Genomic DNA, 144179 nt, shown 5'->3' on the forward strand with positions numbered 1-144179 from the left:
AATAATATCGTCAATTTTTATGCGATATTCGTGGCAAGTACAAAGTAACATTCATAGTACATAAGTGACAATTATGTATTCAAGAGCTGTCAAAGTGTACACGAGAACAATGGCCTACAGTGCTTTCATATGCCGCGGTGGTGCGCCTTTACGAGTTTGTTACATGTTACATCGATGAGCGGTCAGCGCTGCTTTTGTACAGCAGACCTACCTACGACTTATAGGGAAGGGACTTACTATAAGTATCTAAATTGGTTATCGAAAAATCATAGCAAAGGGAAAATTAACAATAGGAATAAACAATAAAGCAGGAGCCCCTTAAATGTTTTAACGGTTTAAAAAAGAAAAACGCCAGTTGTTTGAATTCGCAAACGACTACATATCTCTCACTTTGTGGGTTGTGTGAATCGATGATGCAGTGTATGACGGTATAAGATAGGCGATTGGTTGGTACCTCAAAATGGTTAGCGCTCGCTGAGATTTTTGTTTCTATAATTTGTAAAGGATTACGTCACAGAAAGAGCGCTATATTTACTAACTTCTTTCCGTGGATAGGGTATAATAATTACGTAAGTACCTAGTTACCTAGATTGTTAAAAATAATAAAATAATGATGATACCTATCAGATAGGATTTTATGCGCTTTAATGTGCAGACTGAAAAAAATGCAATGCAAACCACAATCGGGGAATTTTGAAAACTTTTTAAATTAGGCAGGTAGGTATGTACCTACTTGTTTTATAAGTAGGTAAACCAAATAAAATACGAAATATTATTATTTCAACCCTAACTTATGGCAGCTTACGGTGAGGATTGAGTTCCAGACCGCGGCGTGAGTTGGCCTTTACGTTGGTGTGAGTGAATGCTGCGCGCGCAGGTGTGTATGAGACTGGCCGGCGCCGGCGCACATTCCTTCGATGGTCACGCCGCGGCGCCGAGACCGAGAGCGTACTTGACGATAGCGGACATGATTGCAAAGCCACGATGAAAGCCCTTACAAAATAAGATAACTCACTATACCTACATAGTAGTGAGTAGTGACGTACTGTTAGTAATTCAAAATTCAAATAAGTAAGTAGATTAATAAATGCTTTACAAAAAATTCGCATCAAGAAGCTCTTTTCAAGTGTTAATGGGGCCGATTCTCTTGTACACAATCTCTAAACTAAACTAAATTAACAAGTCTATATGGCTAATTCCGTTGTACACAATCTCTAAACTAAACTAAAATGGCACGTCTAAATCTATTGCTATCCCGTTCATAATGTTGCTTGCGGAAAAGGATAGCACTTGATTTAGACCTGTTAATTTAGTTTAGTTTAGAGATTGTGTACAAGAGAATCGGCCCCAATATCAAGTGCTATCCGTTTCCGCAAGCAACATTATGAAAGGGATAGCAATAGATTTAGACGTGCCATTCTAGTTTAGTTAATGAAATGAAATTATTTTATTTGCTAAATATAGGTAGTTTACAAAGGTCTTAATATATTAAGAGATTGTGTACAACTGAATTAGCCACATTATTAAATTTAGCAAAATAATAAACCTAAAGACTCTTGCCGAGCATAAGATTAAGTACCTAGGTACTTACCATACATTTGTTATCTACTAGTTACTAGGTACCTACTTACATTTACCTAAGTACCTAGGTACTAAAAGTTATTATTTGTAAAGTATTAAATTATTTTTGAAATATAAAAAGCGTGTTATTAATAAAATAGTGTTATAACAATATTATGTGGGGCTTCTAGTGGAAATCCCTATTATTTTAATAACAATAATTTCAACTTTGCAAACATTCAATATCTGAATCCGAAATTGACCAGTAGTGCCATCTATTGTCAAACCGAAACTTATTTTATTGAACAGCGCCATCTCCTAGCAATTGTAATAATATTTTCTTTTGTATTTAACTTTGCTACTCGACACTAGATGTCACAATTAAAGAATAGGTAATATTTTTAAATTTGATTTTATGACACATTTGAAATATCGAAGATTTTTATTATTTTACAACTTAGCTATGTAAAATAGACATTTTTTTAATGGAACATTTAATAAAAATAAAATCAAAATAATAGGGAGTTCATGGAATTTAAATGTAATAATTATTAGTTATTGAAGTGGCAACACCACAGACACATGGAAATTGGAATTTATTTTCGCCGGCACGAATATTCTAGATTTCAATTTTGAAGATTAGAAAAGTCAAGTCACAAAATAAAATCTCCGTTCATTTGTCTTGATCTGATAAAAGTTAATACTGCAAGAAAATGTCCAATATCGTGAAACAATTAATTCCCTTGCTGGACAGAGTTCTTATCAAAAGAGCCGAAGCAGTCACAAAGACTGCGGGAGGCATCGTGATACCAGAAAAAGCTCAATCCAAGGTTCTTCATGGAGAAGTCGTGGCTGTGGGCCCTGGAACAAGGAAAGAAAATGGAGACTTCATCCCCATTTTGGTGAAAGTGGGAGATAGAGTGCTGCTCCCCGAATACGGCGGTACCAAAGTTAGCTTAGAAAATGATGAAAAGGAATACCACCTCTTCCGAGAATCTGACATATTAGCGAAGATCGGAAATTAATTTTAGTGCTAGTTATAATTTGCTGCGGTTCGGTTAATTAGTGTAGTGTATGGATGATGATGTGATTGTGTAATATGTTCAATGCTGTGGAACATAATGTTGTATTTGCATTTATTATAACAATGTTATAAAACTGGTTGTATTCATTGTAACCTCCTGTATTCCTCAAGCAGTAAGAAATTATCATAGGGTTTCATAATCAATGTTAGAGGTTATGTCAACATAGCATTGAATGTCGATTCTGAATAAAATTATACTGAGAACATTGACAAATGATAATTTCAAAAATTAGGTAGGTAATTAAATAAAAAACATTCAATTACGAGTATTTTAATATTAAATTAATTTATTTCTAGAATAATACTAATGAATTAGAATTAACCTGGATACATTCTAAAATAATTAGGCAGCGTTTCAGCTGGCTACACAGCAAGTAACATTTCTAGTCTCACAGAATGAATAAAATACCTAAAACAAGTTGCCTGTTTGTTGTCTAGAGTCTGATATTATGTTCTAATCAAAATGTAGAAGATCTGGAATTCCAATTTATATACTTTTAATCTTCAGTTTTGCAATGTAACCAGTAAACAGACATACAATCACAGTTGACAATATTAAAAATCACATTTAAAAACTTAGTGGCAAGTGCATATTATTTTTATTTAGAATGATAGTAAAGCAGCATATTAGGTTAGGCAGTGTCTTTTTGCCTATATGAAGTGCATACCACTGAATACTGATAGAAGAACAAAACAATGTGTATTAATTCATTTTTATGGCAATTTCCTATAACAGCTGTTCATTAATCCTGATAAAACTATTTTTACACTAATTAAGTACATACTCTCAAGTTCAAACATGCACAAGCTACATGTACAAATAAATCAGGCAGTAGAATATTTACAAGCATTAGATAACAACTAGCCTAAATTACAACTACATTCCTGACTTCCATACCAAGTAAAATAACACTGATCAAGTTTAAAGGAATGCAATAAATTATAATAATTAGCAATTACTAAAACTTTTTATGCATAAAAAGTAACAGATAACCCAAATACAAAATGATAAGTATATATATATATATATATATGCCTAGCCTTTTCCCATGTTAGTTGGGGTCGGCTCTCCTAACCATATTTTTACAACGCTTTGTTTGACAACACTACAAAGCGGAGATGTCATTCTACATGACATCCTGATGTACATTACTTTATGCAGCGTACTGTACCTACGCTTACCTACTCAACACAGAAACAGTAATATATTTTTTAACTTAGTTACAAAAATAATAAATTTTTAGCAATATGTGCTGAACATAAATAATACTTTATATAAATAAGCTAAAATATAAAGGTACATGATGATGGCATATCAATACATTTATTCTAATTTTGCATTACCAGGGTGAGTTGCTCACAACAAATAATACCTAGATCTATACAGAACACTGCTCAGACTTAAGACACATTAAACAAGATAAAATATCTCACAAAATATTTGCCTCATTTTAACTTTATATGATCAATAGTTAAAGTTAAATTATGGTTAATGTTAAGATAAATTTTGGTCCAGAGTTTAAAAGCCTAACTTGTGAAAACTATTTTGCTTTTATATATGGTCAAAGTTTAATGGAAACTGTAATGTAAGGCTGTTAAGACAGCCTGTTATGCAACTGGACACAAGTAAAGTTTGAACAAACTCATAATATGCTCTATAGATTTTGTCTTGAGATCTTGCCTTTCCTCAGAGTTTAAAATGAGCCATGTTCAGCCTATGAATTACATATCCTGCAGGCTTTTCTAGTACTGAAAAATGGTATTTGTGGATCTTGATGTATTGTAAAATCAGCATATTACAAAGTTACTGCAGGGATATGGCTGTACGTCTCACTGCAGCAGACAAAGCTGGGTTTGGGTCAGGCGGTTCTGTTAGAAGCTGGACTGTCTTCCAACAGCCATCTTCATTGGACTGTCGGAGTGCTTCCATTGTTGCCTGGACTCGTTGTCCGTCTTCAAACGTTGCTGCAGCTTTTACTGGCTCTTTAATCCAATCCATTTGTTCCTTAACAGGTAAAAAGGCTTCCTTTAATGCACTTATCATCTTGCAAAGTCCTTTAATATATGGCTTGGGGATTACACTTGATGCACAGCTCAAGTCCTCAATATCTACATAGATTACTTCTTCTTTATCATGAGGCCTTTTACCCTCTTCTTCTATAATACTTTTAGGGTTTGTCTTGTGTAATCTGCCATGCAAGTCTCCCCCTCTAACAACTAGATAGCCGTTTTTACTACATACATAAATTTCTTGATTGAAACAGGGCCCCGGTAGATGGTTATTCAAAGTAGCTGTCACTAGCAAACCTTTGTCCATTTGTAATTGGAATGTACAGAAGTCCGGAGCTGTAATTTTCCTGATGCCATTAACTTTAGCAGTTTCCTCCACAAATGTTCGCAAGACACCATGTACCTTCATAACTTTCTGGCCGCTAAGATACGAAACCAAGTCTATGACATGACTGCCGACTAACGTGAGTGTGCCACCACCCATAGTGTCATCACAGAGCCAATTAAATGTTTCGCCTAGTAAAGATCCCATTTGCACTCGCACGTCAATCAACGTCAACTCGCTCGGATTACCCAGGTAACCATCGAGAATACATTTTCGCATATGGCTAAATGCAGGCAGAAACCTGAGAGAATGATTTATTATTGATATAAGGGTTGGATAGTACTGAGCGGCTCGCACCATTTTCAAAGCCTCCGCTTGGCACAGCCCCGCAGGCTTGTCGCTCACGACATGTTTGCCGATACCGAGAGCTTTTACGGATATTTGGGCGTGTAAATTAGGCGCACACACAATGAAAACGAGGTTCACATTTTTCTTCAACAAAACATCGTCTATTTTGTTAGTGAAGAACGGTATTTTCAGCTCCTTTGCAGTGTTTTCGGCTTCTTGTAAAGTCACGCCCCATATTGCCTCCACTGGGAACCCTTTTTCCCTCAAGAACGGCACTAAAACTTTAGCTACAGACCCAGTCCCGAAAACACCAATACCGGGCAGCATTTTGATGAAATAACTCTTGATTATAATTAGCACATACTAAGATAGTAGCTCATATTGTAATTCAGTCTTTGTTAATTACTTCTTTATTAATTATTAAGAGAGGAAATGGCATAGTTAAAGAAATATTCTAAGAAAACTCGTTTCGTTCAATTTGTTATGAATATATATTATGTCAAATGTCAAAACAAGAAACGTCAATTTGACACTGACAAGAACTTGATGGTTTCAGTTTCGTTCAACAATAAATAAAGTTAAAGTATAATAACCATCTACAAGTTTCGTCAACAAGTTTCCGCAAAAAGTTTCTGCAACGAGTTTCGTGTGCAGGACCACCAGAGTGATGCATGGCTACGGCATGTACATTGTACAAGTGTTCCTACTGCAGATTTCAGACGCATGCAGCATGTCGATAAGGGTAGGCAGAAAATACATATTACCATTTATTATAATTATACTAGCTTATGCTCGCGACTTGGCACGTATATTCCGTGACAGGATGAGATGGTAATCGGGGTATGAGACGGGGGACACTCCGCACACCCCCGCACGTCACCCGCGCTAGCCCGCACCGGGTTAGCGCGGGGGTGCGGTGCGGGTGTGCAGGTCGTTCCCACCCCGATTGCTATTTTCACCTGTATTATTCTGTGACTCTACCTTCTATTGAATTTAACGAATTTGTGTCTACTCGTGCTGTACCTACTCTCTACTAATAAATAATTACTTACCTACTTAATTGACCTCTACATACCTAACTACCTAAGTTAGGTACTTGTGATTGCATCAACGATCTTTAAATAGATTGGATTATAATTGGATAGAAAATATAGAATATCCGCGTTTCAATTTCTACTTAGTTCACAATCTAAGTTTTTTAAGTGGGTTTAACCTACCTATATTGATTGCCTGAAGGTATTTATTATTATTTAATTTGTAGTGTAGGTATTAGTAATAGAACGTGTAATAATGGAATAAAGAATAATATTTGTAGAAACAACATCAGGCCTCGTAAGTCTCCGCGGCGTTAGCTCTTAAAACGAATCACCTCGTAGCTTCAGCTCGCGCCTTGATGTTCCCCACCTGGATGAGTAGGGTTGGCACACTAACAAAACCACTCCTTAGGGTTCCATACCTAAAAAGAAAAAAAGGAACCCTTATAAAATCACTCAGTTGTCTGTCTGTTTGTCAAGAAACCTATAGGGTACTTCCCGTTGACTTAGAATCATGAAATTTGGTAAGTAGGTAGGTAGGTCTAATAGCACACATAAGGGAGAAAATCACCAAAGACACCATAAATTTGTGGTTAAATCATTTAAAAAAAGTGCGAGTCAGGCTCGCGCACCGAGGGTTCCGTAGTACAGTCGTATTTTTTCAACATTTTACACGTTAAATAAAAAACTATGATTCATAAAAATAAATAAAAATCTGTTTTAGAATCCACAGATGAAGCCCTTTCATAATATGATACCCCACTTGATATAGTTATCTTACTTAGAAAATTAAAAATACTAATTTTTAGTTCATGACCACAATTTAATTTTTTTTGTGTGATGTATTCACAAATTCACGGTTTTCAGATTTTTCCCCTAATATCAGCTATAAGACCTACCTACCTGCCAAATTTCATGATTCTTAGGTCAACAGGAAGTACTCTGTAGGTTTCTTGACAGGCCGACATACAGACAGACAGGCAACAAAGTAAGTCTTATAAGGGTTCCGTTTTTCCTTTTGAGGTACGGAACCCTAAAAATGCACCATCTCGCACCAATTAAATATACCTACCTACTTATCTACCTATTGTACTTAGGTATACCTACCTAACCTTTCATATTCCACGCTTGAAGGCATATTTTGCAGTTTGCACGCATTTTTCATATTGAAACTTAGAAACGCTAAATGTGCCAACCCTAAATGAATCCTATTTGAAGCGATCCGTCTTAAACATCTCAGTTGAGAGCCGGTACTTGATCACTTCCACAATTAGGAACAACTCAAACAAAAGATCAACAAATCGAAAAAAAAAACTTCGCTTTATACCTAAGTACGTACCTATAGATAAGGCAGAACTTATAAAATTGTGCAATTAATTAGCCTTCTTACAGTTATATTAATTTTCTTCATTATTTAGATTATAGTAAGTAGTAGATATATGGATAATTTCTCATAGTGAGATAAAATTAAGTAATATTATTTGCCGGCAATGGGTTGATGGTCATGATGATCCACCTTTGTTATACACTAGATGATGCCCGCAACTCCGTCCGCTTGAATTTAGGTTTTTTAAAATCCCGTGGGAACTCTTTGATTTTCCGGGATCAAAAGTCCCTATGTCCTTCCTTTGGATGCAAGCTGTGTCTGTACCAAATTTCACACACTTTTCGCATTTATAATATAAGTATGGATAAGTAAAATAAGTAAATAAGTAATAAGTATATTAGTTATAACTTATAGATTCATGCAAGGCACCTACATGAAGTTGGACACTCCGGCAAGTGGTCAGCATGAAGCATCCTTAAGGTTCTTAGGGTTCTCTCCTCCCTAAGAAAAATATATCTATCTATAGTCTATACCTACTTAGTAGTCCAGTCAATTAACTTAGGCAAAGACCCATGTAGTTAGGTATGTAAATCCTGGGTAAATCTGATATGGAAATGGCTCTTCATTTTTTACAGAAGTGTGGAACGTAAGGGATGCTCAGCACGTGTTACCTATGTTCACAAAGGATTGGGTGTCAGAAATCAGAATAGGAAGCGAGACCACGACCTCGCTGTCAATCATAGCTCTGCGTCCTCGTATCGCAGAGGTATAGTTTTGCAACGAGTGGCTCATACTTGTGTTTAAGTATCGGTATTCGGTATAAGTAAGGTACACTAATAATGTGTGCGTTTGCGAGCGCTTGCTCACGACTGATTGGTCCGACATGCACGCACACTTATCTACGCGATGCCCATGTAAACGACGTAACCACAAGTAAAGTTCACTAATTGTCTTCGTGAATTGCAACTGTATTCTTTACGAAATGTTACCAATTTTAGCTAGGTAGTTAATGATACTTTTATATACTTTTAATACTTTATTTATTTATTGCACAAAACACAAAGTAAACATAAAATGATAATATGTACCTACCTACTTATAGCTGTGATAGCCTAGTGGTTATAAGACGTCCACTCTTTATTCGGGAGTCGGGGTTCGAATACTGTAATAAGTCGCACGAATAAGTCGAACTGTATCTATCATCTTGTACAGAATTAATTCAAAAGCACATAATACTGATTAAGAATCTGGCGACGGAGTACCTACGTCTCTCTTACTTCTATAGGTAGGAACTACCCGTCTCCCTTACTTCTATAGGTAGGAACTACCTGTTCTGCATTCCGTGATCAAAATAATTATAGTCTTTAGTCTAAATATATAAAAGGAAAAGGTAACTGACTGACTGACTGATCTATCAACGCAGAATTCAAACTACTGGACGAATCGGGCTGAAATTTGGCATGCAGATAAAGCTATTATGACGTAGGCATCAGCTAAGAAAGATTTTGTAAAATTCAACCCCTAAGGGGGTGAAATAGGGGTTTGAAATTTGTGTAGTACACGCGGACGAAGTCGCGAACATAAGCTAGTTTCTAATAAAAACAATTGCCATATTTAAACCAATATTATCTTAAAAGTTAATTGTACCCGTTTATTAATGCATTATTGATGTATAGCACAGTATTTCTCATTAGTCCGCAGATAATCCTGAAACAACCGGGAGGGGCGTGCGGTGCGTAGGCGCCGCCCAAACGCGCCCGCCTTACGATCTCACAGCACATATTCAAAAGACACCCGTCCCTAGACTCGACAAGACAAGGGTCTTTACCCCTACTAATCCGATCCTAACTTTTTGTAAAATCAGTTTTTATTTTCCTGAAATCTTAAATTACCTAATTAATATGTTACAAGGTTGAAAATTAATTAGTGTTTATGTGATTTGTGCAATAAAAATGCCAAGGAAACGTAGATCTCCGCCCGTTGAAAAGAGAGATGACGTGGATGACGACGATTTTCTGTTCGACGACTCTCAGTCCAGTTCTGGTAAGTGGAAAAATTGCCTACCAGCTGTTCCAATGCATACCTATGGTTCCGACTTCCGTATCTATCTGAAAAGGAAAAAAGGAATCATCGTAGGGTCACTTCATTGTCGGTTCTGACTCACTGACTGCTTGTTTGTCTGTCAGCCCTTTTCTCAGGAATGTTATCAAGTTGAAATTAAACTTAATATCAAATTGGAGCTTTAAAAAATCAAGCTTCTTAGTTACCGCAAAAAAAGAAATTGGTCTTTTATGCCGCATAGACACAAATCAAAACCTATAAAATAGGTACCTATACCTACTTCCCATAATTGACCTTAAATCATGAAAAAAGCTAGGTCTCACAGCACAAGTAAAGGAAAAGTCCGAAAATCACTATAATTTTTTTGTTATTACAAACTAATATTTTTAGCTTTGATTTTCGGGCATATACCTAAACTAAAGTAGCCCATATCTATGGAATAATGATGATGCAAACTACCTGTACCAAATTGACTGTGCCCATTACTTCGTCCACGTGGAACTAGTTTTGGACAAAAAGTAGCCTATCTCCGTCGCCGGCATGCAACTTTTTACGATTAGGTATGACATTTTGTCATAATCGTAAAAAGTTTCAAGCAAACAGACTTTCTCATTTTTAGGGTTCCGTACCTCAAAAGGAAAACAAGAACTCTTATAGGATCACTCTGTTGTCTGTCTGTCGTGTCTGTGAAGAAAACCTATAGGGTACCTACTTCCCGACTCCCGTTGACCTAAGTAGAGGCTAGAATCATGAAATTTGGCAGATAGAATAGATCTTATAGCACAAGTAAAGGAAAAAATCCGAAAACCGTGAATTTGTGGTTACATCACAAAAAAAGTTAAAATGTGTTCTGGAAAAAAATATTTACTAAATCCCTTTTGGTTCAACTCAATAAGTCAAGATCTCAGCCTGCGTGCCACGTAAAGAATTAAAGATTAGGGACTCGAGTAGTGATTGTAATTTGTCTGACTGATTTTAAAGCATAATATTTTCAGTCGGGCGGCACAAGCCCGTGGCGTGTTGAAGTCCGTACAAGAGACCTGTGTCCAGCTGTGGACGTCTATCTGTTGATGACGACGACGATGATGATGATGATTTCCTAATTAGACGTGATTTCAACAGGTAGGAGCGGGCACGAGCCACAACACAGAAACGCCGCCAACGCTCGCGAACGGGCTCGTATGAGGGTACTTTCGAAGGCTTTTTGTAGGTAAGTAAGTAGACAATAAACATAGGTACCCAGGGCAAAGCTGTGATAGCCTAGTGGTTAGGACGTCCACCTTCTAATCGGAGGTCGGGGATTCGATCCCGGGCACGCACCTCTAACTTTTAGGAGTTATGTGCGTTTTAAGTAATTAAATATCACTTGCTTTAATGGTGAAGGAAAACATCGTGAGGAAACCTGCATGCCTGAGAGTTCTCCATAATGTTCTCAAAGGTGTGTGAAGTCTACCAATCCGCACATAGCCAGCGTGGTAGACTATGGCCAAACCCCTTCTCACTCTGAGAGGATACCCGTGCTCTGTAGTGAGCCGGCGATGGGTTGATCATGATGATGACCCAAGGCACAGAGTAAGGGCGTTTGTGCACCGAATACGGATGGTATTAGGTTTGTTTACGTGATTCTTCGAAGTGGCCGTCATACAAATACGTACTCATTCAATTCGTATTTTTGCGGAATCCGTGATTTCACGGATGAGTGCACAAACGCCCTAAGGATATGATAATATTACATACAGAGGTTCAACGAAGCCGTCTAGACAGAGCAAGTAAGTCCGTAACGAAGGAGCGAGGATCGTCGTGGTCGTCATTTACCTTGCAATCATAGTCGGACTATACTGTCTCTCTTGATACTGTGCCTAGGCTGAGTTAGCGCTCTATATTATGGAGAGTCTGTGTAAAGTCAAAGTACCTACCTAAGAGTTTCTACACTCTTTAGATCTCAGCCTTCATCCTGATTCTTGAGTTTCTGAAGCACACAACGTATGAACTTTGCGATACTATGCCAGCGCGGGTGCGTCGATATTTTTAAGCTGTACCTACTAGTGCAATGTGAAGTGAACAGTTTCTTTTGTGTTAGGTACAAGTTACAACAGGTTACCTATAGGATTTGCGTAGTTATGAATAGGAGATGCCGTCACGTCCGTCGCGTTGTTGTGACTATCATTATTTTAGAAGGTTTTCAAACAGTGTGTTTATATTTTAAATCCGATATCTTGCATAGAGATCAACTCGCCTATATTTTACTCGAAGTTTATTCGACTAAAATAATATGTTAAAAGCTCTTGGCAAAAGACAAATAAAAGTTAGTTTAAACTATGTAATTTTATTTTGAAACACAATAAAATAATACGAAACGATCTTTAGGTTAAAAACCACTTTGCCATGGGTGCCGGCGGATACGAAACTGTCAAAACTCGACACGCTGCGACTGGCGGCTTCTTACATCGCGCATCTGAGAGCGTTACTCCATGAACCACGATCCGCACATACTCCTCCACATCCATTAAATCTGGTAAGAAGACTTCAGTAGTATTTCCCTTACTAGTAGAGAGAAAGCAGCCTGAAGTTGAATTTTTTTATGCTAGGGTGCAAAAAAGGCATACCAACGACATTGTGAATACTGGATACGCTACGTCTGGGAACGCTCCTCCATGAACCTCAGTCCACAGTCCACACTCAACGCATAGGTACCCTTCCGCGCCCATTAGATAATAGTTAATATTTACTGACTTTTGTAATTTCTTTTTATTTACAAACATATTTAAAATATTTACAGTTTATATCTATGTGACTTATCTAATTACTATATAAATCATGACATATTAGATATATATTACATCATACATTACATCATATTTACTTAGTAAGTGGAGTGCCTCTTATTAGGATAAGTATAATAAAGCAGCTTTAGCTGCTTAGGGTTGAAAACCACTTTGCCATGACTGCCAGCGGATATGAAACTGTCAAAACTCGACACGCTGCGGATGGCGGTTTGCTAAATGCACATACATCCATTACGCTACACTTGGTAAGTATTCTTACTATTTCTTTTATTAGCAGACAAGAAAGCAGCCTCAAGTTGGAAGTCTCTATGCTAAAGGCATACGAGTTACGACATTGTAATTACTAGACAAGCTGCAGCTAGTTGCCTAGCAGCTTCATACATCGAGGACCGCAGAAAGTTCCTCCACGAACTTCGGAGCTCGCATGCCTACTCTTCCTCACCGATTAATTATATTAGGAAACGAGAAAGCGGCTTAGGGTTGAAACACACTTTTTCATGGTAGCCGGCGGATACGAATACGAAACTGTCAAAACACGATACGCTGCAGCTGACGGCTTCCTAATTTGCACATTTCAGAGCGTACTCCACGAACCATGGTCGCAAAGTCTACCGACGTCTTCCTACCTACGCATGGAAAACCTTTATCACACATTCAGAATCTCAAGTTTCTAAACCCAGCAATTTGAGCTGTATTTTGATAATAGGTATAATGTCAATCAGCTTTTCCTTTAACGATTTATTACTATTACTAACGACCCGCCCCGGCTTCGCACGGGTAGGTTATTACAATTAGAGCGTAGAATTTGACTCTTGTCAAAACCACTAATTGTTCACAATTTATTCCCTGTCTCACTTGTCATCGCGTTAATTCATTCGTGACATGAGCGGTTTAGGAAACAAAGCCATGTGTGTGATGTGCCTATTTAAGCCTGAAACACACAACGCGCCACGAATCAGCAACCCGGCTTTAAGAAGTTGTAATCAAAGACATTTGATATTATATACGGCTGTAATACATGAATGTACAGTATGCGGCAGAAAATAATATACATCGACCTTTAGAAAGACTGTTTTGTAGAGCATTGTCTTTGTCGTTGAGACCGACAAAACGTCACATAGGTATGAGTGACAGGGACAACGTTCTACAAAGCCGAAATGTCATTCTAAAGGCCGATATACATTATTTTCTGCCGCGTGCCGCGATCATTGTACCTAGTCCTACATCATACCTAGGTACAGTTCTTGCAATTCACGAAGGCGAGTGAACTCTACTTGTGGTTACGTCGTATACTTACATGGAAATTACGTAAGTGTGGGTCCATGTCGGACCAATCAGTCGGGAGCACGTGCTTACAAACGCACACATTTAATATACCTTTCGTATACCGATGAGCCACTCGTCCTCGTGAAATGCAAGAACTATAACCACACGAGTAGATATTATATCTACTCGTGTGACCAGTGGCTTGCAGCTCATAGAAGCATAAACGCACTGCTTACCCTCATTGTAAGAAATCAATGCTTACTTTTTTATAACCTAATAACCTGCCGTAAAACAAGTTCATACCTAAATGCATACCCTGGCTTTAACTCCTGTGCACGCCACTGCGTGTGACTATACTACGTGAAGCGCAATATCCTGCAGTCGCCCGTCACCGTCGACGTTTGGAGTTCGATGTTCAATAAAATCATTCACTGCACAGGTTCAACGGGAAAATTTACTTCACTTCATGGGATGCAATTTTAATAATATAGAAAAACTTACAAAGCGGAAGAGAATAAAACCTAAAGCTAGCCTTATCTAATTACTGGAAGTACAAGTTATGCCCGCGTGGAATGGTGCCAAGAATACTGGCTGCATTTCCGCGCTGGACTAAAGGTTCGTACGCACCTGAGCGGCGCGGCGCGGCGCTTCAGTCCGACTGCAGAACGCGTCACCTCAGGCCGCTCGACGGTGCCTACCGCACTACAACTTCAGTACGCGGCACCTCGCGTCACTTGCGCGTCACTTTTATACCCGTTCGCGTACGAGCGCGAAGCGCCGTGCCGCGCCGCTGGGTATGTCGCACTAGCGTCACTGCACTGCGCGTCGCTTCGCTGCGCTTCAAAATATTCTCTCCATATTCTGTGCAGCGCCGCTCTAGTGCGATATGCGCCATACAAAATGATAGAAATGATATTTTGACGCTCTGTGCCTCGTTGTGCAGCTCGCTGAAGCGCCGCGCCGCGCCGCTCAGGTGCGTACGAACCTTTACAGTAAATTTTGTACTTTTCCGTAACCGCAATGAATCGTACGCGGGAACGGAGGTAAGTACCTTTTTGCTAAACGCCACCGCGACGCGACGCGTAGCTCAAAGCTGTCACCGGCGGATTAGGGCGCGCGCGCACGTTCCACGAAATCTCTACATCGAAATCCACGAAGGTCTCCGAGTGACAAATGGGCTGAAGCCGAGAATGGGGATGATTTTAAAAATATTTTAGTAGGTAGGTAACTGTATCTATTATCTATACTAATATTTTAATGTGAAAGTGTGTCTTTCTGTCTGCTAGCTTTTCACAGCCCATTTGCTTAACCAATTAGACAAAAAAAAACGGGCCGAGTTGAGAACTACCGCCTTTTTGGAAGTCGGTAAAAATTTTGTACAAAGAAAGTTTGCATCTCAGGGAAAGACATAGGCTAATTTTTGCCCCGGAAAATCGAAAAACTCCCATGAGATTCTGAAAAAAACCCTAAATCCGTGTGGACGAAGTTGCGGCCGTTAAGTAGGTAAGTATCTAAGTATTTGTTGGTGCACTACAGAAATAGCTTGCATCGTGGAGACGGGCATAGGCCACTTTTTATCCTAGAAACTCCTCCCCGATTGCCATTTCAACCTGTCGCGTACTATTGGTATATCTATATTCTATACCCAAAAAGAAATAGGAGTAAGGCTAGTGTCCGCGTCTTCTTGGGGGTTCCGCTGACGGTGATATCCTCAAAAAACAAACCCAACTTTTTTACACCCTTAAAGCAAGAGGTTAAGCCTTTTAAAACAAAAATAAACATTGGGTATTCGGAACCGAGGCGCAAAGATAGTAACAAAAAGATTATAACAATAAACACGGTTTACGCGTTGCGCGCGCGCTGACCAAAAGTTTGCAGCTGCTTGGGGTATAAATAAAGTTTATCTCCGGACGTTTAAGAGATGATCCAGTTTTATTGTTTCCCTGGACGCTTTTTGTATGAGTGATTATAAGGCTTTGTTCACACACACAGGATATATTTCGGAGAGTGTGCCCAAGAACATGATGACGTCCTATTTCCTCCTTCACCTTTTTAGGGTTCCGTACCTCAAAAGGAAAAACGGAACCCTTATAGGATCACTTTGTTGTCTGCCTCTCTGTCAGTCTGTCTGTCTGTCTATCTATCTGTCTGTCTATCAGTATGTACATGTAGTAATGTACATCGACCTTTAGAAGGAGATAGCCGATTTGTAGAGCATTGTCTCTGTCGTTGAGACTGACAAAACAGCATATAGGTATGAGTGACAGAGACAACGCTCTACAAAGCCGAAATGTCATTCTAAAGGTTGATGTACATTATTTTCTGCCTGCTTCTTTATAAAAACAAACAAAATATTCAAAGTTAAACTTTACATTTCGACCTCCCAAGATGACATGTAAAGCGATGATAGCCTAGTTGTTTAGACGCCAGCCTCCTGTTCGGGAGGTCGGGGGTTCGATCCTGGGCACACAACTTTTCGCTTTTCGGAGCTATGTGTGTGTAAAGCAATTAAATATCACTTGCTTTAATGGTGAAGGAAAACATCGTGAGGAAACCTGCACGCCTGAGAGTTCTCCAAGGTGTGTGAAGTCTGCCAATCCGCACTTGACTAGTAGACTATGGCCAAAACCTTTCTCATTTTGAGAGGAGACCCGTGCTCTGTAGTGAGCTAGCGATGGGTTGATCATGATGAAGATGACACGTTAAAGATGAGCTGCTTTTCTCTCTACTCTACCTAATATTCTACCTACTAGGTTTCTAAGTAGAATGCTTTTTTTCTTTTTTCAGGCTTGGCCATTCGCTTTTCAGCACGGCGGATCTCTAAGCTGCACGATTTCTCAGCGATGGAGTCTCAACCAGCAAAACTCGGAATCAACCAGGCTCCAACAACCGCAAAGAGAACTACAAAACAATTGCAGCGATACTTATAGACAGGAGTATTCCGAAAACGATTACGATGATAGAAACTACGACGAGACAAACGAAGAGTGCAATCCTATGCAATATACCAATTATGGTTATAAGGAAAATTATTATGAAATGAGAAATTTGTATTCATCCGACGGGTTGATGAATGTGTGATAGCTATTTTTAATGGGAACCTTTTTTTTGGGATGTGTTACGCGTAGAAGGTTGAAAATTAGAATTATCTACTTCCCAATAGGTAACTTACAAGTGACATGCAGTGATAGCCTAGTGGTTAAAACGACCACGTCGGCCTTCTATTCGGGAGGTCGAGGGTTCATCCCAGGCACGCACCTTTAGTTACACTTTTCGGAGTTATGTACGTTTTAAACATTTAGATATCACAAAACATCGAAACCTACACGATTGACTTTGGAGAACTTTGAGACATGTAAGTTTTCTATTGTTCTCCGAAGTTTTACGTATTTTGTTTAAAAAGTTAAAACGCATAAAACTCCCAAAAAGTTAGAGTTGCGTGCTCGAGATCGACATGCCCTGTGACAAAACAACTGTGTGCTAATGGGTAATTTTAGTAAAATTAAGTACATACGAGTAGGTATGCACACCTAACTGTCTTTAGAAAATGGTCGATAATTGCCTATCTGAAGTATCAGCAGAGTGAACTATCTCATATCTGAAGTCTGAACCTATTGCAAAATAATTAAAGTATAATACTTTTATGAAGATAATTATTAATAAATATATCCCTATAGCGAATTATTTTAAAGTAGTTATGTATAACATCGGAAATTGCAATAAAATAATTATTATAAACTTCTGAGTAATTTATTGAAAATGGTACCTACGTACACCAAAAAATTAATTTGGTTACCCAACCCGAGTTTACAAAGGCGACAAACTACGTCAACCTTTTGATCTTAGATGAAAGCACCGTTTAAGTGGTAACCTAATATCCTAACGCTCCCCTGACAGGGGAACCTGACAAAACAAACAGTTCCGCAAAAATAATTTTACTGATTTTACACGTTCACGATATTTTAATAATGTAGGTATTCTTTCCTGTTGCTTTTAATTCTGTGCTTACGTTCCCATACTCAACAGGATTTTATATTTACTTACTCACCTGTAGAAAAAAATCTTTCACTATAAAACGATTAGACTATGTATTTATGACACCTACCTAACTAGTAACAGTATTATTTAGTGCTTGCTAGCTCTCTTGAATTGTTGTAATAAAGCTTCGGTCAAAGCAAAGTAAATCCCGCGCGAGCTGCGGAATAGCGTAAATCGCGATGGTGCTGCCCGCTTCTTTGAATACGTCGGTAGTTTGCCGACGAAATCAGCGCAAATGATCGCATACCGCATTCTGCGTGGTATACGCCCCTCAGGTACGATAGCTTTTATTCTACTTAGAACTCTTAGGTATTTATTTAGTGACGTAAAATCTGATAGAATAAGATAAGGACTTAAAAATTGAAACATAAAATCATTGATTTATTAACTACCTTAGATACAACATCACCTACAAATTCAGATGCAAAAAGCGTCTACAGTCATCTATACAAACGCAGCTATAGATAATATACACCGAGGCTCCACCCGGATCACAAAAACCAACCATATCAACTTAGCGTTAAGATTCAATTTTGTAATGAATGTTCGACAAGTACGATGTTTTGCGAACCACACCGCAGTATTTTCTATGTTCCGAATATGGAGTCGCGTTTTTATTATTATTTTAATAATTTTTTTTTGTCCGCGTAGGAAATATTCTACACGTAGGTGATTTTCTGTCATTTAGGACGGAAGAACCTATTTCATAGCCTTTATTTATTCCTTATCTTAATTATTTACATATTTTTTAAAGCTATACCTACTTATACATTTTATATCTAATATTAATTGTTAATATTTAAATATTTATGTTAGTCTTTTTATTTAGTATAGGAAAGCGTATGAAGTGTGTGTATGTTCATATTATCTGAGTGTGTACTTATGTGTGTGTGTTGATACAAGTATTTTGAATTGTGTAATTTTAGTACATTAGTAAATCTTAGTATATCTTATATTATATTCTTATTTTTCTTCATACTTAGATAAGGACCCCTCTTGGGTATAGGCCTCCTCCAGTTATACTTCCAACAGATGCAAGCGACCTTATATAGCGATAGTTTTCTTGAAGAGTTTATATTTGTTTTGGGGGAGTTTATTCTTATTTCATAATATAACTGTATGCATAACTGGAGGGTTTTGGTCGTACTCCTCCTCGGTGACCAGCCGTGTTGGAGGAGGGAGAGGGTTCTTTTTGTAAATTGCTATTCTTCTTGATCTATTATATGAAAGCTTGCACTTGGCTCTGGGGAGAAGAAGGATTCGTTAGGCGTAGATTTCGTTGATTGCTTAGGAGTCCAATATGATGATAGGGTATTCTTTTTCTGTAAATGTGTTGGATTAATTTTGCTGGTCTTTTTAGTATGTTTTGTTTGGTTGTCTGGAGGTGTTACAGATAAGTTGCGTTTGTTGCGTGGTTTTTCTTCTTCGCAGTTTTCCTTTTGTGGGAGAATGATAAGTTTGTCGTATTTGATATATGCTCTGTTACCTTTTTCCCTTTCTACTATTAATTTATCTTGTAATTCCTTTCTTTTCTCTAAAACTTTAGGTGGATAGTCTTCTTTAATGTAATAGTTAGTCTTCTCTAGCAACTTTTTGTTTTGTAAAATTTCAATTTTCTTACCGAATGTGGTTAGAGTTATCATAATTGGTCTAGTTTTACTACTTTTTTTACCCTTTCTTCTCATATATTCAATTTCCGAAGTTGTGCAATTTACTTTCATGCTCGAGTTGAAAATTTCAAGTATTATTTTTAGAAGGTCTTGGTAGCTGCGCTCTTTTTCTTCTACGCCAAAAATTATAATATTTCTGGATCTCATTTGTTTTTCAAGAAAGTAAACTAAACGTTTTTCCTGTGTTTCGACTGTCGTTTCTAGTGCTTGTAGCTTCGATTGTACCTGGTCGAACTTTTCATCTATTTTTTTCAGTAGGATTGTTTCGCTATTTTTAATACTGTCTTTCGTTGCATTAATATCATTTTGAATATCCTTGAGCATACGCTTTATATCATCCATGTTTTTTTTTTTTTTTTTTACAATATTCTTAGAAAATCAGCAAAATTTGAAAACTTTCTAAATCCCGGCCTGTGGATCGAACCAGGATTATGATGGTTTTAGCCGATCGTTCGACCGCTGAGCCAATGTTATTGATACTGGTTATAACGAAATTTTTAACTGCGTTGACCGTTGATGTGTCAATGTTTTTATTTTATGCACACCCTCAAAAAGTTATATTTCCACTGATTATGACTAATTGTTGTATGCGAAATATTTAACACTTGCAATCAATTTTTATAAACTTTTCCCTTATTTTACTAGTTTTTGATTAGTATAGACCACTATCGCGTATTATTTCTCTCTTTGTGATCACTTCCACTTAAGTCTTTGTGTTGAATTTGAAGTCGTAATGGTTGATACTAAAACACGGAAAATTTTACACTTCCTCGAAATATCTTGTTTTGCAAACGATTCCACTCGTGGGTTGCACAATGTTTTACGTATTTATCACAGCAAGAACAGTTTAATTGGGTTTTTTGGATTTTTAAAATACTTTTTACGCGGAGCTAATGTTTCACTGTTCACTGCAGTGCCCTCTCTCTTTTTATCTTTATATAAGTTAATTATCTAAGTTAATTAACATTAATTAAGTTAATTTAAAGTTCTTTTGCATGACGTATCCGTACAAATTTGCATGCTGTAGCCGCCAGTAATTGGAATTGTGTAATGACCTGGCACCTAGGATTTGAATTATCTAATTTTTAGGGTTCCGTACCTGAAAATAAAAAAAGGAATCCTTGTGTCTGTCAAGAAAACCTATAGGGTACCTACTTCCCGTTGACCTAGAATCATGTTTGGCAGGTAGGAAGGCATTATTATAGCACAAGTAAAGGAACAAATCCGATCATCGAGAATTTGTGGTACCATCACCAAAAAATCTGTTCACCATCACCATCTGTTCGGTTCATTAAAAATAAATAAAAATTTATGACATCCATCCATTTTATGTCCATTCCTTTCAGAGAAGAGTTTTACTAGGGTTCCGCCACTTTTCGCCAATGATTTCATTCACAGGAAATCTGCAAAAATATATATTAAGTTATCAATGTTATGGTGCGACTACGTCTGTCGGCCTGGCTGTCTGTCACAACTAGCTAGCCAGTGGACAGAAAACAAACAAACTTAGTTTTGCGGTCGTAATAAAAGCGTAAGGTCCTCAATTTATTTCCAAACTACGAAGGTTTCGGTTTGATAAAGATCCATATTGATTTCTTAAAGATATTCGGTAGTCACTAAATATCACTTAAAAAAATTAAACTACTCCATATATTTTTGTATCCATTCTGTTCAAACGTGATTCAAACACGCCCCTATCGCGTTCTCTTTTGGCGCGTAAGCCTGGGTAAGCGTGTGAAGGAGATAGCTGCGCTGCAGAAATATTGTTATTTTAATGACAAAATAATTAAATTACGTAAGAATTTCACATTATTTCACTACTATATCGTAGTATAAATGTAAATAAAGTATATTCTTACCGAAAATATGATATTCCATCTTTTTTTTCAAATTTATTGGTTTATTTTTGCACTTTTTCACGGAGCACGTTGGCATAGTTTCACCTTGTCGACTCATGCGCGACTGAGGGCGTATATTCAATGTACTCTGTGACTGAGGGCAAAACTGTTCACGTTTTCTAAACTAGCACAATTGGGCCGTGCCATTTTTTGCGTGTTGATGGTGCATCTTAGGTAGTTAATAAATCAATGCATAAAATAAAAGATACTTTTAGCCGGTGAAAAGTTTTATTACTCTTATAAATAATTAATCAATTACATGTATGTATTATGCCAGGGCACACTAAAATGATATTTACAACAAAATAATAATAAAAATGTAACTTAAGCGAGGCAACATTTTGGTAAAATTTGTTTAAATAATTATACTATAGCACTACTTAACTAATCCCTATAGGCCTTAAAATAAAAGTGCAGTAGAGAAAGATTAGCTAAACCACAGTGGCGTGCAGGTCATAGAGGCATAAATGCACTGCTTACCCCTGTTGTAATAGCTCAATGCATATTTTTCATTATGACCTGCCATTAAACAGGTTCCTACCTAACTAATGCCTACCCTGGCTTCAAACCCTGTGCACGCCACTGCTAAACCACCATTCTAGATTATCGCGTATAGGTGCTAATAAAGGGGCTAGTATTTTGGCAATTATTATAAAGCCACTAAGTTGCTGTTAAAATCCACGCAAGTTAGTAATTAAAGATATTACAGAACACGGCAGGAAAGATCACACATTGATGTTTAGAAAGAGATGATTGGCAGCTTTGGCTTCGTAAAGCGTCATCTTTGTTTTTGTTACTCATAGGTACGTATGTGACGTTTTGTCGCCTATTTCCAGCCTATTTCTGTCTCAATGATAGAGACAACACTACGAAATCGAAACTGCAGATTATCTCTTTCAAAAATCCGAAGGCCAATCTTTGCTGCCAGTAGGTACTACATTATTTTCGTTCTTGGCTATTAACGTATTACCTAGTAAGATTTAGAGCAAGGTGCAATTTTATAGCCAGTACAGGCAACTTAAGGTTATACCATGGTCCATGGAGTACCTAGTTAGTAAGTTATACTCTACTTTTATCAATAGGGTGGTATATTTTCTAATACTACAATATGGGTCATAATAGTGGCAATAATAATATACTTAAATCAATTATTAAATAATTATCATATAAGTAATAAGATATATAAATATTCATAGTGATTATTATATATTTCGTCCTTTCATGTTCTTGGTATTCAACCTGGGTCTTACATTATTTTATTAAATCGATTTGAGAGGCTATTTAAATAAGTAGGGTGTATTCAAATTATCTAGCTCTATGTCCGCCTCGCGTCGACAAACTGTGGTTGTATAGTGCATTCAATATTAGCTGGCGTGTTTCCACTTGAACGTAAACAATAGGGGTAATAAACCAAACACTCATAGAGCCCATTCATTGTTAAAGGGACGGTTCGGCCTTATCTATTTTGTTGCAAACCAACCAGATACTTTTGAATATTCATAGAATATGTCAATATGTCAAGCGGGAAGTTTCTTTCAGAGCACTTTTCTCACTCACAACTGCAATTAAATTAAAATAATTAATAAAACACTTTCAAGATAATTGTTTGTGCATCACGACTTAGAAGTTTCTTGAATACATTCAGATTATCGTCTTTATTATATTCACATGGCACTGTGGAAGGTGATTTCACCCAAGGACGAAACATATCGAAAGACGAATTTCCACTGAACTGACTAACTGAACTCTTCGAAGTTTAAAAACAACCGAGTGGTATTTCTATTTGCTTATATTATTAAAAAGAAGATAACATAGGAAAAGTATCAAAACCGTTTGAAACGCGAAAGTGTTTCCAAAGAATTCACCCTCCACGACTTAATCGTATTGTTATTGCTAATGACGGTCTCAAGTGAAACACGCCAGCTTATATTGAATGCAATATACCTGCCAATAATTTGAATTCACTCTTAAGAGCTTCCGAGGCGGTCAAGCGGCTTGATGTCAAGCACGTAGATTTGTTTTGCTTGTTCAAGCTGCTTGATGCGAGCTTGATGCGCCCGTCAAGCGGCTTGATTAAGCAAATTGCACTTTTATCATAACTCGAACACTGTCCAAAAGTCGCGCGTGTCAAGCAAAAATTTAAAATCGCATCAATCACGCGTCTAGTACGTAAATGCTTGACTCAAGCAAAAATCTACATGCTTGATGTCAACTCAGTCAAGCCACTTGACCGTCTCGGAAGCTCTTTAAGTTTGTCTTAAAGACACTTAATTTTGTTAAATTATAACTTAGTTTTGTCAAATATTGAATTATGTCAGTGTGTTAATTATTTTACCAAGTACTAATACATTATAATGATACTTAACATAATTGATAAAAATCCTACAGAGAGAGAGACATGCTATTTTTCTACTTTTGATTGATTGTACAAATATATTTGTAAATACGGAAATAAGTTCTTGTAATTACCTTGTCAGCTTTACTTATAACATACACTTTAATAAATAAATTAAAATTCATGTTTGTAACGTACCAAAGGTTTTGTTAATTAAAGGTATTTAAAGGGCCTCCAAAAATAATCTGAAATAATCTAAAAAAATACGGAGCATTTTTTTCAAACCTTCACATTACACATATAACGATGAATTTTATTCATCCCACACACATTCAATCCTGTATTGTAAGCAATAGCTATTATACATTAATATTAAAATATTACTCTACCGTTTTTGGTAGCCTTCTAGCATTGCTCCTAATTTTACACAAACTAATCAACTTAATTCCTCCACTAAATTTCATTGAAATTTCAATTAATATTAATGTTGAATAATTTCTGTTACAATAGATTAGAATGCAACTGATCAATTTCAAAGGTATTTATAGTGAAATATTTTAAAGCAATAGAAAGCTTGTTCATAATAAGGTACCTTTGCAATATATTTAGGTATAAGAAAAATAATAACGTACACCTACCTATGTTTTATTTATATGATATGAAGTAGATACTTATCACCTAGTAATTTTTCAATGCAATGAGTAAAAGAGCGCTTTCAGTAATGTGGTGGTTTGATAGAGACAGATAATATGTGATAGATGGGGCTCAAGTAGTTCATTATTGCACGGTATGAGTTAACGTCCTCGCTACGCTGGGGCACTATACGCCGTGCATTTCATTAAGACGTTAAGTCACGAGTGTCGTTTTTTGTAGTGTGATTTAAACCACGTAACACTTGTTCATGACTTAGCTATCTATTTTTACACTTTTTTTTAATAAAAATGGCGAGCAAACGAGCAGGTGGGTCACCTGATGTTGAGTGATTACCGCCACCCATGAACATTTACAGTAGCTACCAGAGGAACCACCAATGCATTGCCGGCCTTTTAGGAATTTGTTGATCCGCCCCTTGAATAACCCCATGTTGTATCTACACTATGCAATCTTCTTACTTCTTAATTTTTCTATTCTAATTCATCTATTGTCTTGGTTTTGGTATACAATAAAGAATATTTTACTTTACTTTTTATGCAAAGATGGACCATATAAGTCACGGATAAGCATTACTTATGCAAATGTTTAGCAGTACTATAAAGGTATAAATAGACTTTCTTGAGTAAAAAGATTGTTTTCTTTTCTTGATACTTATTATATATATACCTATGTTATGTGTTTATCTAGTTGATTGAACTTTTGCAAAGTAAAGTTGTTAAACATAGATCCCGCGAGATTACGAATAACAAATTATTATACTTACTACGAAAGTATTGTACTTACATATTTTAATAAATAAACGACACTAAATTTGCCTAAACATGCTTACAACAAGCATAAATTGTTATTTGTAATTAAATAACTGCAATAATAATAATTAATGTATCGCAAGATAATTTATCCTGCTACATATACAAATAATAATTAATTATTGCTAATAAGATATAACTAGGGGAAACTTCAAGTAATATTGAAATACACTAATACTAATACCTAGGTATATTTTGCTCATTGGTTTTGCTATTTCACAAAATCCTTAGTTTAGTAAAATAAATGTCACTCAATTGATATAATATTACCTATTAGTATTGAAAAGACCATAATTATAGATAACTAGCAGATGCCCGCGACTACGTCCGCGTACTGGTTTCACATGAGATCTGAAATTTTCCCGCTGCAAAAGGCTTTACTTACCTACTCACTCAGTCGCACCATAAGACACGGAATCCAGAATACCTAAATGCCAATTTTCATATCTCAAACTTCAAAAACTTAGGATTTTCATAGAACCCTTCCACCTCCATTTTACTCCCTTAGGGGGGGAATTTAGTTAGATCCTTTCATATCTGATACCTACCCCCTAAAATAGCCTACATTTCAAATTTCAAGTAAAAATAACAATTGTTAAAACTTTTCTATAAAAACATTGCCCCCCTATTTTAATTCCCAAATTGAATTATACAGATTTTTATTATTTAAGGCTAATAACCTAAATGTCGATTTTCACGTCTCTAACTCCAAAAACATAGGACTTTCATACAACCTTCGAGCCCCTCTTTCACACCCTTAGGGGGGGAATTTTTCAAAATCGTTTCTTAGCTGACACCTACGTCCTAGAAAGACCTTCAAAATTTCAAGTTTGTAGGCTTTATAGTTTCTGAGATTTCGTGATTAGTCAGTCAGTCAGTGAGTGAGTGGTATTTCTCTTTTATATATTTAGATAACCATTCTTTTAGCAGTAGCTGTAGCTTATACTTTTCTAAAAATTAGGTATTCTTTTATTAATAAAATCTATAAAAGCGAGCATTATACTAAAAGAAAGGGCAATTTCGCCTTAGAGGCTTAGCCACTATTATAATATTTGCTAGTAATTAATAGTTAAAAAAATCTATTAAGTATTACCTACTTATAAGTTCAGAAGATTTATAATGAAAAGCTCGCGCGGAAACCTAGCCCGGGTTAAGGGACGCATAAATGCTTTTTCTACAAAAATACCTAGATTCTATTTAAATACTTTTCTATTTCTTTTAGGATATCATAAATACAGGTTTCCATTTAATAATATTTTTTGATTATTTATTATTGCGGATATATTAGCTACGTTTGAAAATAAAATGCACTTAACGATTTATTTTAAAGTATAAGCTTTTCGATACTTCTAGGTGCTTACCTAGCCTATGCGTAAACTGCGAAGTAAACATGGCAGTATTGAGTTTATGATTTTAAAACAAGATATTTAAGGTCCATTTTACTATGTGGTTATAGTGTTTCTATACTCGTCGTCGAGATTTGCAAACTTTTACTAACGCGAACGTTTAGAGTTTATTACTATAAACTTATATTTAACGCACTAGGGGAATAATTTTTAGTGTTTATATTATAACGTGTCACATAATAATATTATAATGATTTCAGTTACATAATTAATTTTCTACCACGTATTTCGTACAAAATCTACCTTTTCTTTATAATTTATTCAATTATAGTTACAATACACGTCTTAGGCATAGGTATGTTAATTCTACAATTATATTGCTTAAAACACTAAAGCATTATAATATAAGATATTCATAGTAAGGTACGTTTTTACGTACGATTAATTGAACTATAAGAATTCCCTGTACAATGTCTTTTCCATACGAACGAGAGAGCAATAGATAAATTTAAATATTTTTCAAGAAAACTTTTTCTACGAATCTAACTCAAATTTAGGCTAAGACCACATCTAGCGGAATATACCAACATGACCCGCTCCATACCACACTGAGCAACTTTAATTAAATATGTCACATTGTAGCAGAATTCCGTACGCGGATACCCGCTAGATTTGCTCCAAGCCTTAAGATCTGCAAAATATATTTTGAATAGCATTTTTTTAAATAAATAAATGTATAATGTGTGAAATTCCCTAAAAAAGTAAAATACTATAAAGGTATAAATTGTTGATTTCTTGTGCGTACAGCCTGGATTTAAAAACATATATTTTTGAATTACCTGTATATTTTATTACGAAAGTGTACTTACTTACAAACACAACTTTGTGTCAGAGACCTACAAATAATAATAATTTATGTATAAATTACAGATTCAGTCCCTTCACTGTTATTATTATTAAAAAAAATTAATCAATTACTTAATTATAAAATAAATTATTTACAACTTACGATTGACTAACAAATAAATCTTACAATAAACTTAGAATCAACAGAATTAAATAATTAAAATATTACCATGATATTAAACTGAAACAATTTATTTACAAATAAAGTATTCTAAAAATACTCTGTGGGTAAAATAATTATCTTTTTAACATAATTTAATTGCGATCGAAAATATAAAATATAGATGTATAAAATATAACGCAATCGAAATATTTAGTTACAAATTAAGATGTGATTGAAGCTAGTCAAAGAAGCGAATTCCGCGCGGGATGCGGCAAGCGAATCACTGACACCAATAAGGTATTTTACCCTTTTTTGAAAAGTGTCTTAATTTAATCCTGCATTTCAAATTTCGTCGCGAAAACGCTACGGCATCATTTTAGGTTCATGAGCTGTCATAACGTCACACGGATTGGTAAGCAACAGTGTTTTCTTAGTGTCACATTACAATTTCAATCCATGTGACGTCACAGTCAGAATTAACATGGCGGCTACGGTATCATGCGTTTTGGATATTTGTAGAACAGATAAAAAAGTGAAATCTTTAAAATGAATTATAAAATGAAATTAACATTTTTCGATTGCTTATTGCTAATACTGTCTTGTTTATACATTTATAGATTTTTTCACGCTTGGTGTAAGATACCGTTTTGCGTCATGAACGTTTTCGCACAATTGGGTATTTGACTCCAATTTTTTTATTACTTTATTATAAACTAGGATAAAAATAATGACGTAAACTGAAAAAACTAATTATATCGATCAAATAACAAAAAAGTTATAAGCATTTAAATATTTCTGATTAGACAGAGATAGCAATATAGCATTTTGACGTCACACCTTACTAATGCCATAGTAGCTTCGTGCGGTTTCATACAAATTTTCGTTTTGCGAGAAAGGGATAGAAGACCCTCCCGCTCCAAAATTAAAACGCATGTAACTTTGTAAATCATTGTTGGATTTTATTTTTTCAGCGTACGTCATTATTTTTATCCTAGTTTATAATGAAATAATAATATTTATCAAATTCAAAAGTAGGAAAATACCCAATTCGTATCCCGCATCCCGCACGGATTTCCCCTCTGTTTGGCCGTAGCTTTAAGCTTAAAAAGTACGTTTTAAAATTAAACTACCTTCCTGAGAATATGCTGATGGAATTTGATGTTGTGCGCTTGCGTACGAGGGTAGCTTCAACTGGAAAGAAAGAAAAAACTAATTAGTTCTCAATAATGCGGCACAATCTTTTCTCACTGATTCAACAGATTATTTAATTACTAGCTGATCCCCGCGGCTTCACCCGCGTGGATTTAGGTTTTTTTAAATCTCGTGGGAACTCTATGATTTTCCGGGATAAAAAGTAACCTATGTAACTCTCCAGGTCTTTAACAATATCCATGCAAAAAATCAAGTCGATCCGGTGCTCCGTCGCGATGTGAGTGAAGGACAAATCAACAAACAAACACACTCTCGCATTTATAATATGAGTATCTACTACCTAGTGATTATAACTAACAATACATATAACAGAAAATACATTCAAAACATTTTTTTTGTAATTTGGATGGGTTAGATAGAAGTTGGTTATTTATTTTGGTCAGAAAAATATAAATGAGGATTTGATTTTTGATGGAATAGGGAATTTAATTTATTATATTTTATATACGTATCAATCAAACACATAAACGCGATTTTGTAAACATGCACTTAAGTTTTTTTTATCTTAACTCACTTAAAAAAAAATAGTGAGCAAACGAGCAGGCAGGTCTGAGGTCACCATCGCCCATGAATATTTCCAGTACCAGAGGAACCGCCAATGTTTTGCCAACCTTTCAGGTATTTGTTGGTCCGCCCCTTGAATATACCCATGTTGTAATCTAATAGGAACACCGCTGAAGGCCACTTGCGGACTCTCGGATGGTGGCGAGGCAGAACGTCCGCTCCGGCGTCACGAGGTGGAAGGAAAACCGCGCCTCCTTGCAACTATTGCCTGTTTAATGTAACTTACTTGTGGATTCTTGTGGTGTGAGCTGTCTCTTCAGGGTCTGCTGTATGACCGCGAGCCAGCCAGCCCTGTCCTTGTGCGTGGTGGCGGCGAGGCAGAACGTCCGCTCCGGCGTCACGAGGTGGAAGGGAAACCGCGCCTCCTTGCAACTATTGCCTGTTTAATGTAACTTACTTGTGTATTCTTGTGGTGCGAGCTGTCTCTTCAGAGTCTGCTGTATGACCGCGAGCCAGCCGGCCCTGTCCTCGTGCGTGGTGGCGGCGAGGCAGAACGTCCGCTCCGGCGTCACGAGGTGGAAGGGAAACGGCGCCTCCTTGCAACTATTGCCTGTTTAATGTAACTTACTTGTGGATTCTTGTGGTGTGAGCTGTCTCTTCAGGGTCTGCTGTATGACCGCGAGCCAGCCAGCCCTGTCCTCGTGCGTGGTGGCGGCGAGGCAGAACGTCCGCTCCGGCGTCACGAGGTGGAAGGGAAACCGCGCCTCCTTGCAACTATTGCCTGTTTAATGTAACTTACTTGTGTATTCTTGTGGTGCGAGCTGTCTCTTCAGAGTCTGCTGTATGACCGCGAGCCAGCCGGCCCTGTCCTCGTGCGTGGTGGCGGCGAGGCAGAACGTCCGCTCCGGCGTCACGAGGTGGAAGGGAAACGGCGCCTCCTTGCAACTATTGCCTGTTTAATGTAACTTACTTGTGGATTCTTGTGGTGTGAGCTGTCTCTTCAGGGTCTGCTGTATGACCGCGAGCCAGCCAGCCCTGTCCTCGTGCGTGGTGGCGGCGAGGCAGAACGTCCGCTCCGGCGTCACGAGGTGGAAGGGAAACCGCGCCTCCTTGCAACTATTGCCTGTTTAATGTAACTTACTTGTGTATTCTTGTGGTGCGAGCTGTCTCTTCAGAGTCTGCTGTATGACCGCGAGCCAGCCGGCCCTGTCCTCGTGCGTGGTGGCGGCGAGGCAGAACGTCCGCTCCGGCGTCACGAGGTGGAAGGGAAACGGCGCCTCCTTGCAACTATTGCCTGTTTAATGTAACTTACTTGTGGATTCTTGTGGTGTGAGCTGTCTCTTCAGGGTCTGCTGTATGACCGCGAGCCAGCCAGCCCTGTCCTCGTGCGTGGTGGCGGCGAGGCAGAACGTCCGCTCCGGCGTCGCGAGGTGGAAGGGAAACCGCGCCTCCTTGCAACTATTGCCTGTTTAATGTAACTTACTTGTGTATTCTTGTGGTGCGAGCTGTCTCTTCAGAGTCTGCTGTATGACCGCGAGCCAGCCGGCCCTGTCCTCGTGCGTGGTGGCGGCGAGGCAGAACGTCCGCTCCGGCGTCACTAGGTGGAAGGGAAACGGCGCCTCCTTGCAACTATTGCCTGTTTAATGTAACTTACTTGTGGATTCTTGTGGTGTGAGCTGTCTCTTCAGGGTCTGCTGTATGACCGCGAGCCAGCCAGCCCTGTCCTCGTGCGTGGTGGCGGCGAGGCAGAACGTCCGCTCCGGCGTCACGAGGTGGAAGGGAAACCGCGCCTCCTTGCAACTATTGCCTGTTTAATGTAACTTACTTGTGTATTCTTGTGGTGCGAGCTGTCTCTTCAGAGTCTGCTGTATGACCGCGAGCCAACCGGCCCTGTCCTCGTGCGTGGTGGCGGCGAGGCAGAACGTCCGCTCCGGCGTCACGAGGTGGAAGGGAAACGGCGCCTCCTTGCAACTATTGCCTGTTTAATGTAACTTACTTGTGGATTCTTGTGGTGTGAGCTGTCTCTTCAGGGTCTGCTGTATAACCGCGAGCCAGCCAGCCCTGTCCTCGTGCGTGGTGGCGGCGAGGCAGAACGTCCGCTCCGGCGTCACGAGGTGGAAGGGAAACCGCGCCTCCTTGCAACCGTTTCCTGTGTTTGACACTTTGATATGGTAGCCGCTGGATTCGTGGCCTGTAATATAAAAAGATATAATATGATGAGTGATGATGAATTAAAATCTTGGCAATATTTCCGAAGCCTTCTTCTAAAACATGTCAGAAATCTGTAACAAGCTGAGTTTGTGTCCGAGAGTTGAGTAGTTATATTAAATATCTAAGGTCCAGTTACATGACAGGCCGTTAAAGTTACTTTGTGTTTTTTTTTTTTTTTTAATAGATATAGCGAGTAAACGAGCAGGCGGGTCACGGGATTACCGTCGCCCATGAACATTTGCAGCACCAGAGGAGCCGCCGATGCGTTGCCGGCATTTTAGGAATTTGTTTTAGGTTAACGATGAATTTCAACCAACAAACCAATAAAAAACAAATTACGACTTGTGCAATCCATTTTGCTTTCATTAATATTGTCAAAGTTTAACGGTAACCGTAACTTAAGTTTAATCCCTTGTCATGCAACTGGAGTCTGAACCTAACTATGATAGATCCTTTTATTCGATTAGATTATTAAAATATCGTCTGAAATGTTCTACAAAATATCGAAATATATTCTAAATATATAAAAGGAAAAGGTGACTGACTGACTGATCTATCAACGCACAGCTCAAACTACTGAACGGATCGGGGTGAAATTTAACATGCAGATAGCTATTATGACGTAGGCATCCGCTAAGAACCATTTTTTTATAATTTAACCCCTAAGCGTCCACGCGGACGAAGTCACGAGCATAAGCTAGTCATTCATAATCCTAGACTTCCTAGAGGCACATCTTTTGGTATGGGCACTGAAATATTGTGGGTACCTGTGAATAGGTAAATAGAAAACTTTACCAATAAATATTTCGCCTTTGGGGTAAGCGTCCAGGGGCTCGTCGTGGTACATCAGCTTCCTGTTATCGAGGGTGAACCAGCGCCGCCGATGCACGTCGGAGGGCCGGGGGCCAGTCTTCCACAGCCAGCCTTCGCGCGCGAAGTCCTTCGGCAGACGGAGTATGAGGTCCGACTGCGGTGTTGATGGAAACGCCACTTGGAGTAGGTGGAGCTTCGCGCAACGTATTGAGGTGTACCTAAACATACGAAACACTGTAGAGTCAGGCTGAGATCTAGAATACGCTATAGAGCGCACATTGACTTTACTCAGACTTAAGACAGTTAAAAAGAGACTTTATGTACTAGGTACTAGCTGATGCCTGCGACTTCGTCCGCGTGGATTTAGGTCTTTTAAAAATCCCGTGGGAACTCTTTAATTTTCCGGCATAAAAAGTAGCCTATGTCCTTCCCCGGGCTGTAAGCTTACTCTGTTCCAAGTTTCATCAGAATCGGTTAAACTACTGAAAAGCTAGCAGACAAACAGACAGACACACTTTTTCGCATTTATAATATTAGTATGGATGGATTATAATTAATGGTAAAACTAATGCTCAAGGCACATTGGTCGAAGCGAAGCGACGCGTCTTTTCACAAGTGGCCATGAAAATACAAAACTTCTTCACTAAACTAACACCTGATTTGTAAATGGACAAAATAAATCTGAACTAGCTGGTTGCAATGCTAAGATGGCAGTCGCTTCGTGAAAAATCATGTAGCCTGCCAAAACTGTTTAGAATAATAAGTCAACATCCAACAATTAATTCTATTTCTTTTAATCTAGGGCGAAAAAATCTGTTTTATAAAATCTTACCACCCGTTTATAACTTCTGGGTCGTCGTGGTAAACGTAGATATGTCTCGTAGACCCGTCCTTCATAAAGGTCAGTTGCATGGAGTTCATGTGACCTATTTTTGCGGGGGCGAACGATACATTCAGTTCAGACAGCTTTAGAACGCCTTTAGGCTCTTTGTTTTCCTTGACGTGGTACCTAGGAAGGAGGATAATTATTGTGATGAGGGGTTTTCCTAATAACATATTCCATACGTTAGTAAAAATTAAATAGTATATCTCATGTAAGTTGAAATGCAGGCGAATAACACATCCCACCGCCTGCACTGCAAAAGTAGTCTTATTTCTCTTGTCCGTGGGTAGAGCAGAAGGCCTACCACCATTGTTTGACGGCTACACTGTCTGATCTCTAATTGGCCAACACTATGTTATTGCAGTTAATGCATAAAAATCACTGTTGCAGCAAGAGTAGTTATCATAAATTCGGCCAATTAGTATCACAAGAATTGAGATTGTAGCAATTATTACTATTGATGCAGTTTTATCGCAATGGACCAGTAGGTTTAATACTTCTTTGTAACATTTTGCCTTTGAAAAGACTAACTGCATTTACTTGCCGGTTCTTCTCGCTAGCCTGCTATTGCTATGAGAAAATACCTTTTTAGCTTAGAAAAAATAGATTCTATTTTTTCGAGGTGCAAGGATAGCGAATGACTCGTGAGTGAAGTTCTATGACCGCGTGTTCGCACATTGTCGTGATAGGTCCGTGTGTTATTCGCCATAAACAATCTTCTTTATAGTTCATTAAGTTTATGTTATAGGTCTACCTAGTACTTAACTACTTAAAAGGTAAACCTATATTATTAAATGTCAGTGTTAAACTTAAAACTACATAATATTTTAAGCTGATCACATACTCATTTTCCGTAAGTAATAACAAAAAAATTGGGTGTGCCTCTTGCAGCAGTATGCGATTAACTTTAGGCGCTCCGCCTACGTCAAACTTTTTGTAGGTTCGATAATCGAGTCGATAATTTCGTTAACTCTTATCGTACATTTTTTGACCGACTTTTGTAGGTTGTAGGACATGTATATTGCAATCTGTACGTTTCATTTTTTGCCAACAAAAAAATCGGTCACTGATTGTCGGTCGTGGGCGGAGCGCCTTATTGCCAAAAATCATCTTTTAAAGTTCCAAGTCATAAAAGATCAACTTATTGGTAGTTATTCTAAGAGATAACATCGCTAAAAAATATTCTTGAGCACATGTAGATTTGCCTAAGCTACGGAACGACCAGCAGATATTATAATGTGATTGACAATTAATCGACTACTGGTAAGGCTATGTCGATCGTAAACAGCCGCATCGTAATATTTAAACCATAAAAATTACTGCGAAGTGAACATTATGAAAATTGCCAATCTATAATATTTAGTTATAGAATAGAATTAGTGGAGTCAAAACCTATACGATTTAATATATTAATTCTGAATATTAAATTATGAATCCTTATAATTCACTGGGATGGAATTATAAAGAACTTTATTTGAATTTTGAGGAGTGTTACCGACGTATCATCGGCTCAAGGCATATTGGCGTAGAGTTTACGCGAAGCGACACGTGTTTCTTGTGTTAAAGTATACTGAACTTTTTTTCCATTGCGTAATGTGCAAACGTGCATGGGCGCCGCCAGGTTTAAATTCAGGGAAGTGCATCTGCATCCATGACCGTAGCGTAGCTAGGAATTGATTTCGGGGAGGGTTTAAAAGCGCAAGCGAAGCAAACGCAAAGTTTGTGCTGTATTTACAAAAAAGAAGGTAAATTCAAGAAGTAGAGTGTGCATTTAAAAAATAATTTTCATTTGTCTGGGATTTCGGGGGAGGTTTGGCGACCGCGTCAGTTCACTTTACGATGGGAGACGCGAGGCTACGCGGCCTGTGCAATGTGCATGCTCAGTGTTCACATGAAAAGAGTAGAGGAGGATACTGAATTTATTGACCGGGTGATGAACTTTGGATAACAACCTAGACGCCTTTAGTTTTGTAAAATGTAATTTTTTCTATGTCTTTCCTGACAGAGGGATGCAAGTGTAACCCCTTGCATGCATGCAATGCACCCTGCTGCCGGCGCCCATGGTAACGTGTAGCAAGAAAAAGTTTCCGCACTAAAAATGTACATTACTATAGATAATGAATGGAATTAAAAATCTGTTTAGTTTGAAATATTTTTCAAAATACGCATCACTGCGCCTCAGCTCTTTGTGTGCCAGTGTGCCTTGAGCCTAACAATATCTATACAATGGACGCAGTACCCTGTGACTGATGGCAATGATTTTCATGCTAAAGCAAATTGTTAAATGATAACTTAACACCTTACCATACGGATGCGAAAATCATACTTATTTATTTGGACTATTACTGTAGGTAGGTTAAATTCTGGTAGGTACAGTGGGTTAAATTTTGGCCAACATTTCCAAAATAATTGTAGCTGTATAGGCATATATTACATAGTATTTATAGGCCGGGATTTCGCATCTGTTTGGTAGCTAGATGTAAAGATTAGTAGGCACATACAAGGCAAAGTCGATATTTTATCAAACTTTATGAGATTACTACGAATGTAGGTATATGAATATTTTTCATGGTTAATTTTACTCAAGCATTTCATTCCTTATTTATATTGTATTCAATGTTAATCATGTCGAATGGAAACGATGTAAATGACAAATAAAGCATTGTGTACATCGGCAAGTACTTACTTAGGTAGGTAAGTGAAGTAAATCGAATCGACCATTTATTTCGATCGAATTTTCTATAAGCTTAATTAATATTAATAGATAATACTTTTATTAAAGAGTGCTTACTTAAATTGGTGCTTATTGTTAAGTTCTCGCTTCTTACCTCAAACGACCCAAGTTTTTGAGTCGGAGACGTTCGAAAATCCGACCGAGACAACCCGAGGCACGGCCACAGCCGTCAGAAGGATGGTGATACCTAAGGACCATTCCGAATTAAGAGAAACTACATTATTTACCAAACTAAAGATGATAATATTAAGAGAAGTAACCCTAGCGAACTCTATTCATACAAATGTAGTTTTGTTCTCATTTAAATATTAACCAATCAAACCCGATCAAATTTAGTACACAGACACACCTTCTAAAATCTAATATATTAAGTATATTGTGTTTTTGATTTACCAGATTTCCATAAAACTATCTATTTTTAAAATTACACTCGTTGAAAGATTTATACGTTAACTAGCTTTTCTGCGACTTCGTCCGCGTGGACTACATAAATTTCAAATCCCTATTTTATCCCCTTTGGAGTTGAATTTTTAAAAATCCTTTCTTAGCGGATATCTACGTCATAATAGCTATCTGCATGCCAAATTTCAGCCCGATCCGCCCAGTGGTTTGATAGATCAGTCAGTCAGCTTTTTATTTTTATTTGTGTACCTATAGATTATTGAGACAAAATGTCATTGAGTTCGATTTGTTAATATATTAAGTGAGAACTACAGTACGCGCCAGAAAATAATGTACACCTTTAGAAAGAGATAGCGGTTTCGTAGAACATTGGTCTCTGTCGTTGACACCGACAAAACGTCACATAGGTATGAGTGACTGGACAACGCTCTGCAAAGCCGATATCTCATTCTAAAGGTTGATGTACAATATTTCTTGCCGGCTTCTGTACGTTTGGTTGAAATGCCTACGAATCAACTTGTTATAAGTTAACCAAGCTCACCCGTCACGGCTTCGCTCAGGTGCTATTTCTGAAAATCCTTTTTTTGTACGAGAAATCCTTATTCTAAATACTGTTTTTTATAATAATATAACTAGGTACCCATCGGTTTGTGTATCACGTTGATTGTCAGTAGTCAGTCAGTCAATATTTCCTTTTTATAAAATCTCTAAATAAAGGATACTTCGAGATTTCATCTTTGAATACTTTTCGTCATGCCGATTTTATAAGCCCAAAACAATTCGATCTTTTTCACAGACGTGCATGTGAACGTAGCTTTAATAATACGATGTGGATAATAACGGCGTTTTTCCTGTTTATTGAAACTTTATGGGGATAATAAATTTGAATGCATCACAATCATCCAAACAAAATTCTGTTTTCGCAAAATATCTTGTCGTGTTATTTTATATATACCTATGGCCTTTTAATTTTAAAGGTACCTACCTAGCTTCATAATATTATATTTTCAATGTTGACTAGAATAGAATTCGCGGCACTCTAGAGGCCAATGACAAAGGCCGCGGCGGAGATGGCTGCACACTGTGCCAGTTGCCACAAGTACGGGGATTGCCCCAGGGACCGGATATCCTCCGGTATACTTCCCGGTCTATATTATCTTGTTGCGGATTGGAGTGTCGCGAGCACACCACCGTGGTTATGGTAATGTAAAATTTTCATACATGTTCTAGTTCATAGTTCAGTTAGCTCGCTCGCGATAGGAACTGAAAGATGCCGAAGCTACGTGAGCTAAGCTAATGCTAAAGGGCTTATTCCACCTTCCTAAATAAGACGTCCTTAATGGTATAGTTACCGTCAACTAGCCAACTTTGCCACTCAATGATACTTTGCCCAAAAAGCAATTTATAAGCAAAAGAGATTGCCCATTTTCTTAGGAGCTTTGGGTCCCCCCTAATATAATTGTTATGTCACCATGGTTTTAATTTTATTTTGTAGACAAATAATTAATTCTTTATATTCTGCAAACGATTTCTATTTATTCACCCTGGTTATAAAGAAATCTTATTTTTTATATTGCTGATATTGAGGTTATATTTAATTAATACTTCTTCATGTTTACGATTCTAACTGTAATTGTGGATATTTTCAATAATAGAGTGAAAAAAAGTCGTTATAAAACATAATCGTAAAAAAATAACACATTAAAAAAAATATATATAAGTTTTGAAACGACGCCACAAAAGAGGGCCCGTTCACGGGCGATCTCCTTTGATAATTTAACATTAAAACCAAAGTTTTTTGAATTTGATGGCGGGCAAAGTAATCAGCACTATCAGCCAACATTGCCCACATCGATTTTTCATCGATTTTATAAGGGCTTATTCCTTATGGTAGTTTAGATCGCAAAGCTCGCGAAGTGGCTTGTGAACTCTCATCTCAACTCGTACGAGTAGGTATAAATATTATTTGTCATTCCCGACTTGGCCTTGCATATTACTTAATACTACGCAACAATAAATTATAAAGTAAAATTACAATTTAAACTTATCATTTGTACAAATAAATGATGAGGCATATTTTACATTATTTGTACAGTAAAGACAAAAGCTATTTTAATTCACGCTAAAACTCATAATCAACTCAAAGACTGTTCAATGTCTACATTATATCTACTCATTAGCATGACATGAATAAATTAAGAGTTAAAAATTTAATTTACTTATAACGTTATTAACTTTACTGAAACAATTTCGAAGCGTAAGTAAATAATGGGAGAATATTACCCATGTGCATTGTATGTTTGTAAGATCCGGGCATCACGTTGGGAAGCACGGCCCTCCCTAGAGCTAAAACATTCAAGTACCTAGGATCCGTTCTCTCCGAGGATGGCTCTATAGAAGCGGACGTAACACAAAGAATGACATCTGGATGGATCAAGTGGCGTACTCTCACAGGGGTGCTATGTGATGCTAAAATGCCAATAAGAACTAAAGGCAAGGTCTATAAAACGGCAGTACGACCAGCATTACTGTACGGGAGCGAAGTTTGGGCAGCTAAAAAGACCCACGAGCAGAAGCTACACACCACCGAAATGCGTATGCTGAGATGGGCGGGAGGAGTAACACTCAAAGACAAAGTACGAAATGAATATATAAGAGGAAGCTTAAAAGTTGCACCGATAACCGACAAAATATCGGAATCAAGGCTCAGATGGTACGGACACGTAATGCGTAGGCCCGACGATTATGTGGTGAAAAAGTGCCTTTCCATGGCTACAAGAAAGAGGGGTAGGGGAAGACCACCAACTACCTGGATGACAAATGTCCAAAGGGACATGAAACGCCTCGGCCTCAACGACGAAGACGCGAACACGCGAACTACATGGCGCCGCATGATAAAAAAAGCCGACCCCGCGTAACGGGATAAGGCGAGGACAAAGAAGAAGAAGATTGTATGTTTGTAAGAAATAGGTAGGTACCTACCTAGTCTCTTGAAATTCATACATCTATACTTCTATACTATTATATAAAGAGGTTATGTCGTTAAGTTTGTTTGTAGGGGGTAATCTTTGGATCTGCTGAACCGATTTTAAAAATTCTTTCACCAGTAGAAAGCTACATTATTCCTGAGTGACATAGGCTATACGGGATCTTTAAAAACCTAAATCTACGCAGGCGAAGCCGCGGGGATCAGCTAGTTAATAAATAAAGTGTGTCTGTCGGTCTGCTAGCTTTTCACGGCCCATCGGTTTAACCGATTTTGATGTGGTACAGAGATACGCAGGCATTGCATCCCGTCCCAGGGACGGACATAGGCTACTTTTTTACGGAAAATCAAAGAGTACCCATAGGAATTATAAAAACCCTGAATTCACTTGGAAGAAGTCGCGGGCATCATCTATTTGGTACACGGACAGCTTGTACCCCGTAAATGAATACCTATAGGCTACTTTTTATACCGAAAAAGCAAAGATTTCACTCAGGATTTTTAAAAAACCTAAATCCACGCGGACAATGTCGCGGGCATCATTTATTAAGTTAATAAATAATTATAATTAATTAATGGCTATGATCGAGAGACATTGTCTATGACGTCATCTTGGTTAAAAACTGACGTTAGCGAATAGAAAATTTGAGTTTGACATTTAATTATTAGACATTTTCACGAAATTAGTGTGCTACTGAGATACAGCATAACCCTGCTGGTGTATAGGTGGTGCTGCTGGTGTACACACAAAGGAGACCCAAATCCAAATAAAATGAGACAAGTTCAAGAGAAACAAAAAGGACTAATTACTTATTTATTATACTTCGTAGTTTATTATATTATTAAAGTCTCAAATCTCAAAGATATATAAGAGCGGTCACTAAAGGAAAGAATCTCGCGCATTGGCGATTCAATGTGATCATCATCGAGGAGAAATATCATAAGATACTGTACCATTCCTTGTTTGGATCAATCATTATGTGACTCTTATGGTGGCCTTGGTGGCCACTATATCCATAAGCGATCTTCTAAAATAGCACCATGGTGTTTGGTGCCCTTGCATTAAACTCAATTTTGTGGTCAGTTAGATGTGAAGGAAATCTTGAACGCACTGTTTTAAAACTACAGCAGGTGGGTAGATTTTTAGTAGGTACCTACTATTTTTAATTCGCCTCCCACTTTGAACGGAAATAAGCTTGCGAAAAGTCAACAGCGATCAGTTGGTAAAGCGCGATTTGCCATAATAAAAAGCTACCTACCTACTAAATCAATATGCATTATGTACGTACGTACACCTATTGTCTAGATTGTATAGAAATGTTCATGGTGTAAGTGCGGCATAGTAGGTACCTATTATTATTATTCTGTTGTATGGTGTAAAATGTCGCAGTACGTCGATGCTATCACAATGCAAGGTTTGCGTAGGCTTGGCGTAGGCATGGTGACGTAGTTAATCTACTTCTTTTGCATACAAGTACACGGTGGGCCGCGTCAGTAATGTGTTATTGGAAACGACGTAATATGTCCTTTACAGCATTTTTGCGCACGTCCAAAGAATGCAGATTCTGACGCGATCAATTTTTTCACTCGATCATAAATTAATTAGCCTAGCCTTTTAGTAACGAAAGCAATATAACGAGTAGGTATTGTTTGCGTCATTTTCGTTGATTTAATACGGTTCTCATAGAAATGTATCGTCATATTCTTGTCTTTTTGAATAAACCCTAGTGAAACTGAAATAATATGACATATATATATACGATTATATACGCCACGTAACTTCCTCTGATAACTTTTGTCAAACCTAAAGTATTTTTGGTTGTTCGAAAAGTTATTAATTTTAAATAGAGTTGCCTCTACAGTATGTATAGTAGGTATGTATGTATATTACACGACGAAAATATATTATTATATGGAAAATACAGTTTGGGTTTACTTACTCGAGTGATACCTGCCTTGTTAAATTTTAAAATCTTTATAAAGTTTCTTTTTATGGAAAAAAACTAACGTTTCAGAAATAGTAACCGCCGAGACGGCCAAAGTTTTTAGCAACTTGCATTGCTACGGGACGGGACTCAACCTTATGTATGTGCCGAGTGCCGACGCACACTTGATCAGTTTTTAGGGTTCCGTACCTCAAAAGGAAAAGGGGAACCCTTATAGGATCACTTCGTTGTCTGTCTGTCTATCTGTCGTGTCTGTCACGAAAACCTATAGGGTACTTCCCGTTGACCTAGAATCATGAAATTAGGCAGGTAGTTAGTTAAGTCTTATAGCACAAGTTAAGAAAGAAATCTGAAAACCGTGGATATGTGGTTACATCACACAAAAAAATTAAAATGTGTTAATGAACAAATAAAATTAGTATTTTAAATTTTTAAAGTAATATAACTATACCAAGACTGTGGTATCATATAAAAGGGCTTTACATGTATAATATTCTAAAGCAGATTTTAATTTATTTTTATGCACAATAGTTTTTGATTTAACGGTGCGCGAGTCTGATTCGCACTTGGTCGGTTTTTTTTAAACCTGTCGTAATTACTTCGTCTGTTATCATGATTTACTTCAGACTGTGTGCAATAAAGAATTTATCTACCTAAACACGCATATATTTCACAACATTGTGTGATTTACAAAACTTCGATTATCGCACGTGACGAACCTGAGCAGCATATTACTACGATAATACCTAGTCATGAACGCAAACCTAGGAGTTCAGAATTACGTCGAGTGTAGGTAAATATTTGTGCCAGTCTTGACGTAAGCAGAGGTGTGGAAGTTTTCGTAAATTTTACGAGATTTTACGTCATAGGACACCATGGAGATCCATCGATGACGTAAAGTCAACGCCATTCAAAAATGCACCTTAAAATCACTTAGTAAATCTCATTTTAACGAGGCTCAGACAAATTACATTGTAACACAGCTGTGACAAAAGTATGAAACGGACTTTACACCTTATCATCCTTATCAACGCGAGAATTTGGTAAACAACATTCGCAGTTTGTTGGCAAGAGTATTAACAAATTAAATAACAACTGGTTACAGTTTGTTTGACTTATTTCATCACTTGGCGAACTCGTATTTTAGAGTTAGATTGTGCTGAATACACTCGTCTGTACCATTTCACTAGATGCTAACTTACTTATAGTAGGATACTAGCTTGTTTTTGCGACTTCGTCCGCGTGGACTACACAAAATTCAAACCCCTATTTCACTCCCTTAGGGGTTGAATTTTCAAAAATCCTTTCTTAGCGGATGTTTACGTCAGATAGCCTAGCTGCATGCCAAATTTCAGTCCGATCTGTCCAGTAGTTTCAGCTGTGGTGTGTGTTTATAGATCAGTCAGTCACTTTTTCCTTTTATATATTTAGCTAATATTCCTTAGTTTACTTAAAAGGTAGCTTCCCGCTGAAATGCGAAAGAGGCGCACTATACGCGACCCATACAATATACAGACGAGGCGAGGTTATGTTACCGCGAGTTCGCGGTGTCAGTTGACAATGAAATCATGACAGTACGAGAGGGACGTTAGTACTATTATATCTTCTGTGGTACGAGTGTAAATTCCAGAAGGTCTAAACTCTAAAGCGTTGAGCAAATCGCTTCACTTACGCATTCATCCGAGAAGTTTCCTGCGATTTGTTTATCTACTAACTAGTTGACGGTGTTTAACCCCTGTGCTGTGCCTCGGAGAGCACGAATAGCCATCGCTCCTGCGCCTGATTTCTCTCCGGTCGTGTCGGGTGTCCGTCCCATCGGTCTACGAGAGTGTTCCTGTGTTTGAATGCACACACAGTTGTGCTCTATAATATCTCCCGGGCAGTTGGCTAATCTCTATGAAGATTGGCCGCCGCGCCGTGGCCGAAATTCGGTCGGCAGGACATTAATAATTATTTTTTATTACTATATAATATACTCGTAGATAGCTACTTTCACTTTATTATTATTTAGTAAGGAACTAAGGAAAAACGGACTACACGTGAAATAGCGAGTTAAATAAAATGATAAAAAGCAATTGGATTAAGACGAATTTCACAGTAACAACTATTAGGTATAACGCCAATGTAGTAGATATATCTCTGATTGCAATCGCATGTATGATGGGCAGACATTGTAATGAAATGGCAATGAACGAAATAGCCATGCATGTTAAATTGTCGTTAGATACTTCAGCTCGGTTAATTACATAAAGTCACGTCCACATCAATAAAAAAATTCGTTGATTGTGTCGAGACATTTCGTCAGTCTGGTCTTTACGCTAAAAATGATTCTTGCTGTGAAAATATTTCCGTTCAACAACCAGGGGCTAATTTTTATTGTATGTGGATGTGGTTTAAGGCTAAATGACAAAGACGATTTCCACGCAAGATTCGCAGAACCATCTCACGCAAGAATGTCATGTTGACGTTTGTCAACGCTATCGATATTATGATAGTTTTGTATGACATCTCGCGAGTCTTGCGTGAGAGACGTTGACATTTATCTAGGCATAAGGAATAAGTCCTTTGAATTTCGCGTTGGTCCGAAATCGGCCCCAGTTATGCCAAAAGGAACCAGCCCATACATTTTCAAAAAATAACGTAAGTAATGAATGTTACGTTACGACTTATGAGACATTTCACCGCGATTCGCCTCATCTGGTGACAGAAGGGCTGGCTCATTGTTTGTTTGTTTGTTCATTTTTTACGCAACGGATCAGCCTAGCTGTCCAGCGCGGAAATGCAGCATTACACCACCATTCTTGACACCATTCCACGCGGGCATGATTTGTATAGTAATTAGATAAGGCTAGCTTTAAGTTTTATTGCAATACTAGCTTATTCCCGCGATTTCGTCAGCGTGGACTACACAAATTTCAAACCCCTAGTTTACCCCCTTTGGGGTTGAATTTTTAAAAATCCTTTCTTAGTGGATGTCTGCGTCATAATAGGTATCTTCATGCCAAATTTCAGCCCGATCCATCCTTTAGTTTGAGCTGTGCGGTAGGTAGTAGATCAGTCAGTCAGTCAGCTTTTCCTTTTATATATACAGTATAGATTTTCATACTTAATAAAAAAAGTAATGAATGGTTCTAACTTATGCAAAATTCTTATACTTTAAAGCAACTTAAAAATGTATCCAAGCTCTGAATTTCCTAAAGATCACAAGATGGCATTTAAAACAATAATTACATTTAGTTTGTTGAATCACGAGCAATCATAACAATAGTCAAACTTTATTTTCTCGAAATCAATGCGATGTATGTGGCTTGGTACATATTGGCATAACTGGTCCCAATAAATACTAAAGACTATAATCCCCGCAAATTGCTAATGCGCGTGGTCGCCATTTTAGTGATGTCAGCACTAGACGAAAGTTTCGAGCTGATGGTATATTTTTATTTTGGCTGACGTCAAAATGACGTCAATTCGAATTTATTAATGAGACATGGTTCCAGCGCAATAGCAATTTGCGGGACTTACAATAAAATATAAAAAATTGTAGAATCATGAGCAAAAGCTAACAGTTTTGGGGCTTACTTCAAAGTGTCCTCATTTTCGTTAAGGACAAACTTTCTGAGCTGATATCGGCTGTCTTCTTTGCCTCTCTTCATGAGGAACCCTTCCATGGAGCCAGAGAGGTAGTTCTGCCGCTCTGGGTGGCAGAACTCTTCGCGCTGGTACTTTGCACGGATCCATTGCTCGATCAAAACTCTGTAATAAAACAAGATAACGTTCATAAACTAAAACCCTACTGTAGGTAGGTATAGTTCGCGAAAAGTCGAGATGGCAATCGGGGTATGAGGCGGGGGGGGGGACGCCCCGTACACCCGCACGTCACCCGCACTGGGTTAGCGCGGGGGCTGTGCGAGTGTGCGGGGCGTTGGCGTTGCCACCCCAATTGCCATCTCAACCTTACGCGTACAACACCTACTCTTCTTAAAAATACAACCGTACAACAGACGGAAGGTTCATACTTTTTATCTTACACTACCTGACCCGCCCCGGCTTCGCTCGGGTGGAATTTAGAAAATCGAGGTGGGGGATGAATTTTCAAAAATCCTGGAACACGTATTTTACGTATTTCATTGAACATGGATTCTCACGGTCCATTCGTGTAACCGATTTTAATTAAATTCGGTAAAGGGTTATCTTTCATCCCCGGAACGCACTTTTTATTCCAGAAAATCAAAGAGTTCTTATGGGATTCTAAACGGCCCATTCGTTTAACCAATTGATTCAGAGATAGGCACCTTGCATGATGCATCCCGGAAACCGGCAAAGCTACTTTTCATCCCGCAAAATCAAGGTTTTCACGAGATTTTTGAAAACCTAAATCTACACGTACGAAGTAGCTGTACATTTTCTTTTTAATTGTTCTTGAAATAATTTTTTTTAATTTAATTTGTTTTATCATTTCTTTAGGGCTTTCTATAGGCGCATTTTTATTGTCAGACAAATATTTATAAACGACATTCAAAAAGTGCCAAAAGGTATACCTACGAGGCTACGAGTATTTATATTGTACTATTATGGAAAGACGTCACTCGATCACAATTAATTTTTACACGTGTATCTTTACAAATTTTTACACGTGTTACACAAATCAATTGGCATTGTTTGAAATGTAAAGCTGTTCGAACATTATTTACCTTAATTGGCGTTAAGCATGTCATAATTTAGACGATAGTTTCGTTTTTGTAAAGATTACTTACAGTTAAAATTGTAGATAAGTAAGTATAAATATTCATTATTTATACTCATACATCACAATGGAGCCTCACTTAATCTTAAAATGAATACCTAAGTAAACTATGTGTTTGTAATAAATTATAAAAAAATATAGTTTTAATAAACTGAAAAAACGCGCTTCATAATAGCGTACTACAATGTTAGCAAAAGAATCCATACTAATAACAAATTATAAATTCGAAAGTATGTCTGTCTGTTTATTAGTTTTAAGATATATAGAGATAACTTACATTCCGGGGAAGGACATAGGGTACTTTTATCCCAGATAATTAAAGGGTTCCTACGGTATTTTAAAACACCTAAACCCCAGGGCACGAAGATGCGAAAGATTTCAAGTAAAGATTTTTATATTTTTAAGCCTGTGAAGATGATACTGCTAGGGGCTCAATTTGAATGCCATAAACCTACTTTGTCGTATTAGTTTACAAATTGCGAAAAACCAAATTAAATTTGAATTTCGTGGGCAGACCTTAAAACGTCTCACTTTTCAAATTATTTATGTTAACTTACTGTGGGTCATTCTTCGTCGGTCGTCTATAGCACGGTGGCACTCGCTCCTCGTATTTGTTCTTCGCAGCGACGTTGCCGACCTCCTTCATGCGCTGTACTTGCGAGTCCTCCCACCTGTCAAGTTCCAGATGTTTCACTTTGCTGATGTGCGCACCCATGCCGCGGTGGATGCTCGCACATCGCATGCAGATGAATATTCCCAGGTTGTATGAGGCCCAGTCGGGATCTGGAAATGAAACCTGTATTAGAAAACCTTTTTCTTTTAATTTATAGACTAGCGCTTGGCTGCAATCAGACCTGCTGATTCAGCTGATCAGAGCGATGGGGCGCGCTTGCCTCGAAGATGCAGTATTTTTATTTCGTCTGTGACTTTCGCGCATTGATATAGAATTCATTTATCGCTATGTCCGCGACTTTGGGAAAAACCTGAAGAGTATCTAAAACGTGTTATGATGGATCGATCTTAACAATTATTATTTCTGTTTAATAGTTTATTTGAAGAGTTTAAGTTGTTAAAAGCACAATTTCTTGCTCTCGATAGCTTGAACTCTAAGTTTTTTGATGACCATACAAACAAGGTCATATTGTGAAATCCTTATTTCAGGCTGACACCTGACCGCCGTATATAGGCATCGAATTATTAAAAAGTTACATTATTGTCTCCACGACATTTCAAAATTTCTATCTCGAACCTGAAGCAATTAGCATTTGAATATGTTTTAATTGTAGAAATTAGGCGTTTTATCAACGTACACGAGTAAAATTTGTAGGTACGTCGGTTGATAAAATGACTAACTAACGCCGCCTATCACGAGTAACGGGAATAGCGAAGGCCTCTATAGTGTGTCTATAGCCTTGTGATAATGTGTTATTGACTTTCATTCATTGTCGAATTTCCGTTGCGCGTGTATGCCACTATGTATTTCCTATTTTTTTTTGTAAATTATACCTAACTAGCTGACCCGCCCCGGCTTCGCTCGGGTGGAATTAGGAAAATCGAGGCGGGGGTTCCAAAAATCCTGAAATGCATATTTCTTCATTTGCTGCCGAAAACTAAAATACCAATTTTCATGCAAATAACTTGAAAAATGACGGACTTTCATACAAACTTTCATCCCCTATTTAACCCCCTTGGTAGTAGAATTTCCAAAAATCGTGAAATACGTATTTTTTTATTTTTAACCGAAAGCTTAAATACCAATTTTCATCGATATAACTTCAAAAATGACGGACTTTCATACAAACTTCCATCCCCCATTTAACCCACCTAGGGGTGGAATTTCACAAAATCCTTTCTTAATGGATATGTACTCTTTACAAAGAACACACCCTCCAAATTTCATGTCTCTAGGACCAGTGGTTTAGGCTGTGCGTTGATATATATGTCAGTCAGTCAGTCAGGACTTTGAATTTTATATATGTAGATAGTAAGTACTTATATGTTTAAGCCTCCATACCAGGAGCGTGCTAACGGGTCCCTATTACTAAGCCTCCGCTGTCCGTCCGTCCGTTTGTGTATCAGCGGGCTGTATCTCGGTAACCGTAATAGATAGACACCTGAAATTTTCACAGAATGTGTATTTCTAATAACAAAGCAAACTATGTATTTCCATTCAAAGACATTTAGAAATTATAAAATTCCCCCGGCGCCCAAGTCAGGCTCGCGCACTGAGGGTTTTTGCAGGGACATTTTGCACGATAAATCAAAAACTATGATGCATAAAAATAAATGAAGATCTGTTTTAGAATGCACAATGCATGAAGCCCTTTCATATGATACCCCACTTGTTATAGTTATCTTACTTTGAAAATTGAAAACAATAATATTAGTTCATGACCACAATTTAATTTTTTTTTGTCTGATGTGACCACAAATTCACGGTTTTCAGATTTTTCCCCTTATGTCTGCTATAAGACCTACCTACCTGCCAAATTTCATGATTCTAGGTCAACCGGAAGTACCCTGTAAGTTTCTTGACAGACCGACCGACAGACAGACAGACACACAGACAGGTTCCGTTTTTCCCTTTGAGGTACGCAACCCTAAAAACAATGGAATGTGTACACGTCACGAGTTCGCTTACCACAGACGTGCTTATATTGTTAGTCTATTATTATTATCACACACTCCACATCTAATCGCAATCAACCAACATAATTAACCTTCCAAGACTCGGCACAATTCTTGTTGTCCATTTACAAATTATTCTGTTGGTTGGTAGAGACAGAGTCTTCTTTTGTTGACGGGGACTGGGGAGGAAATCTTCTTGGGGAGATATTGCTGTAGTGTAATAATTATATTACACGGGCGGGCGATCGATGGAGAGAGCTATGCTTGGAGTTTCTCTACGTGATCAAATCAGAAATGAGGAGATCCGTAGGAGAACTAGAGTAACCGACATAGCTCAACGGGTTGCGAAGCTGAAGTGGCAATGTGCAGGGCACATAGTTCGTAAAACCGATAGACGTTGGGGTCCCAAGGTGCTGGAATGGCGACCTCGCACCGGAAGACGCAGCGTTGGAAGACCCCCCACTAGGTGGACGGACGACATCAAACGGGCGCAGGGAGCCGCTGGATTCAGGCGGTGCAAGACCGTGGCGTGTGGAAGTCCAAGAAAGAAAAGGAAGAAGAAGAGGTCTATCGGTTGATGATGATGTGTCATCCAGTCTCGTTTCATTACATGGTGACAGCGGTGGGATACTTACCACGCGCTTTCGGACTGGTGCTTACAATTGGGTTATGTGGGATGTCTACCCACTAAAACCCCATTGGTGGCCATACTCATGTGCTGACCGCTTATCAAGAGGCTCTGGGAACTCTTAAGATAGTCTATAAAATAATATGCGAGTTCTGTACTCTATCTATAAAAAGCTGTGATAACCTAGTGGTTAGGACGTCCGCCTTCTAATCGGAGGTCGGGGGTTCGATCCCGGGCACGCACTCTAACTTTTCGGAGTTATGTGCGTTTTAATTAATTAAATATCACTTGCTTTAACGGCGAAGGAAAACATCGTGAGGAAACCTGCATGACTGAGAGTTCTCCATAATGTTTTCAAAGGTGTGTGAAGTCTACCAATCCGCACATGGCAAGCGTGGTAGACTATGGCCAAAACCCTTCTCACTCTGAGAGGAGACCCGTGCTTTGTAGTGAGCCAGTGATGGGTTGATCATGATGACGATGACTGTACTCTATCTAGAACTTTCTTGCAAGAGACCGTCGTCGCTTGCGTCGTAGTCGTCTACCCATGTCTAGCTGTAGACGTCTATCGGTTGATTGAGGCGACTATGAGTTTAAAATCATGAAGCTTGGTTGATGATATGATGCGTCTAATGAACTAATGACTAGGGTTGCCATCGATACTCTAAAATAGAGTATTGTACTCTATATCATGTACTACACAATGTTTACTATACTAGTGCCAGTCATGTAATATTATGCAAACCCATTATCATAACTAAAAAGGTCGACTATTCACTGTTAATATTTTGGTTTCCCCAATTTGGATATTTCTGAACGCAGAGTACTAAGTCATGTCACAGGTTGTTTTGAGAAGTGTTTGAGGTTACGTTAACACGAATTTTTCATTGTGTACCTTTTTAAAAATATAAAATAAATGAGGATCTTTTTTGGAAATCCGTACTCTACCTTCTTTGAAATCAGATATATTCTATTTCTCCTAATAAAGGTTGGCAACCCTACTAATGACTAATCCGAGATAGTCCGAAGGACCAAGTTTTTTTTGAATTGGGCATAGATAGTACATACCTAAATATGTAGCTAAATATAATAATAGAATAGAATAGAATAGAATAGAATAGAATAGAATAGAATGTTTTTTATTCATGTAAACTTTTTTAAAAGTGCTTATGAATAGTCAGGTAGTTTTAATTTACCACTGGTTCGGAATGCCGTTCCTACCGAGAAGAACCAGCAAGAAACTCGGCAGTTGCTCTTTTTAATTCTTAATTTTTCAATTTACAATGTTATTATACCGTACTATACAAGCCATTGCAGCCCCGTGCATTGCTGGAGCGAGTCAAATCCAAGCTTTTTTATCGTTTACATAGTCTGCGACTGTATAATATGCTTTTTTTAGGAGCATACTTTTAACACATTTTTTAAACTTGTGTAAAGGCAAGTCTAAAATTGCTTGTGGAATTTTATTATAAAATATTACACTCATTCCCACAAATGACTTTCCCACCTTCCAGAGGCGGAGCGCAGGAGTAGCGAGCTTATTTTTGTTATATATAATATAGAAAGTTAGAAACCTATCTAAGTATAATATTATGTAGGTGTGAGGTATGTAACAGAGTTTACTTGTGCGCTTATCGGATAAACTGCCACATAATCTACAATAACATATTTTATGACGTCAAGTTAAGAACTACAACCGCCACTTGCGATAGCTTTGCAAATAACAAATCAATAAAAAATGAACGCAAACGCAAGCCACATCCGTTTTGTTTCGCGTGTGTGTGTACGCATACTAGATACCTATTAGCTACCTTACCTATGAATGAAGTGATTATAGTGACGTCTAGATCTACGACCGACGTGAGTAAGTAGGTACCTACCTATCTAAATTAAAACTGTACTTCGCGAGGGTCCATTACAAATAGAACTACAGTCCCACGGTCCACAACTCCCGCAAAGTTTCGTTTTGCTGTCCTGTCAGACTTGAGACGGATTTAGTTCTATTCAAAATAGCTTTGCATCACCAACAATATTATTATGTTTACTAGGACACACCGACACGACGTCACGGCTCACGCACACCGAGGCAGATGGCCTCTCTCCATCGTAAATAACACGCTATGTTTTTGTCATAACATAACAGTTGTATGTGAATCTTCTCGTGTGATTTTATACTTGTATATTTTGTGGGAACATTCAAACACAATGATGTCTACTTTTCGACCTAGAGATGAAGTTAGGCAAATGTTTTTGTTGCTAAATTGTGTTACGACTACCTGAAGTTGAAAGTAAAACTTTTTTTAATAAAAATGGCGAGCAAAGGAGCAGGCGGGTCACCTGATGTTATGTGATTACGCCGCCCATGAACATTTGCAGTACCAGAGGAACCACCAATGCGTTGCCGGCCTTTCAAGAATTTGTTGGTCCACCCCTTGAATAACTCATTAAGTAAAACTCCAGGCGCCTATGAACGTCTGGCATTACTGGCCTCATTATGGGGTGACTGAAGGGTTACAACTTTTACTAAGGAAAGGGGGCTATCAGACACTTAGGACTTAGGGGCTAAAAGAAAAACACCGCACCGTTCTAAGGGTGCATAATATTATGTCGCCATGAAACTACTATTAATATAAATCTGTACTAATAATAAATAAAATTGATAGACAGACAACGAAGTAATCCTATGCGGGCTCCTTCTTAGGGTTCCGTATCTCAAAAGGAAAAAGGAACCTTTATGGATCACTTTGCTGTCTGTCTGTCCGCAGTGTCTGCCAAGAAAACCTATACCTACCTACCTACTTCCCGTTGACCTAGAATCATGCAATTTGGTAGGTTGGTCTTATAGCACAAGTAAAGGAATAAATCTGAAAACTGTGAATTTGTGGTTATATCACAAAAAAAATGTGTTCATGAACAAATAATTAGTATTTACAACTTTTAAAGTAAGATAACTATACCAAGTGTGGTATCATAATGAAAGGGCTTTACCTGTACATTCTAAAACAGATTTTTATTAATTTTAATTTTAATTTATAATAGGTAGTTTTTGATTTAATCAAAAAAGTGCAAAATCTCGAAAAATTACAACTGTAGTACGGAACTCTAGGTGCGCGAGACTGACTCGCACTATTGGCCGCTTTTTTCCTTTTGAGGCACACCACCCTAAAAATCAACCAAATCGGTAGAGCCATTCTCATAAGTGATAGTCTTTCATACAATGCGGCAATTGATTTTTATTTAACTAAATAGTTAAGTATATACTTACCTAGATTGTTTTAAATACAGACGTAAAGTAGGTTAACGTTGATATAAATAAACATACTTTGTCGAGGACTTGTCCCTTCGTAAACAACTCAACTGATAAATGAACATTCCCACATAAATAACACTATAGGGACTGATAATAATCGTCATTCGGAGAAACTTGCAAGATTATAATTAGGTAGGTATATTATACTTAACGGTGAAGGAAAACATCGTGAGGAAACCTGCATGCCTGAGAGTTTTCCATAATGTTCTCGAAGGTGTGTGAAGTCTACCAATCCGCACATGGCCAGCGTGGTAGACTATGGCCAAAACCCTTCTCACTCTGAGAGGAGACACGGGCTCTGTAGTGAGCCGGTGATGGGTTGATCATGATATTATACTTAACTATAGGTAGGTATAGTGCGTGACAGGTTGAGATGCCAATCGGGGTGTGCAGGGCGTTCGCACACCTCGATTACTACCAACAGCCGTACTCAGAGTCGCTTAATCATTACTTAAGTTTAGTTAAAACGAGACAGAGCTATATTTCTCATAAATAAATCTGTCTCGTTTTAACTCAATCTTAAGTAACGATTAGCGACTCTGAGTACGGCAGTTAAGTACTTACTACACTTACTAGTTAAGTAAGTACTTAGTAAATTGTTTACTATCCAATGATTCTAAAAATATTTTATTTGCAATTTTGTTCAGCGGCCGTAATGATTACCTATTATTATTTACTACCTGATGCCCGCGATTTCGTCCTCGTGGAATTAGGTTTTTAAAAATCCCGTGGGAATTCTTTGATTTTTCGGGATAAATATCCTATATCACTCTCCAGGTCTTTATCTATGCCCATACAAAAAATCGTGTTAATCCGTTGCACCGTTGCGACGTGATTGAAGGTCAAACCAACAAACCAACAAACCAACAAACAAACACACTTTCGCATTGTTGCGTAGGTATGGTGTACTTGAACTTCAATCAGCAAGTACATGTTGTGTTGAAAAACAACCAAAGTGGGAAAAACCAAAAATATTTTAGTACAAAATCAGGATGCAAGCGCAAATGGTTGTTTACTGACTTTACATCAGAGAGAACTTGCCAATTGCCATAATATTACTAGAATAAGCGATGATGTCCCGCAAAATGACCCCTCTAACCGCCGTACCCAGAGTCGCTAATCGTTACTTAAGATTGAGTTAAAACGAGACAGATTTATGGGAGAGATATAGCTGTCTCGTTTTAACTAAACTTAAGTAACGATTAAGCGACTCTGAGTACGGCTGTTAGCCATACCGCTAATTACAGACTAGAATAACAAGCCGGCCGATTCCAACGCGACATGTCGAGATGACAATCGGGGGGACGTCGCCGCACCTGCACCGTGCGGGCCGCCAGTCACCAGCGCTATCCCGCACCGAGTTACCTCGGGGGCTGTGCGGGTGTGCGTGACGTCCCCATCCCGATTGCCATCTCGACCTGTCGCGTAGTTATAGGTACCTACTATGTTTGTATGATAACGTGATTAAGATTGTCGACCAATGTTGTTTTCCCTACTATCATATTTTTTGGGTTCCGTACCTCAAAAGGAAATACGGAACCCTTTAAATAAGATCACTTTGTTGTCTGTCTGTCTGTTAAGAAACCTACTGGGTACCTACTTCCCGCTGACCTAGAATCATGGGCAGGTAGGTAGGTCTTATAGCAGACATTAGGGGAAAAATCTGAAAACCGTGAATTTGTGGTTACACCACACAAAAAATTAAATTGTGATCTTGAACTAAAACTTAGTATTTTCGGGTTTCGAATGTGCATTCTAAAACAGATTTTCATATATTTTTATGCATCATAGTTTTTGAATTAGTGCAAAATGTCGAAAAAATATGACTGTAGTGTAGTACGGAACCCTCGTTGCGCGAGCCTGACTCGCACTTGGCCGCTTTTTTCTAACAAACACATTTTGGACACTGAAACTGATAAGGATTCATAGAAATAGTTGGAACAATAAGGTCAATGACATTTAAAATAATAAGAATTACACCACAATACCGTCATACTTTGTGGGCACTTTTTACTGTTTCTGTATGAATTATCGATTAATTTTATGCATTTAAAATACATTTTTCTTTTCACGGATCATTGCGAATTTTATTCCTTAGTTGCTTCCACAAAATCGTATTCTGTGAAATAATTTCTTTTTTTTACAATAATTCAATAATTTATAATATGTTTACATCCATATTAAGTAGATATACGAGTAGTAATGTGTAAAATAGTTCATTGGCTAATTAATGGCTTCATCACTTCATCATCAAACATTAAAATATATTTTTAGGGTTCTGTACCTCAAAATGTAAAAACGGGCTCGGCTGAAATTTTGAATAAAGCTAGCTTATACCGTATATAATTATTTGAATAAAGCTACCTTATACCGTATATAATATATAAACATTGAATAAAGCTAGCTTATAAAGTGTGTTTGTTTATTTGTTTGTTGGTTTGTCCTTAAATCACGTCGCAATGGAGCAACGGATCGACGTGATTTTTTGCATGAGTATAGTTAAAAACCTACGTTTCATCCCGGGAAATCAATGAGTTCCCACGGGATTTTTAAAAACCTAAATCCACGCGTACGAAGTCGCGGGCATCAGCTAGTACATATGTCATATTACATATGCTTAAAACTACCATACAATAGTTCTATAACTAGGTACTTCAGAAGTCGGAACGTATTTTCACGGACTCGGATCGGATGAATGCGTAACCGCCCTTATTTTTCAAAAACTTACTCGAAAGATCACTACCCATATTATAAACTAGCTTATGCCCGCGACTTCGTCCGCGTGGAGTACCTAAACAAATTTTAAACCCCTATTTTACACCCTTAGGGTTGATCTTTAACAATGAGATTTTAACATAAATGAGCTTAATAAAATATGTCATACTGCTAATAGCAAAAATATTAACTACAAAACTTCAAACTTCAAAACTGACAGACTTTCATACAAACTTCAAACCCCTATTTTACCACTTTAGGGGTTGAATTTTGAAAAATCCTTTGCGGACGCCTACGTCACAATAGCTATCTGCATGCCGAATTTCAGGGCGATCCGTCCAGTAGTTTGAGCTGTGCGTTGATAGATCAGTCAGTCAGTCAGTCACCTTTTCCTTTTATATATATAGATTATGCGAAAGTGTATTTGTTTGTTTGTTAGTCTGTCCTTCAATCAAGTCGCAACAGAGCAACGGATCGACGAGATTTTTTACAGGGGCATAATTAAAGACCTGGAGAGAGGTCAAAGGCTACTTTTATCCCGGAAAATCAAATAATTTCCCACGGAAAAACCTAAATCCACGCGGACTAAGTCGCGGGCATCAGCTAGTCTTTTATATAAAAGTAAAAGGTAACTGACTGACTGATCTATCAACGCACGCACGTGGGCATCCGCTAAGAAGGGATTTTTAAAAATTCAACTCCTAAGGGAGTGAAATATAGGAGGTTTAAATTTATGTAGTCCACGCGGACGAAGTCGCGAGCATAAGCTAGTCCCAACTAATCTAATATTATAAAGGCGAAAGTTTGTATGTGTGTGTGTGTGTGTATGTTTGTTACTCCTTCACGCAAAAACTACTGAACGGATTTGGTTGAAATTTGGAATGGAGATATATTATACCCTGGATTAAAAGATAGGCTACTTTTTATCCTGGAAAATCAAAGAGTTCCCGAGGGATTTTGAAAAACGTAAATCCACGCGGACGAAGTCGCGGGCATCAGCTAGTCTATACTAATATTATAAAGAGGTAATGTCGTTAAGTTTGTTTGTAGGGGGTAATCTTTGGAACTACTGAACCGATTTTAAAAATTGTTTCACCAGTACAAAGCTACATTATTCCTGAGTGACATAGGTTATACGGGATCTTTAAAAACCTAAATCTACGCGAATCTAGCTAGTATTTAATAAATAGGAACCTAGTACTTACCTAGTTATTTACTCAGTGGCCTCACTTATTCTAGCAATAAAGGAATTAGATACTTAATTAGAAATAAGCACGGAACACTCATCACGAATTATTAATACTCCAATTTGACCAGTTTCAAATTATGGGCCCTCACATTCACTCCATTCAACTATACCTGTCACATTCGGAGCAAGTGAAAGTGTTCAAGGCATATATCTATAGGTATCAAGTTTAAAATACACTCAATTTAAATTCTTGCATTCTAGGGTTCCGTAGCTCAAAAGGAAAAAAGGAACCCTTTATAGGATCACTTCGTTGTCTGTCTGTCGTGTCTGTCAAGAAAACCTATAGGGTACTTCCCGTTGACCTAGAATCATGAAATTTAGCAGGTAGGTAGGTCTTATAGCACAAGTAAAGAAAAAATCTGAAAACCATGAATTTGTAGGTTCACTAATGAATGACAAAAAACGTATGACAAATTATCAGTTCACCAAAAACTTTTGAAAAACTAATCAAATCACAAACGTCGTATACCGCAAACATATCATTTTACAAAAGATCATTTGACAAATATTCTATTCACAAATGTTTAACTTTCCAAATTTTTAAAAATTTATTATTTCACCAAATAATTTGTTTTTCAAATTCGCGATTTTACAAAATAATAGATGATAAATTTATTATTCGATAAAATAACTAATTAACAAAAAACATACAAAAAGTCTGTTTTGCATACATATGCAAACCCCTATGCAACGCATCAATAATATCATGGGGCTCCTTTTTTCTGGGTTTCTGGGTGGTAACAAAAGAAATAACCCACGAAGGGGATGGCGGGGTCTTACAGACCACCACCATAGTGGTGGTCTCTTCTCGGCGACCGGGGCCCGTCGACGGAGCCCCGCTGCGCGGGGCTCCTTTTTTCTGGGTGGTAAAAAAAGAAATAACCCACGAAGGGGATGGCGGGGTCTTACAGACCCCGCCATCCCCTTCTAACCTAACCGTTCCGAGTCGGAGTGCCCAAGGTCCCGAGCTCGCTTCGCTCGCTCTTGATGGTGGAAGCGGGGGGGATGAGAGAGACCCCCCACCATAGTGGTGGTCTCTTCTCGTCGACCGGGGCCCATCGACGGAGCGGAGGAGGGGCTCCGTTTTTCTGGGTTGAAAGAGACCCCCCATTATAGTAAGCGGTCTCTTCCGTCGGCCCGGTCGACATATAAAAGATTTGAGTGAATTCTTAAAGTATTTATCAAACAGTTCATTTTATCAAACAATTCATTTTATCAAAAAAAAAGTGCGATATGTTGTTTTACTAATTAACACGATTAAAGAAATCAATTGTTTGTCAAATGATATTTTATGAAATAACAATTTGTCTGGTAATTTGTTTTATCAAATGAATTATTTGTAGAAACATAAGTTTTATAACGATCATAAAACGATTCATAATTTTGCCAAAATTTGTTTGGGAAATGAAACTTTGTCATTTGTTTTTTGTCAATTGATCGGTCACCGAATTTGTAGTTACATCGCAAAAAAAAAGTGTGTTCACGAACAAATAATTATTTTCAATTTTCAAAGTAAAATAACTATACCAAGTGAGGTATCATAATGATGACTGGTTTTACATATACATTCAAAAACAGATTTTTATTTATTTTTATGTATGGTTTTGAATTATCGTGCAAAATGTCAAAAAAACTCCGAGTCCGGAACCCTCGGTGCGCGAGTCTGAGTCGCACTTGGCCGTTTTTTTTCTCATTGACAGGTTTTACGACGATCTCGCCAAAATCTCGAAAGCAATTTTTTGCGTGAATCATTTCCTGAGGCGTGATGAAAAGTGTCAATGGAATGCACCTTTCGTAGATAATAATATATTTTATCATGATTTATTCGATAGAGACATTTTGTCCATTCATAAAAGTTGACAAAATAACGCCAACCCTAGTGATAATTTTGATAACTATTTTACTTTCATAATTTATCGCTATGCATTTTCTTATGGTCTAAAAGCTCGCGCGTGCTAGTCCTTTCTTATTTTATAAAAGCTGAAAGTTTCTCTGCATATTGTCCCCAAAACTGGGAGGAACATTTGTTTGGATGTTTGTTTGGATCATGGTGGCTTTGGATGATAACAGGTACATAGTTTAAAGGTATAAAATATCTTACGTCCGCACCGGGTTAGCGCGGGGGCTGTGCGGGTGTGCGGGTGTGCGTGGCGTTCCCTCCCCGATTGCTATCTCGACCTGTCGCGTACTATATTTACTTAATAATATGCATCAGTAGCCTTATTATAAATGCGAAAGTGTGTTTGTTTGTTGGTTTGTCCTTTAATCACGTCGCAACGGTGCAACGGATTGACGAGATTTTTTTGCTTGGGCAATCAAAGAGTTCCCACGGGATTTTTAAAAACCTAATTCCACGCGGACGAAGTCGCGGGCATCAGCTAGTTGTAATATAATTTACCAAGAAACACCGCATCAGAAAACGCAGCGTTGAAAAACACTCCACAAAACGGACGGGCGTGTGGAAGTCCCTATAAGAGACCTACATAATATGTCCAGCAGTGGACGTCTATCGGTTGATGATGCTGATGATGATGAAACGGACGGGACATCAACGGGACGGGAACTCAAGCTAATCGCTGAAAGCCACTGACTGTACGGCACAGTCAGTGGCTTTCAGCGATTAGCTTGAGTTCCCGTCTTCTTTCTTGTGTCAGTATAGGTACGGTCTGTACCACAAGACACACACTCACACAAGAAGACACAAGAAGCACTGTTTTGTGGAAATTCTTGCAAGAGACGACGAGGTTCTATTGGTTAAAACGACGAGGAAGCTTTGTTATTAACTAGCTTATGCTCGCGACTTCATCCGCGTGGAAAACACAAATTTCAAACCCATAACACCCTTAGGGGTTGAATTTTCAAAAACCTAAAGCGAATGCCTACGTCATAATAGCTATTAGCTGCATGCCTAATTTCAGCCCGATCGGTCCAGTAGTTTGAGCTGTGCGTTGATAGATCAGTCAGTCAGTCAGTTACCTTTTCCTTTTATATATTTAGATTATAGTTCAAGGAAAATTTAATAAATCTCCACAATTAGTAAGTACTTACATAAAATGTTGTTAAAATTATGAACAGAATTAGTTAGGTAATTAATAATTTAAAATTAATTATGACGTGACGTTGGCAAATTGGTTAATTCCTCAAGTGATTCATAGACTTCAGGGTCATCACGTCATTTTATTTATCGTCATTAAATCCAGCATAATAATGAGATGATAATATGTATTTTTGCTGCTATCATCCGCTGAAACAGTCAAATTTGTATCGTACATCAAACCATATAACATGGACTTCCGCAAAGAAACGCCTGCTTCTATACAAAGATATTTATTTGATAGTTATTAGAAGAATAGCATTCAGTTCCTAGTTTTTATTTGCATATGATACTTTCGATATAAGCGTAGGTATTCGAGGCGAACAAAGCCGTCACCTCAGAACTTAGTAAAGGTGACACTTTTCCTACTATGACTCATAAATGAAAGTATAATATATGGGTCCATCGTAATTCGTTCCCCAAGACTTTTGAAGCGGTTTAGTAAATTTTGAATGACTAAATGCCTAGGTATTTCACCAAGGGCGTATGACAGATTTTGAATAGAAAACCTGCCAAAATATCTCGGATAAATCTTATTTTACGTTGGTGAAATCGGCTCTCTGCAATGAGGAAAACCATAATTTTTAGTAAGTTGTAAGAGCTGTTTAGTAAGGAAACAAAACTTTCGGTCCGCGATTCCAATTCAAACTTGGATATAATTTAGAAAGTTTAATAACCGTCAATTCACACTACATTTAACGGTCTTGGTCTAGACTCTGTAAAACGTAATCTATAACTGTAGACTCTGTAAATTCGATAACTAGATAACTAATATCTAGTAGGTACCACTACCTACTCCCTAATCTATAATATAAAAATGAATCACTAAATGTGTCGCTCACCGCAAATCTCGAGAACAGCTGCACCGATTTCGCTAATTCTTTTTTTATAATATTCCTTGAAGTACGGGGATGGTCCTCACGGAGCGAAAAATTTAAAAATTTTGAATCGACTGTTAGGCGGAACGAAGTTCGCCAGGGCAGCTAGTTAAATATAAAATAAATAAAGGAATACTTTACCTGATTGAAAATTTCGAAATATATTCGAATTTCCGAAAATATAATGTTACTACCTTATGCTCGCACTTCGTCCGCGTGGACTTCCCACCCCACAAACCACTATTTTAGCCCCTTAGAGGTTGAATTTTCATAAATCCTTTCTTAGCGGATGTCTACGACTTAGCTATGCAGATAACTATTATCTGCATGCCAAATTTCAGTGATTTGATAGATCACTCAGTCAGTCAGTCTCTCAGTCAGCTTTTCCATTTATACTCGTATAGGTATATACATAGATGTATTATATAGGTATATAGATATCAAAGTCAAAAAAACTGTGACAACTTCATCCAAAGACGATTCGTACCTATTAATTAAGTATTTGTAATCTTTTTTTTTTTGTTGTGTTTTTTTTATTTGTTTTGTTTATGTATGTTTGTCTGGTGTTGTTGTGTTTTGTACTGTGCGCTATGGTCCCAAATAAAAAGGTTATTTATTTATTTATTTATTTAAATTCCAATTTTTCCCATAAATATTTAACCCAACTTTTTGCCTTATATCAAAAAAAATTACATAAAGTAAATTTTGAAAACTACTTTCCTATCTAAGCATTCTAAGCATCTACATTTTTATATGCAAAAAATAACTTTGTCTATCTTAGTCAGTAGTCTAGCCTTATAACATTCCACAGTGGCAAACAAGATTCGACCGGAACTTTATATATGTAGGTATATGTTGAATAACTCTGAGAACGTCCTCATTGTTTTACGATTGCAGAATATTTTTACGAAATGGACTTTACCGAGTGCAGACTTTTCCCTTTCATAGTTAATATACTCGGTATTTATAGAGTAGGTATATTATTAAAGCCTTTTCCTATCAAAATAACTCTAATGAGTCTAAATGCAGCGAATGTGTTTTCACAGTAACTTATGACTCATTGGAAAGTATGAAAATGGAGTATAGCTAGAAGTCCCACCCCACGACTAGACATGCTTCAGTGTTGAATGACTCAGCCGTGCCATGAGGAAAACCATAATAATTTGGCACAATTTTAACAGCTATGTTACTGTTATTTACTGAACTTGTAAACTGAACTGTCTGTTCCGAAATAGTTTCATTTCTAAAACAATATACAAAAGTTAGTTATTGGTCAATGAAGGCTAGATAATAATAATCAGTGTAATCTTGAAACTACGATACATCGATGACTACGAGATTACTAAACAGTACAATATAAAGGAAACATTATCTAAAAAAATAATATATAATACCTTGACCTTTGAAATAATTTTCAAGACGGCTAAATACCTAAGTTTCCACCACGTGAAAAGGATTAGTCAAATATAATGTAGAAATGTTATTACTTACTTTATAAAATTTATATGTATCCATGTTATGTACCTACCATGTTTTAAACAGTGAAAGAAGGGACTTAAGTACGTAATATACCTAATATATATTTAACGGATAATATATACCTACACGAAATAAGTTGTCGAACTTAAAGCATATTATTATTACACTTTATTTCATTTATGTAGGCAAATTTTGATAACAATAATTATGTCCTTGGCCACGATCACACAGTTTAGGATTGAATACTCGTATTTTGTTTTGATACTGTCTTGAACCTTTCTACCATGAATACATATTAAAATATCCATAATAGCATAAATTATACCAAAAGGCGGAATTGCTTTATGGTAACGCTTTGACGGAAATGTACCTCAAACTATATGGCTATGACCCACGAATTTGACATCTAAATAGTATACAAATATAGGTATTTATAATAAGTGGTTTCTTATAGTAGATACCTTATTAACTGTACTTATTATCTTGCGAAATACTATAAATATTTTAAATGTGGTTATTAGGTTCTACTAGACAACTTCATGGCGAATACAACACTGAAAAATCCTATAATGCTTGGTTTATGCCAAAATGTCGGGAGATCTTGCCAAATCTTTTTTTACACTTGTCATTTACTACGTTACTTTATAGGCTCTGTAGAAAGGTATTTTTAAAATATTTAAAAGCCATATGAATTCATGCATTACTTTCTTCCCCATTATAAAAAGTATACCCAAGTATTATCGAGTATATTATCGAGATATATCAAGCGCGTGGACTTGTTAAAAGTTTTAATGAGCTTTAAGGCGAGTCACCGAGGCTAAGCGGAAAAAACTGGTTTGCTAGATCAAATGTTTTAGGTATTTACTATTAAATAATGGCCTTGCTAAAAATATACAATATACATAAAGACATTGTCTAAAGAATGTGCTACTTTGATACACAATAGGAAGTACTTCACTCGATCAAATAAAATCTTGAAATAAGCCGAAATAAAAGTCTAAAACGAATTATTTAATACTAAAATTTCTGACTTGGCAAATAATTTTTATATGGAAATATTTGTCTTTAAGTACTACAGAGAACCTGCTAAATTTTGGTTTTCAACAGGACTTCTATAATTTATTAAATTCAAATTTAACGTTTGAAACACAGAATTTGAACGTTGCCAAGCGGTTTCCTTTAAAGCCGCGCTGCCCGCCTCGGTGACTCGCCTTAAGTAAGTAAATATCGGAAGTAACGTCTTTATTTAAGTACGTGTAGGTATTCATAAGTTAATCAACTTTTGTAAGTGTAATTCTAAATATATTTTAAAATTTTAACTAATAAGTAAATACTTAAATCTTTTATTATAAAAATCTACATGTACGTATATTAAAAGGAAAAGCTGGCTGACTGTCTGACTGACTGATCTATCAACGCACAGCTCAAACTACTGGACGGATTGTGCTGAAATTCAGCATGCAGATAGCTATTATGACGTAGATATCCGCTAAGAAAGGATTTTTGAAAATTCAACCCCTAAGGGAGTAAAATAGGGGTTTGAAATTTGTGTAGTCCACGCAGACGAAGTCGCGAGAATAAGCTACTATCTCTATAATGTGCTTTTACAGGTTATTGCGGTTTAATTACTTACTTACTTAAATATTTTTAGTTTTAGTTTTTAATTAGTACTTAAATACTTGGTTACTACTTATATTTACTTACCATAAAAATTATACATAATACATTTTGTAGCTACCTACCTAAAAATAATAATTTCATCTTTGTGAATAAATAAGTGAAAAATTTATTTTACTAGGTAAATTATCTACTTAATTACAAACTTAAGTAGAGTGTATCTAAAATTGTTTATTTTTTGTAGAACATTATTGTCTAAATAAAAGTTTGACCCCCACTGCAGCACCTGCGTAAAATTAAAAGCGTTATAAAAACGCCCTAATTAAATCATTAACTTGGGTGCGTCAGTGATTGTAAAACTTATTTTTATCTTTTATTAGTTCGTACGTAGATATGTAGGTATGCTATGAACGTAATGTGCGTGTGGTCTTTTTGGGTTCCGTAGTAAAATAAGGAACCCTTATTATAGTTTTGTCCAACCCGTCCGTCTGTGTTTCACAGGTAGGTATAGTAGCTTTTAAGTTAAAATTCAGCTCAGTTATAGAAATCTGTTACCACTAAGAGGCATATTAAAATTTTAAAATATTTTTCAGTAAAGTTGTCTCTAGATATTTATCTAAATTTATTTGGTTATGTATTTAGAATACCTAAGTTATACATATATAATACTTATGTAGTAAGAGACACTACCTCCTCTATCACTTCTATCAGCGTAATCAGAGTCGCTTTATCGTTACTTAAGTTTAGTTAAAACGAGACAGAGCTATATCTCTTAAATAAGTCTGTCTCGTTTTAACTCAATCTTAAGTAACGATTAGCGTCTCTGAGTACGAGCGACGGTTAATATTTTGAAGTTTTTACATACGCAGTGATGTATTGCATACGAAATTAGATATTATCGATTTAAGCATAAATATCATTTACCTACTCATAATAAATCGCTCCTTAATTAGAAGTAAATTAAACTAAGACCATACCATTTTTCGTTCCATACTTAATTAATACTATCTACTTATAATAATGATTCAGTCAATGAAAAATCAGCCAAGTGCGAGTCAGGCTCGCGCAATGAGGGTTCCGTACTACAGTCGTATTTTTTCGACATTTTGCACGATAATTCAAAAACTATGATGCAAAAAAATAAATAAAAATCTGTTTTAGAATGTACAGATGAAGACCTTTCATATGATACCCCACTTGATGTAGTCACTCACTTCGAAAGTTGAAAATACTAATTATTAGTTCATGACCACAATTTAATTTTTTTTGTATGATCTAACCCTAAATTCGCGGTTTTCAGATTTTTCCCCAAATGTCAGCTATAAGATCTACCTACCTGACAAATTTCATGATTCTAAGTCAACGGGAAGTACCCTGTAGGTTTCTTAACAGACAGACAGACAGACACAAAGTGCTCCTTTAAGGGTTCCGTTTTTCCTTTTGAGGTACGGAACCCTAAAAACTGTTAAACTGGCTTGATTAAAATTCTAATGTAGCATTAATGAACGAGATAGTATAGGTAGGTACTAAGTAGCTACTAAACTAAGGTTAAGTATTCTGAGATAAAAGAACTAGGTACCTACGGCAGAATGGTCGAAAATAATAAGTCTTTGAGCCATAGCTTTGAGCTCTATCGTATATTTATTTATAGGTTTATAGGTACGACCTCTTTACGATTACGACTTTAATTTTGTTATCAACTCTTGAAATTCATTCATGTTAATCATACTTAATAAATAATTAATAAAACAGAACCAATGAAGTGTTTTGGTAGGTACCTAGTAGGTAACTACATGCCTCCCTAAATGTAACTTTCTATATATATGTAGGCACAAAATATACTATAATAGGTACCTATGCGAAAACATTGTAGCTTCATTATTGGAATATACAGCTATCTTCTCCGTGAATAAAGGGTCCATTTAGGCATCTAGAATCCCAGTTATTACCACCACCACCACTAGGTAGGTATGTAGTTTTAGTAGGTAGGTACAATAAACTGGCGTGTTTCCACTTGAGACCGTCATTAGCAATAACAGTGGGGGAATTCAAAAGTATCAACACTGGTTGGTTTGCAAAAAAATATATAAGGTTGAACCGGCTCCTTTACAAATGAATGGGCTCTATGAGCGTTTGGTTTATGGAGAACTCTCGGGCATGCAGGTTTCCTCACGAGGTTATCCTTCACCGTTAAAGCAAGTGATATTTTATTGTTTTAAACGTTAGGGATGCGTGCCCGGGTACGAATCTCCGACCCTCGAATGGGAGGCACACGTCTTAACCACTAGGCCTCACTGTAGTGCTGTACGTAGAATACCGTAATTATACCGGAATGTTTATAAAAAAGATTTTAAATAATTTAACGACTCTACATTTTTCTCTGTTGCTGCGGTCCACCGCGCCATGCAGCAATTGACATTATTTTGGGGCAGTAGGTAAGTATTTACAGTATCTAGGTAGGTACTTGTAGTACTAGTGTTACCATACCTAATTATAGCGGAATTTTTATAAAAAAGATTTTTAACAAATTGGCGACTCTACACATTTCTGTTACTGTGCCGTGCAGCAAATTATTTTGGTGCAATGTATTAAAGTAGGTAGGTATTTGTATTTATTATTTTTGTTGGTAGGTATTTGGAACATAATATTTTAAAGTTTTAAATACGTAGTGATTAGTGATGTATTGCATACGAAATGAGAGATTATCGATTAAAGAATAAATATTATTTAATTACAATAAATCGCTGCTTGTAATAGGTAGAGAAAGAGATTAACGCACCTTAACTCTACCTGTACCTACCTGCTTTACAGCATTTTATTTGGAATTTAAGTATCTACTTAAATAAAGATCCCGTAATAAGCTTAGGTAGTATTAGTAAATAACTCTATTCTTTCTCAATATGCACCAGGTCCTTTAAAAATTTAAATAAAATACGAAGAATATAGAGAAAGCTTCAATAGCAAATGAAAAAGCTCCCAGTAAAAGAGCGCGTAAAAGCACGCCGTCGTCATCGGTCGATGGCTCTGTTAGTCATACGAAATAAATTTTCAATTAGGCAAACTTCTACTCTGTTGAGCATATAACCGGAATGGGCCTCATAGGCGTATTCTTACGCTGCCTACTTACTATATCCGCTTGATTTCGTTGTTATTGTGCTCAATGTCGATGATTTGTTTTCATTGAATGCATTTTACGTCGAGGTCACTGAACTCCCAGCATGGACGCACACGCCTCCCCCCGCGTAGCCACCCCATGGAAATACCACGCTTACAAGGTAAATCACTAGAACAACACTATGACATACCCTCGCTTCCACAATCAGCACACACATTATTCCCGGGTTTCTTTAGCAACTCTTGCAACAATTTCTCGTTGTGATCAACCATCGTGGAAGTTTTGCATCAATAATAAACCGATACGTCCCACGAGTCAAACGCGCGCCTCGAACGTTGTTCGCTACTGCGCGAGGGAGCAACACTCGAGTTCGCTTCGACCGACGCGGCTATTTGGTTCAACAAACGCCATTTCGTACGCGAGATCATCCATCCCGCTCAAACGCACAGTATCACCGTTAGTATGAATGAGATAGAAAGAGAGGTCTAGTTTCTGTACATGAATGAAATCAGTGAGTGTCTGCGCGCCGACGATGTCTCGTAAAGTTTTACGTGTGTGTGTACGTACTACGTGATACGACGTAATGCAAGCGTCGCGGTCGCCGCCGTCTCGCGTAAATACTATGTAGACATGTACATTGTATGTACAAATTGCAGTACCACTACCAAGACAATACACGTAAAAAGTTGTAGGTAGGTAAGGTCCTACGTCTACTGTAATTTTTGTAGTGCTATGTCCTGCACTGCATGATTGCGTAATGAAGATTTATCTCGAAAAGCAATTGTTACCTAGGTACCTAAGATATTTAAAGTAAAGAAGGATACTGACTCTTGAGTGTACATCTCTACATAGTAGATATAAACACATAAAACAAAGTTACTTCTCGCCGTCTATCTGTCCCTACCCTATGTCCGCTTAGATCTTTTAAACTAGGCAACGGATTTTAATGCGGTTTTTACCAATGGATAGGATTCAAGAGGAATGTTTTAAATACCTACATAGGTAGGTAGGTACCTACCTATACCTACTTTAAATATTTTTGTTGAAATATTATGACGATATAATACCTACTTACTTACCTGAGGTAGGTATTTGTTCATTACGAAAATGCTGTCTTATTACGACATACCTATTTACTATAATATAGCATTTGCGAATCAAAACCATATAGGTATGTATTCGTAGGTATAATTTGCGAATATAATTGTATTCCATTTCCGAATATTTGCATGTTTTTTGACATTCGCACTCGTATTCGTAAGAAACGATGCGAATGTAAGTGCCTATTTGTCAAACAAATTATTTTTAGGGTTCCGTACCTCAAAAGGAAAAATGGAACCCTTATAGGATCACTTTGTTGTCTGTCTGTCTGTCCGTCTGTCTGTCAAGAAACCTACAGGGTATACTACTTCCCGTTGACCTAGAATTATGAAATTTGGCAGGTAGGTACATCTTATAGCTGACATTCGGGGAAAAATCTGAAAACCGTGAATTTAGGGTTAGATCACACAGAAAAATTAAATTGTGGTCATGAACTAATAATTAGTATTTTCAATTTTGGAGTAAGATAACTGTATCAAGTGGGGTATCATATGAAAGGTCTTCGCCTGTGCATTCTAAAATAGATTTTTATTTTCTTTTATGTATCATAGTTTTAGAATTATCGTGCCAAATGTCGAAAAAATACGACTGTAGTACGGAACCCTCATTACGCGAGTCTGACTCGCACTTGGCCGGTTTTTTTACTTTAGATAGGTAGGTACATATAGCCAGAGATAATATTATATTAAGCATAGCTTAGCGTAGCTGTAAGTATACAACATCTTACATCGGGATTGACAAAAAGCCATTATAAACTAGGTAGGTAGGTATTTAAAGTAAAGTAGTAGATTATTAACCAAGGGGATAAAGCAGTGTCTCCTGTCGCGGGTGACGATTTAAATCGCGAGCGTAACGAAGGACTCGAGGTTTACTCCCGAGCGTAGCGAGGGTGTTAAAAACTTAAATCACGAGCGAAGCGAGGGATTTAAGATGAGTCCTGAGTGTAGCGAGGGATTTAAGTTCACCCAAGACTAAGACAGCTTTATCACCGAGGTCTTACTACTTTTCGTACCATTTGCGAAAAAATTAACACAATAATATTATGAGATAAGCATTTATTAAACGTATTTTTAGAACATTAACTTATTTATAAAAATAAATTAAAATAAACTTAACGTTTATGTACCTATTTGAAGAAAACAAAAACGCGGCAAATTCCTAGACTAATATTTTTTTGTCGGAAAAGCAAAGGCATCAAGCTCATACGGCCTCGTCGGTTTTCGTAATTTTATTTAATAATCATAACTGCATAATAAATGCGTAGGTATTCCTTTTTCAAAAAGATGTATAATGCTTTATATACAAACTCAATGGTGTAAACATAGATGTAGTCTGTCGGTCTGGTGGAAGGCCTCGGCCGTGGCTAGTTACCACCCTACCGGCAAAGCCGCGCCAAGCAATTTAGCGTTCCGGTATGATGCCGTGTAGAAACCAAAGGTGTATGGGTTTAATAAAAACTGCCATACTTCTTCCAGGTTAGCCCGCTCCCACCTTAGACTGCATCGTCACTTACCATTAGGTGAGATTGCAGTCAAGGGCTATCTTGTATCTGAATAAATAAATAAAAAAGAAATAAAAAGTTCAGTATAAATTTCGGTACCTAAGTATTCCAAATTTAAATCACATTCTCTCCCTAGGGGATGAATGAAATTCAGTACAATTTTCTTTCCCTGTTTTTAACAGATTAAAAATGACTATTGTTATGTACGCTTTTGTGGCATTGAATGTCACTTTTTTGAGCAAGTGGTACGAAAAATAATTTTCATTTCTGAGTGCATGTCAACAACTCTATAAGTATGTTATATTCACCAAACATTCGTATCGTATTGCGAATACGAATGCGAACGTCTAAAAAACCGCCCAGTGCGAGTCGGACTCGCACACGAACGGTTCCGTACCATTATACAGATTAAAAATGACTATTGTTATGTACGCTTTTGTGGCATTGAATGTCACTTTTTTGAGCAAGTGGTACGAAAAATAATTTTCATTTCTGAGTGCATGTCAACAACTCTATAAGTATGTTATATTCACCAAACATTCGTATCGTATTGCGAATACGAATGCGAACGTCTAAAAAACCGCCCAGTGCGAGTCGGACTCGCACACGAACGGTTCCGTACCATTATCTATAAAAAAAACCGGCCAAGTGCGAGTCAGGCTCGCGCAACGAGGGTTTCGTACTACAGTCGTATTTTTCGACATTTTGCACGATAATTCAAAAACTATGATGCATAAAAATAAATAAAAATCTGTTTTGGAATGCACAGGCATATAAGTCATTGTGCATAGGTAAAGACCTTTCATTTATGATACCCCACTTGATATAGTTATCTTAGTTAGACAATTGAAAATACTTATTAATATTAGTTATGCAGACAGACAGACAACAAAGTGATCCTATAAGGATTCCGTTTTTCCTTTTGAGGTACGGAACCCTAAAGTCAAACGTCAGCACTAGACTAAAGTTTCGAGCTGATGGTATAGTTTTACTTAAATATACGTCAATTGTCGTCAAAATGACGTCATTTCGATGTTAATGAGACATGGTTCCAGCGCAATAGCAATTTCCGGGACTTATGTCTAGCTAACTTTTTGCGTGAAAACTCGCAAACGTAAAATAAGTAAGTAGGTAGTGAAAGACCTATTATTATTAGCAACCTACAAAGAAGTGAACATTCCCAAGAATTAACATCTATTAGTAAGTAGGTACTCTGGTAGTATGTGAGTAGGTATTAAACTATGAATGAACCATTCATTCAATTAGATAATTTCATTATTTTCCCATTGCAGATTCACACAAATCTGTGGGAAAATGCTTGTGCCACTATGTTTGTGAACCATGACGCGCAAGCCGTCACCTAATCCCTAGAATCTAGATCGTCGCGTGGTGCACCATCATTTCTTTTATTAACTATCTAGTAGGTATAATTAAAAAAAGAACCACCTCCTTTTTGGATGTTGGTTAAAAATATACCTACCTAGTACCAAAAATTAATAAAAGTCAAAATAGAAAACCGGCCAGGTGCGAGTCAGATTCGCGCACCGAGGGGTTCCGTAATACAGTCGTATTACGACATTTTGCGCGATAAATCAAAAACTATTTCGCATAAAAAAAATAAAAAAAAAACCCCCACTTCAATAACACTATTAACACTAAAAAGTAAAAAATAATTTAATTTATTAGTGAATCATGGGCGAACTAGGTGGACGGTCAGATCCACAGAATACATTTACTCCAGGAGAAGAAGCCCAACTACATACAAATAAAGTGCAGACCATTAACCGTCACGCCATCTATTAGTGATTCCATAGAACTACGCTTTTGGCGCGAAATTACGAACCCCTTATTTTAAATTTTTTTGAATTTTAGGCCCGCATTTCAATCGCCAAAATAATCTTTAACCGAGGAGTTTATTTCACAGTTAAAGATCATTATTTATGGCGATTGAAAAGCGGTCATAACAAAACTGGAATAAAACAAGTAAAAACTTTTTAAAATGTTTAAAATTTAATTTTTAGAAATAAATTTTTATATTATACTGTGAAAAGCATACAAAGATTTAAGTTATGTTTTTACTTATTTTTTTTCTAAGCTATTAGATGAAGTAAAAAAATTGTACTTTAAAAATGTTTTATTACAAATCCACAGCATACATAATGAAGAAATTACAAAAACAGGTTAAAGTTAAACCAAAGTTGGATTACAGTAATAAATCTTAATAGAATTATTATCTTTTAAACAGATTAATTATTATTAAAGATCTAATACTGAAATGTTTTTCAAATTAGGGAATGTTACATAGCAAGAACTACTTATTCAATATATTATCATAAATAGAATAATGAGCAGAACCAAGATAGGCATATGGTAGTGGTTTGTGGAAGCCGCACTGACTGTTCCTGGAATAAGGCAAAATACACAAAATCAATATATTGGTTTCTCTACTGAGAATGTATTACATAGGTACATATTGCAATAGAAATCTATATTATGTACCACTTGAATTAAATGTTGCTGTGATGTGTCTGTTCCTATCTTGTCTCTGCCAGCACTAGGCATATTAGAGACAGGTTCTAAAATGAGGCAAAATGAACAAAATTGATGTTTTTCTGAGATTTTTTTACAAATTGCAATAGAAAAGAATAGTTACTAGGTACATACCACTGAAATTGAATGTTGTTGCAATGTTTCTGCTGATGAGCCAGGCACATTTTTAGTACAGCATTACTATTTAACTTTTTCATAGTGGCTTTTGTGCAAGCTTTTCAACACCTACTCAGTTACATTGCCAATACAATATTCTGCCCAAATTCGAAGCCTGAAACATTATAACAATACTATATAATAAATCAAAATATCAAAAACACCAGCGTTTCTGACTTCTTTAACCGGTTTGTAGATAAAAAGGACAGCTGGTACTTAAGGGACACGACAATATTTACCTTGCATAATTAGATGCCTTTCCGGTTCTTGGTAAAGAGTGGATGGTAAGTGTTGGGTCGAAAGCCGATGCACAGCACTTAACACGCTTTCTATAATATTTTTTATCAGACATGATAAATTTAATCTTACAAACGAAAAGAGTCACAACACAATAAGTCACTGTCCTTATTTTTCTCTAGTCTCAATCACACTGCTGCGAGTTTCTTCAAGCTAACAGGGAGAGAAAAATAGAAGAACCACATGAAATGCAACTAAAAATATACAAAATCACAACTGTTGGGAAAGAAAACTTTCATAATATTTAAACCAACAACCTAAAAACAAAAGTACCATAGAGTAGATAGTTGCCAGTTGTTTATAGTTTGAAACTTTGTCTCTGACTTTGAAGACTAGAGTGAGACAAAGAATTTCTTTGTTTCATTCTAAATGATTCCATAAAAAAGTCTGCAGTGGCCCCATACAAAGTTGCCACCCCCTGGTCAGATCCGTAACAAACACGCCTGTCTCCGTGTGTGCACATTATGCCAACAGCAGAAGTCGCTGGAAGGAGATCGCACGGGCAGCAGTGAAGAATTCACAGCCACGACCACTCTGTCAAGAGTGAACGATTGAGAAGAATACTTACTTCGTCCATTGATCTACAGACTTTTCTTGTTTAGCACTAATAGCAGTGTAAGAGGATCATTATGTTTCAGAGCCTGTTGTATTTTTATTATCTGCTGTAATGTCGTGTCACTAGAGTGTCACTGTCAAGTAGTCGATGTCATTTTCATATGTCAATGTCAATTTTTGGCGAAGCGAGGTTTGCTTTGCTTCGATTCGATTTTTGTATAATTTAGCTAAAGATGAATTGAATTTATGTTTTAATAAGATTAAGAGCATATCATTTTGTAGGTTTAACGTGAATAAGAAAATAATTCGCCGAGATGGGTCGGCGTTCTATAAATACCACCAAGAGTGGTAAATACATGAACCCCACGGATCAAGCCCGTAAGTAACGTTAATATGGTGTTGATAAACTTGCTTTACCGTATAATAAACGAGGCAAAGCCTCATAGTTAGAAAGTATTCATAAATTGTATGGTAACAGTATAACCTAAACTGTAGAACTTACTACTTACAAAGAGCAGCCACAGTCCATGCAACGACTTACTCGGGCTGCTGTGACAGTGAAAAGTAGTTGTGGTTTGCTATGCACTTGCAGCTTGAAATAGTCAGATAAGAATGCTTCAAGCTGTCTATGTATGGCCACTTTAATAGGCAATAGTAGCCCTCCTGTACCTGCTGCTCGATTGCAAAAAGCTGCAACAATCATCGCTACAATCTTAATTGTTTTGATTGGGTTAATTTATGGTATACTATATGTGCTGCGACAGAGCATTTTAGCCAATAGTGGGAGAGTGTCAGCCAATCAGAGGTGATTACAATTTTCACACTGTAGCTGTCAAACTACAGCAGTAGGCCCCTTGTTTCAAAATGAAGACATTCATTACCGTCTCTAATTGAACCTACTTCATGTTCATGAATTTCCTTGGTTATATTATTTTAAGGACTGTAATGTTCAAATGTACTAAATATGTGTAGTTCCTATAGTTTCCATATCCCAATATGTCAAAAATAAATAAATAGCATAATAAAGTTCTCATAATACTAATTTATCTATGCAATGCTATAGTTTATGGTGGGATAATATCGCTACCACAGCTGATTGAGTAATTACTTACCTGGTTACTATTTAATCTATAAGTTTTATTATATTACAGGAAAGGAGGCTCGTAAGAAAGAATTGAAGAAAAATAAAAGGCAAAGGCAAATGGTCAGAGCGGCAGTGCTTAAAATGAAAGATCCCAATCAAATTCTAGAAGAACTCCAGAAAATTGATGAAATGGGTATGTTTGACTGAATCCAACAAATCTATGACCCACATATTATTATATGCATAAACAAATTATTATTATAAAATATCTTTGGCACACTACCTCACCAGTCGGATCATGTTCAGATCATGTTATGTGAGTCAGTAAGTTTCTCCTTTTATACATATACATGAAAAGATGAAGCCTGCAACGTTGTCCATGTGGATTTTGGTTTTATTCAGTGGAATCCAGTTTGATTTTCCGGGATAAAATATAGCCTACCTACTGTACCGAATTTCATCAAAATCGGTTAAACTCTTGGGCCATGAAAAGCTAGCAGACAGACAGACAGACACATTAATAATATTAGTATGGAAGTATGGATGATTAATCAATAGTTAATTTTTAATTTTTAGAGTATAATGTGTTGCAACCATCGCCACTCAATGAAAAAGTCTTGAAAGAAAAAAGAAAAAAATTGAGAGAGACATTTGATAGGGTTTTGAAGATGTATGTAAGTATTAACTTTTTAGTGTAGTTATAATTTAAGTAATTATTAAGAGTGCAATTAAGTTCTAAAGTAAGAGACCCTAAAAATATAAACTGAATTTTAAAATAGTATAAAATAAGTATTTGACAACTAGTCAAATCTGTAACGTTTTATCAAATGTCAAAACGCACACTTAGTATGCGATATTCTATGAAATACTGGAGTGTGACGTCACATCATAATGACATACTTTTTAGTTTAATCGATAATTAAAAAAAATGGTTATTACACTTAAAACTAACAAAGGACGTGAATTTTACGTATTTTGGAAGACCCTCTATTTAATATTCACTGAGAAATAATTTATTTGTAGTCAAATACCCAATTGTCTCTGTCACTTATAACTTCTAAAACTTGAATCTGATTTCAATGCAATTTTCACCTTACATAAAAGGGTTTTTATTATCATGTATAACACTTTCCCATTAAATAGTAAGTATTTTATTTCAGGACAAAGATGATTCAGAGAAATGGGTAGAATTAAAGCGTCAAGAGATGGAGTATGAGAAGCGGAGGGCCCACCTGATATCCTACTACGAGTCAGTCAAACACGCCCAATCTGTACAAGTTGATGACATCCCGTTGCCTACATTACAAGTAAGATACTATACCTTAAATAATCACGGAGCCGCTGGATTCAGCCGGCGCAAGACCGTGGCGTGTGGAAGTCAAGAGACCTATGTCCAGCTGTGGACGTCTAGTGGTTGATGATGATATGTATTTATTTTAAATCTTGATACTGTTAACATTTAAACAATTTTTTAAACTTCTACATTTCTACATTTACTTAGACTATGGTAAAATCTTAACTTGCTCTTTCTCTCTGTTGTATGGCTCATTGCTGTGTCGTATGACTCCTTTCCTCATATAAATGTAGGTATTTTCTTGTGATAATAATGCAATGGGTTCTTTTTTAGTGTTTAAACTATTGTGAGTGATTTCCATTATACATGTCTTTTTTTTTATTTTGTATATATTCATTATAGGTATACGCTTGACCACAATCACACCTGATGGGAAGTGATGATGTGGCCTAAGATGGGACGCGTTTACCTAGAAGATGCCTATTTACTCTCGTTTTCGTCTCTCACGGCTTTACTCTAATTTAGTTGATTTTAGCCCGACTAGTTTACACTACATTTAGACCTAACACATACAGGTCTAAATGTAGTGCTATCCTTTTCCACAGAGTAAATTATGAAAGAGATATTTAAAGTGGCATTTTTTAGTTTAGTTTAGAGATTGTGTACAACAGAATTAGGAACAGTGCCACATCAATACTGAATGACATTTTGAAAATCTAATTTATTAATTTTTCTTTCCCTTTAAAGCAGTTTGGTTTTGCAGGTTCCTGAAAACATCATATATGGCAATGTGCCATCTCAGATCCCTCTGCCTCTGGACACAGTGCACCCCAATTTGCCGGTCAGACCAATTTTGAAAAAGGATTCTGTTTATAAAGTAAGACTTGTGAAATTTTATGCATAGAAAAAAAGAAAGAAAATGCAGTTATTTGTTGTTGGTGTCACAGATAAAAACAAAGTACAAATGTAACATTTTCATCTGTGACATCACTTCAAGCGGGTGTACAGCTCAGCATTATGTCTTGCATCATTTGTGTTAACACACAAGATGCAGGACGCTGATTTTCAGCTGTGACCGGGTCATAGCTGAAAATCAGCGTATGTATAGTATGTTTTTTAGAGTTTCATACCTGAAAAGGTAAATAAATATTTTTCATTTTCATTTTCATTGTTTAGGAGAGGCCATCCGGGGCGGAGCCGCCCGGCGTGCCGCCCGGCCCGCCCCCGGACTACGAGGCCCTGCTACAAGAAGCTACCAAAACGGTTGACAAGGTGCACAAGGAAAAGAAAACCTTGCGCTTCTCCGATCTTCCGGATGAAGGACCCCCTGGGGAAACTGTAAGTTTATTTAATAACTAGCTTATGCCCACGAATTCGACTGCGTGGATTACACATATTTCAAGACCCTGTTGTTACCCCTTGGTGTTGAATTTTCAAAAACCCTTTCTTAGTGGACGCCTACGTCTTAATAGCTATCTGCATGCCAAATTTCAGCTTGATCCGTCCAGTGCCCGTCAATCCGTCCGCCGGGTTCCTTAATTTTTTTTGTGAGTCACCGACTCCAAATGTCCATTAATGTAGAGCCAACGAGAGATTGCGTTTTTTAAGTTTCTAAAGCAGATGTCAAAGTAATGTGTGCGAGAGTGCACACAATATTATTTTGTACTAGATGATGCACGCGACTTCGTCCGCGTGGATTTAGGGTTTTAAAATCCCGAAGGAACTCATTGATTTTCTGGGATAAAAAGTAGCTGATGTCCTTCCCCGGGATGCAAGCTGTCTCTGTACTAAATTTCATCAAAATCAGTTGAACGGGTTGGCCGTGATAAGCTAGCAGACAGACACATTTCACATTTATAATATTAGTATGTATGTAACTGACTGACGTTAAAAACGCAATCTTTCGTTGGCTCTATAGTAAGTCCAAAAAGAAAGCTAGTACGAAAAATAATTTAAAACCAATCACAACGGCAACGCATCAGGCAACACATTAGCAGTTCCTCTGGTGCTGCAAATGTTCAGGGTAGGGCTAATCACTTAACATCAGGTGACCCTTTGGGGGGATATGGTGGTGTAGGAAGACCAAGATGTTCCCCCAATATTCAGAAGCCAGGCTCCAGCACTCAATCGGTTTAATTAGCACTATTAAAACTATTACAGACGTACTTGCTAATTTAAAATTACGTGCATGCGTTTTCGCGCGCTAGACAGACGTGGACACAGGGACGGTATTGGAAGCCACTAGGCAGGCCCTCGGCCGCAGCGCGCCGCGGCTCGGGGCTGCGGCGCGGTGCGGCGGGGGCAGGCGCAAGTCGCCTGACCGGTTCCCCGATCAGCTGGCACGCGTGTGTGCGTTGCGTCAATGGCTGATAATATGCACACAGATGCCGCGCGGCAAAACTAATATTAGGTATCTAAATTATCTTATTAAATATGTACAATTGATTTTTATTTATATGTAATGTAGCCCACATATCACCCTCCTCCAGAGACCGTCAAGGGCGATAGAAGTCTGTAAATTTTACTTGACGGCCGGAGCGAGTGACTTTGGGAGCTACGTCGGGTAGGTATGTATGTGTGCTTGCGGGCAGAGAGGCCGGTGTAGGTAGATTGTAAGGAGTTGTTACCTTATTTCCTGACTCTTTTTCGTCCGCTAGTATATATGCCGGCTTGAGTCGGTCGATGGAAACGGTGGTGATTTTACCTTTTATGAGAAGGGTGAATGCTTTATTTCCTCGTTCTACGACCTTGTGTGGACCCGTATAGGCTGGCTGAAGAGGGCAACGCGAAGCGTCTTCACGAACGAAGACGTATTCGGCAGTCGCCAGATCTTTAAAAATAAATACCTTTTGTTTGTTGTGGCGGGAAGCGGGGACTGGCTTGATTCTTTCGGCGAATGATTTAATGCGCGCTGTGAAACTCGTTATATCAGTTGTACAGGGTGTGCTGGAATCGAAAAATTCGCCGGGAAGTCTGAGCGGCTCACCGTACAGCAACTCGGCGGAAGAGGTTTGTAAGTCCTCTTTAAAAGCACTTCGAATGCCGAGCAGAACGAGGGGCAAAACCTCCGTCCAGTTGTGGTCGGCATGGCAGGTGATGGATGCTTTGAGCTGCCTATGGAATCGCTCGATTAGTCCGTTACACGCTGGGTGGTAGGCCGTTGTGCGTTTGTGTTGAAATCCGATGGTTTTGGCGAGGTATTGGAACAGTGCACTGTGAAATTGGGATCCTCGATCTGAAACCACGGTCGTCATTACGCCAAATCTGGATATCCAACCGGAGATTAACGCTTTGGCCACCGTTTCTGCAGTGATATCCGGGATAGGCATCACTTCCGGCCACCGTGTGAAACGATCTATGGCCGTCAAGCAGTACCTATTTCCCTGTGAAATTGGAAGGGGCCCGATGAGGTCGATGTGTACCTGCTGAAAGCGTGCGCGAGGTAGGTCGAAAGTACCTAATGGTGCAGATACATGTCGACTGACTTTAGAACGCTGGCAGGCTAAACAAGTTCGACTCCACTCGCGACAGTCTTTTCTCACTCCGGGCCATACAAACCTTTCGGCTACCAGCTTTGCGGTCGCGGAGGGGCCGGGGTGGCTTAGCGAGTGTAAGCTAGTAAAAACTTGAATACGAAATTCCTTTGTGACGAATGGCCTGGGTGTCGGTGTACTTACATCGCAGTACAAAGGTATACGACTTCCAGAAAAATCCATCTTTTTGAGACGAAGGGAAGAATCGTCCGAGAGAAGATAATGAGCCAACTCTGGATCATTATCTTGAGCCTTTGCCAGATCAGTGAGACAGATTGGAGCGTCCAGTTTTTCGACGCGAGATAAGGTGTCGGCTACGACATTGTCTTTGCCGGAAATATGCCTTATATCGGTCGTGAACTGGGAAATGTAGTCCAACTGTCGGAACTGTCTAGGCGAACAGTTTTGCTTCCTTTCGTGAAAGGCGAAAGTGATTGGTTTGTGGTCTGTGTAGACCGTAAAGTGTCTAGCTTCGACCATGTGCCGGAAGTACTTTATGCCCTCGTAGATCGCGAGAAGTTCGCGATCATACGGTGAGTACTTTTGTTGGCTGGGGCTGAGCTTTCGACTAAAAAATGCCAGAGGTTGCCACACGTTACCTTTCAGCTGCTGTAAAACGGCTCCCATAGCCACGTCCGATGCATCCGTGACCAATGCGAGCGTGGCTTGGTGATCCGGATGGGCAAGTAGGGCTGCCTTGGAGAGGCCTTCTTTAGTTGCCGTGAATGCGGTTATAGCTTCGCCGGTGAGGTCGATGGGTGTGGATCCCTTGACAGCCCCCATGAGAAGAGCGTTAAGAGGCGCTTGTATCTGGGCGGCGTTGGGCATGAATCGCCTATAAAAGTTGGCCATGCCCAGGAAGCGTCGGAGTGCTTTAACGTCCTTGGGTGGGGGGAAGTCGCGTATTGCTTGTATCTTCGTATCCAGTGGTTTGGTTCCGTTCTCCGAAATTTTATAACCTAAGAAGGATACCTCGGGAGCTCCAAATACACACTTAGATACGTTGATTATCATCCCGTAGTCTCGAAGTCTAGCGAACACAATACGTAGATGATTTTCGTGTTCAGCCTCGTCTCTGCTAAAAATAAGAAAATCATCTAAGTAACAGTAGACGAAGTCTAGACCGCGCATCATTTCGTCGACGAACCTTTGGAACGTTTGGCCGGCATTACGAAGGCCAAACGTCATGAAGGGGAATTCGAACATACCGAATGGCGTAGTGATGGCTGTCTTGGGTATGTCTTCCGGGCAGACAGGTATCTGGTTGTAGGCTTTCACGAGATCGATGGTACTGAAAATCCTGCAACCTGCAATATTATGTGCAAAATCGTGAATGTGACGTATTGGGTACCTGTCTGGTATGGTCCGGGCGTTAAGTTGTCGGTAGTCGCCGCAGGGACGCCATCCGTTGTCTTTTTTCGGCGCGAGGTGCAGTGGAGACGACCACGGACTTTCGGAAGGCCTCGCTGTACCGTTGGCTAGCATCGCCTCGAACTCCGCCTTTGCTACCTTCAGTTTGTCCGGGGCGAGACGTCTGGGGGGGCACGTGACGGGGGGACCAGGTGTCGTCCGTATGTGATGTTGAGTGTTGTGTGGTATAGTGCGATGTGTACCAGCTGGTCGAGTAATATCCGGATAATCACGGGATAATACAGTGTGATACCGTGATTCTCCGGTGAGCACCTTAACAGATAAAACATTACAATTTAAAGCTATGGATGCTGTACTGGTAACAGAAGTTAAATTATCTATTAATTTCTTATTCTTACAATCTACAACTATACTATAATATATTAAAAAGTCCACTCCTATGATTGGCTTTGTCACGTCCGCCACTACGAAACGCCACGGGTAGGTACGTCTAAGTCCAATGTCCAGATTGATATATGCGAACCCGTACGTGTCTATTGTTGAACCGTTAGCCGCGACGAGTGTGTAGCCGGTGGGTGCACGGCGCTCCTTGAGTTTGGACCGAGGGAAGACGCAGAGGTCACTTCCAGTGTCCACGAGAAACTGCATCTTCGTACTGCGGTCGGTAACAAAGAGGCGACCTGGGGAGGTTGGGCAATCGTCCGTCGCCATCAGCGACTGCCCATGGCGTTTTCCGCTTTTTTAAAATCGCACGGCTTCGAGCATCGCCGAGCCTCCGCTCCGAACCGGTGGTGGTAGTAGCATACCGGATATCTCTTGTAGCTGGAGTTGGAGCGGTCCCTCTGTCGCGGCGGTGTTCGGCGGCGCTCGTGTGATCTGGAACGGCTGGCGGAACAGCATGATCCCCGGGTATGGTCTGAAGTCGTAGGTCCACGAGTGTGCTCGTCGAGTCTGGTGGACAGGCGCTCGACCATTTTCTTGAGCTCGGCGATCTCGCTGGCGATGTTGCTCGTAGCGGTGTAACTCGTCGAAGCCGCCGCCACGTTGCACGGCGTGACGATGTCGTGCACATGGTCGGCTAAGTCGGCGAGCTGTTCTAGTGAGAGTGTCGGCTGCGAGGCGACTAACGTCTGTATGTTGCTAGGTAAACGTTGACTCCAAATGCTCTTAATAAAATCCGCCGGAACAGCCGGTCCTGCAAGGTCCTGAAGGTGTCTCAGGAATTGTGATGGCTTCCTGTCCCCCAGCTCCTCGTGGGTCAGCAGCTGCTTGACCTTTTTTTCATGGGACGCTGAGAGACGGCGTATTAATTCCGTTTTTATTTTATTGTAACGGTGGCGCTCCGGAGGGTTAACGATTAGCTCTTTGACTGCCTTGGCATGTACGAGGTCCAAATTTGTAAGTACATGTGTGAATTTGGTCGCGTCGTCTCGTATGCCGTAGTTTTCGAATTGGCCCTCCAAAAGAGCGAACCAAATTTCTGGTTCCTCGGGCGAGAAAGGTGGAACTCTAACCTTAAATCGACGGTTCTCGATCGGTGCCGCGTCGTCCACTTTTGGCGGTGTGGGGCGTGCCTTCTTAGCTAACCGCGTGGTTACATTCGACTCGCCCTGCCGTTCGTCGCTGCTGCTGGAGCTCATCCTGTCGTATTCAGCATGGGTCACCAGTTTGGGGGGATATGGTGGTGTAGGAAGACCAAGATGTTCCCCCAATATTCAGAAGCCAGGCTCCAGCACTCAATCGGTTTAATTAGCACTATTAAAACTATTACAGACGTACTTGCTAATTTAAAATTACGTGCATGCGTTTTCGCGCGCTAGACAGACGTGGACACAGGGACGGTATTGGAAGCCACTAGGCAGGCCCTCGGCCGCAGCGCGCCGCGGCTCGGGGCTGCGGCGCGGTGCGGCGGGGGCAGGCGCAAGTCGCCTGACCGGTTCCCCGATCAGCTGGCACGCGTGTGTGCGTTGCGTCAATGGCTGATAATATGCACACAGATGCCGCGCGGCAAAACTAATATTAGGTATCTAAATTATCTTATTAAATATGTACAATTGATTTTTATTTATATGTAATGTAGCCCACAACCCGCCTACTCGTTTGCTCGCTATTTTTATATAAAAAAATTCTTGTTACAATCTAAAGAGACCAAGCCAGCCCCCACAAGCCGTACACCAGCCTGTTCCAGAAGACACTGAACATGAAGACTTGGATGGAGAAGCCATGGATGAAGACCATGACATGTCTCCACCACACGCCCCTCCACAGGCTCCTAAACCCACGTCGCTGCAGCAGAGGATGTTGGCACTATCTGGACAGAATATAGATGACTTCATGAAAGAGATGGAAGAGGTACACAAGAAGAGGGAAAGAGATAGAGCTGCTGATCTAACAGCTCGGTAAGTTACTTTCTAGCTTTTCATGTAGTCTTACAGCAACATATTCTGGCGTAACCTGGACCTATTTTTGGAAAGAGATGGAAGCAGCATGCAGTAAAAGTAAAAGAAAAAGAACTACAGAGTGTAACCAAAACGCTAGCAAAAAGGAAGACAGGTGATAGTACTGATGATTACTGATATGATACCGTAAGAAAAAACCCGAAAAACACAAAAACGCGTTTTATTTGCAATATATCGTGAAATTTTGTAAAAGTTTACGATATATTGCAAATAAAACATCTAACTGACGCTAGAGGTTAACGAACGTTGCGTAAGTAGGCCACTCGGAGTCAATGCCGCGTCGTAGGTGGGGTTTGGCCCCAGTTTTGCACGCTATACATTGCGTGTTTGCAAAATACTAAATCACTAAAACTACAAAATGAGGCAAATGGTTATTGGTATTGGATATTGGATTGTGTTGAGATAGTATGACAATAACGCTAAGTTTTTGCTAGCGTTCTGGTTACACCCTGTATTAATAATTTAGTGAATCCTCACACAAGCGTACGAATTTGTCGTCATTTTTTAAAATACGGACATCTAAGCTTTGCCTATCAGGAGTTTATGATATCTTTGGTTATCAGATTGAGTGCTCTGAAACGCACGGGGCACGGCGCCAGAGACAGCGACTCGGACAGCGACACGGAGCCCCACGTTGCGCACCATCACAACCACCACGACTTCGCGCTGGAGCCGCCCGGCGCGGAGGTCCGCCAGATACCGCCGCCGCTGTTGCCGCCAGGTGAGTTAGGTTACGTGCTCTGAAGCGCATGAGGCACGGCGTCAGCGACTCTTACAGGTTGATGGCAATTTTTTTCTAATTTTGACAAGTTTCCTTTTTTATGATCACAGGGAACCCCTTTCGTTATCGGATTATGAAAGAAATCGGTCCAATAATATTTTAAAAATCCGCACTTAGACGTTTGGTGTGCGTGCATCATCGACATTCCAGCATATGGGTGTCATTGGAAAGTTTCCCAGTGTGATGAGTATGAAAATGAGCGCCATTTTAAAATTCAAGATGGCGGACTGACAGTTAAAAGAAATATATCTTTTATGAATAACAGGGCTTCGGCCGCCCATGCTGCGGCCGCCCGGCGCGCCCCCGGGAGTGCCCCCTGGAGCACCGCCGGGCCTGCCTCCCGGTGTCCCTCATGGCGGCCCTCCCGGACCTCCGCCTGGACCTCATCCCGGACCGCCCCTTGGAATGCCAGGTAACCAAATGTTTATAACCTAGATTTTTACTAACAACTGTGTAAAACTCGAGGTCAATGCCCCAACTACGACGCGGCATTGACCCTGCACCATCTATCTACGCAACTTTCGTTGACCTCTAGCGTCAGTCAGATGATTTGTAGTACATTGCAAACTATTAAAAAAAACGTGTTATTTTATGGTGTTTTATTAGTAATCATCAGTATTATTACCTGTCTTCGTCGTTCTAATTACACCCTGTATACAAAGATATTATAAAACTCCAGATAGGCAAAGCTTATTCGTATTATCTCTTTTCTACAAACAGGAGGTCCACTAGGCTTGCCCGTCATGCCCACAGGCGCGCCGCCGGGGCCCCCTCCAGGGCTCCCTACTCGAGGGGGCCTGCGTCCCCCCGGGCCCCCACCTGGGGCCCCACCTCGCCTGCTCCGACCATTGGTACCGCCACCTCCGCTACACGTCTCAGTTCTCACTGCTGCACCGCAACTTATATCCAAGAAGGATGCCGCTCAAGGTAATTTGTAATTATTTATTAATTTATAGGGTTCCATACTTCAAAAAGAAAAAGGAACCCTTATAGAATCACTATGTTGTCTGTCTGTCTATCTGTCTGTCCGTCCGCTGCCTGTCGTGTCTGTCAACTTCCCGTTGACCTAGAATCATGAAACTTGGCATGTAGGTAGGTCTTATAGAATAAGTAAAGGAAAAAACCGAAAACCGTGAGTTTGTGGTTACATGATAAAAAAAAATGTGTTCATAAAAAAAATATTTTACTAAACCACATATAGTTAGCCCTTGACTGCAATCTCACCTGGTGGTAAGTGATGATGCAATCTAAGATGGAAGCGGGCTAACCTGGAAGGTAAAAAAAAACCATACAGTCGAATTGAGAACCTCCTCCTTTTTTGAAGTCGGTTAACAAAAGACATGCATTCTATTATTTTCATAGTTTGTTTATTTGCTCAATATTTTTTCACAGGTGCTACGATAAGCGCGAAGCCCCAAATCAGAAATCTGTCCGCCGACGTCACAAGGTTCGTCCCGTCAGCGTTGCGTATCAAGCGAGAAGACAAGAAGGCCAGGCCAGAGGTCAAGTCCGCATTACAGAGACCAGCGGAACAACCCAAACAGGCTCCGAGCAAAGACGACGCGTATATGCAGTTTATGAAGGAAATGGAGGGGTTATTATAGGGTTTATGTTAAGTTATACTCACAATAATATTATGTATAATTATATAAATAAAAGTCACTTAGTTATTACTTATGCAGTTTTATTTTATGTCCTTCTATTTAGAGAAATATTCACTGAAAAAAAAAGAAACTGCTCTATGTATTTTAGTCTAAAGGCCAGACGCTGGGAGTATGGACAAATTTCCCTCGTTTCACGGTGTTTCGCCGTACTTTTAGTCCATCGTGTCCAAGTCAGTAATTATAATAATAATAATAAATCGTAATTCGTAATAAATTTTTTACTGCAGAGAAAAGATAAGTATCTACCTAGGTAGGTGTGTAGATTTATTGTCTAATACTATTTCTAGGAACTTAAAATGTGTTTGAAATAATAATGAAATACCTAGCTAGTTTGAAGGAAATGATAATAAATGTACCTATCATGAATCGATCGGCATTTCCGAGTCTGTCATGTTGCCACCTCCTACCTATTATTGCCAGTGGCGACAGTTTTCCTGCGATTAAAGAGATCAAGATATAAGTTCACTTTTTCTTTTCAACTTTTTGGTACAAATAAAAAATAAAATAAATAACTCACGGGCAACACATGCCACAAACGCGCAACTCACGCACCACGCTCGCGCAACGCACGCACCACACTCGCGCAACACACGCGCCACAAACGCGCAACTCACGCGTCACACACGCCCCATACAAGCTTCATTTCCACAGCCCACCCCCGCCGCTGCCTGCGCCGCCTGTGGTTGGGCGTCCCGACTCCTGAGACTTACCACTCTTACACATTTAAGTTTTAGTAATAGTAATTAGATAAGGCTAGCTTTAAGTTTTTTTGTAATATTTTCATTAAAAAAAATGAAAAAAAAGTTTTAGTTATACTAAGTTACCTAACTAATAGAGAAGCTTTTCGCATGATGACCTCCAAACTTCGTTTTGAAGAAGGCACACGATGATGATGATGATGATGAACAGGTAACTAGCCCCTTCTGAATACCTCCCATCAAATAAAAAAAGTTTATCGACCTCATCGATATAGAATAAATAAATAAATAAAATTCTTATAATAATTAGTACCTACCTACTTAAAATTTCTTTGATCGACCTTTTATTCTTAGAATTTATGTATACCTATATTTTATTTCCTGTATTCATGACATTAGCTGCGATGATTAAATAATAAAAAACGTAGCGACTTCGACATTTCAGTAAATGCCAATTAAACATGTAGGTAAGTACCTATTTACATATTTATAACTTTAACCACACAGCGGAGTATGAGATCATATTTTTTATTCGGCTACTAGCTTTTGCCTGTGTCTTTACTTATATGCGCTATAAGGTTGCGCTTCCATTGATATGGAGCGGAACGGAGACCGGTGTTCAACAGACCAATCAGGGTTGTAGTAAAATTAGATTAGCACGTCATATCACAATAAATTGATTGGTCGAAAACACACCTCACCGCTTCAGAGGAAAATATGCACTGTTAACTTTTGCTCCCGGAAAATCAAAGAATTTCCACGGAATTTACCAAAAACCTAAATCTAGGTAGACTAAGTTGCAGGTCAGTTTAAGTCATCTAATTGGTACAGAAATAGTTTGAATCCTGAAGACGGATACGGACTATTTTTTCCCAGGAAAATCACAGAGTTCCCTCGGGTTTCTAAAAATCTAAGTAAATCCATGCTAAAGTGTGTTTATTTGTTGGTTTGTCCTTCAACCACATCGCAACGGATCGACGTGATTTTTTGCATGGCTATACCTTAAAGATCTGGAGAGTGACATAGGCTATTTTTTATTCCGGAAAAGCAAAGCGTTCCCACGGGATTCTTAAACACTTAAATCCACGCGGACGAAGTCGCGGCCGTCAGCTCGTATTATTATAAAGTCGTCTGAAAAGGGCAAACTGTCAAAAATCAAGAGCATAACCTTTCAGGTTCAGGCATGGTTCAGGCAAAGAATTTTATACGAAAAATTATCCTGTCATTGCACTCATTGCCACGTGGAAATGAATTGTTAATGAAATGTAATTATTCCCAAATTGTTTTATTTTTTAATTGTTGTTTCCGTTTTTATTTATTCCGTCTGCCTTGATTTTAATATGACATGTCGCAATCTGTATCACTTTTTTTGGTCACATATACCTAACTACATGGTCATCATCATCATCATCATGATCAATTCATGAGCGGCTCACGACAGAGCACGGGTCTCCTGTCCAATGAGAAAGAGTTTGGCCTTAGAATACCACGCTGGCCAAGTGCGGATTGGCAGGCTTCACACTCCTTTGAGAACATTATGGAGAACTTTTGAATTTATGTGTTTTTTATTCAATATCTCTTGCTTGAACGGCGGAAAACATCGTGAGAACTCAACAACCTGTATGCCCATACTATAGAGGCTGTATGGTACCATTTTCAAAGGTTTTTTTTAACTTTTTGTAAGTAGGTACATACAGGTACATCAGACGAGTTGTAGGGAGCCGCTGGATTCATGCGGCGCAAGACCGTGGCATGTGGAAGTCCCTACAAGAGACCTATGTATAGCTGTGGACGTCTATCGGTTGATGATGATGATGATAAATCCTAATCCTAATATCCTTATCCTAATATCCTAATCATATATCCTAATCCTAATCCTAATATTATAAATGTGAAAGTGTGGTTGTTTGGATGTTTGTTACTCAATCACGCAAAAACTACTGGACGGATTTGGCTGAAATTTGGAATGGAGATAGATTATATCCTGGATTAACACATAGGCTTTTAATCCCGGAAAATCAAAGAGTTCCCGCGGGATTTTGAAAAATGTAAATCCACGCGGACGAATTCGCGGGCATCAGCTAGTAAATAAATAAATAAAATAAATATTTTTTTTATTCAATTAAACTTTTTGAAGTACTTTTGAATTGTCAAATGCATCTACCACTGGTTCGGAATACCTTTCGTACCGAGAAGAACCAGCAAGCAACTCGGGGTTGCTCGTTTCAAAGATTTGATTGATGAAGTACGTTAGTGATGAGTATATGTTATATTCCAGGACAGTCGTGTTTTTAATTTTTTAATTACCACTTCAGAAAGTCGTGTTAGTTGTAGCTATTGAAATGAAAAAAATCGATTTTATTTCGAGTCGATTTTATTCATCAGCATGACATGTTGATCATGCATGGGTTTCTTGTGAATTAATCAGTCTCATTTAATCAAGACAACACATGCATTATTAACTATTTTCAATGATTTGAAAAACAAGACAAGCTTGACTAGGTCGGGTGATAGCCGGTATACCCAATCATCTTTGTCTCAACTCTCAAGATCAATTTAGATAATCTCTACCATGGAATGCAATTTATAGGTAGGTACCTACTCTATATACTAATAAATAAAATGGAAGTGTCTGTTTGTAATTTTCGAAATAACTACCTCAAATTAAGCTCATATGGTTATTTGCACTGTACCTACCATAACTGAATAACACGTTTTTAATTTTTGTCTGTCTGTCTGTCTGTTTGAACGGGCTAATCTTCGGAACGGCTGAACCTATTGACGGGACTTTCACAGACAAGGAGAGGATTAACCAAGGAGTACCTAACATAAGCTACTTTTTTAACCGCCTCTCAAAAAAGGAGTTGTGTTTTTTTACCTTACTGAGATATGTTGCATCTCGGGGACGGGCTACTACGGATAGACTATTTTTTGTCCTGGAAAATCAAAAGTTCACACGGAATTTTTACAAACCTAAATTCACGCAAGTGTAGCCGCGGACATCATCTAGTCTATCTATCTAGTTTTTAATAAATACTCAAGATTCAAGAAGGTTAAATCCCTACACGTGTGATCTTTTAACATAGGCAAGGATACATAGGCAAGTCATCGATGAGACAAGTATTTTTTCCTTTACTAAAATCAAAAATTATTATTTGATACAAGACTCAAATGGGTCAAAAAACATTGTCATTAATAGTCTTAGAATTTACTTTATGGAAAAAAGTTTTAGGGTTTTTAGGGTTAATAGGTACCTATATCAAGACAAGGATCCCTTTTAGTTTCATCTGTTTGTCCGTCCGTCTACATAGCCATATTTCCGATCACTGCATACTGGTTGTACCAGAATAACTTGTTCTTGTCCGGTCATACTTAATAATTGTTAATTGTTATTAGTTTTTACGATGTTCTTGGTTTCAAACAAATCGAATTAATGATTCTCCTCTGCATTTCGGCGGGATATAATATGTGAATCAGTAAATCAGTACCCTTATTATAAATGCGAAAGTGTGTTTGTTTGTTTGTTGGTTTGTCCTTCAATCGCAACGGTGCAACGGATTGATGTCATTTTTTGCATGGGTGTAGATAAATACCTGTGACTGTAAATAGAGTGACATAGGCTACTTTTTATACCGGAAAATCAAAGAGTTCGTCGTGGAATTAGATTTTTAAAAAACCTAATTCCACGCGGACGAAGATGCGGGTATCCCGTATCGGCTAGTACCTATCTACTGTAATCAATTATTTTATCATCACAATCTCCTGTCGTAAGTATATGTAATTAAAATTTAATGGCTTCAAAAATAAAAATGGCTTTTTTTGCTTAGTTTTTAAAACTAATAATAGGTATGAGGAACTGCACTGGCAAGTTTGAGGAACCATTTATAAAATTAAGAATGCCGAAACCAAAAAATAATAATGAAGGTAGGAGCGGACCTACAATGTAATGGGCAAAGATTTGGTAACTATTAAAGTAAGTAGGAAACTAAATGAGATTAAAATAATATAGGTATGTTGAAATTGTTTTTCTAAGAAGAAAAAATATAATGTTACCTCTAAAGTGAGACCACCAGTTAAAGTTGAGATTAACTACCTAGTTAATCTAAACAATCCTGGCCGAATCCGCTATAGTGCTAATTTTTTAACGTGTCTCAGATAAACTGCTTACATCTATCGTTGTGGTTACCTAGGTAATCTGCTGTCTAACGGCCAAGCTTTCTGAAGAGTAAAGAATTAGTATTAGAGTAAGTAGATTATTCGCTAAAATCAATCATCATTTATTTTAGCGTTTAAACTATCGTATTCCACAATTTGACTGTTTGGTATGCCTACGTTAAAATGCACATTCACTAGGTAAAGTTCCGAAATATGGTACTTTACTTTTAAATTTAATGTATCGAACATTTAAAACCAGCAATCTCAAGATTATCTAGTTAAAGCCAACATTAAAAATTTCGTACTCTAGCTATAATATATACTTAGGTATACATGTTAGGACGCTGTTATAAAATTATCTGCAAAATGAATCCATATTATTCAGAATAACTTCACGAAATCTTTAGGTATTTTTCACCAGATGAGATGTTCGTGATCATGCAAAAAACGCTCACAGTTAAAAAAAACCGACCAAGTGCAAGTCAGGCTCGCGCAACGAGGGTTCCGTCTTACAATCGTATTTTTTCGACATTTTGCACGATAATTCAAAAACTATGATGCATAAAAATAAATAAAAATCTGTTTTAGAATGCACAGGTGAAGACCTTTCATATGATACCCCACTTGATATAGTCACTCACTTCGAAAGTTGAAAATACTAATTATTAGTTCATGACCACAATTTAATTTTTTTTGTGTGATCTAACCCTAAATTCACGGTTTTCAGATTTTTCCCCAAATGTCAGCTATAAGATCTACCTCCCTGCCAAATTTGATGATTCTAGGTCAACGGGAAGTACCCTGTAGGTTTCTTGACAGACAGACAGACAGACATCAAAATGATCCTATAAGGGTTCCGTTTTTCCGTTTGAGGTACGGAACCCTAAAAAACAAGCCAAGTCTGAGTCAGGCTCGCGCAACGAGGGTTCCGTCCTACAATCGTATTTTTTCGACATTTTGCACGATAATTCAAAAACTATGATGCTTAAAAATAAATAAAAATCTGTTTTAGAATGCACAGGTGAAGACCTTTCATATGATACCTCACTTGATACAGTTATCTTACATCGAAAATTAAAAATACTAATTATTAGTTCATGACAACAATATAATTTTTTTGTGTGATGTAACCACAAATTCATGGTTTTCAGATTTTTCCCTGAGTGCCTGCTATAAGACCTAGCTACTTGCCAAATTTCATGATTCTAGGTCAACGGGAAGTACCCTGTAGGTTTCTTGACAGAGCGACAGACAGACAGACAGACAAAAAAGTGATCCTATAAGGGTTCCGTTTCCTTTTAAGGTACGGAACCCTAAAAACAATCAAAATAATGCATTGACCTTCGTCAATAGTTATTTAATTTTCGAGAGAATGGAGCATTAGGCAGTGGTCCGACCGCCGCGCCGGCGAGAAAACGACTAACTATCGGCGATTTTCTCTCTCAAGAAACGCACAATAATGTACATTCCGTGTAAACGAAAGAGATGCATACATCAAAAGTTGCTCTCTGACTGTTCACACTGCCGGCGACGACTCGCTAGTTTAGTCGCTGAGCGACGAGCTTTCAAAAATAAACTCGGTCAGCGATATTCGTTCAGCGATGCTCGCTCGCTTGAACATGTATAACGCGCGCGCAAGTTTGCACCAGCTTGCACAGGACTGAGCGACCGCGGGGGAACGCATGGCGCGAGTAATCGCTCGTCGCACTTGCACACTCGCTTATAGCCCGGCGACAAAACTATCAAAACTACACAATATCTATAATAAAATCGTTTCCCGATGATCTCCAACTCGTTTAAATTTCTAGCTGTTCTACTTGTTTCTCGTTCATCGTCGGCGGTCGGACCACTGCCTTAGTCTTTTATTTGTCTAGGCGTAGGAAAATTCCACCAACCAAACCAGGACCAAAATCTGTTGAACGATATATAGGTAGTAGGTACCTACCTGGGATGTTACATTGAAGTAATTATTACTATTATCGTCTCGACTATCACTAGCTTATATCCGCGACTTCATCCACGAGTACTACAAAGATTCAAACCCCTATTTAACCCCCTCAAGGGTTAAATTTTCTATAATCTTTTCTTAGCGGATGTCTACGTCATAATAGGCTATCTAACATGCTAATCCGTCCAGTAGTAGTCCGTCAGTCAGACAGTTAATCAGTCTATCAGTCAGCTTATCCTATCAGTACCCTTATTATGAATGCGAAAGTGTGTTTGTTTGTTGGTTTGTCCTTCAATCTCCAGTCCTTTTGCATGGGTATATAGATAAAGGAGGAAGACGAATGATACATTACAAACTAACATTTACAAGGTCTTCGGTTTGAGTTACAAAAACATCACTATACGCAAACGCACATTTACAGCCGTGGTATCCTCAGGCATGCCGCAGCCTTCCTAGGCACGCTCGAGCCGAAACTTACTTATTTATTTTGCTCGCTCCAGTCATAATTATTCTACTTCAGAATAGAATAAACATTTGTACGTGTGTGCTGGTATAATGGTAGATTGGGATCTACGGCTCACAGCAGTTCTTGCTCTTGTTCTTGCGGGGCAACCGTGTACCCGGCCTCAGTTCAGCATCCCGGAGGCTGCTGAAAAATTCCAGGGGACGCCGCGGCATCCCAAAGGCTGGCGAAGGATCCCGACGGCTTCCGACATGTCATGCCTAAGCATACTGTAACCTTATTTTTGTACGTAGGATGATCATCACTGAAATTTCAATTTGGTCATACTATTTAATTGTATTTCTGTTCATCGCATAAAACCTCCTGCCGTGCCGTGCCGTCAGTGAGCATAGGCCCAAACAGCAATTTATATTATTATCTACTACAGTAAACTCAGTTTTCCGCTAGAGATGCGCTTTGAACCGTTAAATGAAGAAGCTCGTACCCGTTTGCTGGTCCCGGTTGTCGAGTTCACGTGAACTATTTCATTGTTAAATGGTTTTAAGTAAAATACACTTCAATTTTCCTCTAGTAAAACCCTTGTTGTTCTGCTTTAGTAGCGGGAAATCGAGGTAATACCGACCCATTTGAATGAAGTTCATATGAAAATTTATGGAAGTATTAATTTTTCACTGTGTTATTTCGGGGTATATTCTATCTAGAATATAAAAATGAATCACTAAATGTGTTGGTCATCGCGAATCTCGAGAACAGCTGAATCGATTTTATTAATTCTTTTTTTATTATAGGTATTCCTTGAAGTACGAGGATGATTCTTACGGAGAAAAAATACACTAAAATGTTACAATTCGTAACATGTGCATTTTAAAATTTGTATGACGTGTATTTCATATTCGGAGACTTTGACGCAATACTACAAAATAAGTTATCTACAAAATGTCACAAAAAACAGGTTTGCTTGAAAATTAAATCAATTCCGGATCACATATTGGATTTATAGTGAAAAATTGAGAAAAAAAATTGCTTAAATACCGACGCGATTAATGTATTTCCTACTAAAACAAAACTGTTTCCTGATTACTTTTGTGAATTTGCTAGTCTCGCTCTCGACTTAACTCACTTGTGAAGGTTTTATAGATAACTCCCGATTTGACATTCGGCACGATACACCGAAAGCCGCGATAGCCTAATGGTTGAGAGGTCTACCTCATATTTGGGAGGTCGGGGGTTCAATCTCGGGCACACACCTCTAATTTTTCGGAGTTATGTGCATTCACTTGCTTTAAAGGCGAAGGAAAACTTCGTGAGGAAACCTGCATGCCAGATATTTCTCCATAATGTACTCAAAGGTGTGCGAAGTCTGCTAATACGCACTTGGCCAGCGTGGTGGACCATGGCCTTAACCCATTCTGGCATTCTGGCATTCTGAGAGGAGACCTGTGTGCAGTAGTGGGCTGGCGATGGTTGGTCATGATCCATGACGATGATACGATCGTTACACCAAAATTTAATAAGTACTTACAATACAAGTATCATTTTGGTTTTTCCGTCTTGTATCGTTTTGGATTCGTAAAGGCTTTGTATGCGTAAAGCAGTTTGTTTTACGTCGATGGTTGATCTTGCTGTAGAATTGCGGTACAACAATCCGCCACATGACGCAAGGTGAATACGGTATCACGGAATAATTTTTGCTACAATATTTGCCATCATGTGCGTTGGTATGCGGTCCAGTGGCATGCTTTAATAGCGCACTATATTGCTCTGGCGTAAATGAAGCTTAGCTTGAATGAAATGAAATTTTGTAGATAGGTACGTTCTAGGAACTACGAGTTATGTATCGCTCGACTCTTGTCTGTAAATTAAACTCGATTGCTTACGCTTCGAAGACATATCTACAAAGCGCTATGATGAAACAAGGCTTTTTTGTATTGCCTACTTCCACACTGTTATGTCTGACTCCTTGTTATGAGACATTTGCAATTATATTCATTGCTCTGACTAAGGTACACGTGGGTTTTATATTAAGTATACCTATCTATGTGTGAAGTGTAAGATAATAAAGAAATGTCCACCTACTAGACAGCACAGACTAAAACTTCTAGACAGCGTAAAATTTTGAAAATCGGTTAGGTGATGTTTTTAAAATCACATAATCGGCTTCTAGAATCTACTTAGAATCTCCAGAATCTCATTTCACGCTACCATCACGTGAGCGATTGCTTTTTTACACGAGTGGCCAGAAAAAGGAGTGTACGGGGACCATGTGCTTACGTGAGTTTCTTTATTCCACCATAACTTCTAAATGTCTAAATCATGGTCTAAAACGATTAAGATGTATAAGGTATCGTTAGAATCCTTACATCATCCCAAGTGACACTGGTTAATTTTTTGAAAAAGAAAACACAAAGTGGCAGCTGTAATGGAGCTATTTAAAAATGAAAATTATTTTCAGTTCGCTTTTCGGCAGAACAGTAGTGTTTTTTGTTTTAATTTTTTTAATTATGATTGGTTTGGAGCAGCTGGGCGTCAGTTTTTTATCAGCTGGCTTCTTCAATCGAGTCTTGAGAGTATCATACTCCACAACAAGCTCCACACCAAAGAAATTTAAGTAAGTATAAGATGCATTTCGGCTTGACTTGTCGGTCGGTTTATTTATTTAGGTAGAGGTAGGTGGTAGCTTTAACCAATTTAAGAATATTAATCTGTAAGTATTTCAATAGTTTATTTATGCGGACATCAACTGGTTTCATTTCATCAATTAATAAGACCGGTTAACCAGTTTAGCGCATGTCTATTTGTAGACAGGCCAACTTTTAATCCGCGCTAATATCACGAATGCAAAATACCTAACTGTCTTTGTTGTGTTTTCATGGCCAAGCTGATCAAGATGAATTTGGTAGGTAGTACCTTGGTAGTACCTATGGTACCTTGGTAGTACCTATGGTACCTTGGTAGTACCTATGGTACCTTGGTAGTACCTATGGTACCTTGGTAGTACCTATGGTACCTAGGTAGTACCAGTCAAGCGCATGCCTATTTTGTTAAAAGAAAAAATTAAACTCAACTTTACTCTACTGGGTACATACCTACCTACTTTGGTATAGCGGCGGCGCAGCGGCGCGGCGACTCAAAGCTCACCAGTAGATCTACTCATGTGCTCAGAGCGCCTGTTCTTCACTCCACTCTGCAGGTTTTCGTTCTATATCACGAAAAAGCTCAGGTAGGTAGATACAGTACGCGGCAGAAAATAATGTAGGTAGGTACATCGAAGTTTAAGATAGCGGTTTTGTAGAGTATTGTCTCTGTCGTTGAGTAACTAAATGTAAGTTTATTTTTTATCTTGTTTCTGGACTGTCCATGTAGTCCATAAAGAGTCAACGTATCACAAATGAGTCAGTTAAGTGGAAATTATATTGCTTTGTTTATTTTTTTCCAGTGCGTAGGTATTATCTCGTTGTATTCCAATTAATGAGCTGTTTTGCATATTATATGATTTGCATATAATAAACACTATTTTAACTAGCAACTTAGGACTATTCCTTTTGTTTGCGTTCGTTTTACGACTTGTTTTTATTTTTTCACTACGAGATTATAAGAAACTAGATGATGCCTGCGACTTCGTCCGCGTGGATTTAGGTTTTTAAAAATCTCTTTGATTTTCCGGGATAAAAAGTAGCTAGGATATACCTTCCCCGGGATGCCAGCTATATCTGTACCAAATTTCGTCAAAATCGGTTGAACGGATGGGTCGTGAATGGCTAGCAGACAGACAGACAGACATAAAGACGGACAGACAGACAAACACACTCTCGCATTTATAATATTAGTATGGAATATGGAAGTATGGATAAAATCTAGTACCTACATAATATTATCTACTACATACACATACTACATGATACATACTAAGTAGCTTAACATTTTTAGGGTTCCGTAGTAAATAAGGAACCCTTATAGTTTCGTTATGTTCGTCGGTCGCTCCGTTCATTCAAGGCTTAGCTCAGAGATGAAGTACTAGAAAGCTATAATTTGGCATGAGTATACATATTATTCACGTTGACAAAGTGGTAAAATAAAATCTTTAAAAAGTTTTTTTGTAGTCTCTCCCTACACATAGTGTAGGGTTGAGATAGTGTGGGGTCGTCTATAGACGAGAAAAAAATTCAACCCCACTTGCATGATATATCATGGTGTGGGGTGTCATTAGATAGAGCGGAAGGTCTTTTAAACATATTTCGGGTGTGTAAGAACCTTTTTTCTGTAACGAGGTAACGAAGATCGACTTTGAGGTAACGATGTTTAATGTTGAAGTAACGAAGGACTTTGAGATAACGATGTTGAGGTTACGAAAGTCAACTTCGAAGATACAAAAGTCGACTTCGAAGTCACAACGCTCTATATCGAAATAACGATGGTCGATATCGATGTTCAGGATACGAAAGTCGACTTTAAGGTAACGAAGGTAGATGTCGATGTACGATATCGAGGTTACGATAAACGATTTCGAGGTAACGATGGTCGATGTCGAGGTAACAAAGATCGAATTCGTCGAAGTAACGAAGGTCGATACCGAGGTAACGAAGGTCGGTATTGAGGTTATGGAAGTCGACTTCAAAATCAACTTTAAGTTGAATAAACTAAATCTCTGTGGGTTAGATGATTGATCCTTTTTGCATAAATACATTCAATTATTAAATACTTGCCGGGAACCGAACGCGAAGCCTTCCAAAGATCTCGCGCGCAGTCATTACTGTGCCAGTGAAGTCGTCAAAAACAGTGCTGATGGATGGATGCAATAAAAAATTATCACAAGGTCGTGGATTCAGATAATTATGAAAATGAATGTTGAGCTTGATAGGCCGTGGACAATATTAAATGGTGTCACTGGAATTATTACAAAAGACGTGTTCTGTTTTAACTGACTTCGATTCTTTGGGTAGGTAGCTAGTAGCTACTAATTTGTTTGATACACTAAATTTTTGATTTTTAGAAAAAATTAGATTGGTTGAGTAGTACCAAGGGGGACCAAGTTCAAAAACCAGTATTTCTAAATATGTAGATTACGACCAAGGTTTTTAGTTGATTTTTGTTTGGTCCTACCTAATAAACTTTTTTAGAAAATCAGCTTTTTTTAAATTCCAATATTTTTGTTAATAACTCTTAAACTTCTTTTTGCAGTTAATTAACCGACTTCCAAAAAGGAGATGGTTCTTAATTCAGCCCGTCTTTTTAAAAATGTATATACCTACACCGATTTTTAGAGGTTTCTGGACCGATTTGAAAAATATTTTTTTAATCAACAGAAAAAGTTGCCGTGGTGGTTCCATAAGAATTTTTTATAACAGAACGGTGTGAAGTGAACGTTGCTGAAAAAAAATCTGGATACCCAACCCACTTTTGATGGTACTTAGACGGCACGTACAAAATAGGTAGATAAAATGAACTTGTTATTAACTTGCAGAAGAAATAGTTTTACAGGTAAGAATGCAGATATGTATATGTAGAGTCTTTGTTGTGTTCATAGTGAAAAGTTGTTTTTAATAAACAAAAAAATATAGCTACCTGCAATGAGATAATTGAAATAAAATTACTTTCATACCTACTCCCTACTTATAATAATCAATAAGGTACTTATTATGTATACCTATGATATGATAGCCATACCTACCTATAGGATATTGATATCGCTTATCCACGTTGATTACGAAAACGTAATTTTGATAAGGTAATTGACTAACAGCATAAATCATAATATGGGTAATTTGACACGTCATATGAACTTAAATTGCTCAAGTGCATGTCAGAAGTCAGAACAAAGATTCAGGAACTGTTTTTGTTGATACCAAGCAACGACTTCATGATTGAACTCCAACTTTCAAGTCCCAACCCTCAACCCTGATGCATGGTACTGCAATCTTAAGCCGTGGGGAATTAGGAACTGTTGACGGTGAATTGGCATTGAAGATACCAAGCAACGACTTCATGATTGAACTCCAACTTTCAAGTCCCAACCCTCAACCCTGATGCATGGTACTGCAATCTTAAGCCGTGGGGAATTAGGAACTGTTTACGGTGAATTGGCATTGAAGATACCAAGCAACGACTTCATGAACTCGTTCCTCCAAGTCCCAACTCTCTTGGAGGATTAAGGAGTGCAGCACCCTGCGTTAGCAGGATTGAGGGTTGAGACTTGGAGTTCAATCATTACATTCAAAGATTATCCGTTTCAATTGGTAACTAACTATAACTATATACGTCGAAACAACGAAATTGGTTTCTTTTAACATTTTGATCTCCTTAATAACCGGTTATTGAAGCTTACCTAATTATTTATTAATTATTCTGATGAATATTCACGAGTTGTGAGTTGACGAGGGGTGGGAGCCCGCGGTGTAGTGGTTGTTTGAAGTTTCAAGCTTCGTTCAGTATTCAGTTTGCCACTGCGCGTGTAAGCGTTGGCTGTGCGCATTCGAATTTAGAACATAGTCGAGTGACGCCGCGCTTTTTCACCGTGCGGTTCGAATTTCGAAAGTTTTTAGTTTCGATTCGTGCGGAAAATTAGTGCGTCTATAGCAAAAACTGTGCATCGTTTTCTTATTATTAAGATTTGGTGCATATTTTTGCTCACTTTGTTTATTGTTCGTGATAGTGAATTTTAGCGGTTCGAAAGGTAAGGAATTTCTTTTACTATTACAGTTGTTAATATTAATTTTGTTCCATTATCAGCTGTTTTCACTTTATGAATATCTTTATAAGTTGAAACGCCCCAACTCGCTCAGGTGTTTCTAAAAACTTTCTTAGTTTTAGTTTAGAAATCTCAGTTTCTACACCAAAGAGTCGTAAGTTGTCAGTCAGTTAGTTACTCTTAAACCCTAATAAATAGAGATGAAATCGGGGCAAGTTACAGCCATAGCTGGATTTTGGGGGAAAAACTACTTAAAACAATGGAGCGCATCAAGATTTAAATTATTTAAATTTTTGACGTAAATTCAAATTTAGTTCACAAACCCGGTCGCCGCGATTTAATGAATATTAATGTTGGCTATAAATATAAGTACTTAGCTATCAATTAATTGAGTATGTAGGTACCTACTAGGTACCTATCTACTTTGCGTAAAATTTAATGGTGAAGTAAATTGGTTTTATTGATAAGGAAGAAGAAACTGATAAATGATTATCTTTTGTTTACCCTAGATTTATACATATAGAACTATAGAAGTAAACGCTAAAATACCTTAGATTTCCTTTAGGTATCTACTGAATTCTGTTAATTATTGTTTTACTAAAGGCTACAAACAGACTTAATGAAACTGAAGTTTCTTAAGCCGCGTCGATACTAATAAAAAAATGTGTTTATGTAATTCCTACTTACTTTTCGTTAATGTTATCATTTAAAGACCTTACTTGTTACTTAATGTTATCATGTAAAGACCTTACTTTGTTGTTACTATGTTGTTGTTCAACATGAAACGCAAATATTTGGTGAATGCGGCTTTATGTTATAACTTCACCACAAAGTAATTCAGTAGGTAGGTACTAGTTTTAATCGGTATCTGCAACCTTCGTTGGAAAGAGTTTAATGACCAGTCTGAAAGATAACTATGTAAGTAGGTACTTATTTAATGGGAAAATCTTCTTTTCACTTTATGAACAGTTGACACTACACATTTTTTCCAGCGTATCGTATGTTTTTATGGTTTTGAGGTAAGTTACGTTTATCCAGTGGCATGCAATCCATAAAGGCACAATGTTCTGATTGCAAAATTATTGTTTCGTAGGATGGGCGTTTACACTGAACGAATTAGTCATATTATTTATTATTGCTTTTTAAAGTGTATTTATTTGTTAGTTTCTTCTTCAATCACGCCGCACGGAGCAACGTATCGTTGTGATTAGGTCATCTGCATTGTTTGACCTAATTACTTAATAGAATATTTAAATTAAATTTAACGAAAGATTGCACATAAATGGAAATTGATATCGATAAAATATAAGCTGACTAGTGAGAGGTCAAGGCATGAGTAGGTATCAAGAAAAATCGGTCAAGTGCGAATCGGAGTCGCACACGAAGGGTTCCGTACAAGAAATAACACTTTTTTTGTGATGTAACCACAAAGTCACGGTTTTCGGATTTTTCCCTTTAACTACATTGCTACCTGCCAAATTTCATGATCCTAGATCAACGGAAAGTATCTATCCTATCCTAAAGGTGATAAAAAATAATTTTATGTTGACAATTTTACTTATTCCTAAATGAAGAAAGTTACAACTTACAAGGCCGCTATTAACAGAGCGAAGTAGAAAGTAGATACGAATGCATTTAAGCAATAATAAGTTAGTTCTTATAATATCAATGAAACATTGATATAAGAACTAAATATTATATACAGACTTTGCATAAATATGTTAGGTCATATGTATCATTTAGAGCAAAAAATGCCTAAATCATATATTTTACAAACAAAGACTAAACTTTGTTTACAAAATACAAAGTAAGGTATAATTTAGATAGCATTTTTGTAGTGATAGATTTAGGCTAGGTTAGAGATATGCCTAATATTTTTATTTGGGTGCTTGTTTGTCGGTTTCTACCAAATGAGGTACCGAAGAATAAATATTATCCATTGATATTATCAATTAAAATAATTAATAGGTAGGTAATCAAAAAAATATCAATTTTTCTTGATAATCTATCAAATAGGTATATCTATCAAAAGTTGTACAACTACACTCTAGCATTATGCAATGTCTTTCTCCATGTATGTCAATTAATATTCTATGAAATGCAACGATATGTTAATTTTTAGGGTTCCGTACCTCAAAAGCAAAAACGGAACCCTTATAGGATCACTTTGTTGTCTGTCTGTCTGGCTGTCTGTCCGTCTGTCTGTCAAGAAACCTACAGGGTACTTCCCGTTGACCTAGAATCATGAAATTTGGCAGGTAGGTAGATCTTATAGCTGACATTTGGGGAAAAATCTGAAAACCGTGAATTTAGGCTAACATCACACAAAAAATAATTAAAAATTGTGGTCATGAAGTAATAATTAGTATTTTCAATTTTCTAAGTAAGATAACTATATCAAGTGGGGTATCATATGAAAGATCTTCAGCTGTGCATTCTAAAACAGATTTTTATTTATTTTTATGTATCATAGTTTTTGAATTATCCTGCAAAATGTCGAAAAAATACGACTGTAGAACGGAACCCCTAATTGCGCGAGCCTGACTCGCACTTGGACGAGTTTTTTTACATAATATCTATAAAAACACGTCAAGCTCTATGTCATTAGTGCACCTATTAATTAAACAAATCGACTGGCATTTATTTTTCGCTTCAAGGTATTGAAAACTAAAATAGGTAGGTAGGTACCTAACCTACAGCAAAATATATTATACGAAAAAAAAACGAAAATGGATGAATAATTGTAGGATTGAAAATTCCAAAATTTTCTATTTTATACATAATTATATTAAGTTTTTTATATTAAGTATATTATGTACCTACCTATGAATACTAAAATTTGTTTCCGTTGCATAAACGTGCAAGAAAAAGTTAAAAGGTACCAAGTTATGGGGGTTGTAACTGTTATGTGAAAGTTCCATGTTTTTGAACTTCAGAAATATAATATCATAGTGCCACGGGAAAAGAGAAATTCAATGCGGACAAACTCAGACGAAGTCATGAGCAACCGCTAGTATAGTATGTATGTTGATAACATAACAGATATCGTCTTGTGTTGTCTTTGTAACTCATGTAACTGTTGTTAATATTACATTGACCTAATTATATATTTGCATCAATAATTAATTAAGTAGTATAAATGTATTTATTGCATTAAAATTTTGATACCGAAGCGAAGGCGATACAGTGAGAGTCATATGTATACATATACTTAATAGGTATTTTACAAAAATAATATTATAATATTATATATATATATATATATATATTATAATATTATCATTTTTTATTTTTACAAACTCTTATAAATCGTAAAAGATCTTATATTATAATAATACAGTAGTAGTAATGTTTTTACTAAAATAAATTTTTTTTTGTATCCGTCTGTCTGTCAGCGGGCTGTATCTCGTAAATCGTAATAGGTAGGTAGAGAGTTGATAATTTCACAGAATGTGTATTTCTCTTGCCGCTATAACAACTAATAATAAAAATTTCAAAATGAATGCCATGATAATTAAAAAAAAGTGTTACTTATTTCTTGTACGATGGTAGTTACGGAACCCTTGGTGTGCGAGTCCGACTCGCACTTGACTGATTTTTTCCTAGCAACTCTAAAAAGTAAGTACAGTAGAAACTTGATTATCCGGCCCTCAGTTATACGGATTCGCGATTATCCGGACTACCAACCGTAAATTGTTCGGCCAAGTGCGAGTCAGACTCGCGCACCGAGGGTTTCATACTCGGGTATTTTCCGCCATTTTGTACGCTAAATCAAAAACTATTTTGCATAAAAATAAATAAAAATCTGTTTTAGAATGTACAAGCAAAGCCCTTTCATATGATACCCCACGTCTTGATATAGTTATCTTACTTTAAAAATTGAAAATACTATTATAAGTACTTATGTAGTGAACTACATAATATGCACAAAACCCGCTTTTCTTCATTTTATTTTATTTTATTTTTATTTATTGGACACAAAAAACAGATTATGACAATAATTGATAAAGTAATACAAGCCATGAATAAAACTAATCACTCTCCAAAAAAAAAGTGTGTACAAATGCAGTTATTTATTATTATATATTTAGGTAATGGACGTGTACGTAGTTAGTAACGGACTCACTATTAAACAATACCTATACTATAATAAAAGAACATAGAACTAAAAATTTGTTAAAAATCGAACACTAAATAAAGTACTAACGTGTTATTGTGTTAGTTATTATACAAAACAAAAACGTATTTATACAAATTATATGTAAATTATAAGAACCTAGAAAACAAAAATATAAGTGAATTACATTAATTGAATTAAAAAGTAGAATAACGGTATTATAATATGGTGCGCAGGGTGTCACACTTTCGGACTGATTTGTAAAACACAGCAGATTTGCCGTTGAATATATCAATATCGCTGGAGGAGACCAACTCGTTTATAATCTGCACATTCTAACTATCGGGTTATAAAATGAAGTATTATTTTTGTATACATTAAGAGAAAACGTTTTACAATTCCCCGGATTGCGACTGCTTGCGACTATCTAATATTAATGTCAATTAAAGACAGCAGCACAGGAGAGTCAATATGTGAGTGCAGGATTTTATGTAAGTATGTCAGCAATGAAATGTCTCTGCGCACTTTTAAGGATTCGACCTTGTAATGTTGTATCCTGCGTGTATAACTATTCAGAGAACGATACCGACCATTTCGCCAAGCCAAAGTTCTGAGGCAACGCCGCAATACATTCGATTATCTGGATTTTCGATTATCCGAATCCCTAGCGACAACAATTAGTCCGGATAATCGAGTTTCCACTGTAGGTACCTAACCAATGTCTATCATTCCGCTGTAGCTATCGCGAGTCGTTATCAAGTTGCTATTTACATTACAGCCTAACTTCGCGGCATCTAAGTTCATTGCCTCCTGGGTCAAGGCGTTTGTTGCGATTGAAACGTCAATAGCGAAACGTCCTTCAACTCTTTCATTAATCAATAGGCTACTTGACTCATATCTAATTTCATCCAATAAATGATTATTTATTATAGAATTTTGCTTAAGACAACGAAATATATCAATAACAATTATTAAAAACGCAGGATGGATATATAAATCCAATTTTAAAAAATACAGTTTTTATTTTTATTTAAAATGCAGAAAACGCTGTCAGCCATGATGTGACGTCATTAAATATGTAAACAAAGAAATGTCATCCCTATGTCACGCGGGGACTAACGTAGTATCCATATATATAAAATTTAAAGTCCTGACTAACTTATATATCAACGCACAGCCTAAACATCTAACCAGCTGGTCCTAGATACATGAAATTTGGTGGGTGTGTTCTTTGTAGGTAAAGAGAAGGTATCCACTAGGAAAGGATTTTTTGAAATTCCACCCCTGAGTGGGTTAAATGGGGGTTTGAAATTTATGAAGTCCACGCGGGCGAAGTCACGAGCATAAGCTAGTTTTTATATATTTCTAAAAACTCATAGTAAACGTAAAAAATTATCGTTTTCTCTTTATAAATTGAATATGTTATTAAGTAAGACTTACAACAAAGTGATCTTTGCAAAAATAAATTTGGGTTGCAGTCGTTAGTCATATAGGATCCCTTTAAGCAAGTCTTCGCGTGTTACGTATATTTATTTCACTGGGCACTCTAATCCACAACTTTCCTGTGGTCTTTATCGATGCGTTTTTACATTCTCGGATGATACAATAACGATAATTACTATATTTTTCATGTAAACTAGTATAGAAGTCATGTTTATTAAACTTTGGGAGGTTATGCTGTTGTTTACAAATGCATGACGTCAGAGCACAGATAATCTATCGGCCAAACATGGCCGACAGTGTTTTCACCTGTCTAAGAAAAAAATATTTTTAAATGAAAGTTTTACGGTTTTTAGGGCGCAAAAAAATATAGTGTTAATTTTTTTGATCTCATAGGACAAATATTAGACATTTAAGACATACTTAAAAAAAGTGTCAAGTAGCCTATTTCAAATAGCTATTCCATAGTTATTAGAGATTTTATATTCCAAAATTAGAAAGCAAAGTAAGTAGGTACTATACTCTGATTTTTAATTCGGTGGAATTCTGACGTTGTCATTTTTATACATCAGCCCCCCTAGCATGGGCAGGAGACAAAAATTTTATCCCCCAATTATATCCACTGACGAGGGATAAAATTTACTTGTCCACCTCTCAAAGCACGGCAACAGGGGAGAGGAGAAGTTTATCCCTAAATCGGGGACAATTTTATCCTCGACATTAGACGTGGGTTTAAGTTTATTCTCATAGAACTTAAAAAATCAAAACATGTCTCGCGGTACCTGTTGGGTTTAGGTTATGTTTGGGTTGTGTTTGGGTTATGTTTGGGTTGTGTTTGTGTTATGTTTGGGTTGTGTTTGGGTTATGTTTGGAATATGGTTGGGAACCCCAACATAAACCCAACATAGGTCCCAAATACCAATTACCATTAACCCAATAAAGGTAAAGGAAAAGATCCAAAAAACAAAAAGTCCCCCGTTTTATTCACTGTGGATAATTATATCCACCCGTGAGCCCATGCTCGGAGAGTGGATAAAGCTGTCGGAGGGGATAAAGATTTTATCCTTTCCCCGGGGAGAAAGTTATATCCCCGCCCATGCTAACCCTGCTGGGGAGTTATTTGTATGAAAAACAGGGTGACCACCACCTGAAGTTCGATTTTCACTCGCACGATGAAGGAAAACATCGTGAGGAAACCTGTATGACTGAGAGTTTCCATAATGATCTCAAAGGTGTGTGAAGTCTGCCAATCCGCACTTAGCCAGCGTGTTGGACTATGGCGAAAACCCTTCTCATACTGATAGGAGATCCGTGCTTTGTAGTGAGCCGGCTATGGGTTGATCTCATGATGATGATGTAATAAAATGTCCAATATGTTTCGTCAAACGACATGCAAAATATCTTTAGATAAGTTAACTACATCTAATTTTTAATTAATGAACGAAAGTCTTCCTAAAAATCTACTAAAATATTTATGTAGGCTAGTACCTACTGAGTAAAGCACATGGTCACCCTACAAAACTTACGTTGCGAACTGATTGATTTATTGCAATATATAATTCGGGTTTTATTAAAATACAAAAAACAAAATACAAAAAACGGCGGTGTAATAACTAATAATGTATAATTTGATTAATTATATCAAATTATACATTTGCATATTATGTATCCTGGCACCAGTTTGTAAATTAGGTTTTTCCTCGTATAGCTAGGGTTAACGGAACAAGATTCAGTTGATTTAAATTAATTTGCAACCAAGTTAAAGTTTGCAACATCGTCGCTTTTTATAAGATTCTGTATCTCGCACTTGACCGGTTTCTTTTAAAGGGTAAAAACGCACTACATAAAATTAACGCAAGAAAATGCATTTTTTACGTCACGCTGCGCTGATTTACTTGTATTCTGGATTAAATATGTTATATATTGTGCACTACACCTGGACCTATATTTACTAACTCTTCGTGCGCGTGGACTACATACATTTCGAAACCCTATTTTACCCTCTTAGGGGTTGAATTTACAAAAAACCTTTCTTAGCGGATGCCTACGTCATAATAGCTATCTGCATGCCAAATTTCAGCTCGATCCGTCCAGCAGTTTCAGCTGTGCGTTGATAGATCAGTCAGTCAGTCAGCGTTTCTTTTTATATATATCTATAGAAGTATAAATAAGCACCTACCTAATAACTTATTAACTGTAATAGTCTGAAAGCTTTTACATTAAGGAATAATAAGGCAGATATATCTACAGACGTGATCGATATGCTTGCATATAGATTATTATTGTGTTTTAATCTTGGTTTAATTAATATACTTATTATTATTTGTATATAACCTACTTTACAACCCTGTTTTATTATGCTGAATCCAAGAACAAATTTTTTGAATATTATATTGGCGTAGTAAAAGTCTAATTCGCATAGAATTTGGGATCATAATATAATCGAAAAGATACCTACCTTACTCCATTTTAAATCGAATAATTCACATCATCTTAGCGTTAGCGATAAGGCCGCCTTTGCATGGTACAGCTATTAAATTAAAATTCTTGCATGTTTTTTTTATATGTTTACTTTGTACTGACTCCCTTGAAAAAGGACCCCGGATGGGTTCGAAACTAGTCGGGCTAGCGTCGGCTAAACACGTGAGTACAGCCGGGACAGATATTATTTATAATGTTTCAATCAAATATTTATAACTACTAGATGATGCCCACAACTTCGTCCGTGTGAATTTGGGATTGTCGTACTTACTTAAATCCCGTGAGAACTGCTTAAATTTCCGAGATAAAAAAAGGTAACTTTCTATGTAGGATGCTTTGACTATTAATCCATGCAAAAAATTACGATAGACGGTTGCAAACCAAAAAACTAACACACTTTCGCAAGTAAACCTACAAAATATACCTACTAAATAGCAATGAGAGTGTGTCAACGCTAATAATAACAAAAAATTAGGGTCGCAGTTTTTATAAAGAATTTTATAGAGGACTAGCTTATGCTCGCGACTTCGTCCGCGTGGACTACACAAATTTCAAACCCCTATTTCACCCTCTTCGGTGTTGAATTTTCGAAAATCCTTTCTTAGACGATACCTACGTCATAATAGCAATCTGCATGCCAAATTTCAGCCCGATCCGTCCAGTAGTTTGTGCTGTGCGTTGATAGAGCAGTCAGTCAGTCAGTCAGTCAGTCACCTTTTCCTTTTATATATTTAGATTTTTTATCATACAGATCTTAAAACTTGTTTGGTTGAGTAAAATATTTTTGTACGAACGAGTTTTATTTGGGTTTATCTAAAAACCGAATACATAGGTAGGTAAGTATGTAATAAGTAGAAATAAATATTATAGGTGGTGAGAAGATGAGACTAATATCCCTCAACAAACGTAGTATTGTCCCAACAGGCTTCAGCTGAGTCAGGTTTATGAACAGTAATTGTTTTGGCAAAGCCGTACCGCCAAGCGATTTAGCGTTCCGGTACGATGCCCTATAGAAACTGATGTGGTTTTTAGTGAAACTGCCATACCCCTTCCTATGTTTGCCCGCTTCCATCTTCTACTCTATCCTCATCAGGTGAGATCGCAGTCAAGAGCTAACTTGTATCGGAATCTAAATACATATATAAAAGGAAAAGGTGACTGGCTGACTGGCTGACTGACTGACTGATCTATCAACGCACAGCTCAAACTACTCCACGGATCAGGCTGAAGTTTGGCATGTAGATAGCTATTATGATGTAGGCATCCGCTAAGAAAGGATTTTTGAAAATTCACGATGTGCGGTTCAATTCCTGATTTTTGAAGTCCACGCGGACGAAGTCACAAAGCATAAGCTAGTAATAGATAATATAAAAAAAACAAATGTCGTAGTCGTCGAAATAGGTAATCGTAAATATCTCGAACTAGTAATGATATACATAATACATAGATATATTAATTATATAATATCTTCTGAATTTTCTTGCACCTAAGTATTTGTAGCGTTTATTTTATGTGTCCAATTTTCTGTTGATACTGATGATGATACTGATACTGATGGTTGAGATTCATCACCCGAGCGGAGCTTGACGTGTAAAATATTTTTTGTAATCTTGGTTTATATTTATTTGTTCGTTTTTGGTTTCTTTCATTTGTTTCCAAATATGCTCGTCCAGTTTTTTTAATATATTATATTTTTTAAGGTTTTTAGCTTTAGGTTCTTTGTTATTAGTAAGGCATGTTGCATATTTTCTATTTGAATAAATAATTATGTTTTAAATATATTATGATATATGTCTAAATCTAAAATAGAAAGCGCAGATCAAGAAAAGGTAGTGTATACAATATAGTTTTAACCACTCGTAGGTATATACTTGGTTTTCAACTTTCTACTTATTCTACATGTAACGAACTGGAACGCTACAGGTAGGTACCATGTTCTTTATGATAGTTGTAAGTCGTGACAGTACTTCCCATCAAAATAACTGAGGTACCTAAATTAGAAAAGACAATTTTATTAAATTTTTACTAGTCATTGCCCAACGAATTAGCCAGCTGAAGTGGCAGTGGGCAGGCCACGTCTGCCGCAGAACCGATGGCCGATGGTGCAGACGTGTTCTGGAGTGGAGACCGCGTATCAGCAAGCGCAGTGTGGGACGACCTGAAACCCGCTGGACTGACGACCTTAAGAAGATAGCGGGAAGTGGGTGGATGAGGAAGGCAGAGGATCGTGTGTGGTGGCGTGCTCTTGGGAAGGCCTATGTCCAGCAGTGGACGCAAACAGGCTGATTGATTGATTGATTGAAGTCTAAATACTTCTTCTCTTAGTATAATTTTAACGGTTAACTTCCTGTCTGTGCCCAAACTTTGGAGTCCAAATTTTTTACAGTACGCCTCAGATCTACTACTTACTAGCTAGTACGACAGTTAAAACCTTACACCATGTCACACACATGACGTCCCAGAGCCATTAGGTAGGTACCTATTCTGGATAATCGTTCACCTCTATTAGGTAGTGAGGTATTCGTAGGATAAACCAGTACCATTGGGCAACGATAGACAAGATCGCCAGCGCGCCTTTTCGAGAAGTAGCTAAATAACCACGGCGTAGAATTGCCAATATTAAAATGTGCATAATTGAAGTCCGTGAGTGAAATAAAATGTAAATATCATTGTTGAAATAATTTTTACTTATTATTATTTTTAGTAATTATACTTTATTACATCTACCAAATTGTAATCAGTTTTAGACTCTATAGTCGTGATAATTTATCTCTTATCCTAGCATAATGTTTCATATCTTTTCAAAACAAAAAGAAGAATTTATTATATTGTGTTACCAACAATAGTTTCAGCTTTTGAAAAGCAAATAATATATAACGTAGGTAGGTACTATGTATATTCATGTTTTAAACGAATTTAGGTAGGTACTATGTAATGTTTATAACCAATAAAAAAATTCAACTACGTAGTCTTAAAATAGTACCTACTCCTACCCCATTGGCACAATTAAATTAAATTAAATTAAATTTATTGGATATTATTACATATTAAACAACTACATAGGTAAGGTATACCTACTATGAAAATATTAAACATAGGTACCTACTTAATTAAACTTTTATATAAATGACGTGTCAAGCAATTCAAGCAAAAAAAAACCCAGCCAAGTGTGAGTTAGATTCGAGCATCGAGAATTTCATACCTTTTCATTGGAAGGATAGGTACTTTTATTTATTTTGTTTATTTATTTATTTGGTTTAATTACCCGACCACCTCAAAAACAAACAAATAAAAAATAAAAAAGGGGGCTCGCGTTTTTAATTGTTAATTTCTTATTAATATGAACGTAAAAGCTTTGAAAATTAAATACACATTTAAAAGTCATAAACATCATTAATACGTAATTTATTTATAACTGTTTTGTAATTTATTTTGGTGTTAACATATTTTTATTGTATGATACGTATTTTGTATGATTGCCTACATAGTAATTATTACAAATGCGAAAGTGTGCCTATGTGTCTGTCTGCTAGCTTTTCACGGCCTATCCGTTAACCGAATTTAACGGAGTACAGAAATAACTTGCATCCTGGAGACGGAAATATAGACTATCTGCATTTTATTCCAGGAAACAGTTCCGGGGAAACACTTAAACTGTGCTAAAAAGCCCAAAGTTCATGATTACTGAAAACAAACTTGAATTCATTTTCAAATAAAATGGCCTAAAACCGTGCTGAAATTGAGTAAAAAGCTCGGATATCAATCAAAACAGTACAATACAGTAACAGCACAATACAGTTTTCTGCACCTCCTGTAATTTTTTTATTTCGTGCATATAGGGCGTTTGTGCACTCATCCCTGAAATCGATACGAACCGAATACGGATGAGTGCACAAACACCGTTTGTCCTCAATATTTATGGTTAATAAAAAAGTTATAAAAAGTTGTATTCTACATTTGCCATAGATTATTACTTAGCTATTACGGTATATAATATACTTAACAGAAATAACAGATACTTATTAGTACATTAAAGTATGTCCCTCGACAACCTTGCAATATCTATTCAACCGATTATGAGTTACAAAACTAGGATTTGAGTAATGTTTGGGCTTACTCAATACACGCCAAACATCTGCAGTTTCGGAGGGCTCATCGGTGAGTTTAAGAGGGTCACCGTGATGTTGAAAAGAATAATAATTTAGGTGTTGTAATGATCACCTTGCGCTAAGCTTCTACATAGAACTAGGTAGGTAAGTATAGGCCATAGCCATAGAGCGCGGTGCGTTTTTTAATAATCAATATAAATTATGGCGCAAACTGAAAACCAGCGCCGAGCATTGTGAGCAGTGCTCGGCTATGCTGAGTTTCCTTTTGTTTATTGTTAGTTTTTAGTTTAGATAGTATATTAGATATAACATTGTACATACTAGTTACTAGCAATAATGAAAACAATAAAGCATACCTATTTATTATTTATTATTATTATTATTATTTTATTAGTAACGTGGTTATTAATAAATGTGATTTTAACTTTACAGAAATCGAGGAATCTATGCATTACCAAAGTTTTGTAAAGATGCGCAGTTTATGCAAAGACCGCGCGGTAAATATCATCAGTGCGTGCCTAGTGCTTACCTACTTTATCATTGTTGTGTCGAACTAAATTATTTAAGTGACATGTTGTCTATACTATTATCCCCTATAATAGGAACCTCAACAAAAAAATTCATTCCTTATCCCGGAAGTCCCGAATGCACCTTTTTTAGATAAAAAGTTTTTCAGGATAAAACTTTAACCTAGAGTATTAGCTAATAAGTAGATACATACGTACCTACTTATACGATTCATCTCCGATTTAGCATTTCTTATACAATACATGTACTGGTATAGGTACGGATATTATTTGTGGACCTATAATAATAATAATAAATAAACAATTTTTATTTCAGGCAATGAAAATATAACCCATAACAATACCCACAGTATTAAGCGGATTAAATAAATATTAAAATTGAATAGAATATAATATAAATGTAAAAAAAAAATGGAGCTAACAATTTAAAAAACTAATCTAAGTAAAGGTGTTAATATACCCATATTATACCCATAATGTACCCATATTATAAATGCAAAAGTGTGTTTGTTTATTGGTTTGTCCTTCAATCACGTCGCAACGGAGCAACGGATCGACGTGATTTTTGCATGGGTATTTAGTTAAAGACATGGAGAGTGACATAGGCTACTTTTTATCCCGGAAAATCAATGAGTTCCCACGGGATTTTTAAAAACCTTAATCCACGCGTACGAAGTCGCGGGCATCAGCTAGTTATACATGTAAAACAAATTGTCATTGTTGAATTATTGTATGTAAATCATATAAACAATAATTAATTATAATTATTATGTAGGTAGGTACTTAATCATTATGCAGGTACCTAGGTACTTATTAGTGTTTTACCTGAGGTAATGTAAAACATTATCATTGTTCAATTATGAGTAGAGTGTAAGTCATTATTAACTTTCGGTCTATATTGTTTAGTTACAAAAAACCGGCCAAGTGCGAGTCAGGCTCGCGCAATGAGGGTTCCGTACTACAATCGTATTTTTTCGACATTTTGCACGATAATTCAAAAACTATGATGCATAAAAATAAATAAAAATCTGTTTTAGAATGTGCAGGTGAAGACCTTTCATATGATACCCCACTTGATATAGTCACTCACTTCGAAAGTTGAAAATACTAATTAGTAGTTCATGACCACAATTTTTTTTTTGTGTGATCTAACCCTAAATTCACGGTTTTCAGATTTTTCCCCAAATGACAGCTATAAAATCTACATACCTGGCAAATTTCATGATTCTAGGTCAACAGGAAGTACCATGTAGGTTTCTTGACAGACAGACAGACAGACAGACAGACAGACAGACAACAAAGTGATCCTATAAGGGTTCCGTTTTTCCTTTTGAGGTACGGAACCCTAAAAAAACCAGCCAAGTGCGAGTAAGACTAGTACACCGAGGGTTCCGAACTACGAGACCAAGGTTTAATAAGTAGGTACCTACCTACCTATTCGGTATTATGGACTCCCATTTGAAATGCGTAGTCTCTATTCTGTGCTATAAGTACCTTTCTATTCTCCGCGACAGATCAAGATAGCAATCGGGGTATGAGGAGGGGGGATGCCCCGTACATACACCATTCGCCCTCGCCCGCACCGGGTTAGCGCGGGGGCTGTGTGGGTGTGCGGGGCGTTCCCGTCCCGATTGCCATCTTGTCCTGTTGTGTACAGTTTACGTTCTCAGAAAAACGTGGTGCTTAGGCGATCCGGAATACAACGGTCCATACTCCATACATCCATCTCTAATCTCTTACATTCAAACATTCATTTATAGATCGTTGATCGTAGGCGACAAGCAAAGACTTTGAAGAAAGTCTTCGACAAGTTAGCCCTTGACTACGATCTCACATAGGTATGAGAAATAAGTATTCACTTATTCTTAGGATATATTATATTATACCTACCACCAGGTGAAATCGGTAGAAGGGTGTAAACTGTAAGTTGTGTCTACGTTCGCCATACGGCCCATAGATAGGTACGCAACCACTTGTGTGTACAGATTATAACATTACGAACTCGGATAGTAGGTAGACAAACTGTTAAGTACTTACGAGATAGTGAAAGTAACAAAGCGACTCTGGTGAAATCAAGATAAGGCGTATTTCTACTTCTTGTAATAATTTAGTAACTGTCATAATATCATTATTGAAGGTTACTAACAGGGCCGGCTTAGTTCACTTTCAGGGGGTTGCCACCATACTAAGTGTCTGGCAATGCATAACGTGATTCTAATACTGTTCCGAAGAAAATATAAAATAAAATAAAAACCGACTTCAATAACCACAAACACTAAAAAGTAAAAATAATTGAATTTAATAATTGAATTTAATTTTAATTATGCATTATTGTATAATTTATATAGAATAAGTACATCACACATACCTACAAATGGGATTCATAAAAACCTGTATCCACACGGATGTAGACGCAGGCATAACCCAGTGCCTGTATACATATATAGTAGATTATTAACCAAGGGGATAAAGTAGTGTCTTCTGTCGCGGGTGACGATTTAAGTTCACCCAAGACTAAGACAGCTTTATCACCGAGGAAAATACTCAACTTTTCGTACCATTTGCGAAAAAATTTACACAATAATAATATTATAAGATAAGCATTGATTAAACGTATTTTTAGAACATTAACTTATTTATAAAAATAAATTAAAATAAACTTAACGTTTATGTATTTGAAGAAAACAAAAACGCGGCAAATTCCTAGACTAATATTTTTTCGTCGGAAAAGCAAAGGCATCAAGCTCATACGGCCTCGTCGGTTTTCGTAATTTTATTTAATAATCATAACTGCATAAGAAATGCGTATTCCTTTTTCAAAAAGATGTATAATGCTTTATATACAAACTCAGTAAACACAGATGTAGTTCAGTATAAATTTCGGTATTTAACGTCGAGGCTATCCAGCTCCTCGACAACACAGACCTAATACGTAGACTTAAGAGGACTAAGCCTTTTGAGCTAGTGTAGTTATAGTGAAAGTGTAGTGCTAGTGCAAATCAAAGATCACACGAACAAAGTGAAAGCATAGTGCTAGTGCAATTTAAAGAACACAAGAACAAAGTGTCTTCCAATAAGGTATCTTAACTATAAACTAAGCTAAGTCAATGGACAGATTCTTAGGTATAAGTACGTTTATAAGTTTAGGTTAATATAATATTGCTTATTAGCCTCTTTCATAGGCTAGATTGTAATGGTAGTAAAGTACTGGTGACAGTGCTTTACAAAAAAAAAAAAAAAAAAAAAAAAAATTTAATAATCATAACTGCATAAGAAATGCGTATTCCTTTTTCAAAAAGATGTATAATGCTTTATATACAAACTCAGTAAACACAGATGTAGTTCAGTATAAATTTCGGTAAGTATTCCAAATTTAAATCACATTCTCCCCCTAGAGGATGAATGAAATTCAGTACAATTTTCTTTCCCTGTTTTTAACAGATTAATAATAACTATTGTTATGTTCGCTTTTTGTGGCATAGAATGTCACTTTTTTGAGCAAGTGGTACGAAAAAACTATTTAAAAACGTTCTTTCCCGCGAAAGAAAAGACAATGCATGTCAAAATCGATTTAGCGTGCCAATGAACTCTTACGGCATCTGACCACAAGAACCGCACATTTCATTGCAGCATTGTGGTTGTTCCAGCAACCACAATAAATACGTTTTTAGGGTTCCGTACCTCAAAAGGAAAAACCTAACCCTTATAGGATCAGTTTGTTGTCTGTCTGTCTGTCTGTCAAGAAACCTACAGAGTACTTCCCGTTGACCTAGAATACGACTGTAGTACGGAACCCTCATTGCGCGAGCCTGACTCACACTTGGCCGGTTTTTAAACATAGTCACAAATAGCTAGTTTTTCTAAAAAACTAACCCGTTCCCGTTGACCTAGAATCATGAAATTTGGCACGTAGGTATATCTTATAGTACAAGTAAAGAAAAAAATCCGAAAAAAACCGTGAATTTGTTCTAATATTTGTTCATGAACAAATATATTTATATAGTAAATAAATCTATACAGGCAAAGCCCTTTCATATGATATCCCACTTGGTATAGTTATCTTACTTTGAAAATTGAAAGTACTATTATAGTGAACTACATAATATTATGCACAAAACCCGCTTTTCTTCATACATTCGATTATCCGGATTTTCGATTATCCGAATCCCTAATAACAAATAGTCCGGTTAATCGAGTTTCTACTGTAAATTCGTCGCTAAGGAAACCGTATACCTAGTGATAAAATCATTACTTATTTTAATCTGAAACGGATTACGTTTTTGGAAGATTCGTTCTGCTTTTTAAGTTGTTACGTGCACCACAATTAACAACCGGATTTTATGATTAATATAATAAAATTTCCATAGCGGTTTTTTAATCCTGCAATTTATTGGCAATCAATAATTGATCGAAATAAAAAATGCATGCAAATTTAAAATGAATGTATTCGATAAATACCTACCCACTAAATTGTTATAAAGATTATGTCCGTCATTGAACTCTTGTGTTTTAAGGATATAATATACCCTGGAGGTTATGGAAATTATGATAATTAGTGATATTGTGACACTTCCATTGACCTTATCGTTTAAAATATGCACCAATTACGATCGATAAAGGCTTTTTTGATTTTTTACATGTACTTAAAAGTGCTACATTTTTACGTGCTACAATATATTTATATGAATCTTATTTTTCATATCAGCAATAAACAAAGACCTAAGCAATGGTTTTAAGGGCATTAGCTATTCAACCGGACCTGTTGTAATTTAGTACAGCAAACTCATTTTGCAAACTGATACGGGTACGGAAACATACCTGGGACTCGGGTATTTTTGGGTGGATGATTTAACAGTCGACCAATGTTAGTCCATGTTCGAAGTTTGAATATTATTGCAATGGACCAGTATCATCGTGACTAAATGTATTCCATTTTTTAACCGACTTCAAAAAAAGGAGGAGGTTCTCAATTCGTCGGAATCTTTTTTTAATACAGCTGTATTTAATAATCATGTGCAGTCACTGATCACAAATCTCCTAAACCTGTTAGTGAACAAAAAATAAATTGTTCATGTTTAGCTAAGCAAAAACAGGATTCGTAAACACGAGATCAAACGATGATAATATTTAGTCCGAATTAGTTCTCGTACGTTCTATAAATAATATCAAATATTATATAGATCATACGTCTAACTTTATGACTCGATTTGAAACGATTTTAATTGAAAGTCATGATTCTTCCGGTCTTCCGATTTGTAAAAAATGTAGGTACCAAGATATATTTTGCTCTAAACATTTATCAAGAATAAATTATTTCTATTTCCGATAGTTATACATATAATTTATAATGCTGTCCAGTAAGAAAGTTTTACTAAAGCACGCTCTACACTTTCACGTAACGATCCAAAAATACAGATCAATTTCTTTAAAATGTCACTTCTAAACGTTTATTTGACCTATTGCCAACGTTAGGTAAATACGACATTTTTTAATAAAGAAGAATAAATATAATAGCTACAACAGTTTTATGAACTTCATAAAAATAATATATCTACTCTCCACGCCGTAAATATAACTAGATTTAGATGTGACGTCATAACTTTTGTCCTCAATAGGGATGTTGCCTGTGTCAAAAATAAATAATTATTTCTCAGTGATTATTATTCCAATAAACTTTTCCTAAATTTTATTCCAAAACATTATTCCAAAATATTCTTCCAACATATTCCAAAATACGTAAAATCTACGTCCTTTATTAGTTTTAAGTAAAATAACAATTTTAAATTATCGATTAAAGTAAAAAAAACACGTCAAATGATTGTGACGTCACATTCCAGTATTTCATAGAAGCTCGCATAGGTACCAATCGCGTGTTTTGACGTTTGATAAAAAGTTACTGATTTGACTAGTCGGACACGTCGCTATTGTGTTGAACTTTCTACATAGGTATATTTGTATAACTTTGTAGTCTGTAGATGAAGCTTTGTCTCATGAGTCATGACTCATGACTGATATAAAAACTACCATACCCCTTCCTTCTTGGGTTGCATCATCACTTACCACCAGGTGAGATTGCAGTCAAGGGCTAACTTGTATCTGAATAAAAAAAAGAAGATCTATCTAACTTTGTGTTTTTATTGTTGCAGCCACATCAAAATGGATTTGGAGTTTCGGAACTTGACATATACAGTGCAAAGCCGACTAGCTAGAGGTAGGTAATTTGGTTTCCTTCTAATTAAGTAGGTAGGTAGGTACATATTATAATTTCTTGATAAAAAATTTATTATTTTAAGGAAATAATTTTATAAGGAAAATCTTTTTTCCTTAGATGTAAAATGTAAGCATATAAGTAAGCATAATTATAGGTATATATTTTACTACTTATTACATGTTTACTTTTTAACCGAGTTCCAAAACGGAGGTGGTTCTCAATTCGGCCCGTTTTTTTTCGACTTCTTTTTTTTAATGAATGTACATCGATTTTTGCCAGGTTTCTGGACCGATTTGCAATACTTTTTTTAATCAATCCCATTTGAATTTCTGGATCCAACTCCTCAATCCTGATGCTGCAGCGTTACTGTCCGCCAAGTTATCAAGATTCAGGAAGTGTTCATAGTGAATTAACGTTGTAGGTACCAAGCAACGATTTATGCTTGAACTCCAAGTGCCAACTCCTCAACCCTGATGATGTAGGGTACAGCACTCCTAAACTATAGTGATTTAGGAACTGCGGATGATGCAATATTATTTTTTGGTGGTTGGACTACACTATTGAACTTCGGATCCCAACTCCTCAATGCTGATGCTGCAAGGTACTGAACTCCTAAGCCGTGGGGATTCGGGAATTTCTGATGGTGAATTGATATTTTAGGTATCAAGCTGTCACTTACACTAAAAAGCTTAAAATAAAAAATAATAAAAAAACCGACTTCCAAAACCACTACAAAGTAAAATAAATAGTCGGGCGAGCATAAAATAATCTAGAAATCAAAGCGTGTAGCTCGCCCGACTTCATACATACATACCTACACGTATAGAAACTAGAAACAAATGTTATTTTTTACTTTGTAGTGGTTTTGGAAGTCGTTTTTTTTAATTTTTTTTTTGTAATTTCTATAGTAACAAGGGCACGTTTACGCAGCGTAAACGCGTTTTATGTTCCATGTCGCAAAAGGGAAAGCACTGTCATGGTTATGGGCAGACTACACCTACCGAGTACAGTGGCGAGTTAGTGTCCTCGGCCGAGTACCCGGTTGGTATAAACACTTTAACGAGTGAACTTCGCCGCAATTTCTCAGCCACAGCACTGTCTCGGCCGAGTGACATTTTACTGTCTCGCTTCACTACTCGGTAGGTGTAATCTGCCCATTAAAGACCGGAGTATGCGCAAGATAAACTGAACTCGTTTTAACTATCTAGGTATATTCAGTCATAATATTAAGTATACAATCAACAAGATAGGAGTGCAAAAACTTAAATCTGACTATACTTATTTTTATAATAAAAATATCGGGATTTTTCCTTGTATTTAAATATCAGACGCCAAGACGAACCAAACTAAAGGACGGGGTTATTATGTTCTTATAATTTAAAAATATTTGTCGTTTACGTATTGTGACGTCATTATCTGTTTTCCGTACAGCGTGACGTTAATAATTAATTATGGGAAAATAAATAAAAATCATGATTTTTTAAATTTATTCTCTTTAATAATGAATTCTAGCCTCATAAACTACCGCTATACAAAAATCACATCATTTTATTACTAACGGTCCAAGACCCTATTATCTAAATCACCTACTATATCTAGATACATACAAATTAGCTGACCCGCCTCTGCTTCACTCGGATGGAAATTCTGAAAATTTTTTGTTAGTGGGGCTCTACAATATAAAGAAGACAGCTATATGCAACATCTCTAAATTAATTTAAACTCATTAATGTAAAATGACATTTTATTTAAAACTTGCTGCCTTAGCGAACTTCGTTCCGCCTAACAGTCGATTTAAATTTTTTAAATTTTTCTCTCCGTAAGAACCATCCTCGTACTTCAAGGAATATTGTAAAAAAAGAATTAGCGAAATTGGTTCAGCTGTTCTCGAGATTGGCGATCAGCAACACATTCAGCGATTCATTTTTATATGTATAAAAAAAAAATGGTGGTAGAAGGGTGTTCGGAAGAAAGGGTGCCGCCGGAAGCAGTGTTTAAAAAAATCAATACACTTCCCTCAATTTTATAATCGGTGACATTTTATGTCTAGTGAAGGCTGTAATTACTATGCTATAGTTTCAATGAGAGCGGAAGTTGGGAAGTCTACCTTGCGAATTATTATGCACTAATTTCTCAAATGAACAAATTGTGGTATTGACCTGTAAATTTAAATACTAATAAATAAACAAACATTATTATTTAATATTTAAGTTTAAATTACACATATTACATACCTACTAGTTACTACCTCGATTTCAATGTATCTTTTTAGGGTTTCGTACCTCAAAAGGAAAAAACGGAACCCTTATAGGATCACTTTGTTGTCTGTCTATAGGGTACTTCCCGTAGACCTAGAATCATTAAATTTGGCAGGTATGTAGGTCTTACTTATATCACACGTAAGGGGAAAAATATGAAAACCGTGAATTTGTGGTTACATCACAAAAAAAATTAAAATGTGTTCATGAGCATAATACTTAATTAGTATTTTCAACTTTGAAATTAAGATTAATACCAAGTGGTGTATCATGTTAAAGGGCTTTACTTGTACATTCTAAAACAGATTTTCATTTATTTTCATGCATAATAGTTTTCGATTTACCGTACAAAATGTAAAAAAAAGACAATTGTAGTACGGAATCCTCGGTGCGCGAGTCTGACTCGCACATGGCTGTTTTTTTTTATCACATGACAAGTATATGCCACATGGAAAGTAACGATGGGGTCTATGAAATGAAAACTCGCTAACCTAGATTAACAAAAAAAAACAACAAAAGGTTCGAACCTTTCGCCCGTAGCCATACTCGTAGCATTAAACCTATTTTTTTGAAATTCAAATTACTTTATTTCAACATTCACAAATACCTAAGTACTTAAAAAAATCGTTTGTTTGTTTTCAAAGCTAACAAAAATAATTCACCCGTTCTCGTTAGTCGCTCCAAATACCAAACGTTATTAATAGCAGCTTCAACTATATTTAGGGCAACTTAAAATAAACGGACACACGTCATGTTGTACAACAATGATGGATAGACATGTAGTTATAACAAGGGACATTGCACGGAACAATCTATATAACAGGAAAAGCTGACTGACTGACAAAATACTGGACGGATCGGGTTGAAATTTGGCATCCAGATAGCTATTATGACGTAGATATCCGCTAAGAAATGTTTTTTGAAAATTCAACCCCTAAGGGGGTAAAATAGGGCTTTGAAATTTGTGTAGTCCACGCGAACAAAGCCGCGGGCATAAGTCTTCTATATTAATAAAAATAAATCGCCGAAATGTATGCACGCGCGTCGCGCTGCGCGCATAACATAATTTCTGAACCACTGCACCAAATTGGATAATTCCTTTTTTGTGTTTGTAAATATCAGGAGAAGGTTTGTATGAAAGATTTTTTTTGGAAAATCCACGGGATAACATTGTCCCCGCGGGAGGGCAACAAAGTCGCGGGCAACAGCTGTCAGCTAGTGATAAATAATTTTGAACAAGTGCGTGTCCTTGACTTCATATCTACGTATAAAAGTAAACTCTTTGTTACTCATACCACAGATGACTAAGCTTGGAATATTTTTAATCATAACAGCTAGGGTCTGTGAATTTACCACCGCGCCGGCACATGAGTAGATAATATCTACTCATGTGGCGCCGGTTCGGAATGAAGATTTTACTGAAAAGAGCAGCCAAGGAGCAGTTGCCCTTTTCAAATAATAAATTAAAAACCGGCAAAGTGCGAGTCAGACTCGCGCATCTAGGGTTCCGTACTCGGATATTTTTTTCGACATTTTGTACGCTAAATCCATCGTAGTCAATCCCGCCTACGACGCGGCATTGACTACGAGTGGCCTACTCACTCAACGTTCGTTGACCTCTAGGCGTCAGTCACATGTTTTATTTGCAATATATCGTAAACTTTAAAAAAATAATAGATTATATAGAAATATAGATCATCAGTACTATCACCTGGCTTCGTTTTTGCCAGTGTTCTATAAATGTAAGTAATACCACAGAAGATATAATAGTACTGGCTGGGGATCGGCTGCAATTGTCCACGTGTAAAGGTCTCGTTGAATTATGGGGCACTAAAAAAATTTATTGCAGTAATAATGTGAACATAATTATTTCACACTTTGTAACTAATTATGTAGTTAATAAAAAGTTGGCTGTAATAAACTTATGTCAGAAATAAGAAAATAACGTAGATATCGTAGAAAAAATAAATTAATAGCATAACTATATTAAAAAAAAATCGAGCTGAAATATTTTTCGGGTTAGACTTTTATATTTTTTTTTATTAATTTAATTTATTGTTCGCGACAAAAATTAGATAAGCTATTTTATAAAGGCTATATATAATATTATACGTTTTTTGTAATATTTTTGTTCTTTTAATTTAAATGAAGGAAGGAAGTTTTGTTGTTTATTAACTATGTTTGTTTATTAGTCTCCGTCAGATAAAAATAACCAGTCCCAAAATCACGAGTTAATTGCGGATGTAAAGTTACTCGTGGCATAAACTAATCCATCAAAACATCTCCAGTAAAAACCAAATAAATACTATTTAATTAGATAACCAAAACAAATCATAGTGAATCATTTTTCCGGCAACACAAACATTATTAACATTGGATCAGTTTTTACAGCGAAGTTAAAAAAGTCCGCGTGTCACGAATTTATAATAGCTCGTAGACGAAATGAGTTAAACCTGAAATTGTGGTAAGGATTTCTATTAAAATTTTAGATACTTATAAGTCCCCTGTAATAATAAATAACTGTAAGAGAATACCTCTAGGTATTAAGTTCGCTTATGTTTTTTATGTGCAACTTTATCATCATCTTTATGTTCATTATATTTTTTATGTGTAATAAAGAGTTTACAACAAAACAAACAAACCTATAACATAATAGTAGATTATTAACCAAGGGGATAAAGCAGTGTCGTCTGTCGCGGGTGACGATTTAAATCGCGAGTGTAGCGAGAGATTTAAGTTCATCCAAGACTGTAGCTTTATCACCGAGGAAAATACTCTACTTTTCGTACTATTTGCGAAAAAATTAACACAATAATAATATGAGATAAGCATTAACTTATTTATAAAAATAAATTAAAATAAACTTAACGTTTATGTATTTGAAGAAAACAAAAACGCGCCAAATTCCTAGACTAATATTTTTTTGTTGGAAAAGCAAAGGCATCAAGCTCATACGGCCTCGTCGGTTTTCGTAATTTTATTTAATAATCATAACTGCATAATAAATGCGTTTTCCTTTTTCAAAAAGATGTATAATGCTTTATATACAAACTCAATGGTGTAAACACAGATGTAGTTCAGTATAAATTTCGGTAAGTATTCCAAAATCACATTCTCCCCCTAGAGGATGAATGAAATTCAGTACAATTTTCTTTCCCTGTTTTTAACAGATTAAAAATGACTATTTTCGTACCACTTGCTCAAAAAGGAAGGAAGGAGTATGGCAATTTTTATTAAACCCATACACCTTTGGTTTCTACACGGCATCATACCGGAACGCTAAATTGCTTGGCGGCACGGCTTTGCCGGTAGGGTGGTAACTAGCCACGGCCGAGGCCTCCCACCAGACAGACAGACTACATCTGTGTTTTTTTTAAATTACCAACATAAAGAATGTTTAACAAATCCAATTTAGACACAGCAAAAACCACGAAGGTTTACACCATTGAGTTTGTATATAAAGCATTATACATCTTTTTAAAAAAGGAATACGCATTTATTATGCAGTTATGATTATTAAATAAAATTACGAAAACCGACGAGGCCGTATGAGCTTGATGCCTTTGCTTTTCCGACAAAAAAATATTAGTCTAGGAATTTGCCCCGTTTTTGTTTTCTTCAAATACTTTATATTAAGTTGATTTTAATTTATTTTTATAAATAAGTTAATGTTCTTAAAATACGTTTAATAAATGCTTATCTCATATTATTATTGTGTTATTTTTTCGCAAATGGTACGAAAAGTAGAGTATTTACCTCGGTGATAAAGCTGTCTTAGTCTTGGGTGAACTTAAATCCCTCGCTACACTCAGGACTCGTCTTAAATCCCTCGCTTCGCTCGTGATTTAAGTTTTTAACACCCTCGCTACGCTCGGGAGTAAACCTCGAGTCCTTCGTTACGCTCGCGATTTAAATCGTCACCCGCGACAGAAGACACTGCTTTATCCCCTTGGTTAATAATCTACTATTATGTAGATCATTAAGATCAGGGCACATTCCGATCAACAAATTCGGCCTTCTTGCAATTTTTCTTGCGGACGGAGCTTGCAATCCTGTACTCTGTTCAGATTATTACAGAATACCTAGCTACCTAAGTAACATTGTTGTGAGTTAATTGTGCGACAGGATAGGATTGTAGGATAAGATAGAATAATTGTAAGATAGGGTGTAAGGCTGACATACAGAAATGTATAAGCCTGCAAATCTAAATAGATAAAAAGAAAAGGTGACTGACTGACTGACGGATCTATCAACGCACAGCTCAAACTACTGGACGAATCGGGCTGAAATTTGGCACGCAGATAGCTATTATGACGTAGGCATCCGCTAAGAAAGGATTTTTAAAAATTCTACCCCTAAGAGGGGTGAAATAGGGGTTTGAAATTTGTGTAGTCCACGCGGACGAAGTCGCGAGCATAAGCTAGTAATAGATTAAAAAACAACAGCCATGCGGAATAGGAATCGATGACTGAGAGAATAATTAATAAATCATAATCTAATATATAAATAGTTGTATTTATTTATCTATATTATTTTTCATTAATGCTCAGCATTGACCTGTCTTAATATTTTATAACTTCAGTCTGGCTGATAACCTGGAACTTGTTGACAATGACCTCATTTCTAAAAGCAATATCAGTGTGCTAAGTTGAGACTTTGGTGTCATTATTTATTAGGTCACAGCAGTTTGACAGATTTGTTTGTACGCGGGGCAAATTAAGTATAGTTCACGACAGGTCGAGATGACAATCGGAGTGTGAGGCGAGCTACCTCCCCGATTGCCATCGCGACCTGTCGTGTACTTAGGTACCTGAATGAGGCTCATATTAACTGACATGCCACGCAGATGTGGTTAATGAACAAGTTTCGTAGAGCAATCTTTTGAACTTTGGATAATATCGCACAATGTGGAAATGCTCGACCAGTTTGTATTTTTAAGTACAGGAAAGGGCCAGGCTCTTTTGAAAAAGGTATATTTAGTCTATCAAGGTCTTGCAGTTGACTTTCTTTAAAAGTTGTAACAGCCTTATTGATATAGTTGCGCCAGTAACCTCTTATTGCGCAATCTCTTTCCAATTCAAATGAAAATGAATGTTCGAAATGTTGCCCATTCCATGGAATTCTTTCACACAATTTTAAGCAACGTAGAATCTGTTACGATGCCGGCCTATCGCCGCAGTTTGACAGCTACAGATCGCAATCAACTCCGATTGGCCAACAGTCAACACTCTCTCACTATAGGCTGAAATGCACTGTTGCTGCAACAGTATTGCAGCAAGAATAACATTAATTCAGCCAATCCTATTAAATAAAACTGAATAGGCACTAGATGCGCAATCGAAGCGAGCCCGGAAATTTTCTTTAACTTTACAGAACCGGTTCTTATTTATTAGATACTCAGTACGATGGATATAATAGGTACATGCGTTGATAAAAACCAATTTTTGTAAAATATTCTATCACATTCACACAATAGGTACCTATATTATACTAGCTTATTCCCGCGACTTCGTCCGCGTGGACTACACAAATTTCAAAGATCTATTTTACCCCCTTTGGGGTTGAATTTTCAAAAATCCTTTCTTAGCGGACGTCTACGTCATAATAGCTATCTGCATGGCTTTCAGCCCGATCTGTCCAGTAGTTTGAGCTGTCAGTTGTGCGTTGATAGATCAGTCAGTCAGTCAGTCAGCTTTTTCTGTTATATATTATATTCATTCACATGATTTATTTATAAAATCAGTCGGTGACCTATATAATATTGTTATCTCTAAAGTAGGTAGGTAGGCTACGCTACCAGACGAGGCCTATATTTTGTATGAACTTGCCCGATGATGTACTCATATAAATTATCAAGGCCTATTTTGCTCAATACGTTGCATCCGTTTGTTTTATCGGCGTGCTATACAGTTATTGCAATATCATGCCATTCATATTATTATACCTAATTATCATACTAATTTTTACACATAATTGCGACATCCGTATTTTTCCTTTAGACCCTTTGAAGAAAGGCTTTGAAATAGGTAATAATTGAATATTTAGCTACTTTTGGAAGCTCATAATCACAGGCTCATATTTAAAAAACATGTGAATAATGTGTTTTTTATGTTTTGATACGAAATATAAATACGATCGGATATAATTACTGCAATAGAATTTTAAACTTCAAAATAAGTTCATAATCACATGCTCATATTTTAAAAACATGTGAATAATGTGTTTTTTGTTCTGATACGAATTATAAATACGATCGGATATAATTACTGCAATAGAATTTTAAACTTCAATTTTGTTTTTATTCGTCGTTTTTTTAAAAAAAGATTAGGTATTAGCCATGCTAATCATGACTGATATTCCCCTTTTCCCTCCAACTAAGCGCAAAGCTAATACAGATCGCGCGGCGAGAGTTTGGCTTTGACCTTCGGGTGGAGGGGATTACTGCGCATGGGTACGTACTGTAGGGAACGACTGGAGCAGTGGAGCGCCAATCAGAGCACCGCGTGCGCCTACACACCCGCCCCGCACCCCACTAATTGCCCGTTGATACCCAATTTCTGATTTCTGCGCAATAACGGTCAAAGCCAAACTCTCGCCGCGCGTACTGTACTAGGAGTGAGTACGATAATAGTGCAACGGGTTTGAACCGCCCGCCCTTTCGAAATCCAGTCCGCTCCTCAACCGTTGAGCGATTGAGTAGCGGCAATAGACATATCTACACATTTTTTGAAAATTTCAACCCTCTACTTATTACTGATAGACGAACAGGACAGATGGATGGACGGATGGACCGACGAGCAGCGGAGGCTAAGTTAGGGTCCCGTTGGCACCCTTCGGTTATGGAACCCTAAAGGTCATCAAGATGAGTGACGGCAGGTGTGCAACTAAATGATAACAACAGCTTTCTTTTAATAGGGAAAAGTATGAAGAGTCAAGAGAGGCATCTGAGATAAGTCCTAATCGGTCAAATTATATTTGACCGATTAGGACTTACCTTGAAATATGAGTTTCTGATCGTAGCGAAACCAATAATTAATCTATGGAGTTTCTATTATCAAAAGTCACAATTTGTCTTTATGCCGTAGGTACATGCTTTATCTTAAAATAGGTAGACTAGATAGGTACCTGCTACCTACGACTTAAAATAAAATCTACTTTGTTTCAAGTGAGTGAACTCACACGTGAAGAAGGTAGATATCCAATAAGTATTTCAGATTATATTTTTAGCGTACAGCAGCTGGTATAATTAAATGATTTGGTTCGTTAATTCACTTTTTATTATAATCTCATTTTTGATGTCGTGGAATTCTGACGTTTCTTAATGTAAACAGAGATAAAACATAATTTATAGCAGTGTCAAATGAGCTTGACAATAATGTTTTAATACACTTGTCAGCAAATAGTCACACAGCAATTTCATAAGAGATTATCTTTCGGAAAAACGACAAGATTACACTTCTCATCATCATTTAGGCACACCGTGTACCTAAAAAGTCAAGTGTATACCGTACACCTACACACTTGACTTGTGTCGACGGCGCAAGATGTGAGTGAGGCTGCTGCGGACGATAAGATGTAATTAAACTTGCCAACCTTTTAAAATTTTAAAGAAATATTTACTGAACTGAAATAACCTAACCTGGTGTCCTGTGTGAGCGACGAATATACGACGCGCCGCGACGCAACACGACGACGCGACGTAATGCCATGTAGGCCGCAAGCACGGTATGCCGTTGAGTTGATCGCGTTTGTCGCGTTCGCAGCGTCGCGTCGCGTCGCGTAGTTTTCGTCGCTCACGCAGGACACCGCGTGAGTAGGTAATTAAAGTAAGAAATAACTAAGTAACCCAAATAAGTATAGTTCTTGCATTTCACGAAGGCGAGTGACTCATGCTTGTGTTTAAGTCGGTATACCTACGTAAGGTACAGTAAATGTGTGCGTGTGCGAGCGCTTGCTCGCAACTGATTGGTCCTACATGCACGCACACTTACGCAGTGTCCGCGTTACATACGACATAACCACAAGTAAAGTTCACTCGCCTTCGTGAATTGCAAGAACTGTAACAGAACGGATTCAGGCAACGCACGTTAGAACGACCGCGGAGTGTGGAAGACCCTACAAGGGACCTCTATGTCCAGCCGTAGGTGTCTATCGGTTGACGATGATGATGATTTACTGTTTATTTATTTAAAAATTAAAATAGGTAAGTATTTGTCCTATTCCAAGGAACGCTGAATTTTTCATTAAAGACTAGATATCTACCTAGGTACAGTACGCGGCCGAAAGTAATGTACATCGGCCTTTAAAAGGAGATAGCTTTGTAGAGCACTCGTCATAATAGGTATGAGTGACAGAGACAACGCTCTACAAAGCCGAAATGTCATTCTAAAGGTCGATGTACATTACTTTTGCTTTTGGCCGCTTATTGTATTCGAATTTTGTATCGCCTGTTTGTATAGTAGGTACATAGGTAGGTTTTCCAAAGGGACGGAAATGTATATTTCTTTGTAATAAAGATAAGTAAAACAAAAGGCAGGAATGGATTTATAATGGATTTAAAGGAATAATAAATCAGTACCCTTATTATAAATGCGAAAGTGTGTTTGTTGTTGGTTTGTCCTTCAATCACGTCGCAACGGTGCAACGGATTGACGTGATTTTTTGCATGGGTATAGATAAAGACCTGGAGAGTGACTTAGGCTACTTTTTATCCCGGCAAATCAAAGAGTTCCCACCGGATTTTTAAAAAACCTAATTCCACGCGGACGAAGTCGCGGGCAACAGCTAGTAATTTATAATTGTGGGAAAATCCGTGTCACTGCTTGACTTGCACTTATATCTTACTTAAATACAGCTGTCACTTCAAAAAATTACATTTGTCCATTCGGCCGTCTCGCTAAAGTCACATAATATCAAATCAAATCAAATCAAAAATTCTTTATTTGCACATATGGATGTGTATATACTATATACAGATGTTACAGTTATTAAAGTTTCACCACAAATAACCATATGCAATAGCATGCAAAAAACGAGTTATACGAATTTAGAATAAGTTGTTTTTAAATATGGTACATATTTAAAAACAACTTATTCTAAATACCTATCTACAGATTATAATTATATTTTTATACATACTAGATTAAATAATATCCAACAATACAATTTAAAACTAATAATGATTGCTAAAAAAATGCTACAACTTATCAATCTAAATCAATCTTAAATACTTATATAAAAGGAAAAGGTGACTGACCGACCGATCTATCAACGCACAGCTCAAACTACTGGATGGATCGGGCTGAAATTTGGCATGCAGATAGCTATTATGACGTAGGCATCCACTAAGAAACTTCCCCTTAAGGGGGTGAAATAGGGGTTTGAAATTTGTGTATTGTGTGTGTATTTGTGTGTGTTGTAGTCCACGGCGACGAAGTTGCGAGCATAAGCTAGTCATAATATAATATAGTCAAGTCAAGAGCGCACAAACGAAGGTCTAGGTAGGCAAGTACTCACATTTGGTAATTAAAGTTTTTTTTTCGTGTTAAATTTGCCTACACAATAGAACAATAGCTACGTAATTTATTTTATGCAAACAAAAAACCAACTAACTAAATGTAAGTCATAAAGTTGCAACATTATCTAGGTACTCCTGCTTGACATGCTCATTGCTCAGTATGTAATAAGCTGATACCATGTACCGTGGCACACCGTGGTGGCTTGACATAACATTATTATCTAAATATATAAAAGAGAAATACCACTCACTCACTGACTGACTAATCACGAAATCTCAGAAACTATAAAGCCTACAAACTTGAAATTTGGAAGGTAGGTTCTTTCTAGGACGTAGGTGTCAGCTAAGAAACGGTTTTGAGTACATCCCCCCTAAGGGTGGGAAAGGGGGGTCGAAGTTTGTATGAAAGTCCTATGTTTTTGAAGTTAGAGACGTGAAAATCGACATTTAGGTATTCTGGGTTCCGTGCCTTAAGTTGAGACTGAGTGAGTAGGTAAGTGAGGCCTTTTGCAGCGGGAAAATTTTAGATCTCATGAGAAACCAGAAATTTTACGCGGACGAAGTCGCGGGTGTGAGTTTTGGATAAAGAGAAGAGAAGTTAAGGCAGTGGGCTTTAATAGTGATGATAAATTAAATCCAATGATTACTAATGAAAGTTATCATTTATCAATTATTTGTCAGGTAAGGCCACATACTAAGTAATTAAAAATCAAGCAAAGCATCTGCTGTATTATTTCAAAGTAAGAATCCTAATTATCTAAACTGGCTTCTATAATAATTAGAAGCTAACAACCTAGTGTTTACTTTTATCTCAATGTATAAAATAAATAGCACAAGAGGGTAGGTGATAAATACAGAAGTAAAACCAACCAAGTCGAATAATAACTGAATTGTATTTGTTCAGCATTGATCTATTTATATTAAAATGAATCTACCACCCATTTCGCTAAGGTGTTTAGTCATGGAGAAGAAAGGGCAAAGAAACTCCATAACACACATCTTTTAAAACATTAGAACGTTGAGTAAAGTAGTAGGTACATATTTGGTACACAGTTACAACAGGTAACCTATAAAAGGCAAATGATTACATTACATTATATTATAATACAATATAAGAATACTTAACTTCAGTAAGGTCCGCTGTGTTTGCTCTGGGCTGTCGATACAAGACTGTCCCCTCTCTGTCGAGGTAGGGTACTTTTATAACACTGCCATCGCAAACAAGGCGGATATCGACTATCACATGATCTTAATATTAATCATTATTTATTTTAGGTTTGTTGACAAAAGGTATGTTGACACACCCAATTTACAATAATAAAATCAGTGACATTGATGGTCTACGTATTAATAATTTACAATAATAATAAGCGACTTAAATTGTCAGTTTACACAACATTATTATTTCACATAATAGCTATTGCCAACTGTATGTTGACAATAGCTTAATATAATGTCACTCTTAGTATATTGACAATATTTAATTTACAATGAATAATTAGTGACATGTATTGATAATTTATATAATATTATTTATCATATTTTCATATTCCTAGATACCAAATTAAACAAGAATAAACAATAATAGTTTTACACTATTGTATTGTATGATGACAGTAAGAAACTAGGAACATTGACATTGTATCCGGAAACGGAATAACGATTCTGTTTTAAACATCACAACAAACATTTACTTCAGACTCCCAAGTTTATGATTAGATGAATTTTAGCATAATAATTATGTATCCAATTTTATCGTAATATAACACGGCCATACTGACAAGTACTTCGCTCCCGAAGTACATAGGGAAATACGGAGAGAAAGGAAAAAAAATTCCTTATGTTTTGTTTTTTTTTTTTTTTAATACCATTCGGCAATAATAACATTTGTCCCTTTTAGGATTAAAAACTCTTGTCCCGTTTGGGAATCTCAACGTTTGTCTCATTCGGACATCTCAAATTATTTATTATTATTATTCGTATTACCATTATACTTATATTTATTATAAATTTACTATAATATGTATTTATTATTACATTTACCATATTTATTTATTTTATTTTTAATTTATTTACTTTTATTATTATCAATATTTGTTCCATTCGGAAATCTCAAGCTCGTCCCATTCGGGAATCTCGATATTTTGTTCCATTCGGAAATCTCAAGCTCGTCCCATTCGGGAATCTCGATATTTTGTTCCATTCGGAAATCTCAAGCTCGTCCCATTCGGGAATCTCGATATTTTGTTCCATTCGGAAATCTCAAGCTCGTCCCATTCGGGAATCTCGATATGTGTTCCTTTCGGAAATCTCTTAGTTCGTTCCTTTCGGAAATCTCTCAAGTTTTTTTTTTTTTTTTTTTTTTTTTTTTGTCCCATTGGGAGTCTTAACATTTTGTCCCATTGGGAGTCTTAACATTTGTCACATAGTGAGTCTTAACATTTTGTCCCATTGGGAGTCTTAACATTTTGTCACATAGTGAGTCTTAACATTTTGTCCCATTGGGAGTCTTAACATTTTGTCACAATATAGTGAGTCGTAACATTTTGTCCCATTGAACTTTTTGTCACATGGTGAGTCTTAACATTTTGTCCCATTGGGAGTCTTAACATTTTGCCACATAGTAAGTCTTAACATTTTGTAAAATTTTTTTTTTTTTTTTTCTTTTTCTTTTTTTTTTCTTTTTTTTTTCTTTTCCCTTTCCTTCCTCTCCGTTCTCCTTCTGTCATTTAGCATAAATTATTAGTATGTTTTATTATAATTCGGCCATCTTGATAAGTACTTCGTTCCCGAAGTACATAGGAAAATAGAAAACTGCAGCCCGTGAAATTAAATCAACTACGGCAACAAAAGCACCGACACAAAAAAAATAAGATTGTGCCATTCGCAAAACAAAATTCAATGATTCAATGTCAATGTTACTGTCATAAAAACTAGGATAGACGTCAGACCGAAATTAGAGTAATGTCTTATAAACAAGTGTAGTGTATGCAAACCAACTCAAAACAAGAATAAATTGATAACACGTAACGTAGGTATTTATAAAATTAAAATGTTCTGATAGCATTACTGAACAGAAAAAACTTGAGCAGGTAATCTGCCTTACGTTGCTAAAAAAGTAATTTAGTTAAATAATAAAAGTTACTTGAATGGACCATCTCTTTTGTGTTGTTTTAAGAGAAGAAAAATGGTCGAGTTATTTTAAGAAGCAAAATAAATAAATAAATATAGTTTATGTTTAAGTTACATAAATCAGAATAAGGTAATTTCTTCAAGTTTCGAGTTGTAAGTACGATGCAATTTCTCAAAAGCAAACCTGATTTGATTATTATTATTGTTTCGGTATATCATAACTTTCTAAATGATTTCACATTGTTATATAGTTTATGAAAAACCGTTCGGCCAATCTGACCTCTAACTAGACTTATTCTTATCCAAATAAATTGTACCACCAACACGAGGTTTAAAGTTAAAAGTTGCACCAAGTTCACTTCGAAGCAGCACATAAATACACTTCACTTAACTTTCAAAATTGAAGCGACGTTCCAACCAGCGGTGCCACACGAACACCAAGTGCCGATGACAAAAGCGTTGCCCCTCGCTATGGGATCATCGGACACCAACACCAAGTGTCGCTGATGACAGGCGGTAGCCTGTCGCTTCAAGGAGAAGCCGCATCCACGATTACTGAAAGCATTTGAAAAGTATTAGTATTGCGACAAGAAAAGAATTATCGTATCCCACTTCTGATGTGAGTTTTGGATAAAGAGAAGAGAAGTTAAGGCAGTGGGCTTTAATAGTGATGATAAATTAAATCCAATGATTACTAATGAAAGTTATCATTTATCAATTATTTGTCAGGTAAGGCCACATACTAAGTAATTAAAAATCAAGCAAAGCATCTGCTGTATTATTTCAAAGTAAGAATCCTAATTATCTAAACTGGCTTCTATAATAATTAGAAGCTAACAACCTAGTGTTTACTTTTATCTCAATGTATAAAATAAATAGCACAAGAGGGTAGGTGATAAATACAGAAGTAAAACCAACCAAGTCGAATAATAACTGAATTGTATTTGTTCAGCATTGATCTATTTATATTAAAATGAATCTACCACCCATTTCGCTAAGGTGTTTAGTCATGGAGAAGAAAGGGCAAAGAAACTCCATAACACACATCTTTTAAAACATTAGAACGTTGAGTAAAGTAGTAGGTACATATTTGGTACACAGTTACAACAGGTAACCTATAAAAGGCAAATGATTACATTACATTATATTATAATACAATATAAGAATACTTAACTTCAGTAAGGTCCGCTGTGTTTGCTCTGGGCTGTCGATACAAGACTGTCCCCTCTCTGTCGAGGTAGGGTACTTTTATAACACTGCCATCGCAAACAAGGCGGATATCGACTATCACATGATCTTAATATTAATCATTATTTATTTTAGGTTTGTTGACAAAAGGTATGTTGACACACCCAATTTACAATAATAAAATCAGTGACATTGATGGTCTACGTATTAATAATTTACAATAATAATAAGCGACTTAAATTGTCAGTTTACACAACATTATTATTTCACATAATAGCTATTGCCAACTGTATGTTGACAATAGCTTAATATAATGTCACTCTTAGTATATTGACAATATTTAATTTACAATGAATAATTAGTGACATGTATTGATAATTTATATAATATTATTTATCATATTTTCATATTCCTAGATACCAAATTAAACAAGAATAAACAATAATAGTTTTACACTATTGTATTGTATGATGACAGTAAGAAACTAGGAACATTGACATTGTATCCGGAAACGGAATAACGATTCTGTTTTAAACATCACAACAAACATTTACTTCAGACTCCCAAGTTTATGATTAGATGAATTTTAGCATAATAATTATGTATCCAATTTTATCGTAATATAACACGGGCAACTGCTAGTACCTTCATATTTTTATCAAGTTGCTAAAGGAATGGGAATAGAAGTCATATAATTTACTCAAAATAGGTAATTAATTACACTTTTTGATGGTTGTTGTTGGATTTTTAAGATATAATGGTGATTATTATAACGCGATCTTAAAACTAAAGCTACGGGTTTAAGAGCGTGAGTTTAAGAACAACAAACTCTTTACAAAATCAATATAACCTAACACAAAGCTGCAAGCTTTCTTATCATTTAAATAACCCTTTGCATTGTAATAGGATTTTTCAATAAGTTTACGTAGAAATAAATTCCTATAGATACCCAGGGCCATCTTAGGAGGGCACACTCATTTTGAAAGGACCGCGCCGCGCCGCGCCGGCAGAGTCTTTGTAACTAAACAAGGCCAGACTTATAATATAATACTTTTCTCTCATATGAGGGCAAACAATAAATAAATGATTTCTAGAAAAAAGTTACATTGCAGTTTGAACAGACAACGATAATAATTGAACACTGGCCGGTAAAATCTAGGTACTTACTCATTTTCATTCAGCAACTTAAAGTTTGTATTTTTATTAAAACGAACATATTAATTTTCGCAGCAATTTATAATTCTAGCTTTTAAATAATAATAAATACTAATAAATAAAATGGAAGTGTCTGTCTGTAATTTCAAAATAACTACCTCATTTTAAGCTCATTATATGGTAGGTAGTTTGAACTGCACCATAACTGAATCACACATTTTTATAATTTTTGACAGTTTTTCTGTCTGTTAGAACGGGCTAATCTTTGAAAATTCTCGAAGAGAAAATTAGCCATGTTACCGGGGCGCACCGGCCCGAATACTACTCTTCGGTCTTCCCCTCGGACGCATCCAACGCCGCGGGCATGAGCTAGTAGATTATAATTTATCAGTGAAGTCGATCTTCGCACCGGTCTTCTAGGACAACGTAGTATAACTTGTATGAGTGTAAAATATTATAATTACATACTATACGATACGAGTAATATCTTCACGTACCTAATTAAAATATTTATGTATTTGTTTTTCATAAGGAAGTATTTCCAGTTTTAAATATAGAATCGTTTTTATATAAGACCTGCTCTACGTCCGTAATCTAGCTGAATAGATATCCTTGTTATTTTCATCCAACTAGGAAAGATTTCCCTTAGAAGTTAATATGCGGTATGGAGAAAAGGGGATGTACCTTATATGTTAATAATTGATTCAGTTATAGCCTTTATAGGTACCAAGTACTTATCTACTTAATGTGTCTTTGTGAGATTTCTTAATACTCTTCTTCTTCCTTACCTTATCCCACGCTACGTGGGGTCGGCACAACATGTCTTCTTCATCGACTTATTCCTGTCATTCGTCAACGTATTATCCACCTCTTTTTCACGCATATACCTATATCCTCTTTCACGCAATCCATCCACCTTTTCTTTGGTCGTCCTCTCCTCTTTTTACCTTCCACTAGCATACTTAACATTCTTCTAGTGACATGGCTTTCTTCCCTCTGCATTATATGCCCATACCATGCCAGCCTAATTCCGAAGAAAATATGTAAAAAAATACACTTTATAGTAGGTACTTTGACGTAATTTTTTTTACACCTTTGTTGTTACTTGTTATCTCCCAAAACCACTATGATCTAAACTTCATAGCTGTCGCTGATCGTTACTCCGTGTTGGAGACAATACGCAGAGAAACTTCCAGCTTTTATAAAATAACGAAGGCCTGGCACTCGCTGGCTCTCTCTCTATTAGTCTGCTAGAGCCAGCCGTGTAAGCTGTACGTTGATATGACGGTAAGTAGTCAGTCAGTAAGATTCTCCTTCTAAGGTTTTGCCACTTTGATTCACTAAAAATAAATGAAAACTCAACATTTTAAGTTTGAAAACAAAGTTATGCTAATAAGACTACTTATTAGCAAGTTTGGGATTTTTTGCGAAGACTGACAAAATCAGTAGAGCAATTTCAGAATATAATATATTTTTATTCAAACAAACTTTTACAAGTAGGTATCTATTGAATCGTCAAATGCATAGGCTACCATTTGTTCAAAATGCTTTTCGTACCGAGAAGAACCAGCAAGAAACTCGGCGGTTCCTCATGTCAAAGATTTGATTTACATATGCCATGAATGTATGTACTTACAATCCTACGCGTTTCTGGAGCGCTCTTTCAACATTTACATAATCTTCGATTGTACAGTAATATGCTTTTTTCAGGAGCATACTTTTAATAGATTTTTAAACTTGTGACAGGGCAAGTTTGGAGATTGCTATTCTCAGTAAAAATTTACTAAGAAGGTACTCCAAAGAACAAATGGTGAATCTTTTTGAACCACGATAATATCCTTTTGCGACAGCTTCTTTCTGTCTGCTACTTTCTCTTGTACAATGAGTTGAAGAAGTTCATATTTTTTGGCGTTACACATCATGTGTCCAAAATATTCAAGCTTTCTCTTCGTAAGTACAGTCGTTGTCATCACGTAAAAAAGCCTAAAGACGACAGATGTGTCTGGTATGTAGACAACTCTGCAGTATCGCACTTCATACCACCAAATAGCTTGATAAATCACCCACTTCAACTTCAGGTTCAAGATCAGAGTTTTGTGTAAATGACGCCAACTGTGATAATGAGTCTGAGTCGGCGGTTCGATCCTGGGCACGCACCTCTAACTATGCGGAGTTACATCTGTTTTAAGTAATTCAGTATCACTTGCTTTAATGATGAAGGAAAACATCATGAGTAACTTGAGCCTGAGAGGTCGCTCTAATGTTCTCAAAGGTGTGTGAACTGTGGAGGCTGAAACTAAGGTCAAAATTCTTCTGATATTGAGAGGAGACCCGTGCCCTGTAATGAACCTGGGGCGGCGAGATGACGCCAACTGTATATTACGTGACAGGTAGAGATAGCAATCGGGAAGGGAACACCCCGCACAGCCGGCGCGGGTGACGTACGGCTCTGCGAGGCGTTACCCCCCCCCCCCCCCCCCCCCCTCAAACACCGATTGCTATCTCGACCTGTCGCAGACTATAGGTACCTTCATAGGCGCTAGCAAATTCTAAACTAATAAAAACTCAGTGTCACGACAACAATGGTATGTTGCAACATAACCATAACGGTAACCACAAAATGGGTTAGTAACATGTTTTTGCGGTTTCACAGAGTTCAGCTAAATGGTCATACCTACTTGTAAAATGTACGTAGCAGAATTGTTTACAAGAGCTTTCTGATATTTTATTTAACCCTGTATAGACCAAATTTCAAAAAAAATTAGGTAGGTATACCTACCTATTACTTACTTCTAGTTTTTAGAATTTATTCGGAAAAATATTTCCAATGGTTTTTAAAATTTCATAATGTACCTTCCTACCTACATTAAATATTTATTGTTTAGATCTTTTTGACTTTCCTGGATGGTAATGAGTTATTATTGGCTGTGAACTAAGTATGAGCCGAATGGACCATCGGGATCTGGCTATTCTGGTACATAATGTGATATGTATACAGGTTAGATTAGTGAGGTATTGGCTATGAACAATGAAGCTAATGGAACATCTACGATTTGGCTATTCTGACCTATTATGTACCACTAGCTTATGCTCGGGGCTTCGTCCGCGTAGACTACACAAATTTCAAACCCTTCAAACCCGTATTTTACCCCCTTAGGGGTTGAATTTTTAAAAATATTTTCTTATGGATGCCTACGTCATAATAGCTATCTGCATGCCAAATTTCAGCCCGATCCATCCAGTAGTTTGAGCTTTGCGTTGATAGATCAGTCGGTCACCTTTCCCTTTTAATTTATATTTAGATTACACACCCGGCATATGTAGTTAGAATGTAACTAGCCAGTTAGCTTACTGTAGCCTCATATAAAATTCAGGATCAGACAATTCACGACCTAGTATGTACCTATTACTAAATTTTGATAACAATATGACCTTAGTAAGTACATAATAGTCATTAAAAAATCTCATTATACTTCTAATATCATATTTTTGTCACGATCATAATAATATTGTCTTTGTTCCGTGCGTTCAGGGTTAAAGATAAAAATATGCGTAATTTGTTTTGTTTATTTTTCTTGCTTTGCTGCTCTAATTTTATAACAGAGGTGAAGTTCAAGTAAGTTAGGAGTCTGGAACGAATGATCCGATTCGAAAAATTCTTTCACTGATACTAGCTTAAGGCTGCCATAATTGCTGAAAGGACGACCGGGACATCCATCCATATTATATATACTGATATTGTAAATTCGAAAGTGTTAGTCTGTCTGTCTGCACTTGGGCTCCAGTTGAAACGGGGACGATCCCTTTCCGAGTTGATATGTATGCTACCGTTTACCACTGTGTACCAGTTATAGGTGATTAGGGATAGTTAAACCCTACAAAAACTGCCTACCACGAACAACAGAAAGATTAAACTAAACCGCTGAGTTCGGTCGGTCGCATTGGACACACGTCATTCCGAACTCTGTCCAAAATAATCTCGTTTTTCGTTGACGGCGCGTTAACGGCGGCGATTGCAAACGCCCTAACTACTAAACCGGGACAGCTAACTTACTGACCGGGACAACGGGACAGAACGCTTCAGACCGAGACTTGTCCCGGTGTACCGGTATATATATATAAATAAAGTCGCAGGAAAAAGCTACTTGTTGATAAATACGTCTGTTGCTAAGAAAAAGCTGCGATAAGCACTAGGTTAGGACGTCCGCCTTCTAATCGGAGGCCGGGGGTTCAATCCCGGGCACGCACCTCTAACTTTTCGGAATTATGAGCGTTTTAAGTAATTAAGTGTCACTTGCTTTAATGGTGAAGGAAAACATCGTGAGAATCGTAGAATGTACAAGTAAAGCCCTTTCTTTCATATGATACCCCATTTGGTATAGTAATCTTACTTTGAAAGTTGAAAATAGCAATATTTGTTCATAAACGCATTATAATTTTTTTCTTGTGATGTAATCACAAATTCACGGTTTTCAGATTTTTCTCCTTATGTCTGCTATAAGAACTATCTTCCTGCCAAATTTCATGATTCTAGGTCAACGGGAAGTACCCCATAGGTTTCTTGACAGACAGACAGAGAGACAACAAAGTGATCATATAAGGGTTCCGTTTTTCCTTTTGAGGTACGGAAACCTAAAAACTCTCGTAAGTTTACTAACATGTATGAATGTAAGTATAGGTAGGTGGACTTACCTAGACTTCACGCACGCAGCTGTGCTGCGTGTGCTATTCTAGTGCATAGGCATTGCAAGCCAACGACCGATGCACCTAGGACATTAAACCCTGGTAGCCGCGCGCGAACAGAATGCAAGGACAGATGTTTGAGGTCGATTGTTACGTTTAATAGTGTTGATTGAAATGCAGGAAGCAGTTTGTCGCTAGTTGGTAATATTCGATAGTGAATATACCTACTTATCTACATAATTATCATTTAAAATCATCCTTATGTCGTCAACATCCCATCTACACGCACGAAATTTTATTTCGTTTAGTTTTATTTTAATTTTAGCATCAAATAAAGTTTTAGTAAATTTTTGGTGAGTAGTTTATTATCACTTTAGGATCAAATAAGACACTTTTCAAAAAAGGGTAGTAACGATCTCGCACCGGAACGCTCAGCGTTGAAGTTGCTCGGATGCGAACTAACCAACTCGCAAGTCCAAGTATAATAAAATAAAAAAACACTATTGATATTGTTAAAAAGTTTTATTGACATTAGCCCTTCGCGCGCTAGTTTGACTATAACTTGTATGCTAGGTATATCTACGTCCAAATAGTGCTGCTGCAGAGTTGCTGCACTGAGGCCAGATTGCACTGTGAAAACCAGGCATAACAAGAAACAAGAAATTCTGCCTCTCGCTAAAAAAGGCTGCCTGACTTGCTTTCAAATTCAAATTCAAATTCAAATTCAAATTTCTTTATTGCGAATATGGGTAAACAGTGCAGATATTACAAAACAAAAAGGTACAGCCAAATTCTGCCTATTAGCATGCAATATGTTATGACTTATGATATACCGAACAACGTGTACATAGTTTTGATAAAATTAGTCAAATTAAATACTTAGTCACAAAAAAATACAAATTTAAATGATAATGTTACAAATGTCAAAAATTAAAATAAAACTAAAATTTCTCTACAAGGTAATCATTAATCGAGTAATATGTCTTTTCTCACAATAGTTTTTTCAATTTTATCTTAAATAAAGGAAGTTCTCGCGTCTCAATTATATAATATTTGGGCAAGTGATTATACAAGAGTGGCCCAGTGGCAAAAAAACTTTTGGAGAAATGAGCGGTTCTACTAGGAGGGTGCCGCAGTTTAAGCACATGCCTTTTACTATTGAAGTTTTCATATAAATTCAAGTTTTGTTTAATAAAAATGATAGTCTCATAAATATATATACATGGCATGGTCAAAATATTATATTTCTTGGAATGATATTAATGTATTTCTTGGAATAACCACCTTTATGGCATACCTAGCTGTGTATAGTAAGCACCATTCAAGCTTTTTGTTCCACTTTGTATCTTATTGGCACTGTAATACAGAAGGGTCGACCGAACAATTTGCAAGTCCGCCATAGCCTGTAAGGGACAGGTTTGACCGTTATTGAACTTGCCCTGCTCGGAGCAAGTATTCGATGTCATTACCAGTTTTAAAGGCTGAAACAAACAGAACGCGCGATTTATTTATACCGAGTTACTTTTAGAAGTCTTTAAATTTTTTTCATTGTAATACAAGGACCAAGGCACATTCAACATAGTATTCTCTAACGAGAGTATGAAGTCGTTTACACTGTGGACTGTGCTTTGGGAACGCGTTCGTGTAGGCGCTCCCGCCCACGTCAGTTTTTTTGTAGGTTCGATAATATCGGGCACCGATATATTTTATTAACCCCCGACCTTAAAAAAGGGATGTTATAAGTTTGACGTGTATCTTGGGGTCTCCAAATTTTTTTTTAATAGAAAGAAGTTTGAGAGGTCGGGGGCAACGTCCTCGTAAGGGCGCCTCCTGTGAGGCTCGGACAACGGCTTAGGATGACGTTGGGATGGGTGGAGTTGTTGGACTATTGGTTAGTTCGTACGCCCTCGAGGCCGTGGCGTGAGTCCACGTCCAGGTGACGTTAGAAATCGGGGACCTCGTCTTCGCCGGCGATGACGCTGTTGCAGATACTGCATCCGATGCGTTACATTTATAGGTAGGTACCTTACCTACTTATTAAAAGCAAACAAAATCCGGACAGCCCGGAAATAACTGTAAAAAGCGAAACATGTCCTGCTAAAGCCAGGCGCCTAGCCTAGGCACGTAGCAGTTTTAAATGCTCCATACACATCCTTGTAATACAAGTAGTGCACACTTACGTGCGCGCTGTGTAAGTCCTGCGATGCAGTCGCCGTCACGCGTTCTGAATGCTTCAATTTTAAGGGAAAGGATGAAATAAAGATTTTAAAACAAGTTTTCACGAATTGCTTGGGCAAACTTTATGCAACACCCTTTCTTTGTTGGTAGGTAATTGGTATTGATGATACAACTTCGTTGAATGAATGACTGTGGATATAGGATGAATAACTGTGATATTAATCATAAGCCACTAGGTGATGCCTGGGATTTCATTCATGTGGCTACCTATAGGTTTTTAAAAATTCCGTAGGAACTCTTGGAATTTCCGGGGTAAAAAGTAGGCTATATTATGTTAATCCAGGTATATAATCTACCTATCTCCAATATTCCCAGCCGAATCGCAGTAGTTTTTGCGTCAAAGAGTAACATAAATACAAGAATACACACACACACACATACACACACACACACACACGCACACACTTACACACACACAGACACACACACAGACACACACACACAAACACACAATTTCATCTACGAGCTAGAGACCTGACAGATCCACGGACAGACAGACAGAGGGGCTCCGTTTTATCTTTTGGGTACGGAACCCGAAATCTTTGTCCGTCCTCCGATCGGAGCACCACGTCCTCACGGTGTAATGTAAATCAAGTTTAGTCAGTGTAAATGTCTATCAACACCTTATGCTTAAATTATTAAATTAAATAGGTATGAATAAGACCGTATATGAAGTCGGTTAAAAAATAGGCAAATGTCACGAGACACGTAGGTACCTAAACCACGTGTAGGTATGAAATTTAATATTATTAAAATCTTAGCTAATAATTTATGCGCCTAAATTATACTCGTATCAAGAAAAAATTGCAATTTGTATCAGCATAATATACCGATACAATTAGAAATGCAGCCAGTATTCTTGGCACTATTGCACGCAGGCATGATTTGTATAGTAAGTAATTAGATAAGGCTAGCTTTAAGTTATTGTCATCTTATATTTTGTACAATTGGTTGCTACTAGCCATCCAATAACTTCATTAGATCAGTAGGTACGTTGACTGGAGATGAAAATTTTAACTCCAGCAGTAATAACTAGCAGAAGTAGCGACCAGAAAAATATACATTACTTCCCATTAAAAAAATCGAAACATCTTGTTGTAGGTAACACCTTTTAGTTTGGAAGTAAGTATAATATTTACGTATGAGGAAAAGTTCAAAAATACGCCCAGTGACCAACTTAGGACGCAAATAAGCCTCAATGAGTCAGTATTTTCATTTTAAATTTTAAATTAAAGAAGGAAGTCTCGATACAGACATTTTTTTTACATAACATACGTAAATAAGTATATTAAGAGAGAACCATGTCTTCCGCGTACGCACGAAAACTGTATGATAATTATTTTCTTGTTCGTTTTGTTTGCGAATTAACAATGTATTTTTCTTTTTTCCCAGGGCCCGGAAAACAAGTCATTAAAGGCGTCAGTGGCAGGTTTATGTCTGGGCAGCTCATAGCTATTATGGGACCTTCGGGTGCCGGCAAAAGCTCTCTTCTTAATATTATATCAGGATACAAGTAAGTGAAACAAAAATAATTATCTACAATCTTATGCATAAGGGCGGCCGTTGCAGTCTAGCGTTTTTCCTGCGCGTTTTACACTCGCATGTGCGTTTACACGCGCGCTGCATTTCACGTTTCAATGAACTGACCTGAGCCAGTGGGTCCGTCAATAGCAATCGCGCGTTGCTTACAAAAGCTAGCATAAAGTATAAGCACCGCTAAGTAATCTGATTCCTCTCATGATAATACATCCTTTTGTTGATCACTAAAATATTTCATCACATAATTTATAGATTTAATAAGAGTAAGTTAGTTTCTTGAAGTGACTTAAAAATTATCAGTAGTACAAACAGGGCAGAAGGAATTGGTAGTTTTGCTAAAAATCTTCGGCACTCAGTTCCGCTAAAATCTGACGTGAGGTCAAGATTGTAGCAAAAAAAATCGCTTGGGATGTCAATTTTTTTTTTTAAATTTATTTATTGATCACGTAAATTTCAATATACATTTAAAATACACAGTTCGCCATCCTCTAGAAACTGTTGAAGTTTATGTGAGGCTGGCGAGTTCGCGTTATACAAATTTAATAAAATATAGGTAAATATAGGTAAAAAACTGTTATATA

The 144179-nt window shown here is 37.1% G+C and overlaps 7 protein-coding genes and 1 long non-coding RNA gene across 8 annotated transcripts in view; 4 read left to right on the forward strand and 4 right to left on the reverse strand.

The window, feature by feature from the left end:
* Positions 1-2116: 2116 nt before the first annotated feature.
* LOC117988467 (10 kDa heat shock protein, mitochondrial) lies at positions 2117-2718 on the forward strand. Its single transcript, XM_034975618.2, has one exon. The coding sequence runs from the start codon at positions 2274-2276 to the stop codon at positions 2583-2585; it is 312 nt and encodes a 103-aa protein (XP_034831509.1). The 5' UTR covers positions 2117-2273; the 3' UTR covers positions 2586-2718.
* A 181-nt stretch (positions 2719-2899) lies between these two features.
* LOC117988463 (glucose-fructose oxidoreductase domain-containing protein 1) lies at positions 2900-5826 on the reverse strand. The gene has a single exon (XM_034975614.2). The coding sequence runs from the start codon at positions 5652-5654 to the stop codon at positions 4449-4451; it is 1206 nt and encodes a 401-aa protein (XP_034831505.1). The 5' UTR covers positions 5655-5826; the 3' UTR covers positions 2900-4448.
* Positions 5827-9400: 3574 nt separating this feature from the next.
* Positions 9401-18214, forward strand: HLH54F. The gene is made up of 4 exons (XM_034975617.2): positions 9401-9731; positions 10872-10959; positions 12117-12264; positions 16589-18214. Exons 1-4 carry the CDS (start codon positions 9641-9643, stop codon positions 16880-16882), a joined length of 621 nt encoding a protein of 206 aa, XP_034831508.1. The 5' UTR covers positions 9401-9640; the 3' UTR covers positions 16883-18214.
* Positions 18215-19041: 827 nt separating this feature from the next.
* On the reverse strand, positions 19042-19851 carry LOC138403281 (chromosome partition protein Smc-like). The gene has a single exon (XM_069503154.1). It carries the CDS (start codon positions 19849-19851, stop codon positions 19042-19044), a length of 810 nt encoding a protein of 269 aa, XP_069359255.1.
* A 1755-nt stretch (positions 19852-21606) lies between these two features.
* LOC117988214 (arf-GAP with dual PH domain-containing protein 1-like) lies at positions 21607-67071 on the reverse strand. Its single transcript, XM_034975327.2, has 8 exons — positions 66899-67071; positions 46553-46778; positions 44831-45004; positions 36012-36104; positions 33133-33309; positions 32283-32518; positions 31273-31467; positions 21607-28751 (listed from the first exon to the last, which is right to left on the reverse strand). Exons 1-8 carry the CDS (start codon positions 66978-66980, stop codon positions 28687-28689), a joined length of 1248 nt encoding a protein of 415 aa, XP_034831218.1. The 5' UTR covers positions 66981-67071; the 3' UTR covers positions 21607-28686.
* A 3971-nt stretch (positions 67072-71042) lies between these two features.
* On the reverse strand, positions 71043-72304 carry LOC138403263 (uncharacterized). Its single transcript, XR_011237566.1, has 3 exons — positions 72256-72304; positions 71975-72131; positions 71043-71712 (listed from the first exon to the last, which is right to left on the reverse strand). It is a non-coding gene; the product is annotated as an uncharacterized lncRNA (long non-coding RNA).
* A 727-nt stretch (positions 72305-73031) lies between these two features.
* LOC117988213 (WW domain-binding protein 11) lies at positions 73032-85063 on the forward strand. The gene is made up of 11 exons (XM_034975326.2): positions 73032-73246; positions 74020-74145; positions 74529-74626; positions 75113-75259; positions 76010-76123; positions 76423-76584; positions 82296-82549; positions 83173-83330; positions 83656-83802; positions 84111-84317; positions 84783-85063. Exons 1-11 carry the CDS (start codon positions 73183-73185, stop codon positions 84992-84994), a joined length of 1689 nt encoding a protein of 562 aa, XP_034831217.1. The 5' UTR covers positions 73032-73182; the 3' UTR covers positions 84995-85063.
* Positions 85064-98751: 13688 nt separating this feature from the next.
* Positions 98752-144179, forward strand: part of LOC117988584 (ATP-binding cassette sub-family G member 1) — a 69175-nt gene continuing 23747 nt past the window's right edge. The window contains exons 1-3 of the mRNA XM_034975741.2: positions 98752-98988; positions 117824-117888; positions 143452-143572. Of these exons, the coding sequence (XP_034831632.1) occupies positions 117834-117888; positions 143452-143572 (176 nt within the window). The 5' untranslated portion in view covers positions 98752-98988; positions 117824-117833. The remainder of the gene's footprint in view (positions 98989-117823; positions 117889-143451; positions 143573-144179) is intronic.

The sequence above is a fragment of the Maniola hyperantus genome, chromosome 14 (assembly GCF_902806685.2).
Source record: "Maniola hyperantus chromosome 14, iAphHyp1.2, whole genome shotgun sequence".
Taxonomy (NCBI): Eukaryota; Metazoa; Arthropoda; class Insecta; order Lepidoptera; family Nymphalidae; genus Maniola; species Maniola hyperantus.

Excerpts from the sequence above, each read along its gene's own strand:
- LOC117988463 (XM_034975614.2), bottom strand. The coding sequence starts at position 5,654 with ATGCTGCCCGGTATTGGTGTTTTCGGGACTGGGTCTGTAGCTAAAGTT.
- LOC117988467 (XM_034975618.2), top strand. The coding sequence starts at position 2,274 with ATGTCCAATATCGTGAAACAATTAATTCCCTTGCTGGACAGAGTTCTT.
- HLH54F (XM_034975617.2), top strand. The coding sequence starts at position 9,641 with ATGCCAAGGAAACGTAGATCTCCGCCCGTTGAAAAGAGAGATGACGTG. Across the intron at positions 9,732-10,871 it reads CGACTCTCAGTCCAGTTCTG|GTAGGAGCGGGCACGAGCCA; the intron begins GTAAGTGGAAAA and ends TGATTTCAACAG. Across the intron at positions 12,265-16,588 it reads CTCCACATCCATTAAATCTG|GCTTGGCCATTCGCTTTTCA; the intron begins GTAAGAAGACTT and ends TTCTTTTTTCAG.
- LOC117988213 (XM_034975326.2), top strand. The coding sequence starts at position 73,183 with ATGGGTCGGCGTTCTATAAATACCACCAAGAGTGGTAAATACATGAAC. Across the intron at positions 76,585-82,295 it reads AAGGACCCCCTGGGGAAACT|AGACCAAGCCAGCCCCCACA; the intron begins GTAAGTTTATTT and ends TACAATCTAAAG. Across the intron at positions 83,331-83,655 it reads GCCGCCGCTGTTGCCGCCAG|GGCTTCGGCCGCCCATGCTG; the intron begins GTGAGTTAGGTT and ends TATGAATAACAG.
- LOC138403281 (XM_069503154.1), bottom strand. The coding sequence starts at position 19,851 with ATGGATGATATAAAGCGTATGCTCAAGGATATTCAAAATGATATTAAT.
- LOC117988214 (XM_034975327.2), bottom strand. The coding sequence starts at position 66,980 with ATGGTTGATCACAACGAGAAATTGTTGCAAGAGTTGCTAAAGAAACCC. Across the intron at positions 36,105-44,830 it reads GAAAATGAGGACACTTTGAA|GTATCACCATCCTTCTGACG; the intron begins GTAAGCCCCAAA and ends AATGGTCCTTAG. Across the intron at positions 33,310-36,011 it reads AAAAACTTGGGTCGTTTGAG|GTACCACGTCAAGGAAAACA; the intron begins GTAAGAAGCGAG and ends CCTCCTTCCTAG.